Here is a 144,179-nt window from a genome sequence, read left to right as displayed (position 1 = left end):
GCCACTCTCCTTAAAGACATCAGAAGCAAGACTGTTGTTGTCTTAGGCAAAGACACTAAAGTAGATCCAAGAAGGAATAGTAATGGAAATTTACTCCCCCAAATTCTGAAAAGACCCAAATGCTTTACTCATTTCTGTATTCCACAGTCTCAAAGAAGATATCCAAGAAACATTATTTCCTCTGATTGTTTTTCAGTTACAGTTTCACTTATATTCATTTGTTTTGATTTTAATCACAGTCATTTCTAAATATATCTGAGACTGCGACACCTCACTTACTCAGCCTTCCCTTGTAACAACGAAATTGGATTGGGCAAACCCACATGAGAAGTGATGGTCTCATCTCTTCGGTAATACATCTTCCATTCATATTACCCAATCTCTCCAAGTGAGAGAAGGAGGTTCATTTCCTTATCTCTCTTCCCAGCAAGATTGGTCATTACAATTAGAATCTTCAATTTCATCTTAGTGTTGTTTGTTTTTATTATTGTCATGATCATGTGTGTTGTATTCCTGATTCTACCTATGTGCCTTTGTGTTAGTTCATCCAGATCTTCCCAAGTTTCTCTGAATTCCCGATATTCACTTTTCTATAATACTGTTCCATCACATTTCTGCCTCATTGTTTGGCAACGCCCTGAGTGGAGACATTTCCTTTGTTTCCCATTGTTTGCTCCTACAAAAAGTGCTACGATTATAATTGTGTGTATAAGGGAACTTTCCATCAGTCCTCTTGTGCCCAGTGCCAGGATCTGTGGATCAAAGGATATGAACAGTAAAGTGAATTCTCTCATATAATTTCAAATTCCTTCTTCATTTTATATAGAAGAGATACACAATACTTCAGTTTATCTCCCTAAGGCTGTGGCTATATCACAGCAAATCACCTTTTTGTCAGGTGGAGGAGCGATGTCATGGGATGGATGGTAATGCTCTGCCTTAGTGTTCAGGCTGCTTTCTTCATTTTTCTCTACTTTTGCTTTCACCTTAAACAAAAGTTGTCTTTAAAATCACTTTCCTGTGAGTCGGCACATTCTGTCATTTGGACAAACTAGCAGAGGCAATGGCTGGGAGTCTTTCCTTGCCTTGGTGTCAGAAAAGCACATACCCATTTCCCATTTGGGAAAAAAAAATGGCTGTAGCCTGGCCTCTTGGCCCTTGTACACTTAATGCCACAAGACACTTTGCTAAACAGAGGGAAATCCACATGTGGGCACATCTGGGTAACATCTTGGCAATCTATTAATAAGTTTACTATTCAATGACACTATTGATATTTAGGGCGAAACAACTGGAGAAACAAATGGGTTCTTTTCCAACTCAGTCAGTAGAAAATCACTGATGCAGTTGGAATTAAGGACAGCATTCTGGGCTTGCCAAGGTAAATCAACCGATTCCAAGTGAGCTCTTGCAATTGTAACTTATTAGTTGGAATGGTGAGTGGGTCTCTATAGCTTAGTGGTCTGTCCATCCACAGGCCTGTCACAGTGCTAAGCAATGATGAACAATTTAGCAAGTTATTTCCCAGGATCTGAGAAACAGATTTAAAGCTCGGTAGGATTCTAAAAAATCAAATTTAATAAATAAATAAAGCAAATTTTTTTTCAGAAAAGGAAACTGAGGACCAGTACAATTCAGTGCCTATCATAACATCACACAGAAAGTAAGTGGCAAAGCCTGTCTATGAACTCAGGTATTCTTCCTCCAGATCCATCACTCAGCCTCACTTCTTAACACCACTGGTATCAACAAGCCATAAACTGTGAATCCAATTATCTTGGACACCATAATAATTGAGGTGATTCAATTACTTAGCAATTAAACAAAATGGCATTTGGTCCTTTAAGAGCTAAAAACAATTGGGTTTCTGGGCATCCCTCAAAGCCCACATCTACCCATGTCTAATATTCTCCTGAAGTGGCTTCTGTTTTCCTAATCTTTGACTTTCTTCTGTTCCTCAGCATGAATGGGCCATGAATGTGGGTCTATCTCTGCTTTGTGTTCTCAATCTCTCCTTCCTTGCAGCTGAGGATCACTATTCATAATCCACATTTCAAGTGTGTCCTTCTGCTGCTCCTAGAAAAACTCAACCTAATTATAGGCCCAGCCCCTTAGCTCCACTCACCACATTTAGGACAGCCTGAAGCCCAGTAAATGGATGAAGAACCAGAAAGCTGGGCAATTCCACCTTTCCCCTGATGGATTCCACACATGGTTCACTTCAATAAAGATTTGTATCCTTTGATTGTTGACTCTGTGCAACTCTGCCTCACTTAAATTCAATTTACATACAAGTCATGCATCGCAATGTCACTGATCTTCAAAAATGAAGGATAAACAGCAACGACAACATTAGCCTTTGGAAAGTCTTTAAATTCTGGAGATGGAAACCCTTGGTAATGCTTCACTTAAAGTAATTCGCTATCCAGTAAGCATGGATGGGGGTACCCCCCAGATTCTGAACCAGGTCCTCTCAAAGATGCTCTGAATTCATTTAGGTTTTCTAGAAGCCCAAACTATTGATCTCATTTATTTGTCGGCAGACCTTTTTCAATTTGGAATCTCCTCATTCTGCTGAGTACTTCTTTGAAGGATACCACTGGTCCTAACGTGAATTTGGTTTAATTACAGAAGAAACTGTCTAGGTCATTCAAAATAATCCAGGAAGAGCACATTTGAGTTTTCTCAGTCCTATAAATAATTAACTTAGCAACAGTGTTATTAAAAAATGAATAGAGCTGATCAACCAATATCCTCATTAAAACACGCACCAAATATGGGAGAATGGTGGGATGGATCCATTGTCCATGTTCTGCTTTGTAAGACATCCAAATGGAAGATTTGTAGATGCCTTGTTTGCAGAGACGGGGGATGAAGAGATTCCAGAAAAGTGGTAAGTAGCAAAAAAAGTTCCTAGTTTTAATAAATACTATTTTAAAAAACATTTTTTTGGTTTGTGGCAGCCCTTTTTGTCGTGGCAAGGAACTGGAAACTGAGTGGCTGACCATCAGTTGGGGAATGGCTGAATAAGTTATGGTATGTGGATGTTATGGAATATTATTGTTCTGTAACAAATGAGCAGCAGGATGATTTCAGAAAGGCCTGGAGAGACTTACAGGAACTGATGCTGAGTGAAATGAGTAGGACCAGGAGATCATTGTACATGGCAATAACAAGACTATAAGATGATCAATTCTGATGGATGTGGCTCTCTTCAGCAATGAGGTGATACAGGCCACTTCTAATAGACTTTAGATGGAGAGAGCCATTTGCATTCATTGAGAGGACTGCAAGCCCTGAATGTGGATCACAACAGAGTATTTTCACTTTTTTGTTGTGGTCTGCTTGCATTTTGTTTCCTTTCTCATTTTTTTTCTTATTTGATCTGATTTTGCTTGTGCAGCCTGATAATTGTGGAAATATGCATGGAAGAACTGCAGAAAAAGCTTTTTTTTTCCTGAGGCAAGTGCTTAGGGTCACAGAACTAGGAAGTATCAAGGAAGTATCAAGAGACCAGATTTGAACTCAGGTTCTCCTGACTTCAGGGCTGCTGCTCTATCCACTGCACCATCTTGCTGTCCTGAAAATAAAAAGCTTTAATAAAAAATAAAAATATAAAAAAGAACACCCCCGGATGATTCTAATAGATATCTAATACATATCCTATTGAATCTATTACCTTATGAATTTTTCAACAAGTATCAAAAATCTTTGGTTTCTATCTACTTGGACCTGTTCTAATGAGTGGGGAGCATAAGAACCAATCCAGATAAATTCTATCCATCCATATACAAAGGATTTGGAAAAGAAAACTTGCAATTCATTGAAGCAGACATTTTTCTAACATCGTCATCACTGTCAAATATTTTTTAAAAGTGTGCTTAAAATTTGGAACTATGCTCAAAAAGTTGTCAAATTGTGCATACCCTTTGATCCAGCAGTGTTTCTACTGGGCTTCTCTCCCAAAAAGATCTTAAAGGAGGGAAAGGGACCCACATGTTCAAAAGTGTTTGTGGCAGCCCTCTTTATAGTGGTGAGAAAATGGAAACAGAGTGGATGCCCCTCAATTGGAGAATGGCTGAATAAATTGGTATATGAATGCTATGGGATATTATTGTTCTATAAGAAACAATCAGCAGGATGATTTTAGAGAAGCCTGGAGAGACTTATATGAACTGATGCTGAGTGAAATGAGAAGAATCAGAAGACATGTACAATGGTACATGGCAACAACAATACTATATGATGATCAATTCTCATCGACATGGCCCTCTTTAACAATGAGATGAATCAAATCAGTTCCAACTGATCAGTAATGTACAGAACCAGCTACATCCAGAGAAAGAACACTGGAAAATGAGTATGGAACACAACGTAACATTTCGACTCTTTCTGTTAATGTTTAATTGCATTTTTGTTTTTCCTTCTCAGGTTATTTTTACCTTCTTTCTAAATCCGATCTTTCTTGTGCAGCAAGAGAACTGTATAAATATGTATACATATATTGGATTTAACATATTTAACATGTATGGGACTGCCTACCATCTAGGGGAGGGGATGGAGGGAAGGAGGGGAAAAGTTGAGACAGAAGTTTTTGCAAGGGTCAATGTTGAAAAATTACCCATGCATATGTTTTGTCAATAAAAAGCTATAACAATAAAAAAATGTAAAATAAAAAAATAATTTTTGAAAAGTATGCTTAAACATTGTGGGCATTCAGCTCAGAGTGCACAAGGACTAGCAAAAAGAGTCCATGCTGAATCTCAAGAAACTTCACTACTTCCTGGATGACCACATCTTAAACTTGTAAAGATGACCACTGTTTGTTCATGGTGACAGGAGCTGGCTGTGAGCGGTTTCCAAAGGTGATCTATCAGACTTTCTGCCTCCCATGAATAGTGGCCTTCCTAGGGATAGCTCTGAAGCCACTGATGAGGGGGAAGCCCGACTGCAATGGTTTGAGAAGGAAATGGGCAATGTAGAAATGGAAGCAGCAGGTTTAATCTTGCTGATTTCTCTATTTTCCAGGAAGAAGGCACCTTCCAGGGCCAAGGTTTTAGTTTTGCAGCAGGATCCTCTGATTATTTAGTCCTCCTGGACAAATTTAGGAAGGATTATACATGCCTAGAATCAGCCAAATACCTGACCCTGCCAACTGCCATAAGGACTTGTCAAATAATGGAGAAAAGGAGTTCTATCCGAACTCTGCAGGGGTAAGGAATGAGTTTGAGAAGCTGGGTCAAGGAGTCACCTAATTCATTACACAGTGATACTGGATCTGAGGGTTGGCTTGTTCAGTCTTGGATGTTCCCTGACTTGGGAAGGTCATAGAAATAGGTTGTCTTTGGTCTGGAACTCAGTCTGGATTCATCTTACAGTAGATCACAGTAGTCCAAATCTTTTAAGAGATGACAGAAATGGCCAAGTCAGAGGCAGCTTAGTGTTGGATAGAGAGATGGGCCTGAATTCAAACCTAGCCTCAGATACTTATTACTATGTCTGTGTGACGCTGGGCACCTGTCTGCCTCAGTTTCCTCATTTGTAAAGTGGAGATAACTGTAACACTTACCTCCTAGGGTTTTTGTAAGGACAAAATGAGATCATATTTGCATATTGCTCAGCACAGTAGCTGTCACATGATAGGCACTTCCTAAGTGCATTTTCCTTCCACCCTTCTTTTCCTCCTTTCTTTCTGATATGTCCAGCAGCTGAACAAGGGCTGTGTGATAGCTAACCCAAAGGCCAGTACCTTGGAGCTAGCTTAGCCCCTTGGGTTAGGAAAGCGAACCACTATTACCATATTTTGCTTCCACAATTGTTTTAAATTCAGGCTTTGACTAAAATGCCTACTTTGAATAAACATATTTCACTGGTATTTCCTGCATACTGTAATTGCCTTCTCTCATGCACATTCGGGAATCCATTAATTATATCATATACAATAAAATGTGTTTATCCTTGATCACTGGGAAGTTTCTTTGGGAATTCTCCTAATAGCAAAACGTGAGCATTTCTGCTCTTGACTTATCTTCTATTTTGTCTTAATAATCTGGTAAATTACGATAACTGAAATGTTTCTTAATATATTCCTATCATATGGCATACTGGAGTCAGTGGAGAGAACACCACACAGTGGCTCCCTAAAGGCTCATGGTACAAAACATATTTTACTCATTTCTCAGCTTTAATCTATCTGTCTCTCTCCAATCTAGCTCAGGAATTGGATCTAGTCTAATGGGCTAATCCTCGATTAGAATACGTGAAACAAAATGGAGTTCAGAGGTCATAGGGTCATAGCTCCCAAGGTGGAAAGAACCTTAGAGTCACTCAGACCAACTAATTCATTGAGAGGTAAAAGGCCTAGTCCAAGGTCGCATAGGTTATAAATAGCAGAGCGGAGATTCAAGTCAACATCTTCAGGTTCCAAATCCAACCCCTTACTCTCTATACAATCCCTTATAAAGGGGATTGAGAAAAATATTAAATCACTTCAATTTTACATAACTGCTACCTGCACTTTCATGCACAATCCCTTTCAGTTCTATTATTTGGAAATTATTCTTCCTGCCATGTTTGTTAAATTTGGTATAAAAAGGAAGTACCTGGAGCTCTCTCAATGGCATTTTTCTGTGGGAGGTGTGCAGGGGGAAGTCGTCAGCCAAGTCAATGCTAAGACCAAAAAAATGAGATGAGAAGAGGGACCAAAGAAAAGATGTGAAGTGCTCAGAAGGGACAGGGGGAAAGAAGACAGCAGTGTTTGTATATTCACTAGAGTGAAGAAAAGACTAAAGAAAAGTTTCTGCGAGTGCCCTAGTGGGAACTGAGAGAAAGGAGGAGAAGAATCCGTCACTGTCTTTGAGTCCCAGGATTATTCAGTAGGAAGAGCAGCATCAGCCATCGGCCAAAACAACACTCCCAGCTTCCCAAGGGCTACTAGCAGATGAGCAGCTGTGGCTGACATCTGAGAAGCGGGAAATACAGTCTCCACCACCGTCTGAAAAGCAAGAGCAGCAAGCAAGCCAGAGAACAACAAACACTCAGGAAGTCCTTGGATAATTACATGACCAGGATGTGTCTTTTCTTTTCCAGATAGGGTTTCATTTGAAATTGGTTCTTTTTGCCATGTTATTGTTAAAGATTCCTTAGAATTGTACAGGAACCAACTGGGTTAGAGACATTCCCCCAGCAGACTATTTGCCTAAGAAGACACTGTCATGAAGATACCTAGAAGGGATCTGCTGATGGCCAGGATGAACACATCACTTCAGTGTGACTGCATTATTATTTTATGAGACCTAATGTCAACCAGGCTTCTCCTCAGGAGGAAAGTTCCTCTAATCAATCCTCTATTCCTTATTCAGACTCAGAGAGTCTGGAAAGCTTGTAAAAGTCCAGGTTGTTTTTGCGGGTCGGTCATTTCAGTTGTGTCTGACTCTTCACGACCCCATCTGGGTTTTCGTTGACAAAGAAGATCCTGGAGTAGTTTGTAATTTGCTTCTCCAGCTCATTTTACTGGTGGGGAAACTCCAAGCACATGGGGTTAAGCGACTTGCTCAGAGTCACACATCTAGTGATTGTTTGAGTCAAGATTTGAGCTCAGGAAGAGGACTTTGAGACTCCAAGCCCAGCACTGTGCCCCTTCATTATTTTATGTATAGGAAACTAAACCTCAGAAACAGTCAATCACTTCCCCAAGGTCGCACAGGGAGTGTCAGGGCAGGGATTTGAATCCATGTTCTACAACTGTAAATTTAATCTTTTTTTTTTTCCGGGGATTTCTTCAGGTTATGATTTTCTAATGGCTCTAGCACAGACAGGATCAGTCCAGACTCCCAAAACAACATCAGTCCTCTCTCATTTGTCTTCACCTTTCTGGGCCTGTTAAGGGCCAGAACTCTGAACTTGCAACAAGGATGCTTACAAGGTACTAAGTGGAATTGAGGAGACGATGGTTATCTAGTTGAGCATGGTTCAGTATGACTGATTTAATCTGACAACAAATAATGGTTCCCTAGTGATAGAATGATTGGTTTATACTCAGGGTAGAGCATATAAGCTAGGAGCCTTCACCAAGATGCAGTCAGAGAGATTCAGGGAGCCAGAGGAGACAAGCAAAGAGAAGGCTGGAGCCCTTGGACTTAAATCCATTCATCCCTTCTCACAGCACCTTGGTGGCCTCAGACTCTCCTCCTTCATTTCTCCACAAAGACCAAGGCCAGACTCAAAGGCTCTCCAGAAAGCTGCCCAGCCCCAGCAAGGAGATAATAAAGGATTTGGACTTGACTCCCTGGCTACTCTTTTGGCCATTACTGAACTGAAAGGAAGGCTGCCTCAAAGACCCCCAAGAAACAGAAACAAAGAATATTACAAGTAAATAGTGTCTGACACTTACCTACTGCCTATTGTGTGAAAGTCACAGTACTAAGAGCTGTATATTGATGGATAATAACTAGCATTTCTAACACCTACTATGTGCCAGTCATTTTGCAAAAAAAAATTTTTTAAATAATTTTAATAATAAGAGTTGGCTTTTATAGTCCCTATTATGTACTGATGCAAGCAATATACACGTTAAAATTCATAGCTACCTACCACTTTATACCACCTACTATGTGTCACTCACCATGTGAAACACTTTCTATATTAGTAATGACTAGTATTTACATCCTCCCAAGGATGTGCCTGTCCTAATTCTAAGCAATTTCCATAGGTAAAGAAGAGCTGACATTTCCATACTGCCTACTGTGTGAAAGTTGCAATACTATGGGCTGTATATTGGTTAATATGAATAAGCAGCATTTATAGTACCTATTATGGACCAGTCAGTGTAGAATGGAATTCACAGAAAGTCCTAAAACATGTTAGCATTTCTACACCTGCTGTAGGCCAGCCACTTTATAAAGCACTTTCCATTTATTGATCATGACTGGGATTTATGGCACCTACTATGTGCCAGTCAGGAACAGGTTCCAATTCTACTACATGCTATGGGCCGTTCATTTTACAAAATCTTTCCAGATATTAATAATAATAGCTAGCATATAGCCCCTGCTACGTTCCAGTTACTCTTGCACATAATATGCAGAAATAACTACTCATCCGTAGCATTTGATGGCCCCTACTGTGTGCCAGGAAGCATGTGAAACGCTCTCTCTCTACTCCAAGAGCTCGTACTTCCATCCTGCCAAATAGGTGCTTGTCACTCTTTGAAGCACTTTCCTGAGATAAATAAGAGCTAACATGGACATCCGGCTGTTATGGTCCTGGAGCCTCCGGCCAGGGGGTGCTGGAAGTGGAACTCAGGCCTACTGTAGAATGGATCTCTTGCTTTGAGGGGATGATGATGATGCAAGGAGCCTGAGAGGCAGCTGCTATTCTCTGAGGTCTCCACAGAGCGGTAGTTTGGGTCTCTCTGCCCTCTCTGACCTCCCCACCCCAGGGGCATTTGCCCATCTCCTACTTCTCCACAAGGCGGCAGTTGCGGTGTCTCCCACCTCCCTCCCACCCCCGGGGGCAGTTGCCCTTCTCTCCCCTCTCCACAGAGCCGCAGCTGTGTTCAATCACCTCCCCACTGAGAGGCAGTTTCCGTTCTCTGACCTCTTCCCAGAGAGTCACTTGTGTTCCCTTAGCTCCCCACCGAGAGCCCTTTGCGTTCTCTGGCCTCTCTCCTCTTCTCTCTGCCTCCATTTGATGTCCTTCCCAGGCCACAAGCAATACTGACTGCCTCAGGAAAGGCTGCCCCACAACCCCCTCAAGGCTCGTACCCCACAGCTGCTGAGGCTCTCAGGGAACTGCCCTGCCCTTTCCCCCAGCCCGGCTCCATAGCTTTCATAGTCTTTGTGATTTTCCAGGCACTCTTCCCATCATTGTACACAACTGACTCCTCGGACTTAGCTCTCTAGCCTACCTACTATGTGCCAGGAACCACGTGAAACACTATCCATAGATTCCAAGATCTAGTCTTTACCTACTGCCACATTGGTGCCTGTCCCTCTTCTCAAGACTTTCCTTAGAGAAATAATAGCTAACATTGACATCCCCGCCTACCATGTGGCAGTCATTGTGCTGCAGGCTCAATATTTATGAATGATGATAACTACCATTTAGGGTACCTATTATGTTCAGTCATTCTAGAAGGGAATTCAGAGAAAGTATAGAAAGAGTTGGCCTTTATACCACCTGCTGTGAGCCATTCACTCTTTCAGACATTTTCAATGTTTTGATTATGACTGGGATTTATAGCACCTACTGTGTGCCAACAATTGTCCTTGAGAATGGACATTTATTAATACTAATGGTTTACATTTATATCACCTACTAAGTGCCAATCATTTTGCAAAGAACGTTCCAGATAATAATAAAAATATCTAGCATTTGTAGCAATTATTTCCAGTGATTGTGCCGAGCATGATACAGAAAAGGACAATCATAACTAGAATTTGATACCACCTACTCTAGGAAAGGCACCACGTGAAACACTCTCTCTATATTTGTAATACCTAGGATTTATCTACTGCCAAATAGGTGCTTTTACCTGTTCCAAGCAATTTCCATATATAAATAATGTATTACATTGAAATACTGCCTACTGTGTGACAGTCATTGTGCTAACGGCTTTATATTGATTAATAATTATAACTCGCATTGATGGTCCCTACTAGGTACCAGTCATGGTAGAAGGGAATTCACAGAAATTCATCCAAAAGGTTAGCATTTACAGCACCTGCTGTGAGCCATTCACTGCGCAAAGCTCTTTACATTGATTGATCATCACTGGGATTTATGGCACCTACTATGTGCTAGTAATTGTCCTACTCTATCTACATTTATTAACAGTAACAGTTTCCAATGATCACACCGAGTATGTGCCAGTGATTTTGAAAAAAATTTCCAGATATTAAGAGTAAGAGCTAGCAGTTATAATCTCTATCATGTTCCGCTCATTTATCCAAGCATTATACACAATTTAGTAATCATAGCTACCATTTTATAGCACCTACTATGTGCCACTCACTATGTGAAAAACATTATATTAGTAATAGCTTGCATTTACATGTTACCAAACATGCGATACAATGATTGGTTTATACTCAGGGTAGAACATATAAGCTAGGAGCCTTAATCAGGATTCATTCGGAGAGATTCAGAGGGCAAAGAAGACAGGCGGAAGTTCATGCTCTCGGAACCAAGGAGAGAGATAGGCCTCTAAGAAAGCTAACTGGGTCCCAGGAAAAGAGACAAGACTTTGAGAGATAATAAAGGCTCTGGACCTTAACACCTGGCTGTTCTTGTGGTGATTAATGGACTGAAAAGAAGGCTGCTCCCAGAGATCCCCAGAAACCCAAACAAGAGAACATTACATGGGCCAACCTCACCTCCCACTACTTCCTAGTAGTCACTGTCTCCCCAGCAATCAGGGCAGTTCCTTTATGTCTCTAGCACACACATCACCCTATCCCAAGCTTTCTTCTTATCCAAGTGTACTCATTCAATACTTGCTCTAGCAGCATGTCCTAAGCTCTCTCTTCTGTTGACTCTTGCCACAGTTAAATGTCTTGTATCTCATACTACGGGATATTATATTGTAATATATTATATACTTCTTGTAGCAGTATTGTTTCAAGCATGTCTTTGCAGACATAAGTTGTCTACAGTGCCCATTCCTTTGATTTCTTCTCTCGCATCTCTCATTGCATCAGACATAGGCCAGAGAAAATCCACTTTAAAAGGCCAGAAGGACCTTTTGCACACTTTTTCTCAGACTCCCACCTGAGATTACTGAGGACACATACCAATGAGATATTGCCCAGTTATCTAGGACTGACCTCTTCCTCTCCAGTGAGCCCAGTAACTTCCTTCTCAGGCCATTAATATCCTGGACAGATCGAAATGTTTTCAATTCTGCCCATCCCAACCAGCTTCCATTTCCATTTTGATTTCAGAACTTTGATTAAGAACTTGATCGTCCATTAGTCAACTTGAGTTGCACACCTAGTTTGCATGACTGCTATACAGACCTCTTTACCCCCTCTCTCTACCTCCTCCCAACTCTTCCATCTTCACAATATCTATGATCACAAAATCACTGAATTTCTAACTAGGAAAGTATTTCAAGGACCATCTACTCCAACCCATACCTGAAAAAGAATCCCCATGCTAAGAAATCCCAGCAGTACTCCTCCAACTTCTGCCTGAAGACCTCCAATGGGGGGAAAAACCATACTATCTTCTTTTAGGGAACAGCCCTTCAAATACTTGAGGACACCAATACTATACCCTGAGTCTTCTCTTCCCCAGCCTAAGCATTCCCCCCTATTCCTCAAGTAGTCATTATATAACATATACTTAAAAGGTTATTCCTAAAACTTATTGACCCCCTGTGGATCTTTTCCAATTAATCAATACCCTTCCCAAATGACTATTCCCAGAACTGAAGACGATACTGCAAATGACATTTAGGTGGGGCAGAGAATGGCAAGATTATAAACTCTAATCCAGGGAAGCTATGCCTCTATTGATATAATCCAGAAGTGCATTAATTTGGGGAGAGGGGAAGACTGCCATACGTAGTATTGAATTATATATTCAGTGTTCACTCCACTAAAATCTCCAGCTCTTTTCAGAGACTCCATTTTAACCATTCCTTGCCCATTTTGTGCTTTTGAAGCTGGATTTGTTAATCTGAGAATAAGACTACATTTTTATATATTTAATATCATTTTATTGGGTTGAGACCAACATTCTAGAACGTCAAGAAATTTTAGATCCTAAATGTATTTCGACTATTTTCAGGCTTTTGCCATCTTCAAATCTGATTAATATGCCATCTAGCTATAGTTTCAGCTGAGTCATTGATAAACATATTAAAGAGGACAAGACCGAGCAGGGATCTCCATGACACTCCATTAGAGACTTCTTTTAAAGTTCACAGGGAACCATTATGGACTATTCTTTTATGAGAAGTACTGAATCCATGTAACTGTAACACGTATAGTTTAAATCTCTACATCTTTTCCATAAGAACACTATGAGAATTTTTGTAAAATCCTTTGTTACAAATCATATAAACTCTATCTCCAATATTCCCTTGTATACTTTAGTCATTCTGTAAAAAAGGAAAGGAGGCTATTTGGATATGATCCATTATTGATAGAGTTAGCATCAGTTCATTTTGTGAGATGTTCACCAATCATCTATTTAATAACGTGTATTAAAATCAAAGATCACTAGCCTAGATTTGAAAATCATCATTCTTCCCCCTCCACGCTTTTTTCTCACCAAAAATTCCCTCTAACTACCCAACTATTAAGGACAAGGACACTACTTCTTTGGTGTCCCTTTTTTGTGCAGAGAAACCTAGGTTTAGTAGGCTGCTAATTCATATACAGTAAGGACCAATATGAGAAAGGATGAAAAAACCCATCAAAGAATTTATTTGGAATTTCAAATGATGTCAAAAAGCATATTTATTGACCATGGGATTTCCTTGACACAAGGATACTCTGAAATTCTTCTCTGAAATTTCTCATTTTAGAGAGTTGTGAGGGTTCAAGGGACTTAATCAGGGTCATAAAGTCAGCATGTGTCAGAGGCAGGACTGGAATCATAATAATCATAGCCAATACTTTACCACATGGAGCTTGAGAATTTACAAAGCATTTTACAAACATCATCATTTAATCCTTGAGCCTAGGTATTCTGGATACCCAAGTCATTTTTTACTCCACCTTTGCATATATTCCCTTCACTCTAGGCAATTATGAAGCATCTAAGATGGACAGAGCTTTGGAATAAGCCTCTTATCCCAGGAAGTATTTATAAACTCATTGGTGATAGTGGACTCTAGTAGCATTTCTCAGGAGGAGAAGGCACATCAACAAAGACTGTCTTTTCAGCTGCGTTTCTCTTTGTGACCATCAGAGAGCAAGGTGTCCAGCCTTCAGGCAATGCTGGAAGGACAAGTTTTGCAGTCAGCCCTAGGACTCATGCTGTGTTTGGTGGAAAAGGCCTTTGGTACTGCAAACTTGGTAAATGGTTACTTTGATTATTTTATTATAAGTCTAATGGCAAGGACATTAAATTGAAATAAGTACATAAAAATAAAATCTTTTTTTTAAAAGCTAATATCAATGTGCTAATTAGTACTAAATTTCTAAATTCCGGGGAAAATGTATCCTTCTCATCTTTTCTTCCTACATCCTTCATTTTAATGACTTCAAAACTCAGCAGTTCTATGTTCTCACCAATATTGGTACTCTCAGTACCATATGAGTAATAACAATGATATACAATATTAACAATACATAACAACAATAATGAATTAGATTTTGCTGTATTGTTATAAGATAATAGTAATATATAATACAATTTATATACTGCTTACTATGTACCAGGCACTGTGTTAAGTACTTTCCAAATATTACCTCATTGAATTCTCACAAGAGCCTGAAGAGGTAGGTGTTATTATTATCCCCACTCTACGATTGAAGAAACAGGAAAATAGGGTAGAGTGATTTGCCCAGGGTCACACAACTAGTTAAGTATGCGAGGCTGCATTTGAACTCTGTTCTTCCTGGCTCCAGCCTAGCGCTTTCTCCACTGCAGCACCACCTAGCTGGCATTGCATAACTTGAATGAAATCTATCTATCTACCAACAAGCATTTATTGTAGAGGGCCCTGAAAATACAATGGGAAAAATTAAATAGATCTTGTCCTCAAAAACCTCACATTCTCTCAGAAGAAAAAAAAAGGAATACTATTTATCTCTATATCTATCTGTATGTGTGTACATATTAGGGTGAATAAAGTGGGACATGAGCAGCTGGGGCAACAGAATTCACCTCATGGAGAAGGTACCATTTGATCTGAGCTTTCAAGGGAATAAACAGATTCTATAAGGCTGACAAGAGAAGAGTGCATGTTCCAGGGCCAGAAGGTGGCCTGGGTAAAAGTTTTGAGGTGGGAGATATTGAACTACATAGTGGATGAAGGATGATAATATGTCATAAACCAGAAGTTACTGGCTGGAGTCCTACCCAAGGTCAGATGGTCAGATCTGGATTGGAAAAATACGACTTTGGCAGTTGAACAAGGGTGTATTGGAACAGACTAGAGAGTTGAGGAAGTGAGACCCATTAGAAGCCTACTCCAAGACACAGGCAACAGAGAATAAGGCCCTGAATGAGGTTCCTGGCCAAGTGAGTAGAAAGGAAATGACAGTTATGAGACACTCAAGTTTGTCAACTGGTTAGATGTACAGGTGATGGAAACCAAGGAGTGGAAGAAAACTCATTCTTCCAGCATCATGTTTATGGATTAGTTACTGATTAAGGATTTGTTGTTTGAGATCCAATAATTAAATTGGTATTTACTAGTGGTCTCAGAATTATGTGACTTCTACCTCCCCCTCCCCCAGCCTTACTCCATATCTCCATTTCATACCCAGATAATGCTTCCACAGGGCTCTGATGCGCTATTGATTAAATTCAACACATCTTTAACATTCTTTATGGCTAACTGATTTTGAATTATTATTATTTCTCCAATAAAATCAGAGGTAAACAAGTGATACAAATATAGTTGACAAATATCCACAATTAGGTGGGCTCACATTTGCATGCCAGCAAGTCAGTAACAAGCCAGAGAATGTAATCTATGATAAAAGATGTGATTACTTAACCTGTTACATTTCTAGGCCAATTTACATCAATAGTATATGCCCTGCATATTGTGAGGGCCCTTCTGGCATAAATACTTAATGAAGAAATAAACCTGCCAAAGGAATAAGTACACATTACACATTGAGCTCACACAAACATATTCAGTGGTTCTTTGCTGAGCAGGGTTAGTATAAAGGGTGCTTTTAAGCCATCTGATAACTCGCTTAAGGAATTCTTTGTTCCAGATCTGTCAGTGTCATTGCATTTTTAGAGTGTCAACATAAAACAATTCTGTCAAGTACTGAAAGTATGAACATTTTAATCATACTAAAATTATCCATCTTCCTTCCCCCATGAAAATAGTCAGATGAGAAAGAACTGGATAGTGCCCGTGGCATGAGGAAACACAACTATTCAGAGGCAGAAGACAGTTGGGAGTACAATAGAAAGCATTCTAGGATGAAATCAAAAAGTAGAAGGAAGCATTAGAGTCTAGCTCTCTCTCCTGACCCACACTTTCTTAACAAATATCTGTAGAATGTAGGATTCTGATTGAAAAAGTCAAGTCACAGTAAATCATATTTCAATCCAGGGTCTAGTTTAGAAAGATGGAGAGATATGTCTGTGGACATTCATGCCCAGTGATGGAAAAAGGGCCAAGGCAAACCACCACGAAAAAAAAAAAAGATTATAAAGGATTCCCGAACTAGTGTTAAATGCAAGAACTAGTACCATCTGGAAGCTCTGTTTTCCACTACCCAGTTCTGGGTCATGGATCCAAAGTGGACAGGAATAATTATAAATTATGGAACTAGCTGGGGCTGTCTATGAATGAGTTTGGGGAAGCACAGATAACTTTGTGGGTAGCTCTGATCCTAGGAGCACAAAGTGATGCCTTACGCCAGAGAGGAGCTGGTAGTTCTGTCCCTCTGAATCTATAAAGCCAGAGGAGGACAATGAAATTTTTTTTAAAAAGGCTTTTTCTTCCCCAAAAAATAATGTTAAATGATTCTTTACCCAGAGAGAATTTAGAGAACTCAAAAAGCACTTTAAATATAAAATGAGAGACTGAGGAAAAACTAAAAAAAATTCAAGAAAAATAAGAAGATTGTTAGAAAAGGAGATATAGATTTTGGAAGATGAATATAATTCTTTGAAAATAAGGACTGGGCAAGGGGAAGTGAGTGAAACTATGAGCGATCAAGAAATAATAAAACAGAATATAACAAATGAAAAAAATAGAATCTAAAACATCTTTTAAAAAAGAGATCTGGAGAACAGAGGAAGAAGAAAAAACATAAGAATAATTGGACTACTTGAAAGCTGTGACCAAAAAAAGAACCATGACAAAATAATGCAAGAAATAATCCAAGAAAATTGTCTTGGAGTGATAGAACATAAGGGGAAAGTAAAAATAGAAAAAAATCCACTGATCAGCACCTAGAAGACATCCTTAGTGGAAAACTCATTGTAATATTATTGCCAAATTTCAGAACCCCCAAATCAAAGGGAAAATTTTGCAAGAAACAAGAAAACAATTCAAATATGCTGGAGCTATAATTAGAATTGAACAGCACTTAGAAACAACAATAAAAGACCACGGGCCCTGGAATCATATAAACCAACAATCAAAAGAATTAGTACTGTAGTCAAGAATATTATATACAACAAAATTATCCATAATATTTAATAAATCTGTAGAGTCTTCCAGTAGACCAAAAGAGTCGGAGTCCAGACCCCTACAAGAAGTGTGCAGAGTCTGGAACTAAAATAAAATCCAAATTCTGGAAGGAGACTGGATGAATGAAAAAATAAATAAAAAAGAATACAGGAAGAGGGAAGCTTAAGACACAAATATAGAAAATAACTGAAACACATCTACAAGCAAAGGCTCAAAGAAAAATACAACAGGGACATAAACAAAATAAGAATTCCTAAAGAAATTAAAACAAGAATTAAAGAAAGAACTAAAAGTGATTTTAAAAACTAAAGAAGATCAGCAGAGGAGAGAATAGGGAAAGAGGAAATAGGGAAGAAAGCCATGAAAGGGGAATTACTAGCTTGAAAAAGAGGCGCAAAATTTTACTGAAGAAAATAACTTTTTGAATATTAGAATTGGCCCAATGGAAGCTGATGGTTCCATGAGACATCAAAAAACAAGACAAAGTCAAAAGACTGAAAAAACTAAGAAAATGTGAAATATCACATGGAAAAAATAGAACAAGGAGAGACAGTTTAAGAATCACTGGATTACTGAAAGGCATGAACAAAAAAATTAAAACATCATATTTCAAGAATTATAAATTAAAATATTCACATATCTTATGAACAGAGGGTCAAGTAGAAATTGAAAGCATCCACCAGATACTTTCTGAAAGAAACCCCCCAAATGAAAACTCCCAGACATATTTTATCCAAAATCTAGAGCTCCAAGGAAATGAAAAGACAGTGCAAACAGCAATAAAAAAAGAATTCAAGTATCTGAAGAGACAGTAAGGATCACACATAATCCAACAGCCATGACTTTAAAGAAGCAAAGAGCTTTGGAATATGATATTCTGGAAAGCAAGAGAGTTAAGAATAATATGCCTAGGAAAACTGAGTATAATCAGTGAGGGGAAAAACAGGTTTTTAATGAAAAGAAAGTCTTTCAAAGTATTCCTGATGAAAAGAACAGAGATGAATACAAAATCTGACATTCAAAAATAGGTCTCAAAAGAAGCACAAAAGGTAAACATGAAAAAGAAATCATAAGGGATTAAAGAAGGTCAAATGTTTTATATTCTTGTATGGGAAGATGATACATATAGACACTTAGATTTTTACCAAAAGCAGGGGTCTTAAAGGGATTTTAATTAGACAGAAGCCCTGTGTGATTCTATTACATTGGGATTATTTCAAAAGAAGAATGGATGGTGAGTTAAAAAATTGGCGGAAAGAGGGGAAAACTAGATGAAGATGGTGAAAATAATTTCAAATAAATGGAGTATACATGGAAGAATTTATATAAAAGAGAGGGTAATGGGTCTGCACAGGCAATATGCAAAACTTACTCTCATGTGAACTGGTTTTAGAAAAGAAGAAAATACATACACACAGAATTCTTTTTTTTTGTTTGTTTGTTTTTGTTTTTTTTTATTTAATAGCCTTTTATTTACAGGTTATATGCATGGGTAACTTTACAGCATTAACAATTGCCAAACCTCTTGTTCCAATTTTTCACCTCTTACTCCCTACCCCCTCCCCCAGATGGCAGGATGACCAGTAGATGTTAAATATATTAAAATATAAATTAGATACACAATAAGTATACATGACCAAACCGTTATTTTGCTGTACAAAAAGAATCAGACTCTGAAGGAAATCAAAAATGCAGGTGGGCATAAATATAGGGATTGGGAATTCAATGTAATGGTTTTTAGTCATCACCCAGAGTTCTTTCTCTGGGCGTAGCTGGTTCAGTTCATTACTGCTCCATTGGAAATGATTTGGTTGATCTCCTTGCTGAGGATGGCCAGGTCCATCAGAACTGGTCATCATATAGTATTGTTGTTGAAGTATATAATGATCTCCTGGTCCTGCTCATTTCACTCAGCATCAGTTCGTGTAAGTCTCTCCAGGCCTTTCTGAAATCATCCTGTTGGTCATTTCTTACAGAACAATAATATTCCATAATATTCATATACCACAATTTCTTCAGCCATTCTCCAATTGATGGGCATCCACTCAGTTTCCAGTTTCTAGCCACTACAAAGAGGGCTGCCACAAACATTCGTGCACATACAGGTCCCTTTCCCTTCTTTATGATCTCTTTGGGATATAAGCCCAGTAGTAACACTTCAAGTAAGCAACTGAAGTCTGTACTCGGGTATTCCTGACTCTTAAGTCCAGAGATCTATCTACTCCATAATCTAACTGTCTATTTGTTGCCAAAGGATCAGAGAGGCATATACTATGTGTCTGTAGGCTGAAATACAGACCCATCTAAGAACTGCATAAAAAAGTCAAGCTAAAGAACTATTACCAAAGAAAGTGCATCAGTAGGTCATTCAGTCAATAAACCTTTATTAAATGCCTACTATGTGCAAGGCAGATGATAAGTCTGGGGATTGTTGTCCTTTCCCCTTTATTAGTGAAGAACACCATGACATCAGGAAGATGATGCCATGACCTGCAAGTGAGTTGGAATGAAAGGAAGGAGGGCTGTGCTAAGGCACCAGACTTATTTCTCCTTCTGAGCAATCTGGGTCCAGTGGAAAGATAAAGATGTGGAGGACAGTGGGTGACCTTGGCCTTTTTAAGTTAAGGTAGTTAAGAGGTCACACTTTGATGGAGACAAAGTGAAGATAAATTGGAAATGATCAACAGAGGAAAGGTATTATAAGAGTTCCATTAATATCCATACAATGGAAAGAGATCTAGAGGAAGGTAATACTATTGAGAATGGATGACTCATGCTGGAAGATACACATACTAATGGCATCACAAAACTTTCAATGTCTTAAAGAAAGAGATAATTAACCACCTCAAGGAAATCTGTCTGAGGAGACAGAGCTAAAACAATGCTCAATTAAGATCAATGATCTTACTCCCTAGTAATTGTGATCCAAATACCGAATAATTGTTGAGGGACAGACACATACACAACATATCAGAAATGACACATCCTCAGTGAGCTTGATTAACCTTTCCTTCTTTTAATAGTGCTACTACTGTCTTTCGGTCTAGCTATCTGGGGAATTTGATGTGTGGCCTGTATTTCTAGTCTACTCAGTCTTCAGGATGGTTCCGGCTCAAGTGCAAAGATGGCAAGCCTTAGGGTCAAGGAGAATTAGCCTGACCATTGGGGCATCCGCAAAAGGATCCCTGGGAAGTAAAAGGGGTCTAAGATGAGCTTCAGGTAATACTGAAAATAATCCTGGTAATTAGAACTTACTTCTGTGATAGTCTTGAGTCTGTAGTCTTGACATTGGCATACCAAACTGACAAATCCCCAAATCATTGTTAACTGTAACTTCAGAACCAAATTTACAAATCAGTTCTGGAATTGATTCATACTTCCTTAGATTACAAAACACGCTGAGGGTAAGGCTGGGCCTATTTGGTCTCATGTGTTTGCTGTATTGAACAATACCTATTATATAATAATCTCTTAATATTTATTATCTCATATATTTGTTTTTATTTAGCAACTTTTTATGATATGACACTCATATACATCTATATTTATATGTATACATGTGTTTTATCTGACTCTTTATGACCATATTTGGGGTTTTCCTTTTTTCCCAATGTATTTCATTTTTCCAAATCCACGTAAAGATAGTTTTCAACATCCATTTGCATAAGATTTTGAGATCCAGATTTGCTTCTCTCTTCCTCCCCTAACTCATCCCTCCCCATAGATTTATTTTTAAATAGATTTTTAGTCTGGCATTCAACAAGCATTTATTAAGAGCCAGGCACTGTGCTAATTTCTGGGAATACAAATACAAACAGAAAGTTCCTCCAAGGAACTTATATTCTCATGGAAGAAGACAACATATTTTAAAAAGCTGAAAAGTGGTAGCCTGAACCTAAAGTAGAATGAGGTCTAGCAGACTCAGGAGACCTCAGGTGTAGAATTTCAGAGGAGCCCTTCACTCTCCAATCAGAGGAAAGGGCCCCAGGGGCAAATTGGCCTTCCAGTGAAAGCTCAACTGAGTGATGGTAAAAGAATTTCAGGAGATAGCCTAAAGAGGAATGCTATTTTACGGATACCTTTAGCTTTTTGTCACCTGTATAGCTCTCCTCTCTCTCTCCTGTCTCTCTGTGTTCTCTCTGCCTCCTCCATACTCAGAATTTTTTTTAAGAAGAGAAAAAAATCAATAAAATCGATCAACACATTGGCAAGGTCTAAGGTCGCATGCTCATTGCTCTTGAGTTCTTGCAGATTGATTGTTGATTAGACTAAATACACACATACACATATCCTTCTGACTCTCGACATTGCTAACAGGCAGCTAAGCTCCAGGTTCTTGGTCTTTGTCTATCCAGTTCATTTCCCCCTAGGCTAATGGGCAAAGATCAAGACTGTGACCCTAAACAAAAAGAAAAGATAAAGTGGGGACCTTTTGCTAGCAGGTCAAAAGGATGTTTTCTTTCTGACTACAGGGCATAGAAGGGCACGAGATCGATGGAAGTGAAGAGACCTAGCTGTCCATGTGCCAACATATCCCAGTCACATCAGTATTATAACTGACACTGTAGGGGAACCGGCTTCATCTTTACCGAATCTCAGCATTGCTCTTACACCCAAGTCCAAAGACATGATCCAGATCTGGCAAGCAGCTAGGAAATTAACTTAGCAGAACAATGGTGCCTGCTGTATTTACAATAGGCAATCATAAAGGCAACCCTCTTTTCATTAGCATTCCTCTGCTCCAATGCATAATTTATGACAATGGTTTGCAGGCACTAACTCGGATTTCATAAATTATCACTGATTTTCTGGTATCCAAAGCACAAGAAGCTATGTGACTCAGCACGATCATCTTTAGAAGTCTTGGGCAAGCAGCTTGAAGTGTAAAGGGTTTCTCTTGAGTCTCTCTCTGCCACCGAACCTCTTATTTTCTTCCCTCAGTGATCTACAAAGATTCTTGTGGTTTTACAATGGCAAGAGTAGAGCAACGTGGCCGTCTACATGTTAAGCTTGCTCTTGCTCCTAGACTTTTCCTGTTCTTCTCTTTCCCCAGGGATATTTATCATGTCATGACTGGATCTGAGGTTATCAGTAGGAATACTCTGCTTGTACCCTCCAGGAATCTCCAGTTATCCCTGAAGCATTCCTCCAGTTTTTTGGTCTTGTTTATTTTTTGCGAATGATACTCCAAGATTTGAAACTATACATTATCACTAGGAAAACATTTGTATTGAATTGTTTCTTTTTATTAAAGCTTTTTATTTTCAACACATATGCATAGATAATTTTCAATTCAGCCTTGAAAAACCTTGTGGTCCAAATTAAGCCCCCTTTCCCTCTTCTACCCCAGGCAGCAAGTGACCCAATATATGTTAAATATGCACAATTCTTCCATACATATTTCCACAATTATAACGCTGCACAAGAAAAATCAGGTCAAAAAGGAAAAAAAAAAGTGAGAAAGAAAACAAAATGCAAGCAAACAGTAACAAAAAGAGTGAAAATAATATTGTGATCCACACTCAGTTCCCACTATCCTTTGTTGGGGTGCAGGTGGCTTTCTCAATCACAAGTCTGTAGGAACTGGCCTGAATCATCTCATTGTTGGAAAGAGCCGCGTTTATCAGAATTGATCATTGTATAATCTTGCTGTTGCTGAGTACAATGTTCTCTTGATTCTGCTCACTTCACTCAGCCTCAGTTCATGTAAGTCTCTCCAGGTCTCTCTGAAATCATCCTGCAGATTGGTTCTTGTATAATAATAATAATAATGATTTTTTTTAAATCAGGGAGCATTTTTTAAACCAGGGATCACTGGATAAATTATACACCTTAATTTCCCTCAGTGCATCTTTGCTAACTCTCTTCTATTTGATTCTGAACCTCACTCTTAATCTGCAACATCTTTACGATATAAATATAAAAATGTCCTAGTCCAGACCTTTTCAACCTTTGTTATGTTAAGGCCTCCCCATGGCAGTTTAATGAAGCCTATGTACTCCTTTCCAGAATGTTATTTTTATTACAATTAAATGAAATGCTAAATTAACATCATATATATATATATATATATATATATATATATATATATATATATATATATAATGAGTGTCATTTCTTACATTCACAATGAGTGAGGGGAGTGAGAGAAAAAATAATTTGGAACCAGAAATAAAAATAAATTTTTAAAAATTATAATTTAAAAATAAAGAAAAACAACATTTCAGTTTGATGTTGTTGAAAATAAAAATGCAATTTTTCACCATCAAAATTGGAACCTGTGGTCTGTGGTTCTCAGGAAATTTCAGCTGAGTGTAACAGTCTGGACAGGAAACATTTTTCATTTAGTTTCTTCCATATGGATTGAGTATTGGAATTGCATCAGAGTCAGGAAGCTCTAGGTTCAAATATCTTCTCTGACACTGATTAGCTGTCAGGATGTTGGCTGTCTGAGCCACAGGCAACTTTCTACTTATCAATTATAGATGGATGGCAAACTGGTAGAGGGAGTTTCCACACTTCACAAACATGAGTTGAATCAAAAATCAGAGCTTCTTGGTTTACAGCTTGTTTGGCCATTCTTTTGGAATAATCATGGAGCTTACAGAAATGGAAAGTTCCTGCAATGTTCTTGGGCTGGATGCAGTCAGGACCATGTTACTGAGAAACAAACATCTGTAGTAACTCACTATCTACATGGAGCCTTTCTTCCATTTGAAGCCAGTGCAGGACATTATCCATGTCAGGACAAGTTTGTTTGGAGATGACATGTCTAACCTTGTCAGATGTTAATAATCACAATGTCATTTCCCCAAATTCTGTGTGGTTACATGTGTCACGGAATCTTATATGATCCAAACAACTGCATGAGGGAATCCTTGTTGGGGAGAAGTAAGAGAGGATGAGGTCTGCTTGGCAGAATTAACCACTAGACACCTGGGCATTGTATTCTGTGTCCTTTTCAGTCAATTGTGAGGAAATAAAGGTGTGGCCCATGCCACAGTATCACTAGATAAAAGCTTGCTTGTTCTCTTTTCATTAGCTTTACACTTTAAATTGGCATGTACAAAATTTTCATAAGGATTATCTATAGGTGAACCAATGGGTATATGATTCAGTAGTTATTCTCTCGGTCACCTCCTTTAGATATCCTTTTCTTTTTTAAAAAATCTTTTTGGGATACAGGCATAGTAGTGTTGCTGCTAGGTCTAAGGGTATGCACTGTTTCATAGCCCTTTGGGCAGAGTTCCAAATTATTCTCCAGAATGGTTGGATCATTTCCCAACTCCACCAACAATACATCAAAGTCCTTTTTTTCCCACATCCCTTCCAACATTTATCATTTTCCTTTTCCATCATTTTAGCCAATCTGATAGGAATGATAGGTGGTATTTCAGAGTTTTTTAATGTGCATTTCTCAGAAGTGATTTAGAGCTCTTTTCCATCTCAGTCATCATTTAGAGGTATAAATAACATCTCTGATTTGATCCATTCTTTTGTTATACTTCTATGAAATATCTTGTAAAGTGATCCCTTAATGATTTAAAAATGTTTCTGATCCTAGAACACTGTGCCTCAGCATGCATTTAGTCTTTCTTATCAATCAGTCATCACGTATTTATTACTCACCCATTGTATACCAAGAAGGATGTTAGGCATTGAGACTACAAGTACAAAGCATGAAATAACATTTACTCTCAAGGAAATAATATTCCAATGGAAAAAACAAAAAACCCATATAGAATACATATAGAGCATAAATCTAAAGTATATACATCTCAATATATATGAAAGAATCAAATATAAGGAAGAAGAAAAGGCTAGTTGAGTTAGACTGCCAGCTGAGTGAGGAAAGCTAGAAAGCTAGGTTGGGGCAGATTGTATAGGGCTTAAAACCTGAAGAGTTTACATTTTATCCTAAAGATAATGGAAAGCCAAGGAAATTAGGTGAAGAGAAGATTTCCAAAGATACACCTAAATCATGCACGTTAAAAACAAACAAAACAAAACTATAGTACAAATCACATTGGAATCTGATTCCAAGCGAGCTGTTGAACTGTATTTTTCACATCTCTCTCCTTCATGTACTTTACATTCCAATTGGATTGGGCTAGTTATTATTCTCTAGTGTTTTTTCTGTCATTTCCCAGCCAAATGAATTTGTACAAGTTGTCCCACATGCCTAGAATGTATTCCCCCCTCATCTCTGCCTATTGAAAGGTTTCCCTTTATGGTTTAAGTACGTTTCGATCTTCACCATTAAGCCTTCCTTGATATTGCCAACTACAAGGGATCTCTCCCTCAAAACTTTAGAGCATTTTGTATTCTTCTCCTTTGCTTGTCTTAGGCTACCTTATATTATAATGTTTTGCACATATCTCCGATGCACTCCTAACAAGTTTAAGGTAAACACCTTGAATGTTGGTCCGATTACTTTGATCTGCATATTCTTAGCACATATTTCATACCTGGCCACAACTGTACAAATGGAAAGAATAAAGGAGGGAGTAGCAGGCAGGGAGATATTGTGTCCTGCTTTCTAGAGCCCCTAAGTTGGAGTGACAAAAAGTACCCTTGCTATCTAGAGCCCCCACACCAGGGTGATTAAAATATACATTCCTAATGGAGAAGTGATGAGACGGGACGGGACTCCTGAGGATGGGGGAAATGTGGAGTCCATTTATTTCAAGGACTTTCTCCTTTTTATACCTTCATACGCAGTATGCCACCTGATATCACTCTGCTTCAATCACATCATAGGTTGTCACCGCCCTCCCCCCCCCCATTCTCTTCTCAGGAAGGCCAAGAGTCCTTAGGAAAGATATGGAGCCGAACCGGATGTTATCAGCAGGAAATTACCTTTATGGATGCAGTGAGTCAATTATTATACAACTTGAAATCTTAGAACTTGACCAGGATTCTAAGGTCTTGACCCAAGGTCTTGCTGATTCTATCCCCCACAATATATTGTCTAATACCATAATTACCATACATTTTCCTCCAATTAAGTTTCTCTTTCCGTTCTCCAAGTAATGCATGAATTACCTTCTGATAAGTAATGGGCTAGACCATTCCTCACTGAAGGGAAGGGTTCCTGTTTTCCTTTACGTTTGTACCTAGTCAGTGAGTCCTGGCCTCATTGTGAACATAATAAGAAATGCCTGTTGACTGACACGGCACATAGCGCCATCAAATTTTTGTTGAATTTAATTGAAGAGAATGACTGCCCCTAACAAACTCCCTAACAATCTTAGTCAACCCTAATCCCAAAAAACTCCAAAATGCATTTCCTCCTGACCAAATTGGCAGCTGTCACTTTAGCATCCTTTCAAAAGGCATATTCCTTCCAAAATATCTGTCATTATCTATGTACCTACATGGAATGAATTGGGCACAATAAAATGGAAGCAAAGAGAACATGGCCATCTTTCAAGTCACTCAAACTCTTGCATATCAGCATGTTCCTAGAGTGCACTAGACCAGTATAGAAATGAGAAGCCCACAGCCACCAAACCATCAATCTTTGGGGAAAATGGAAGATAGGAGACAAGAGAATGGTACCTGTGATAAGCCTGGTATTGTAATTTTTAAATTGCAAACGAGTATGTGTGCTCAAGGTAGGACTTGGCAGGCAATATTATCATGACCTTTCTCATGACATCTCCAACACTTATGCTAGTTTTCTGCCCTCTCTTTGCATTATATGCACTTAAAGAAAAGTGATTTACTGAAGTCTAAACTTAACCTTTATTCATTCCCAAAGTTGGAGAAAGTAGAACTGTTCTTCTTTTGACCTATCTGAAGGTTAATTCCTTGTGAAAGCTCTATTGAAACACTCATCATGCTGTATTATTAATGAATAATTATACACTGTCAGTAATATTATAGGCATTAACAAAACCATCTAGGGAAGAGAAGAGCAATATTGAAACATCATATTCTGGAAGGTGAACTCATTTTAATGCATGAGGAAGCTTGTGGCCCCATTGGTTTCCAGCTCAGAAACCCACAAAAAATGAAGAATGTAGTTAACAAAATAACTGGCTTTTATAAAGCGCTTTTTATTCACAACAATTTTGAGCTTCAAAACAGTCTTGTGGGACAGGAGATGTTGCTTCCACTTAGAAGAGAGAAAACTGAAACTCTGAGAAATTAGGGGACTTGCCCCAGTGTCACACATCTATTAATGTGACTCCTGACTCCAAGCCCAGCACCCAATTCATTGCAAGACATGTCACTCATCATTAAAATCCAAAGTTTCCTGACATATCAAACCTTTCCACAAAGGAAAAGGACAGTGATTTCTCTAAGTCCAAAAGTGCCAGATTCTGAGAAATCTATATGCTCTTGAATCAAGTTCTATTTCTGATACATACTAGCTGAATGACCTGGAATGAATCATTTTTTCAAGTTTCAAGGCATTTTATAGTTTTCCTCTAACTCCTGGATGGCTTTTGTGCCTCTGGGTTCCCAGAGGAAAAGCTGTACCCTGGCCTGACCCTAATCTGGTACCATCCTATTTCAGTTGGCTAGAATACCTCATAATATTATAAGCAACTAAGACTCTTACAGAAAAGGTACCAGTAGTACAGGGAATTTCCTCAACTAGGAGTTGTATGTAGCAAAGAAATCATAGCTTAGTCTATTACCTGTTTATATCTACACAAATATACAGACATACTTAACAGTGCTTTGGACCAAATTCATAATTTTATTAGCATATGGAGATCCTAGTAAGGAACTCTCTCAACTAACAGAAGTGGGCCCCTTTCTTTCACTGAGAGACCTAAAGAGTAAAAGGTTAAACCTAACCCAAATTCCGACTTTGCTCAGGGATGTACAGCCAGTATACATAAAGGGGAGAATCTAAATCATTCTACTGGGTTAGATTTACAGTCTGGAAATCCTGAGTTCAAAACTAGCCTCCCCCACATCCCCGCTCTGTGATCTTAAGGAAGTGTGGCAGTTCTCTAAATCTCTCAGTGTTCAGGACAATTCTAGAAGATATGGACGACTTATTGATTGTTCTTGGAGGTTAGCAAGAGTGTCCCTGTACCACTAAAAACACAGTTCTAGATTCCAAAGAGAAAATCCATATTTATGTATGTAGCTATATTCATATTCTACATAAAGAGAAAGAAGTTATTGCTCCCAAGAAATCAAAGAGCACAAGTTGAAGAAAATGAAGGTTAGTTACACTTACACAAAATAAAGGTTATACTGAGAAAGAGAAGGCATTTCAATCAAACCAAAACGTCCCTTCCCCATCCTCTAGTAGTACAAAGCAACTCTTTGTAGAGCACTCCCATATCCCAAGCGTCTCAGTGAAACAGGTCATAAGGTCATAGTTGTGGCTCCAATTCCAGTAAGAATAAAGGGAACTTAAAAGTATGGTAAAGAGAACTCATGTCTTCCTTTCTAAGTTCAAGCTTCTAATAATGTTTAGCAAGTCCTTTTATTCTTTAAGCCCAAGTCCAAGTTTCCACTTCAGTAAAATGAGGCTAATATGTCTTTCTGCTCCCCAGATTTTTGGTGAATATCAAATGTGATCATGTAAAGTAATTTTTAAACTAACAAGTACTATATAAAATGCAAGTATCCCAGCATTATTTCTTTTAAAGTATACTGAACCCTATTAGTTCTTATATCACGTTCCAATAATTTGAAACACCCTTCCCATACTCTTCTCTGCAACAGTTAGTTGCAAGAGTCACGAAAATTAAAATCAACCAATTTAGCAACTCTGACAGTTTTAAGAATATTTTCCTCATCACTATAGTGAAAGGAGGAGGATGTGTTTTATTATTTCTTCCTCACTTTGACTGTTGGTCATGACCACATATCAATCTGGATGCCTTTGTGTTATTTTCATTTCCAATATTGTAGTCACACTGTCTATTCTTCCACTGTCTTTCATTCCTCTGGATCAGATTTTTCCGTATGTTTCTCTAAAGTCTTTGTAGCTATTGTTCCTCATGGTGCAAAAATATTCCATGACATTCTTATATACATAGCTGCTGGTCAACCCTCATTAAATTATATCAACTACTCAGTCAGCCTCTTTCTTCCTCTTCAAAACACACGTCAATGTGGTTTTTGACCTCATCATTTAACTCAAACATCATTCCATAATTACCAGTGATCTCTTAACTGTTAAGTTCAAAAGGATTTTTGCTGTCCATGTCCTTCTTGATTTCTCAGCAATCTGTGTCAGTTGACAATGCTCTTTTCCTGAATTCTCTTGCCTCAATGACTTTTCACCACACTGTTTCCTCCTGATTGTTCTACTACTTAACTGGATGGTTCTTTTCAGTCTCCTTTGTTGAATTTCCATTCATGACATACTCATTAACTGTTCATATGTGCTAAGGCTCTTTCCTCAGCCTGATTTTTTCCCTCTATTTTAGTTCACTTGTTAGTCTCCTCAGCACCAATTAGCATCATCATCATCATCATCACAACCATTTAAATAAGGACGCTAAGGTTTACAGGGCAGTCAAACAGCACAGCGTGGGCAGCTAGGTGGCACAGTGGACCAGTTGCTGGGCCTAAAGTCCAGAAGATTCACGTTCATGATTTGAAATCTAGTCTCAGACATTTACTACTTATGTGACCCTGAGCACAGTCACTTAACCCTGTTAACTTAAGTTTCCTCACTTGTAAAATGAGCTGGAGAAGAAAATGGGCCCTTGATGACAGACATGCAATCCACTGGTAAACTCATGAACACAAAACCTTTTTAGCTAGGTATGCCTGACTTAAACTTTCAATCCACTGGAAGGGTCTTTGAGATGCCAGGCTTAATTAAACTATAATGGATCCAAATTCTGCATCACCAAAACATTCCCTATTAGTTTAAATTCAGTAACTAATAGAATACACTCAAAGCATATAGTCCTTTCAAAGGGGTTTGGACTGGTTTCAGCCATCTGGCCATTGGGTTTTTGGGCAATACAGTCTGCTGACAAAAGAGTTTCTCCCACTATCGTTTTCATGTTGAATATCTAGGCTTGTTTAAAGGTGTGAAATAGCCTAACATTCATCAAGAAGTTAAATGAATATATCTTTGTTTATTGAAAATACAGCAGATCACATGTAACTCCAAGTTGTTAAATCCTTCTTAAAATCTGCTCTGTGGAAAAAGTAAGGTTCCCTCCGTGAACACTCTCATCTCTAACCAATATGTAGATATTCATTTACTAGAAATAAAACCTTTCTTGCTAAGTAATATGCCTGGCAAGGATAAAATTAACTCACTAAGAATTTCTTTTTTTTTAATGTACCTCACATCTAACTGGCCTTAAGATGACACAGTAAAGAGTAGAGGTAAGTTGGACTAAGACAGTTGCATGGGTTTATTGTCTGAAGAGGGAAAAATCACTGCTGTCTTGTTAAATGAAATCATCATTTGTGTCTAACTGTTTTAAAGGAAAGAATTTAAAAGTCTCCTACCTTGTAGATTATATAATTTATAAGATATATATCCTTCATTATAGATCAATACTAAGGTGACTCACTGCTATTATTTTCCGTAACAAACCTAATGTCTTCTTCTAACATGAGCTTTGCTTTATGTGAATTGAGAATATAATCATTCAGACCCAGATGAGTAAATGTAAACAACGTTATTTTTTAGACTTGATGGTATTTTTTCTAATTACATGTAAAGATCGTTTTCAACATTCATCTTTGTAATATTTTGAGCTCCACATTTTTCACCCTCCATCCCTTCTTTCTCTTCCTCCTCCTCAGTATAGAAAGCAATCTGATGTAGGTTATTGTACATGTATAACAATCACGTTAAACACATTTCCACATTAGTCAGGTTGTGAGAGAAGATCCAGAACAAAAGGGAAAAACCACAAGAAACAAACAAAAAACAACAAAAATGGAAATAGTATGCATCAATCAGCATTCAGATTTGGTAGTCCTTTCTTTGCATGTGATCCCATCAGGAGTCCCTTGGAATTGTCCTGGATCATTGCATTGCCTAGAAGAGCTAAGTCTATCAGAGATGATCATCGCACAATGTTGCTTTTATTGTATATAATATTCTCCTGGTTCTGCTCATATTATTCAGCATCAGTACATGTAGGTCTTTTCAACTTTTTCTGAAATCTGTCTACTCATTCCATATAGAATATTATTCCATTATATTCATATACCAGAACTTGTTCAGCCATTGCCAAAGTGATAAAAATCTTGGTAATTTCCAATTCTTTGCCAACAAAAAGGAGATGTGATGAATACTTTTGGTACATGGGTCCTTTTCCCTGTTTTACAATCACAAAAAAGTTGTTTTAAAATTATTTAATGGAATTATTTTCTAGCATTACTTGAATTTTGACACATACATACAAAAACAGAAGAGACATGAAGCTTGATATAGGAAGGGGGATCAGGAAAGTCTTCATGTAGAAAGCAGTTTGAATGAGTTTTGATAGTCTCGCCATAAATGAAACCACAATACCAAAACATGATGTAATTGATTTTATTGTATTTAAATAAAGCAAAAGTCATCATTTCACGGAATGTTTGGTCATCTCTTATTGCACTTCACACAACAAACCATGCATAGCAAATGTCCAATTAAAAAACAATTGCAATGTATGTGTTGATATTTATTGCAGAAAGTGAAAAAAATAAAGAAATCAAATCAGCATGTAATTTAAAATTTAATGGCTTTAAAGCATAAGTGGTTGCAGGATGGTAAAAGGTTTGTTGGCAATGATGATTCAGGATCAAGAAAAAAGGGTCCAAAGACTGTACAGAAGGTTCACATTTATATGTCATAAAAGAGTTAGGAGTTAGCAGAAAAAATGTTTTTTACAAAAGAAATCTATATTCCAATAAACAGGAAACAATTACAAATGTAGGAGCCATTTTTGAATCAGCAATTTATATGAAGTTACATTATCAATTTATTAGAACAAAAAACAAAATCAATACAAATTCAAAGACTGAAATGGGAAGAAGAAATACCCTACAAATGACATGACTCCAACTTAACTTATTTAAATAAACTGCTGATGCTGAAAAACTTGAAATGGATAAAAGACCAGATAGTGACCCAGACTGCTATCGTTTCCTAAGGAACCTTAAATTATGTGAATCAATTATCATAGTGAGAGTATACAGAAATGGTAATCAAGGGCACCATTGTTTTACAAGATAAATTTATATGAGTAATATCACATAGGATAATTTAAAATTATGAAAATTGTTACCACAAAACTGTAAGAAACAGTGCAAGGAAAAGCAACTAACTAGAAAGTTTAGTGAAAGATATAATGAAGTCAAAATCACTAAAGTTATAGAATGTAAAAGAAGATAATAAACAGTTGAAAAAGTTTAAAGAGCTTTCTAAATTTCTATATGACTTCTCCCCAAAATGACTTATCTTTTTTTTAAGAGAGAATTTTCTGGTAATGTTATATGTTTACTGTGTAGAGTAGTCAAATAAAAAAGTTTAGGATTACCCAAATAGCAATAAAAAGGTTCACATTCGACATCATTTGGAAGTAAGACATTACCAATGATTACTTCTGCAGGGTAACGTATGTAAGAGATGTCATCAGAGATGTATGAGTGGAAAAAAAAAGATGGCTTGAACATATAGCAAGAATTAGGGCTAACTAGGGAAAGCCTGAGCTGGAAACAACACTAATACGCACTCATCAAGAGATCTTTATGAAGGAAGATCCCATGTACATCAGCTGATCCTCCTGTGAAGGATTTTTTGAGGAAATGGAAAAAAGACATCAGGATGAGAAGGCAGAGATGAGCAGCCATCTCTAACACGATAAGGGGTATTACACACATATGCTAATGGAAGCCATGCAAGGACCAAAGTGTAATGGGAAGGGAGAATCATGGTAGATAACTGTGCACTAAGGATGAACAAGAGGCCAAGTAAAAGGGATATTGGTGTGGCAGTATATATATATCTTTTTAGTTATAAGGTATATACATGGGTAATTTTACAGCATTAACAATTGCCAAACCTTTTCTTCAAACTTTTCCACTCCTTCCACCCAACCCTTCCCCCAGATGGCAGGTTGGCCAATACATGTTAAATATGTTGAAGTATAAATTAAATACAATATATGTATACACATCCAAACACTTATTTTGTTGTACAAAAAGAAATGGACTTTGAAATAGTGTACAATTAGTTTGTGAAGGAAATAAAAAATAAAGGTGGGCAAAAATATAGGGATTGGGAATTCAACGTAATGGTTTTTAGTCATCTTCCAGAGTTCTTTTGCTGGGTGTAGCTGGTTCAGTTCATTCCTGCTCTATTGGAAATGATTTGTACATCTCGTTGTTGAAGAGGACCCCGTCCATCATAATTGATTATCATACAGTCTTGTTGAAGTATATAATGATCTTCTGGTCCTGCTCATTTCACTCAGCATCAGGTCGTGTAAATATCTGCAGGCCTTTCTGAAATCATCGTGCTGGTCATTTCCTATAAAACAATCATATTCCATAATATTCATATACCAGAGTTTATTCAGCCATTCTCCAATGGGCACCCACTCAGTTTGCAGTTTCTGGCCACGGCAAAAAGGGCTGTCACAAGCATTCTTTGTGCCAGTCATTTTGAAAAAAAAACTTTACAGACATTAATAGTAAGGGCTAGCAGTTATGCCCTCTATTATGTTACATTCATTGGTCCAAAAATTATACACAATTGAGTAATCATAATTACCAGTTTATAGCACATACTATGGTCCACTCCCCATGTGACAAATACTATATTACTAATAGCTAGTATTTACATCTTGCAAAATATGTACCTGTCACAGCACTAAGCTCTTTCCATAGGTAAATAAGAGCTGAAAATTGGGGGAACCTGCAAAGAAGCCATTCTTCTCAAGAAGAACAAATTGCAAATCCCAATAAGCTATCACTCCCTGAAAATAAAAGATCTGTCAAAAAATCTCTTTGAAATTGGGGAGTATACTTCAAGAACCCAACCACTTGTTACTTAAGTATTTGAGGGCAAGTGCATATCCCCTTTGACTTAAAAAGGGCAGGGCAGCTAAGTGTGAACTGGAACTGGAAAGATTCTGTTCTTCTCAAAAAGAATAATTCCAAAATCTCAAAAAGGTATCTCTCTCAGGCAATACAAAACACCCCAAATTTTGCTGAAAAAGGAGTCCTCTCCTTCAGGAACAGAGCTCCTTTACCTTGAAGGTTGAACCACAAGCAGTTTTCAGGCTATTACCTGTCAAACTTAGGATTGCTAAATTGGAGAGTTACAGCAAAGCCTTATGTACTTTGAAGAAGACCAAATGCTCAGTGCACAAAGCAATCTCTTCGCTGAAGACATCTTTGGGATTATTATTCAATTGATGGTCTCTACTTGATACAGCTAGGCAATTACATCCAAAGGTGTACACCCTTGGACTTAAGAAGTCAAGGACTGCAAAATTTTGGTCCAAGTTGAACTTAGGTATTCTTATCCACATGAAGAAATTTCCAATATTAAAAAGATTTATCTAACTGAAAATGGAAGATATCTCAAGGAATATCCTTGATGTGGTGACCTTTACCTTTAGAAGTGAGTCCCTTCAGGCTAACTTATATAAAAATGGGTTTCTGCAGCCTTGACTTTCAAAGAAAAAGATTTTTACAGTTGGGGGAACCTGCAAAGAATTCATTCTTCTCAAGAAGAAAAAATCCCAAATCCCAATAAGCTATCTCTCCCTGAAAATAAAAGATCTGTCCTTGAATCTCCTTAAAAGGAGTGTCTATACTTCAACAAGGCAACCACTTATTGCTGAAGTATTTAAAGGCATGTGTATAACCACTTTGACAGAAGAAAGGCAGGACTGCTAAGTGTGGAGTGGAACTAGAAAGGTTCTGTTCTTCTCAAGTAGAACAATTACAAAATACCAAAAAGCTATCTCTCCCAGGGAATACAAAACACCCCAAATTTTCCTGAAAATGGAGGCCTCCCATTCAGTAACTAGGGTCCTTTGGCGAGAACGATGAACCCCAAGCAGTTTGCACGATATTGTCTCTCAAACTGAGGATTGCTAAATTGGACAGGAACAGCAACGCCTTATGTACTTTGAAGAAGACCAAATGCTCAGTGCACAAAGTAATCTTTTCCCTGAAGACATCTTAGGGATTATCATTCAACTGGTGGGCTCTACTTGATACTGCTACACAACTGCGTCCAAAGGTCTACACCCTGTGACTTAAAAAGACAGACCCTGCAACATTTGGATCAAAGTTGAAGGAAGCTATTCTTATCAACATGAAGAAATGCCCAATATTAAAAAGATTTATGTCACCGGAAATAAAAGACATTGCAAGTAATCTCCCTGAAGTGGTGATTATTAAATTTCTAACCAAGCCTTTTCAGGCTGAATTATATAAAAATTCCGTTTTGCATCCCTTGACTTACAAGTATGGGACTGGTAAATTTGTGGGAATGCAACGAATGCATTCTTCAAAAGAAGAACAAATCCCAAATGCCAATAAGCTATCTCTCCCTGAAAAAAAAAAAAAAAGATATGTCAAGAATCTCCATGAAAGGGGGGTCTATACTTCAACAACCCAACCACTTCTTGCTGACTTATTTAAGGACAAGGGTAAACACCCTTTGAATTAAGAAGGGCAGGGCTGTTAAGTGTGGAGAGGAACTGGAAAGATTCTCTTCTTCTCAAGAACAACAATTCCAAAATCTCCAAAGCTATCTCTCACAGGGAATAAAAAACATCCCAAATTTTCCTGAAAATGGAGGGCTCTGATTAAGGAACTAGGGTCCTTTGGCTTGAACGTTGAACACCAAGCAGTTTTCAGGATGTTACCTCTGAAACTCAGGATGCCGAAATTGGAGAGGAACAGCAAAGCCTTGTGTACTTTGAAGAAGATCAAATGCTCAGTGCACAAAGCAATCTCTTCCTTGAAGTCATCTTAGGGATTATCATTCAAGTGGTGGGCTTGGCTCTGCTTCCTAAAGCTACCCAAGTGCAACTAAAGGTGTACACCCTTGGACTCACAAAGTCAAGGACTGCAACATTTTGGGCCCAAGTTGAAGTTAGGTATTCTTATCCACATGAAGAAATTCCCAATATTAAAAAGATGTATTTCCCCCGGATATGGAAGACATCTCAAGGAATAAACTTGATGTGGTGATCATTATATTTGGAACCGGGCCATTTTAGGCTGAATTATATAAAAATTGGTTTATGCATCCCATGACTTACAAAGAAAGGGATTTTTGCAATTGGCAGAATCTGCAAAGAATCCATTCTTCTCAAGAAGAACAAATCCCAAATCTCAATGACCTATCTCTCCCTGAAAATAAAAGACCTCTGAAAGAAGCTATTTGGAATTGTGGTCTATACTTCACCAACTCAACTACCTTGGCATATTGTATTGAAGATTAAGAATGTACATGCTTTCAATAAATAAGTGGTGGACGGTTACATTCAATTGAATGTGGAAACAACCTTAACGTCTGAATAAGAATTGACAAATACTAAAAAGAATTATCCCACGAGAAATGGAAAAAATTCCAAGTAATCTCCCTGAAGGAGTGATCATTATGTTTCCAACCGAGCCTTTTCAGGCTGAAGTATATAAAAATTCCTTTCGGCGTCCCTTGACTTACAAGTATGGGATTGGAAAATTTGGGGGAATCTGCAACGAATCCATTCTTCAAAAGAAGAATAAATCCCAAATGTCAATAAGCTATCTCTCCCTGAAAATATAAGACCTCTGAAAGAAGCTACTTGAAAGTATGGTCTATACCTCAACAACTCAATCAGCTTGGCATATTCTATTGAAGATTAAAAATGTACATGCTTTCACTAAATAAGTGATGGACGGTTACATTCAATTGAATGTGGAAACAACCTTTACTTCTGAAGAAGAATTTCCTAATACTAAAAAGCATTATCCCACCAGAAATGGAAAAAATTCCAAGTAATCTCCCTGAAGGAGTGATCATTATGTTTCCAACCGAGCCTTTTCAGGCTGAAGTATATAAAAATTCCTTTCTGCATCCCTTGACTTACAAGAATGGGATTGGAAAATTTGGGGGAATCTGCAAAGAATCCATTCTTCTCAATAAAACAAATCCCAAATCCCAATAAACTATCTCTCCCTGAAAATAAAAGACCTCTGAAAGAAGCTACTTGAAAGTATGGTCTATACCTCAACAACTCAACCACCTTGGCATATTGTATTGAAGATTAAGAATGTACATGCCGTCACTAAATAAGTGGTGGACGGTTACATTCAATTGAATGTGGAAAGAACCTTTACTTCTGAAGAAGAATTGCCCAATACTAAAAAGCATTATCCCACCAGAAATGGAAAAAATTCCAAGTAATCTCCCTGAAGGAGTGATCATTATGTTTCCAACCGAGCCTTTTCAGGCTGAAGTATATAAAAATTCCTTTCTGCCTCCCTTGATTTACAAGAATGGGATTGGAAAATTTGGGGGAATCTGCAAAGAATCCATTCTTCTCAATAAAACAAATCCCAAATCCCAATAAACTATCTCTCCCTGAAAATAAAAGACCTCTGAAAGAAGCTACTTGAAAGTATGGTGTATACCTAAACAACTCAACCACCTGGGCATATTGTATTGAAGATTAAGAATGTACAATGCCGTCACTAAATAAGTGGTGGACGGTTACATTCAATTGAATGTGGAAAGAACCTTTACTTCTGAAGAAGAATTGCCCAATACTAAAAAGCATTATCCCACCAGAAATGGAAAAAATTCCAAGTAATCTCCCTGAAGGAGTGATCATTATGTTTCCAACCGAGCCTTTTCAGGCTGAAGTATATAAAAATTCGTTTTGGCATCCCTTGACTTACAAGAATGGGATTGGAAAATTTGGGGGAATCTGCAAAGAATCCATTCTTCTCAAGAAAAAAAAAGCCCAAATGCCAATAAGCTATCTCTCCCTGAAAAAAAAAGACCTCTGAAAGAAGCTACATGAAAGTATTGTCTATATCTCAACAACTCAACCACCTTGGCATATTATATAGAAGAAAAGAATGTACATACTTTCACTAAATAAGTGGTGGATGGTTACATTCAATTGAAAGTAGAAACAATCTTTACTTCTGAAGAAGAATTGCCCAATACCAAAAAGCATTATCCCACCAGAAATGGAAAAAATTCCAAGTAATCTCCCTGAAGGAGTGATCATTATGTTTCCAACCGAGCCTTTTCAGGCTGAAGTATATAAAAATTCCTTTCTGCATCCCTTGACTTACATTTATGGGACTGGAAAATTTGGGAAAATCTGCAAAGAATCCATTCTTCTCAAGGAGAACAAATCCCAGATGCCAATAAGCTATCTCTCCCTGAAAAGAAAAGACCTCTGAAAGAAGCTACTTGAAAGTATGGTCTATACCTCAACAACTCAACCACCTTGGCATATTGTATTGAAGATTAAGAATGTACATGCCGTCACTAAATAAGTGGTGGACGGTTACATTCAATTGAATGTGGAAACAACATTTACTTCTGAAGAAGAATTGCCCAATACTAAAAAGCATTATCCCACCAGAAATGGAAAAAATTCCAAGTAATCTCCCTGAAGGAGTGATCATTATGTTTCCAACCCAGCCTTTCCAGGCTGAAGTATATAAAAATTCGTTTTGGCATCCCTTGACTTACAAGAATGGGATTGGAAAATTTGGGGGAATCTGCAAAGAATCCATTCTTCTCAAGAAAAAAAAACCCAAATCCCAATAAGCTATCTATCCCTGAAAAAAAAAGACCTCTGAAAGAAGCTACTTGAAATTATGGTCTATATCTCAACAACTCAACCACCTTGGCATATTATATAGAAGAAAAGAATGTACATGCTTTCACTAAATAAGTGGTAGATGGTTAAATTCAATTGAATGTGGAAACAACCTTTACTTCTGAAGAAGAATTGCCCAATATTAAAAAGCATTATCCCACCAGAAATGGAAAAAATTCCAAGTAATCTCCCTGAAGGAGTGATCATTATGTTTCCAACCGAGCCTTTTCAGGCTGAAGTATATAAAAATTCGTTTTGGCATCCCTTGACTTACAAGAATGGGATTGGAAAATTTGGGGGAATCTGTAAAGAATCCATTCTTCTCAATAAAACAAATCCCAAATCCCAATAAACTATCTCTCCCTGAAAATAAAAGACCTCTGAAAGAAGCTACTTGAAAGTATGGTCTATACCTCAACAACTCAACCACCTTGGCATATTGTATTGAAGATTAAGAATGTACAATGCCGTCACTAAATAAGTGGTGGACGGTTACATTCAATTGAATGTGGAAAGAACCTTTACTTCTGAAGAAGAATTGCCCAATACTAAAAAGCATTATCCCACCAGAAATGGAAAAAATTCCAAGTAATCTCCCTGAAGGAGTGACTTATATTTTCAACAGCCTTTTGGCTGAATAAAAATTTTTTTGCACCCTTGATTAAAGAATGGGATTAAAATTTGGGGAATCTGCAAAAATCCATTCTTCTCAATAAAACAAATCCCAAACCAAAAACTTCTCCTGAAAATAAAAGACCTTCGAAAAGCTATTGAAAGTTTGGTTAACCTAAACAACCAACACCTGGGCATTTTTGAAGATTAAATGCATGCCTTACTAAATAAGTGGTGGACGGTTACATTCAATTGAATGTGGAAAGAACCTTTACTTTAAGAAAGAACCTTTACTTCTGAAGAAGAATTGCCCAATACTAAAAAGCATTATCCCACCAGAAATGGAAAAAATTCCAAGTAATCTCCCTGAAGGAGTGATCATTATGTTTCCAACCGAGCCTTTTCAGGCTGAAGTATATAAAAATTCCTTTCCGCATCCCTTGACTTACCAGTATTGGATTGGAAAATTTGGGGGAATCTGCAAAGAATCCATTCGTCTCAAGAAAAAAAAACCCAAATCCCAATAAGCTATCTCTCCCTGAAAATAAAAGACCTCTGAAAGAAGGTACTTGAAAGTATGGTGTATACCTAAACAACTCAACCACCTTGGCATATTGTATTGAAGATTAAGAATGTACAATGCCGTCACTAAATAAGTGGTGGACGGTTACATTCAATTGAATGTGGAAAGAACCTTTACTTCTGAAGAAGAATTGCCCAATACTAAAAAGCATTATCCCACCAGAAATGGAAAAAATTCCAAGTAATCTCCCTGAAGGAGTGATCATTATGTTTCCAACAGAGCCTTTTCAGGCTGAAGTATATAAAAATTCGTTTTGGCATCCCTTGACTTACAAGAATGGGATTGGAAAATTTGGGGGAATCTGCAAAGAATCCATTCTTCTCAATAAAACAAATCCCAAATCCCAATAAACTATCTCTCCCTGAAAATAAAAGACCTCTGAAAGAAGCTACTTGAAAGTATGGTCTATACCTCAACAACTCAACCACCTTGGCATATTGTATTGAAGATTAAGAATGTACAATGCCGTCACTAAATAAGTGGTGGACGGTTACATTCAATTGAATGTGGAAAGAACCTTTACTTCTGAAGAAGAATTGCCCAATACTAAAAAGCATTATCCCACCAGAAATGGAAAAAATTCCAAGTAATCTCCCTGAAGGAGTGATCATTATGTTTCCAACCGAGCCTTTTCAGGCTGAAGTATATAAAAATTCGTTTCGGCATCCCCTAACTTACAAGTATGGGATCGGAAAATTTGGGGGAATCTTCAAAGAATCCATTCTTCTCAAGAAGAACAAATCCCAAATACCAATAAGCTAAATCTCCCTGAAAATAAAAGACCTCTGAAAGAAGCTACTTGAAAGTATGGTCTATACCTCAACAACTCAACCACCTTGGCATATTGTATTGAAGATTAAGAATGTACATGCCGTCACTAAATAAGTGGTGGACGGTTACATTCAATTGAATGTGGAAAGAACCTTTACTTCTGAAGAAGAATTGCCCAATACTAAAAAGCATTATCCCACCAGAAATGGAAAAAATTCCAAGTAATCTCCCTGAAGGAGTGATCATTATGTTTCCAACCGAGCCTTTTCAGGCTGAAGTATATAAAAATTCATTTCAGCATCCCTTGACTTACAAGTATGGGATTGGAAAATTTGGGGGAATCTGCAAAGAATCCATTCTTCTCAAGAAAAAAAAAACCCAAATCCCAATAACTATCTCTCCCTGAAAATAAAAGACCTCTGAAAGAAGCTACTTGAAAGTATGGTCTATACCTCAACAACTCAACCACCTTGGCATATTGTATTGAAGATTAAGAATGTACATGCCGTCACTAAATAAGTGGTGGACGGTTACATTCAATTGAATGTGGAAAGAACCTTTACTTCTGAAGAAGAATTGCCCAATACTAAAAAGCATTATCCCACCAGAAATGGAAAAAATTCCAAGTAATCTCCCTGAAGGAGTGATCATTATGTTTCCAACCGAGCCTTTTCAGGCTGAAGTATATAAAAATTCGTTTTGGCATCCCTTGACTTACAAGAATGGGATTGGAAAATTTGGGGGAATCTGCAAAGAATCCATTCTTCTCAATAAAACAAATCCCAAATCCCAATAAACTATCTCTCCCTGAAAATAAAAGACCTCTGAAAGAAGCTACTTGAAAGTATTGTCTATACCTAAACAACTCAACCACCTTGGCATATTGTTGAAAATTAAGAATGTACATGCATTCACTAAATAAGTGGTGGACGGTTACATTCAATTGAATGTGGAAACAACCTTACTTCTGAAGAAGAATTGCCCAATATTAAAAAGCATTATCCCACAAGAAATGGAAAAAATTCCAAGTAATCTCCCTGAAGGAGTGATCATTATGTTTCCAACCGAGCCTTTTCAGGCTGAAGTATATAAAAATTCCTTTCTGCATCCCTTGACTTACAAGTATGGGATTGGAAAATTTGGGGGAATCTGCAAAGAATCCATTCTTCTCAAGAAAAAAAACCCAAATCCCAATAAGCTATCTCTCCCTGAAAATAAAAGACCTCTGAAAGAAGCTACTTGAAAGTATGGTCTATACCTCAACAACTCAACCATGGTGGCATATTGTATTGAAGTTTAAGAATGTACATGCCTTCACTAAATAAGTGGTGGACGGTTACATTCAATTGAATGTGGAAACAACCTTACTTCTGAAGAAGAATTGCCCAATACTAAAAAGCATTATCCCACCAGAAATGGAAAAAATTCCAAGTAATCTCCCTGAAGGAGTGATCATTAAGTATCCAACCAAGCCTTTTCAGGCTGAAGTATATAAAAATTCCTTTTTGTATCCCTTGACTTACTAGTATGGGATTGGAAAATTTGGGGTAATCTGCAAAGAATCCATTCTTCTCAAGAACAAATCACAAATGCCAATAAGCTAACTCTCCCTGAAAATAAAAGACCTCTGAAAGAAGCTACTTGAAAGTATGGTCTATACCTCAACAACTCAACCACCTTGGCATATTGTATTGAAGTTTAAGAATGTACATGCTTTCACTATATAAGTGGTGGACGGTTACATTCAATTGAATGTGGAAACAACCTATACTTCTGAAGAAGAAGAATTGCCCAATACTAAAAAGAATTATCCCACCAGAAATGGAAAAAATTCCAAGTAATCTCCCTGAAGGAGTGATCATTATGTTTCGAACCGAGCCTTTTTATGCTGAAGTATATAAAAATTCGTTTCTGCATCCCTTGTCTTACAAGTATGGGATTAGAAAATTTGGGGGAATGTGCAACAAATCCATTCTTCAAAAGAAGAATAAATCCCAAATGCCAATAATCTATCTCTCCCTGAAAATAAAAGTTCTGTCAAAGCATCTCCTTGAACGTGGGTTTTATTCTTCAAGAACCCAACAACTTGTTGCTGAAGTATTTAAAGGCCAGTGTGTACACCCTTTAAATTAAGAAGGGCAGGGCTGCCAAGTGTGGAGTTGAAGTGGTAAGTGTAATGGGCTGAGGCTTGAGTTGATGCACTTAGGCCCCAAGCATGTGAGGCTAAATAGTAATTGGGCTATCCTCTATTAATGTACATGCTTGGATAAAGAATGCCTCCTGCCCACTCTCTCTGTAAGTCCTGATGTGTTGTATAGGAAATGACGATTTTGGTGGGTGGAGCAAAGAGACAGGAAGAGAGGTTGGGAGGGATTGAGCCTGGGTTCTATGTTTGTAGCTGCTGGTTTTGTGGCTGCTGGTCTAGCTAGCTTCTTGACTCAGCTGCACACATTGCTATTGGCAATTCTCTTCCACCTCCGATCTTTCTTCACTTAGAATAAAGATGGACAATTTTCCCCTAACATCAATTCCTGACTCCGGCTGATTTTAAATCACGCGGCCTTCATATTTGGTGCCCAACGCGGGGGCCCAAGAACCCTACCTTCACTGAAGAAGTCTCCGGTGACCAGGAACTTGGGTGAGTATTGTTAATAGGCAAACAGGGACCTTATTTTCTTAAAAACTAAACTAGTAATCTTTTTCTGGCTGAAATGGGACAAATGTTAGGTAAAGACTCTCCATCTCTGTCCCCAACCCCTTCAACCCCACCCTGGAGTGGTGGTATAGAAAGCATGCTTAAGCTGGTAGAAGAACAAGAGCTAAATATAATTTAGGAACAGGTAGCTAGACTTCTGGGTACATTAAACCGCATCTCCCCTTGGTTCGTAGAGGAGGAGCAGATCTCTCAAGATAACTGGTGCCTGGTTGGACAACAGAGGTCTGCATATTACAGTGAAAATGATCCTCATTCAATTCCATGGAGGCATTCTATTTATACAATATAATTCAGTTAGCACTAAGAAACCCTATTCCTAGAAAAAAAGAAAAACTGCTAGGAGTAGCCAAATGGGGAAGCCTGATATTAAAGAGGAAGACAATGAAGAGATTAATGACCATATCCCCATAGGGCATGGAGACTTAAGCCAGCAAGGGTGTGGTGACTTTCCACCTCAGGAGGCAACTTCAGCCCCACCCCAGGAGCAGGTAATTGATTCTCCATCTGGCAAATGGATGTGACCCATTATAAATCTTTTGGTCATCTATCTTTTATCCATGTTGTGGTAGACACCTTTTCGGGATTCACTTTTGCAATACCAGCAGCAAAAGAGACAGCCCGAATGGTCACTGAATTCCTCATACAAGCATTTGCCATTGTAGGTGTGCCACAAGCAATAAAAAGAGACAATGGTCCTGCTTATACTTCAAAACATTTTGCCCACTTTTGTGCACAGTATAAGATTTTACACACCATGGGCATACCTTTTAATCCTCAACCACAGGCAATAGTAGAGAGGAGAAACAGAGATATTAAGTCAGTCCTCCAAAAACAAAAGAAAGGGGGAGCCACAGGTAACCCTAGAGAACTTCTAAATCTAATCCTTTATACTATTAACTTCTTGATTTTTGACAAAGATGCACTGGCTCCGGCAGACAGATTTTATAACCCACCGGAAGGAAGGTCAGTGTCCAGTGGGAGCAGCTCCACTATCTTTAGATAATCGCCAGGTGATGTGGAGAGACCCTGAAAGTGGTGAGTGGAAGAGACCAGATAGGCTAACTGCTTGGGGGTGACGGTTTGCTTGTATCTCTACAGGTGGAGAAGGAATCAGATGGGTGCCAACGAGCCGTATTCGCCTTGTCCATCGCAGAGAAACAGAGCAGATCCTTGAAGCAATGGAGCCAAACCAAGAAATATCGGGTGGTTCTGTTGCTGATTGTGCCCACCACTGAAAGAGCCCAGCAGTTATGTCGTCTGACTCATGGACATCAAAGATAATTGGACTTCAAAACCCTCAGGAATCATTTGATTCTCTGAGACATGATAAGATTGTGGTAAGACTTGAAAACTCTCAGGAGTCATTGGATTGTCTGAGACATAGGACTTGAAAACTCTCAGGAATCATTGGATTCTCTGAGAAATGATAAGACTGTTCCAGGACTTCAAAATCTGCTGGAATCATTGGATTCCCTAACACATAAAAAGACTTTTGCAGGACTTCAAAAACTCAGGGGGATCATTGGATTCCCTGACATGTGAAGCAATGGACAATAGATTGGTTTTGGACTATCTCTTGGCTGCTGAAGAAGGCATATGTGTGACTGTTGTTTACATACCGTCCTTCTAGGACTTCTGGTGATCTTTTACAACACCATTTTGATTTATATCGTTTGTTATTCCACTACTTGTGTGTACAATTCATATTTGTTACACCACATCGAGCCTGCACTGAATGAGCGGAGGGTCATCCCTAATAGCCTCTGTGTTACTGCTATGTGCTTTGTAGTATCTCCCACGCTGATGGGTTTGTGCATAATAAGACCCTTCAGCCCAGAAACCCACTAGCAACCACCCCTTCCCTTTGGTGCTTTTCATCTCCCTTCCTGAGAAGTCAGGGAGGCTGTGATCACCTTCTTTTCGGTGCTTTCACCATATTTCCTGAGAAGTCAGGGAGGCTGTGATCACCTCCCTCTGGGGGCTCTGACCACCCCGAGGAGTCAGTGATGGCATGACCACCTGTGTTCTAAAACAAAAGAAATCGGGAGATGTTATGGGCTGAGGGCTTGAGTTGATGCACTGAGGTCCCAAGCATGTGAGGCTAAATAGTAATTGGACTATACTCCATTCATATACATGCTTGGATAAAGAATGGCTCCCATCCACTCTCTGTGCAAGTCCTGATGTGTTGTATAGGAAATGACGATTTTGGTGGGTGGATGCAGAGAGAGACAGGAAGAGAGGCTGGGAGGGATTGGGCCTGGGTTCTATGCTCATAGCTGCTGGTCTAGCTAGCTTCTTGACTCACCTGCACACATTGCTATAGGCCATTCTCTTCCACCTCCGATCTTTCTTCCCTGAGAATAAAGAGTGACGATTTTCCCCTAACCTGAATTCCTGACTCTAGCTGATTTTAAAATACACTGTCTTCACAGGAAAGATTTTGTTCTTCTCAAGAACAACAATTCCAAAATCTCAAAAACCCATATCTCCCAGGGAATACAAAACACCCCCAAATCTTCTTGAAAATGGAGGCCGCTCATTCAGGAACTAGGGTCCTTTGGCATAAACATCGAACCGCAAGCAGTTTTCAGGCTATTACCTCTCAAACTTATGATTGCTAAATTGGACAGCAACGGCAAAGCCTTATGTACTTTGAAGAAGATCAAATGCTCAGTGCACAAAGCAATCTCTTCCCTGAAGACATCTTAGGGATTATCATTCAACTGGTGGGCTCGGCTCTACTTCATAAAGCTATCCAAGTGCAACTAAAGGTGTACACCCTTGGACTCACAAAGTCAAGGACTGCAACATTTTGGGCCAAGTTGAAGTTAGGTATTTTTATCCACATGAAGAAATTCCCAATATTAAAAAGATGTATTTCCCCTGGAAATGGAGGACATCTCAAGGAATAACCTGGATGGGGTGATCATTACATTTGGAACCGGGCCTTTTCAGGCTGAATTATATAAAAATTGGTTTGTGCATCCCATGACTTACAAAGAAAGGGATTTTTACAATTGGCGGAATCTGCAAAGAATCCCCTCTCCTCAAGTAGAACAAATTCCAAATCCCAATAAGCTATCTCTCCCAGAAAATAAAAGATCTGTCAAAAAAATCTCCTCGAAAGTGGGGGGGTCTATATGTAAATAACCCAACCACATGTTGCTGAAGTATTTAAGGGCAAGTGTATACCCCCTTTGACTGAAGAAGGGCAGGGCTGCGAAGTTTGGAGTGGAACTGGAAAGATTCTGTTCTTTTCCAAAAGAACAATTCCAAAATACCAAAAATCTATCTCTCCCAGGGAATACACAACCCCCCCAAATTTTCCTGAAAATGGAGGCCTCCCATTCAGGAACTAAGGTCCTTTGGCTTGAACACTGAACCCTAGCAGTTTTCATGACATTGCCTCTCAAACTGAGGATTGCTAAATTGGACAGGAATGGCAAAGCCTTATGTACTTTGAAGAGACCAAATGCTCAGTGCCACAAAGAATTCTCTTCCCTGAAGACATCTTAGGGATTATTATTCAACTGGTGGGCTCTACTTGATACAGGTAGGTAATTACATCCAAAGGTGTACACCCTTGGACTTAAGAAGTCAGGGACTGCAACATTTTTGGTCCAAGTTGAAGTTAGGTATTCTTATCCACATGAAGAAATTTCCAATATTAAAAAGATTTATCTCACTGGAAATGGAAGACACCTCAAAGAATATCTTTGATGTGGTGACCTTTACCTTGGGAAGCGAGTCCCTTCAAGCTGACTTATGTAAAAGTTGGTTTCTGCAGCCTTTGACTTATAAAGAAAGGGATTTTTACAGTTGGCAGAATCTGCAAAGAATCCATTCTTCTCAAGAATAACAAATCCCAAATCCCAATAAGCCATCTCTCCCTGAAAATAAAAGATCTGTCAAAAAAAATCTCCTTAAACAGGGTGTCTATATCTCAAAAACCCAACCACTTGTTGCTGAAGTATTTAAGGGCAAGTGTATACCCCCCCCTTTGACTGAAGAAGGGCAGGGCAGCTAAGTGTGGAGTGGAACTGGAAAGATTCTGTTCTTCTGAAGAACAACAATTCCAAAATCTAAAAAAGCTATCTCTCCCAGGGAATAAAGCACCCCAAATTTTCCTGAAAATGGAGGCCACTCATTCAGGAACTAGGGTCCTTTGGCATGAACATTGAATCACAATAAGTTTTCAGACTATTACTTCTCAAACTTAGGATTGCTAAATTGGACAGGAACAGCAAAGCCTTACGTACTTTGAAGCAGACAAAATGCTCAGTGCACAAAGCAATCTCTTCCCTGAAGACATCTTAGGGATTATCATTCAACTGGTGGGTTCTACTTGATAAAGCTACCCAATGGAACCAAAGGTGTACACCCTTGGACTTAAGAAGTCAGGGATTTCAAAATGTGGCTCCAAATTGAAGGAAGCTATCCTTCTCCAATGTTAGAAAATTCTCAATATTAAAAAGATTTATCTCACTGGAAATGGAAGACATATCAAGGAATATCCTTGATGTGGTGATCTTTGCCTTTGGAAGCGAATCCCTTCAGGCTGAATTATATAAAAATTGGTTTCTGCAGCCTTTGACTTACAAAGAAAGGGATTTTTACACTTGGGGGAACCTGCAACAAATCCATTCTTCTCAAGAAGAAAAATTCCCAAATCCTAATAAGCCATCTCCCTGAAAATAACAGATATGTGAATATATCTCCTTGAAAGGGTAGTCTATATACTTCAAGCACTTAGCCACTTTTTGGTGAAGTGTTGAAGGGCAGGAGTATACTCCTTTTCACTTATGAAATGCCAGACATCTAAAGGTTTAGTGAAACTGGGAAGATTCTGTTCTTCCCCAGAATAACTCTTCTAAAACCCCAAAAAGCAATCTCTCCTAAGAAATGTAAGATATCTTAAAAATTCTCCCTGGGTCATTATTTGATAGTGGAGAAACTCAGGCACTTGAGCCTGAAGAGCCTAGCATATGATTTAAAAATTGGCGGACTGCTAAAAGTTTTTAGAATTGTAAAGATTCGTTTCTTCTCAAAAGAACAGTTCCAAAATCCCAAAATGCTATCTCTATCACTAAAAATAAAAGACATCTGAAAGATTTTCCTTGACAGGGTGGTGTATACTTCAACAGCTCAAGCACTTTTGTATTAAGTATTGAAGGGGAGGAGTGTATCCCTTTGATTTAAGAAGTCTTGGACTGCTAAAGTTCAGTGGAACTTCAAAGAATACATTCTTCTCAAGAAGAACAATTCTAAAATCTCAAAATGCTATCTCTCCCAAAAAATGTAAGATATCTCAAAATTTCTCCCTGAATGGGTAGTCTATAGTGGAGGTACTCAGCCACTTGAGTCTGAAGTTGTTCCCATTTGACTTCAGAAGTGACTGACTGCTAAAGTTCAATGGAACTGGAAGGGTTCTGTTTTTCTCAAGAAGCAAAATTCCAAAATACCAAAAAGCTATCTTTCCTAGTGAATAGAGGTCATTTTAAATTTCCCTGAAACTGGAGACCTTTAATTCAGAAAATAGGGCCCTTTTGCTTGAACTTTGAAAAGGCAGCAGTTTTCAGGATTTGCCTTATGAAATTGAGGACTGTTAAATTGGAGATGAAATGCAAAGCCTTAAGTGTTCTGAAGACCAAATCCCCAATACCAGAAAGAAATCTCTACCAGGAAACACAAGATATGTCAAGCATTGTCTTTCATCTGTTGATCTCTCATTGAGACAATCAGCTACTTGATACCTAATGTCTAGACCATTTGATTTAAGAAATGACAGACTGTGAAATTTGAATGAATGTTGAAAGAACCTGTTCTTAAGGAAACACAACTGCCAATATTGTAAAGTTGTTTCTCCATTTCCCTTTAAGAAGTTGTGGACTGCTAAATGTGTCTCAATGTCAAAAGAACCTGTTCTTTTCATGAAGAAGAAATTTCCAGTATTATAAAGCTGTCACTTCCTGGAAATACTAGACTTAATCAAGGATTCTCCTTGAAATTGTGGTTTCTAATTCAGGAACCAAATCACTTTGGCCTGAATTGTCAAAGGGCAGGAGTGTGAGCCATTTGACTTAATAAATGGAGGCCTGTCAAAATTGACTCCAACTCGAAAAAAATTTAATTTTCTCCTGAAGAACAGAACAAGTCCCAAATATTAAAAAGCTGTATCTTCCCAGAAATACAAGATGTCTGAAGGTTTCACTGATACTGGTGGGCCTCTACTTGAGGATCTCAGGTTTTTCTGCTTGACCTTTAAAAGTGCAGGGGGCGTGAACCATTTGGCTTATTAATGGAGAACTGCTAAATGTTAGAGGAACTTGATAGCCTTAACTCCTCTGAATAAGAGAATGACCAAGTACAACAAACTTTCCTATTCTTAGTTGTATAATTAGTACATGAAGTAATAACCCCCAAAACAAGGGTTGGAAGGAAGAATGTAAAGGTAAGAAAAGAGAGCAGTCCCTAACATCTCTGGAAAGTTAAGGCAACTTGCTTCCACTTATGCAGTCACCATTATCTATGACATTAATATATGAAACATTTGGCTACCCTTATTTTCATGACATCTTGTCTTCAAACCACAGACAAGGAGTATATAGTAAACTTCGAACCAAAGGAAAAAACCAGTTTAGGGAACACTTAATCCAATCTTTTCCTGTCATAAACAAGGTGAATTAGTAAATTAGAAGTCTTGTGATTTGGCCCAAAACTATGCAGGTACTAAGGAGTGGTGTTGTTTGAACTCAAGCTAGAAGGGACAATAAGACAGTTTAGAGGCTAAACTTTAGTCACTTTCACACTAATGGATTCTCACTGAGAAATCCTAGAAGCAGTGTGCCAGTAACTTATCTAGGACACAGAATCCCATCTTCAGGATGAGAAAACTATTGGCCCTAAAACAGTTACTTCTCAGATAGAGAACCTGAACACACAAAAGTAGGAAAGCGTAAAGTACACATACTTGTATTTCTTTAGATAAGGAGACATGAAAATGTTTAGAAGCGAAGAGAGTTCCCTTGCACATGCAGTGCTCCCCTGTGGTCTCTTTCCCTCCATTCATGTATGGCAGAAATAGAGGGAGGTCTGAATGTGATGTTCACATCACAAGGACTAACCAGAAGCCCTGAACTGCAGAGAAATTTAATTTCAGCCATATTCTATCCTCCATGCCGCGCCAAGACTTCCTCCTGGAAGAAGGACAGCAAGGTGTCTGACAGAAAGGAAGAATACTTTGATATAGAAGCTATTTTATCTCTTGCTGTTTGTGGCACAGTGGACTTGGAAATCATCACGGCATTGCCACAACAAAAACCATTTGAAGAGGGCAAATGGTGGGCAGGACTGAGGGAGAAGTGTATCAAGGGTAAGATGCTGTTCTGGACACAAATGTTCCCTTCTCTGCTGACTGAAAGAACAAGAGCAATTTTCAGACAGCCACCCCATGTCCACATATACTTAAGGAAACACTGCAAAAGCAACTATTCCCTCTTCCCCTCCCACAGCCATAAGAAATGCTGGTATTATACAATCCTGCTGGCTTGGCCTTTAACGATTTGCACATTGAACACAGAAATAAAACTTAATGCCATGGGCTATCAAGGGCCCCTGGTGATAAGGGTCAATCACTCTGGTCCCCTGCCAATCACAGTCTCATCCCAAAATTCTTAGCCTTGACAGGGAAATTCCTAGACAAGGACACAGCCTCACGACGCCACCATACATTTTGTAGAGTTTCCAATTAAGTGATGTGTGGATAGTGTCTTGGAATACTACGGTTTTCATGGTTGCAGGGGCCGGACCCTGTCAGGTCCAGATCTTCAAGAACTCCCAAAGTGATCATACCTGTGGGACATCAGTGAAAAAGGCACCTGAGTGTTATGGAGTTTATAGATTCTCTCCATAACCCCAACTGGAATAGAAATCTTAGATGTTACAAGATTTACCACTGCAACTATGGCATGTGATTTTCCTGACTGACACCTTGACAAGGAGCAAGATGAATGGGTGAAAGAAAGGGCAAAGGAACATTAACTAAGCACATCTTAGGTCAGAATAATGTCTGAAAGAAAGGCCAACATACAGACCTATATTTCTCATGCTTAAGAATACTCAGAGTGGCAGGATATCTTTTACAGGGATAATAGATGGAGTGAATGTGAGAAACATTGCAGATCCCAAAAAAGAGCTAGTCACCAAAAATAATGCATATAATTCTCAGATTCTAAGGTTTTACAAACTGTCCTTACTATGGTGAGCATGAAAACTGGCCACCCTTGAGGAGATTTGAGAAAAGCCAAAAAGCTTCAATTCTTGGTGGGTCTCCCAGATTTTATTTGCCAGGAGCTCACCTCACAAGATTGAAGGAAGCGCTTGTGAAGGATTGTTCAGTGTGTCTGTCTGTCTCTCTGTTTCTATATATTCAAGTGATTCCAAAGGTTTTCTATAACATTAAGGTGCACTTAACAATAGCCCTTGCTTGTCAAATTTATGGGAAATGATCTCTTTCCCAGATAAGAGAGGAGTATTAGAACCTGGTAAAATTATCACAAAACTTCAGATTAGAAGCCATAACCATTTCTTACTACCCAGGCCCAGAGAGAATGGGAAGAACTGTAACATCATATCTTCTTAGAACTTAAATAAATGTTCTATTTAAACATAAACAAGATAGTTGTTCCTAAACTGCCAAATTCTCCCTCCTTGAAATTGATTTTATTTCATATTCTTATAAACTATCACCATGAACAGATACCTTCATCATATTATTTGATTAAAGAACAGATTGAAAGCCCCCACACCTCTCTCCTGGTCATGAGACACAAGAGCCAATAAAATGAGCCAGCTATTGAGTAATGTTTTCTAGACCAGAAAAACCAGTGTGGGTCTCATATACCCCCTTCCATGTTTGGATTAGGGGACTCATTTGTCACTTATCTGAGCCTCTCCAGGAACTTCACTATTTTAGTAATGTATCTTTTGTCCTGCCTATCACTTCTAGGTGGCATCAGGTTCACTTGAGGAAACTGGACTTTGCTCATGGTCTAAAAAATATCTAAGTAATTTCTCTTCATCTCTTACCTTCCTTGACTCTCAGGAATGCTACAAACAGTTGGTCTAGGTGATCCAATAGTCCCTTTCTAATTTGTTAAAGAGTTGACTATCTGTAAATTCTTTGTATCCCTTGACCCATATAATACATGCCTGATATTTTGGTAGGCATAAAATACTTAGTTACTGACCTCTGTGCCCAGATTCCGTAGACCTTGGAGCTCATCTTGTTTAGCAGTGCAACAGCATTCTTTGGTTTTCGTAAGTCTTGCTTTTTCTGAAAAGTCATGCTTTTGCCTCTCTGGCCTCTAGCAGAAGATGAACCCGTCATGATATCTGCAGCACAAGTATTGCTTTTCTTTCCTTTTCTTTTAGTCCATTGCTTGCCCTGTGAACATTTCCTGCAGCCAAAAACAGAAGCATTTTGGGAAAAGAGAATTGTAAGACTTGTTGGGCTGTCCACACAACTAAGAATTTTAGGATCCTTGGTTTCTGGAGGAAAAAGGCCTTGGTTTGGTAAAAACTGCAAACCCTCAGTGAAAATGTTCAGGTGAAAACATTTCTTCACCAACTCTTTCTTTAACAACAAAGTTTAAAAATAAACTATTAACTGAGTAATACATATTAACAGAAACATACAGATAAATCACAAATCCATTGTCGTTGTAGTCACTGAGCTGGACTTCAGATTATTTTATCTTAAAAGGGCCAGACTAAGTCCACTTGGTGTCCATAAGAAAGTGTATCATGAGGAACTAATAAGTTATTGATGAAATTATAATATCCTATTCCAGTATGACAAATGATATCAGAGCTGTCATTTTAGCATATAAATTACTCTCTTAATATCAGTGTTGTACTATCAAAGATGGAGTTCCAGTGTTTGGGTATGGGGGTCCAAATGCCACTTGGAAAAGGAGCGGCACATATCAAGTGATTTGGACAGATAATTCAAGACTTAGATATAAGACAGGTAAATGGAAGATTAGTTCAGTCCCTCTCACAATGATTTCCACTGAAAAGGTGTTGAATTTTTTTTCAATTGATTTATCTCTGCTCAAGGTACAATGAGAGAGAGCAGACTTGCAGAACATAAAGGTAACCTTGTTAGTTACACAGGATCACTGATAGCTAGAAAATTTCCCCCCATTTCCATTTGCCCTACAGAAGAAAAGTTTTTGGAGTGTACTATATCATCCAGATAGCAAGAGAATAACAATGGAAGCAACCAATACTCTAGACCCTAGCTTCTTAAATATGGATCATGATCCATATGGGGTCCTGGGGTCATGTAAAAATTTCAAGGGCAAAAAGGGGTAGCGAATGGAAAAAATCTGAGAAGTCTTGCTCTGGATACTGACAATTAGACCACATCCTGAATGTGGAAAATAGGCCATTATTTTGGGTATGTTCATACCCCAAATCGCTCTGCAACTCTCAGCATGGCTTAGAACTATACTCAAAAAGTCATCAAACTGTGCATCCCCTTAGATCCAGCAATGTTACTACTGGGCTTATATCCCAAAGAGATCTTAAAGAAGGGAAAGGGACCTGTATGGGTCAAAATGTTAGTGGCAGCCCTGTTTGTAGTGGCCAGAAACTGGAAAATGAATGGATGCCCATCAATTGGAGAATGGTTGGGTAAATTGTGGTATATGAATGTTATGGAATATTATTGTTCTGTAAGAAATGACCAGCAGGAGGAATACAGAGAGGCTTGGAGAGACTTACATGAGGTGATGCTGAGTGAAATGAGCAGAACCAGGAGATCACTATATACCTCAACAACGATACTGTATGAAGATGTATTCTGATAGAAGTGGATTTCTTTGACAAAGAGACCTAACTCAGTTTCAATTGATCAATGATGGACAGAAGCAGCTACACCCAAAGAAAGAACACTGGGAAATGAATGTAAACTGTTTGCATTTTTGTTTTTCTTCCTGGGTTGTTTCTACCTTCTAAATCCAATTCTCCCTGTGTAACAAGAGAATTGTTTGGTTCTGCACAAATAGATTGTATCTAGGATATACTGTGACATATTTAACATATATAGGACTGCTTGCCATCTGGGGGGGGTGGAGGGAGAGAGGGGAAAAACTGGAACAGAAGTGAGTTCAAGGGATAATGTTGTAAAAAATTACCCTGGCATGGGTTCTGTCAATAAAAAGTTATTATAATTTAAAAAATTAAATTAAAAAAACAAAAGAAAAGAGGTTGCAAGTAGAAAAAGCTTAAGAAACACAGAACTAGATCACTTTGAACAGAGAATGACATGTCCATACACATAACATAGACTTCACTATTTAAAAATACTTTTCCCTTACCCCTTCCTCTCCCCACAAAAAAGTACAAGTTAGAGCAGCTAAAATGGAATCCATTGCCATTTTGGTCATCTTTGGGCCAAAAAAGGCCAGAAGTAAAGTTTAAGTGCTTTGTCTATTACAAAAACTACAATACAATGAAGTCTATACTCTTACCCCAACAAAAACTAACTTGTTTAGCCAGTAAATACAAATTTCACAAATAAATACCCAGCTTGTTTGTTTTAAAAATCATAGTGGAAATCTGGATAAAATTCCTAAGGTTTTACACTCTCCTAAAAATATTCCCCACTCCTACATTAGTCATTAAAACAATTTCAAAATGATTTCATAGCATGAAATGGAATATATATGCTCTTTTGAATTCCCTCAATTATGTACAAATAAACTATTATATTGTCACTATTAAACAATTCAGAAGCATCTCATTATGCTTAAGCATTTGCTTCTTTTATGATTGCTTGGAATAATCCCAGCGTCATGTGTTTCAAATAGCCTTAAGAAATCCATACAATCTGAACAGCTGAACATATCATCCTTATTGGTTTACTTGTTTTAATTTTGGTATTAGCTATTTTAGAGCAAGGAAAAGGCAAGGAGTTCATTAGAGTCAGTTTTCCCATATGTCCTTCAGTTTTTATCATTTCACATTCACCCATTAGCAGAAGACTTAGGGGGAGAGATACAAAGAGGAACGGAGAAAAGATGAGAGGTAATAGAGCTAACAAGGGAAAGAAACCAGTATACCCACTTATTTCTGTTCTTAATCAATTTTTAAAGTAAATCCTAAAGCATCTCTTTTTCTTGCATTTGTTCTTAAGATCTTTCCAATCCAAAGCTGGTCAAAAAAGGACCAGCTTTCTCACTTTCAGTGTCCTGTAAACTTAGGCCTTAATTCCTTCATTAAGACTTATTGACCTTCCAGTCCCATAAGAAGGAAAGTGTTGAGAGACTAAGGAAAACTAAGTTAACAGCGAATATAAAGGAAAGTATAAACAAAAGGCAGAGTGCAGAAATTGAGAGAATAACTCTAAAGGAGAAAGTCTGCTGTCTGTGGAGATCAATAGACCAGAAAGAGATCTGGCAAACCTGGCTAGGCAAAGCTCTCAGATCTTGGACCTCACTTAATTTGATTCTTGAATGTTAGCTTAATTCGTGAATTGACAGTCTAAGAAAAACTTAGGTAGGAGAACGTCTTCTGCTCTTAGCTCTCAGGGTAACCTTGAGGGAGCTATTCTTTGTATCTCAGCCTCTCACTTTCCTTTCACAACTGAATTGTGGCCCCCACCCCACCTTCTATCTTTAAAAAAAGTAGTTTGCTGTTTGTAGTGGGGTTTCCCCTCTTTGCTCTGGAGTTATCAAGTCAATTTTCAATCTAAGAGTTTTGGTACTCAGGTCTAAGAATCTAGGTTTGCATCCTCATTTTCTGCATGCAAGAGCATTAGCTCTTTTGACCACCTTGGACAAACCTCTTCCTTCGCCCAACCTGCTATCTTTTTCCTCTGAAAACTGAGTAACTGCAAGAATCCCTTTGAGTTCCCTCTCTTCCCTCCCACCCCACGGAACTACTGCTTTTAAAATAGCTATTTTCTTCTTTTTTCTGGTTACTGGATGAATTTTTAAGCTCAGGATTTGCTTTCAAGTGAGAGAATCTGAGGGTTGCAGCATTGGTGGACGAGATCAGGTGAGTAACTTTCCAACCCCCTCCCACCTTTCCATAGCCATCCTCCTCCTCCCCTTTCCCTAGCTCTTTCCTCTGACTCTCCTTTGGCCTTCCCCTAAGAACTGAATTGCATCAAAAACCCCTTCCAGTTCTCTAAAGTCCAGAATCTGATTATCTCCTTCTACCAATCACTGGTCCTTTCCAGCTCTGATCTCCAAAAATGGCAGTTCTCTTTAAGTGTCCTCCCCTAGAATGAAAGGGATCCACCTTGCAGCACATTCTCCACAGTCACAGTTCTGCAAAAATTCCTTCTGCCATTTCAAAATCAAATCCTAAAGATCACAGTTCTGGGAAAATGACCTCCCATATCTCAAAAGGGGATCAGTGGGACCATATCCAAAATCAAATATCTGATCCTTCAGCAAGGAGAGGGAAAATATGCAGTTACAGAAAAAAGATGGAGGCAGTCTCAGCCTCCCCAGCAGGGCAAAGGAGCTTTTATTGGCTACTCTCCACCCTCTCACCATGTGAACCAGCCTCTCCCAATTGGTTGGTTCATGGGAACTCAATGGTAGTTACCTTCTCTGCCTTCTCTACCATATGGGCCTGGGGCCCAATTCGGTGCCCTAAAAAGGAGAACACTTCAGTCCTGGAGTCACCAGTTAAAGAGCTTGTGGCCAAGAATGTGTAGAGAATGTCCTGAACAAAGTCTATCAACCAATTGTAGATGGCATGGTGGAACATAATTCTTTGGGGCTTCTGAGTCTCAAGAGTATGGGCCCTCTCCTCTCCACCTGCCCTCCTCACTCTGACTTTGTGACTAAAAAAGGTTGTACTTGCCAGGCCTTAATACTGGGAGACCTCAAAGGATCCTAGAGATTATCTAGGCCAAAGATCTCATTTTGCAGATAAGGAAAGCAAAGCCAAGAAAGGAAAATAATTTGTACAAAGCAGCACAATATTATGTGGCACACCTTAATTCAAACCTTCTGACTGGGAAATCAGTGCTCATTCTATAATATTATGTTGTCTTAACTCTGCGAGTAAGTGGGACATTGTGGGTGCAAAGCCAGCATCAAGGAGACTCAGGTTCAATTATTATCTAGAGCAAGAAAGAAATAACAACATTTATCTAAATAAATGAAAAGTTATTATCAGAAGGGAAATACTGGATCACAAATTAAGTGACAGACTGACTTAATTTGTTAAAAACGGCTAAAAATGGGGAGGTCAATCAGTGGACCAGATTAGGGAGGCACATAACATACAGAAGGGAGGAAACCCTACTAATCCAGTATTTACTAAACCTAAAAATCCCAGTCATGGGCATAACAAATCACAATTAACCAAAATTAAAACTACTGGGAAATCAAGACAGCAGTGTCAGAGGAATAAGGTGCCAAAGAGGAGGCCTTCAGATACCTATAACAAAAAGTGAGTGTGTCTCAAATCAGATTAAAATATAATTGGAAAATATTTTAAAAAATAAATTTAAATGTAATAAAATATAGAGAACATTACATTTTATAAGTAAATCAATATGCAGCCTGCAAAAATTCTTATGTAAAGTTTCGTGATCCTTATTTCTGGTTGCGTTTTATAACACTGTTAAAGAGCGATGTCTATATACTAAGAAAACAAATCAGAAGTGTAAGAGAGAAGGGATTTTTCAGCTAAATGAAGGCCAAGTTTTATGACTGAACAAAGCATACAAATGATCACAAAACATAAACTGGATAATTATATGAAAGTAAAATATTTTGCACAAATAAAACCAGCACATTTTAAATTAGAAGAGAAACAGGTATCTGGAGTAGTCTGGGAGGGAGCATGAACTTTGTAGTAAGTTTCTCTGATGAAGGCACATTCCTAAGATATGCAAGGAAAAAATTCAAATAAATAAGAATAAGAGCCATTTCATGATAAACAAATGGCCAAAAAAGACAGGAACAAGTGCTTTTCAAAGTAAGAATCCAAAGTTATCAATAAGTATATGAAAAATGCCCAAACTCTCTGTCAAAATGCAAATTAAAGCAATTTTGTCCATCAGTTTTGCAAAGTTGGCAAAGGAGGAAAATGACAAATGTTAAGTGTTGTTAAGGGAAAACAGATACACCTTTGCATTATTGAAAATGTGAATTTAGTTCAGCTATTCTGGAAAGCAATGTGAACCTATGTCTCCAAATTCATTGAATTATGCATCTACTTCGATGTAGCTACTCTTATAACCCAAAGAGATGAAAGAAACAGGAAAAGGACCCATATATAAAAACATTTATAGTACTATCAGAAACCAGAAACAAAAGGGGTGCCTGTATGGTATACTGGGAAATGATTAAACTATGGTATCAGAATATTTTTGTGCCACAAGAAATTATGATGTGGAGGGTTTAAAAAAATTTTGTGAAAAAGTCCTCTAGGAACCAATTCAGAATGAAATGAGAAGAACAAGGAGATAAAATTATATATAACAGCATTATAAAGGAAAAAAAGCAACAACTTTAAAAGACTTAAAGAGTTGTAATCAGTGTAATGACTGATCATTACAGGGGAAGCTAACTTTTGACTCTTAACTCTAAGCCGCTTGACTTCCGACTTTACCTGTCTCCTAGAAGAGGATGGATGAGTTCAAGATACAGAATAAATACATTTTTGGACCCAGATAATTAGGGAATTTATTTTACCTGGTGTATATATTTATTACAAGGGTTTTTAGTTTTTCATTTTTCCAAGTGATAGGAAGGAGAATGGCAAGGAGAAATAGAGTTCAAGTATCCAAAAAGAAAAAGGGAGGTCACTGAGGCACAATTTTAAAAAGTACAGAGAAAAGAACAAAAAGGCTAGACATGCAAGACAGTTTTGAAAGCTAGTTTCATTTTATATACATGAAAAGAAAAGTAATCCCTACATAATATTACATTGCAGGTAAATGTATAAACCTTTTTCTGTTCTATTCTGCATGCATAAATGCTCATTCTATCTGCTCTCTTTTGTTTAAGTTCATAAATACTAAAGTATAAAAATTATGCATCGTTATAGACATATACTCTCTATGTGAACAAAGCGAGTTATGTGCTACAGATAGTTTCCACACCAGGAAATGAAATCACATTTCTAAACAAAGCCATAACTGTGTGAAACGCCCACAAACATAAGAGTGTGTACATACATACTCTCCAAAATGGTTGGATTCGTTCACAACTCCACCAGCAATGCATCAATGTCCCAGTTTTCCCACATCCCCTCCAACAATCATCATTATTTTTTCCTGTCATCTTAGCCAATCTGACAGGTGTGTAGTGGTATCTTAGAGTTGTCTTAATTTGCATTTCTCTGATTAATAATGACTTGGAGCATCTTTTCATATGACTAGAAATAGTTTCAATTTCTTCATCTGAGAATTGTCTGTTCATATCCTTTGACCATTTTTCAATTGGAGAATGGCTTGATTTTTTATAAATTAGAGTTAATTCTCTATATATTTTGGAAATGAGGCCTTTATCAGAACCTTTGACTGTAAAAATATTTTCCCAGTTTATTGCTTCCCTTCTAATCTTGTCTGCATTAGTTTTGTTTGTACAAAAACTTTTCAGTTTGGTATAATCGAAATTTTCTATTTTGTGATCAGTAATGATCTCTAGTTCTGCTTTGGTCATAAAGTCCTTCCCCTTCCACAGGTCTGAGAGGTAAACTATCCTGTGTTCCTCTAATTTATTAATAATTTCATTCTTTATGCCTAGGTCATGAACCCATTTTGACCTTATCTTGGTGTATGGTGTTAAGTATGGATCAATGCCTAGTTTCTGCCATATTAGTTTCCAATTTTCCCAGCAATTTTTATCAAACAGTAAGTTCTTATCCCAAAAGGTGGGGTCTTTGGGTTTGTCAAAGACTAGGTTGCTCCATTTGTTGACTGTTTTATCCCTTGAACCTAATCTATTCCACTGATCAACTAATCTATTCCTTAGCCAATACCAAATAGTTTTGGTAACTGCTGTTCTATAATATAATTTTAGATCTGGTACAGCTAAGCCACCTTCATTTGATTTTTTTTTTCATTAATTCCCTTGAAATTCTTGACCTTTTGTTTTTCCATATGAATTTTGTTGTTATTTTTTCTAGGTCATTAAAATAGTTTTTTGGGACTCTGATTGGTATAGCGCTAAATAAATAGATTAGTTTAGGTAATATTGTCATCTTTATTATATTTGCTTGCCCTATCCAAGAGCATTTAATATTTTTCCAATTGGTTAGATCAGACTTAATTTGTGTGAAAAGTGATCTATAATTTTGCTCATAAAGTTTCTGATTTTCCCTTGGCAGATAGATTCCTAAATATTTTATATTATCAATAGTTACTTTAAATGGAATTTCTCTTTGTAACTCGGCTCCTTTTCCTTTCAACTCTTTAGCTGCATTTCTCATTTCTCAATAAGCAGAGTTAGAATTAAGATATAAGGGCCCAGGCAAGAGCAGCTAGGAAGAGAAACAGATAGAGCACCAGGCCTGGAGTCAAAGGACCTGAATTTCAATCTGGCCTCAGACACTAGCTGTTTGACCTTAGGTAGCTAATTGAATGCCATTTGCCTCAGTTGCCTCATTTGCAAAACAAACTGGAGAAGGAAATAGACTACTTCAGTATCACTGCAAAGAAAACTCCAAGTGGGGTCACGTAGAATAGAACACAATGGAAAATAAGCGGATAAAAACCAAATGATGATTCCTGTCTTTGGTGAAGAAAAATTTAGTGTCCTTTTTTGCATTTTTAAATTTTTCATCTATTTGTATACCATTTCATCATCTTTTCATCCTTGAATATCTTTGGGATGACTTTCCTTGGCTGAAAATATTGCCAAGTTTCTTTTTTTCCTCCTTAATAGTATTTTATTTTTTATCCACTTATAGGTAGAGTTTTCAACATTGACTTTTGTAAGATTTTGACTTCCAAATTTTTTCTCTGTCCCTTCTTTCCCTCCCACTCCCCAAAACAGTAAGCAATCCAATATAGGTTATATATGAATAATCATTTTAAACATATTTCTATAAGTCATGTTGTGAAAGAAAAATTAAAACAAAAACTAAGAGAAAACACTTTTAGGCTCAATAACTTAGTCACTTTTTAATCTTTACTAGTTAAAATTTAAATGCCACCTCCTTAAGGCCAGGCAAGAAGAATAGGGCAGTTAATCGCTAAACACTGCTAACAAAATTGTGAACCCTGCTATGTCCTCACCTCGGCACAAGGACATGTATAGTTGGGATGGGATCAAAGAAGTCTTTGGCCTCCTCAGGCTTTTGGTTCATAGAAAGAAATGCAGATTTAGATAAAACTATGCTAGAAAGTCTTAGGAAAAGAAAATAAAAAGGTTCCAATTAATTATTTAGTGCTTAGAAACGGCTGCCTAACAGACATTAATAAGAAGGATTTCTGAGTCTCAGAGTCATTCTAAACTCTTTCCTTGCCCTCCTCCTTTCCCACCTCCATATTTAACCAGTTGTTAAGTGTTGTTGATACTATGTCATCTATCAAGCAGGCTCCTTTCTCTCCACTTATGCTACCACCATTCTAATTCAAACCTTCTTGCTTGGAAAGTTGCAAATACTTCCTAGTCCATTCAAATGACCCACTCTAACTTAGGATATTCATCACTCCATGGTTGTAGACAAGCATTTTTTAATAAATATGCTAATCCTTTAGACCTATAGATTACTGATACACTTGATAGAAATTTGATGAGCATTTTTCTGTTGGCCTGAAAGCTGTCTCTTTATTTCCAGTCTCCTCACTCTGAAATCCATCTTCCACCAAGCTGCCAACATAATTTCCCTACAGAATGAATCTGTCTGGGGTATTTTCCTACTCAGGAAAATTCTGAGGCTTGTTATTGACTCTCAGAAAAAATATAAATGTTTCAGTTTATACTTTAAAGCACTTCACAATTAGGCGCCTTTCCAGAATTAATTTCTATTTCTCCTCTTCAAGCATACTTAAATCTTTACACACTGGCTTTCTTGTTTGACCTAAACTCAGCATTCCATCTCCTGGCTTTCTGCTTTGACGTAGGCTGCTCTATATACCCAAAATGCTTTTCCTTCTCTCCTCTACCTCTTAGAATCCTTAGCTTTCTTCAGAGTTCAGCTTAGATACTGCCTCTTACAGATAGTCTATGCCAATTTTCCCTAGTTATTAATCTTCTTCCCTTAAACTCTCTTGTATTTATCTCTTTAGATATTATATGTATAATATCCATATAATATAATTTTCCAGTATAATATAAGCCCAAATAAAGTCAGGGCTATTCTTTTCTTCTTTTGTATCTCCAGCACCTAAAAAAGTGCATGAAACACAATAAAAACTTAGTAAATACTTATTGGATTGAACTAAAAAAAATTCACTCTTTCAACAATTAGGGAGGGAAAAATTCATAAAGGAGCTCATATAATTGATTTCTCAGTCATATTATGTCAGCCCAGAAATATTTTAACCGAGCCCCAGATTGCTCATCTTCCTCATCTGTAAAATGAAGAGGAGAGGATGACCTCAAAGGTCTCTTCCAACTTTAAATCTACGACCCTCTGAAGATATGCTCTACTGGAGTATGAAGGAATTTGGCAATAATCCCTCTGGCCCTATAAAACCTATTGTGTAAATCCATTACCTAGATCAGAAAATTTTATGGAAAATAGACTGCAGTGCCTTCCTTGGAATAAAAAAAAAAGTCAATATAACTGCTCCTTCATTTTTCTTCCTTCTGGCTAAGCTTTACCAAGCTCAGTTTATTTAGGAGGATCATTTCCATATTCTCTGTCTTCAGTTGGAACAAATTCAATCTAATAAATATTTATTAAATATCTTCCATGTTTTCAAAATCCTATATAATAATCATTAGGGCAGAATGCCCTAGATTAGTTTACTGATGGCTGTGACCTCTTAACTGGCTCAGTAGAACGCAAGATCTTTAAAGCACGAAATCATTTTTTTTCTCTCTTTGTATCCCAGCCTTTAGCATGGTATCTTCTAGATAGTAGGCACTTCTTGAAATGAAATGAATTAACTTGGAACTAAAATCTGTCAATATGTACAGTATTTATATTAGCCTCAATGATGCACTTTGCATTTGGGCAGAGTTCATCATGTAGTTTATTTTCTCATTAGTAACTCAACATTGCCTTGAATCCATTGTAGTCCCTGTTCATTCAGTTATGTTTTGTGCACTACAAATCATTTTCAAGGTGTTTTGTCATTTTTATACTTTCCTATGACATTTGTGAGTAAGCAACTAAAAAGGCTAATGCTGCTTTAAGTGTGATCTGGCAACAGAAGGAAGGCCAATGGGTGGAATTTTCAATGAGATAAACTAGATAGGAGGAATATTCTTAATGAGGAGAACCATCTCAAAGTAAGGTCCATCCCCCTGACAGAGATGACCACTAGGAGGATGAGTGGAGAATGGTATCAAGGCGTATAGCTGGGACTAGATGGCCTCTGCAGTGCCTTCCATCTCTAATATTCTATTGCTGTGACTCGCCTTACCATATTAATAGTAAGCTGGTAGTAATTGTATATTTGAGAAAAATTTACAGTATTAAACAAGTAAAAGTACATGTTTATATCTAAAGATTTCCTTAGGTCACCCCTAGTCCACGTTCTACTTGATGCAGAATCAACTAAGGGAGAGCTGGAAGGCCTGTTTTTCTTCTTAGTTACATTGGGGAGGAGGCTGAACTGCTTAAGTCTAATTTTGCTTCCATTTCCTCTGCCAAAGAGAATGATTTGTGAACTGGAAAGAGCAGCACAAAATTGACTGATGGGGAATTGCCTTTGATGAGTTCAAATGATCAGATCCAAATGCACCCCATCCCAGAATACCAAAGGAACTAGAGTGGTGTGACTATGGAGTCACTGACGGTGATCTTTGAAAGATCATGGAGAATTAAAGAGGGCTTATGAGACTGGAGAAGGGAAAATGTTCTGATTTTCAAAAAAAGGGAAAGAGGACAAAGTTGATAAACTATTAATGAAATGATTCGTAGCAAATAAAATAAAACCAAGAGGTCATACAGCAACATGTCACACAGCAACTACAATAATGTAAATGAAAATAAGACTGAACAATATCACGATTCCTATCAAATACGATGACCAATTGTGGTTCTAGAGGAACAATGAGAAAACACACTTTCCTCCTCTCAGGAGTGAGCAAATAGACAATAGGTGTGGGTCATTTGGTATACTGTTATATATTTTCACTTCACAGTTTGTTTGACTCAACTACTTTTCTTTATTGCAAAGAAATGTTCTTGAGGCTAAGGGGCAGTTTACAGGGAAGTGACAATAGTAGACAGAAATGAAAAAGAGCCTCAAGAAAATATTTCCAGTTCTTGTTGTTAGATCCTCAGTGGCCTGAAAGTTTAATTGGATCCACAGTGTGATGAGGCAGCAAAAAGTAATGTGATCCCAGATGGCACAAACAAAACACAGATCCCAATACTGGAGGCTGGAAACTCCTAGTGCTTCACAGTGGTCAGAAAGATCACATCTGTAATACTGAGTTCAATGTTCAGACACTTAAGGACAATGATAAACTGCAAGCTAAAGTACAGGGATAGGGTGAGAGGGAAGCCAAGACAGTTAAGGGCCTCGAAGCCATGCTATATATATGAGAAAAAGTTAAAGGGCCTGGAGATGAGAAGTTTTAGCAGAGACATTAGCTGTGTTTGAGCATTTGGAAAACTGCAATGTGCAAAAGGAATTCTGTTTGGTTGCAAAGGACAGAGTAGGTAGTCATGAGGAGAAGTGGAAGAGAATCAATTTTAGGCTTGGTAACGTTAAAGCTTTCTGCCAATTAGCATTCTCCAACAGTGAGCAGTCACCTTAGGAAGCAGTGGGATCTCCCTCCCTGGACATTCTCATGCCAAGACTGGATGGCAAACCTATAGTATTAGAGCATTCCAATTCCATTGGAGTATGGGGTACCAATGTCTTGTTTAATGATGACAGCTTATGAATCAATGGATTGAGCAAGGAGAAAGAAACACAAGAATTCTGGACATCTGAGGGTTAGGGGTGCAGACTACAAAAAAGCAAGGGGAAATGGAGTGGTGACAAAGAACAATTCCACATCATTCACACTTTGATGCAGAAATTCTGCATTTCAGAGCACTGTGAAACTAAAGAAGTGTACAATGATATGCTTGGGTTCAAAATGTCCATTTTACAGACAGGACAAGGAGAAGGGGCTGAACAGCAGTTCTTACAATAAATTTCTGGTACTTTCAAAGGGTCACAAGCTCAGTCAGAATAAGCAATGCAGCATGGCAGTTAACAAGGCTAATGTGCCTTGGACTGCATCATAAGACGTGTACCAACCCAAAAAGAAGAGAGGTGATATTTCTTTTGGACTACTGTGTTCAGCTCTGGGCATGCCATTTTGCAAAAGCTTGAATGTGTTCTGAAGAGGTGGCCCAGGCTTGTGAAGGGACTAGAAAACATGTGCTATGAGACTCACTAGGATGTTATATTATGTAATATTTTGTAATACCAACTATTTCATTTAACTCCCATTATCCATTCCCTGGATCATACAGAAACATTTCACACTAATCACCAAGTTCCTGGTAGGAATATTTTTGCCAGTAATTAGATACAAAAGACTATATGAAATTAAAACTCTAAGAAAGAGCATAATGAGTTTTTTAATTGTAGAATTTGATGTTGCCAATCAAGATTATTCAACAAAGTTTTGGAGAATATACCTCACTGTGTTCATATTTATAAACTCTTCTATTGATTTCATTGTCAGGCTTTGTGGCTCTCTGGTCCCCAGAAGTAAGCAATATCATCTTTTCATACCTTTAAGGGTTTTAAATAGCACATCTGTTATTTAGCAGCAAAAACACAACAAAATGCACTTGCTTTGTCAGACAGGCCAGCAAAATCCAATGGTAAGTGACATTTGCTCCTAGCACCTTATGTGAAGACTGCAGATCAAGATTAGTAAATATTTTCCTTCCTGATCTGGTTCAAAATTGCTTTCTCTTAACCTTTACCACAGGGAAAACTAATTTACAGCATCCTCTTTGGAAAGCAATGCCATATTGTTTCCTAAGAAGAATGCTCATATTATGAGATGAACTTCTCAGTATGTATCCAAGACATATATTCTGGTTAGTTTTTTTTTAAATTGGTAACATGCAGTCTACCACTAAAAATAATTAACAGACCACTCACCGCCTTGGAGAATGTCTAGAATTTGCATTAGTTGCTATATTATTATTAGTGGGAAAATGAAGGTTCATCTATGACTCTCAAGTAGAAAAATATTTTGCTGTTTGGATATTTTCGGTTATGTATATACAATAAACTTTCCATAAATCATACAAAAAGAACAAAACAGTGGCCTGGGGAATACTTCAAAAATGTCTACATGGCTTTGTAGTGTGTTAATTAGTGGTTGTGAAAGAAGACCTTATTGCACTGAAAGAGAAGGCAGAAATGAATGACATGTTGCATGATTGAAAAAAATCCATTTAAACAAGACCCTAAGTACACTGAAATAGCAATAAACTGATTTCCATCCCTAATGCTTTTTTACTTAAGGTAATAGTAAAATCTAACATGTTAGACCTGGAACTAACCTTAGAATTCCAGGGCTCTGGGGCAGCTAGATGACACAGTAGATAGAATACCAGCCCTGAAATCAGGAGTCTTCCAACTAGAGAACCTTGAATTTACATGCAACTTACATCCACATTTTTGACCATGCTGATAAACCTTGGATGACAGATAGGGACAGAAATAAAAGGTGCAGGAGGAGGTGAAGTTCAAAGCAGTAGGAGGTAGGAGGCTGCTTGGATCTCCACAAGCACTCTACTGACCTACCCTTGTGCTTATGCTCTCGTTCCAGTGGAGCAACCTTGTCACACAAGTTGTCATCAATTCTGCTCTTTTCTGTACAAAAGCCAGCGCTACCCTGCACTGGGCATGATGAGAATGTCTAGGCAGAAGATACAAGAACTGCTTCAGTCTTAGGAAACTGAAGGGCAGTGGTAAAATAGTCTAGACATTATTATTTTGCTGTTCAATTATGCAGAAATCTAAGCTGTATTGTAAACATAAGATTCACAACTTATTGTCCAAAAGGTTTTCCTTCAGAACCTTAAGATTTTGATACCAAATGGCTTTAACAAAAATAATTTTATCCTCACTATGTCCACATCTTATCAATAAACAAGTTAGATGATATTAATGTGATAGAATACTAATAATATTGTGCTATAAGAAATGATGAAATTCATCATTTCAGAAAAATGGGATGACATCTATGAACTGATGCAGCAGAGCATATCTCCACTAATATAACCAGAAGAAAAAAGCAATGTGGTAATGATAATACTGTAAGAATAATTCACTGTGAAAGACTTAGTAACCGATGATACAATGCTTCACAACAAAGGACTCATGATATAAAAAACTAACAATTCTCTTTCTTTCTCTCTACCCACACATGCACATACTATAACTAACTATAAAAATAGAACTTAATGACTCAGATTGAAGCATTTCTTTCCTTTGCCTGCCTGCCTGCCTTCCCTCCTTTGACCCTTACTTCCGTCTTTCCTTCCTCTGTCCCTCCCTTCCCCCTCTCTATTTTTTTCCTTCTTTCCTAAGAAGGCTTATGTGGAAATAAGTGTAGCATAGCAATATTTCCATAATGGATATCTTATTTCTTATGCACTCAATGCATTGAAAATGAAAGGAGAAAGAGGATGTGGAACTGAAAAAATAACTTTTTAATGGTTTTCAAGGGAAAATATAAAGACTTTTGTTTTTGCTGAGGCAATTGGGATCAAGTGATTTGCCCAGGGTTACACAGCTAGCTAAGTGTCTGAGACCAGATTTGAACTCAGGTCCTCCTGACTTTAGGGCTTGTACTCTATTCACTGTGCTACTTAGCTGCCCCAATATAAAGAAATTTATAAGTCAAAAAGGAGATTTTCAATGAATGCTCCTAAACTTAAAGAAGGGGCCAAGTCAGAAAAAAGTATCTTATTTGGAAATGTGTCAGAAGCCATTCTTGTCGATGTCAAAAAGTCATACGAACAAAATCTTTTGCCAATTTTCATAAAGTAAAAAAAGACAAGAATATATGGCTTGTTTTTTGTTAATCTTTCAGCATTTTTCATAAAGGTTCAGTGTAGAAAACTAATGTGTATTTGAATGTTGCAGGTTCAAATCAAGTTTGTTTTTTTTTTTTACCTTGCAAACAATGTCAACTCAAAACAACATGCTCTGTAACATATAACTCTATTTTATATGATCATTGAATGTGTGGAACATTTTGATACGCAGCATACACCGAAATAAGTAATTTCCAACTCATGTGAGAACTACCAGAAACATTCAGAGATTAGGTAACTTGCCTAGGCTCACACATATAAAGGTATCTGTCAGAAGCAAGACTTGAAGCTAGGCCTTTCTGCTTCCAAGTCCAGCTTTTCATTTGCTACCCTTATTATTGAGAAAAGTTTACAGAGGAATTAATTTGGCATTTACTTGACAATTAGGCTAAGGAATTTAGGTTTGACATAGCGGTATGAGTTCATCTGGAGACCAGCAAAAGATGAGATGAGTTATAGGAATTGATGACTTTATGTTGAGGGGTATTGAGGCAGCTATTTGACAGAATAATAAAACTCAACATTTATCAAACCAGATGTCTACCATTCACTTCAGGTGATTTTCATAATATATAAAGTATAATGCCAGAAGAAATTTTAAAAGGATTGTTGATATTATGAAGTCACAGTAAGCAAGAAAAAACTAAATATATTGTCATTTGAAAGAAGGGAGTCAAAAAAGAAAAAAGGGAGACTTGAGAAGTTGTCAACAAATGGTGACCAGAAACTAGATTTAGATTGCTACACTCTATGATTGACAGGTTCTTGAGTAGAAATAGAGTACACCTAGCAATAATGGATATGCTTAGAGTAGAGCATATCTAATTGTAAGGACTTTAAGCTCAAAATGAGACAAAGGAGAAAAATTGCTTACCTAATATTCACCGAGCTAAATATAAAAAAAGCACCATAAGGAAAAGAATAACAATAGGGATGCCTAGAAATTATAGGCAATGAAATCGAATAAGGAACACAATAAAATCCATGCCTCAAATATCTCACTTTCTTAACCTGCCTTATTGATAATTTTGTCTTTCTTAAGGTGAAAGAAAGAAGGTGAACTACTTTGTATTTTAGACCTAATTCTCAACAACAAAAATAAGCTGAGACAGAAATGATTAGCATCTTCAGGGGAAGTGATCACTCCATCATATATTTTATGATAATAATAACTGATATTTATATGGCACTTTATGGTTCACAAAATACTTTCTATATATTATCCCATTCAATTGTCAAAACAACTCTGTGACATAGGTGCTGCTATTAGTACCATTTTATACGTGAGGAAATTGAGGATTAGAGAGGCTAAATAACTTTCCCAGAATGACACAACTATTGAGTATCTGGGAGAGATTCACTCAAAATTAATCATGATTCTATGCACTGAACTACTGCGATCTCTCAGAAAAAAAAAAAAAAAACATCACTAATAGTCATCATGGCTTTATCAAGAACAGATCATACTAAATTGTAGTAATTTCCTTTTTTATAAGGATTCCCCCCCAAGCAGGGGACCATGCTTAAGAAATTGTACCCTAAAAGAAAAGGAGGGAGAAGGTATATGCTCCTGATTACAAAAATCAGGACACAATTTAATCTGAATTACTAATATTTTCTCCATCGTTTTTAAAAGTCTAGAAATCACCAAAACAATTAATCAAGTTTTTATTTGTAATGTTTATCAATTTCCTAGATGTAAATAATAACAAAATTTTAACAATTGACTCTCAAAAGAGGGACAGTTCTAGCCACTTCCTCCATAGCCTTGGAAAAGACATGATTTTTTAAAAAGGATGATAAAAAAATACCTTTGATGGACATCAGTAATTATATGAACCTATAATTTTGGAATTTTGATACTTTTAACTTAGCTCATCAATTACAAAGCTTTTCTAACTTACGATAATAAGAAAACTACATTTAAAAACAAAGTTCTCTTTTGGTCCAAGTCAGACTTTTAAAGCCGTACTTTGATGCAAATCTCTTTCATCCAAGAAATTCCCATTACTTTGTTTGCTGAGCATATATATGAAACCACAGAGACCCATACTTTTTTAAGCACAAAATGTAATGATTACATTTGTTCACTTAACAATCCCAACCTTACTAGCCAGTGATGTATTTCTTTAATTAATATCAGCTTGTGTCTTGTAAAGTGTCCCATGTGTTCTGTAAATGTAATTACAGATCAGGTCTCAAGTCCATTTCTTATATTCCGTTTAAGCTCATTTACTCAAGTCTCTCTAGTTAATGTGTCATGATTTGATGGCTATTGAGAGGATTCAGAGAAGCAAGGGAAAGGGGTGAGATAGGTTTCTCATGATGAGCATTAATGGTGTACATTTAGAAGGCCAAAAATGGATAATTTTACATGACTGTACAACTGAAGAACACTTGTGAGAGAAGCACTGCAGATGTTTTGGAGGGGAGGAATGGAATTCTTTCCTTGACCTTGACACTCTCCACAATGTGTGCCTGTTCCTGTTGTTATTTTGATGAAGGATGGTGCTCTCGAAATCATAAAAGAACAAATAAGAGAAAGAATGAGGGAGTGGTCCAGATGCAGTGACAGGTGACAGTGACTTTATTAGAGTATGCAACTCCTGAGGTAAAAATAAAACAAAGGGACAAAATCGCTTCCCAAAGCAGACTGTCAACTATCCTGTAGTATATAGTCTTAAGAGCCAGCTAAGGTACTAAGTAGTTGAGTAATTTGCCCAATACTACACAACCAGTGTATGTCAAATGAAAAATGATCCCTGATCCTTCAGATTCCAAGACTGGCCCTTAGGCCCCTATACCATGCTGATTCTCAGCCAAAAAAAAAAAAACAGTTGCAATTCTACCATCAATATTGATTCAGCGTCTGACATTGTCACAATCTTCCTGACTTCTACATTCAAGGTGTTTTGGTGTTGGAATGGAGTTTGGAGGATGCTTTTCAATAAACTTGGCAAAACTTTTGTCCTCTGTTAATGACTGAAAGTGTTGCAGATATTGTTTGGTTTCCAAACATGATATCGGCCTGAAAGACCATCTATCCCCTTCTCATGTGGCTTTTTCATGCACAGAATATTTACAAAAACAAAACTGGAGAGATTAAAAACTTTAGAAATGTTATCCTACAAATTTCAAGCAAACTAGGGGCTTTAACTGTATACTCTCCATAATAACTGACCTATAAAGTCATTATCAGGGGATATACCCCTCTATTTATCTTTCCTAATGCAATAGCCATTTCTCCTACTTATCTGAAAACCATTCCAAGATGGAAACTTCTGATTCCAAGATGTAAAAAAGACAGTAAGATGTGAGGTTCTGTCTCAGCCTTATTTTAACCTTCACTACATAAAAACAAAAATGGTAAATAAAGTAACAAAGGCTACAAAGAGATTATGAGAAAAAAGGAAATACTCCAGTCAAAGCCATCACTACTGAATGAACCACAAGACTCTGCCATCCAACATGCTTGCCCCAAGATTTCTCTCCAGATGATGACTTTAAGTGCTGGTTTAAAAGTTCTCTCTGGTTAAACTTTCCTTGTAGTAAAGTTTCCTAATCTCTACCCTCTTCTTCAACTCCCCTTTCTATCATTCACCCTGCCCCTGCCTCAATCTGGCAGTAGAGAGAAAACATTAAATGAATCTTTATTCGATGATAGGCAGCTAGGTAGTGCAGTGAATAGAGTGCCAGGCCTGGAGTCAGGAAAAACTGGGTTCAAATATACCCTCAGATTCTTAATAGCTATGTGACTGGGGCAAGTCATTTTACCCAATTTGCCTCAGTTTCCTCATATGTAAAATAATATAGAATAGGAAGTGGCAAACTAGTATTTTTGCTAAGGAAATCCCATAGGGTCACAAAAAGTCAAACATGATTGGAAAATGACTGCAATATTTGATGGTAGAGGAACCAGGACACTGTGGATGGGTTAGAGCTTTGCTGCATAGAACTAGTTAGAACAATGTATAGTACCCAGCAAAAGAACTCTGGGAGATGACTAAGAACCATTACATAGAATTCCCAATCCCTCTATTTTTGTCCGGCTGCATTTTTTGTTTCATTCAAAGACTAATTATACACTATTTAAGAGTCCGATTCTTTTTGTACAGCAAAATAATGGTTTGGACATGTAGACTTATTTTGTATTTAATTTATACTTTAACATATTTAACACATATTGGTCATCCTGCCATCTAGGTGGGGGGAAGGAAGGGAGAAATTGGAACAAAAGGTTTGGCAATTGTCAATGCTACAAAATTACCCATGCATATAACTTGTAAACAAAAAGCTATTAAAAAAAAAAAAAGAACAATGTATAGTATAAGGTGGAGGGAACCTAGTTTAAAGCATCTCCCCTAGAGTTTCTCCACCCTAGGGATCCAGGAAGAATCTACCCAAAGCCATTAATGAGAGAATGTTATTGAATTGAGTGGCAGAAGTGGTTTGAATAAAATAGGTGTCAAGAGATAAGAAAAGAAGCCCAACAGTGTGGGGTCATGAAATAATTTAACAAAAAAGATAAATTTAAATCAAAGTAACTAGTAAAAAATGTATAAATTATTTCAGTCAATGTACCAAGACATACTGAGGAATTGACAACGACAAAGTCAGAATTTCTGAAATAAATGAATTGGGAAGATATTAACTATTCATAATTGGACTGTGCCAATATAATAAAAATTACAATATTACCTATTTAATTAAAGCTTTAGTGCTACATGCATCAAACTATCAAGGTTTTTTTTTATACATTTAGACACAAAAAGAGGAAAATTCATTTAGAGAAATGAAATGTTTAGAGGTACAAGAGAAAAAAACGGGGAAAAAATGAGAATGAAGGGAGCCTTATTAATTTATCTTTGTTTCTATACAATTTTATTACTTTTTTATTTTTCCAAATACATGCAAAGATTGGTATCAACATTCACCTTTGCAAAATCTTGTGTTGCAAATTGTTCTCCTTCTCCCCCTTCTCCTACAAAGCAAGCAAACCAATATAGGTTAAACGTGAAATTCTTCTAAACGTATTTCCTTATCTATCATGTTGCACAAGAAAAATCAGATCAAAAGGAAGGAAAAAAACATGACAAAGAAAAACAAACAATCACTATCATAAAAAGGTGAAAAAACTGTTTCCAACCATATCCAGTTTCCATAGTACTCTCTGGATGGGAATGGCTCTTTCCATCACAAGTCTATTGGAATTATCTTGAATCACCTCATTGTCAAAAAGAGCCAAGTCCATCACAATTGATCATCACACAATCTTGTACAATGTTCTACAATGTTCTTTTGGTTCTGCTCACATCACTTAGCATCAGTTCATATAAGTCTTTCCAGGCTTTCCTGAAATCAGCCTGCTCATCATTTCCTATAGAATAATGATATTCTATTACCTTCATAAACCATAACTTATTCAACCATTCCTCAATTTAGGGGAATCCATTCAATGTTCAATTCCTTGCCAATACAAAAAAAGCATTGCTACAAATATTTTTGCACATGTGAGGAAAGAGGAAAAAATTTGGAGTCCTGCGTTTTGCAGGGTAAGTGTTGAAGGCTATCTCTGCATGTATTCAGAAAAATAAAATACTTATTATACATATATATATATATATATATATATATATATATATATATATATATATATATAGATGAAAGAGATGAAAAAATGAGAAAAAGATCCAAATAGATAAAAATATATCAGCTCTTTTTGAAGTAGTAAAGCATTGGAAAACAAAAGGGCACCAGTGTATTTGGGAATAATTTGACAAATGATAATACCAAAACATAATGGAACTATAGTATCTAATTGCAGTGGAATATTAAATGCAAATATAATATAAATAATGGTATCTGAATATAATGGAATATTATTAAGCCATAAGACAAAACGGACAGGTTCAGAAAAAAAAAATACTTGGAAGATTTTATGAACTATTTCAGGGTAAAATGAGGAGAACCAAGAAAACAATTCATACAATCACAGAAATATTAAAAAGTCAAAAAGCTTTGAAATATTTGAACATCCTGGTCACTGAAATGACAAACTGCAATTCCCAAAGACTGATTGCACACACACACACACACACACACACACACACACACACACACACACACGATGATGATGATGATGATGAAGGGATGAGGAAGAGAAGAAAACAGCACAGTGCTTGGCACATAGTAAGTATTTAATAAATTTTTCTTAATTGAGTAAATTAAATCTTTCTAATTCCACTGCCAGCACTCTATCCACTATTACATATCATTGCTTAAATGAAGTTTGTGCAAAAACACTATCTGAAGCATCAGTGATATTCCCAGAAGGCAAATGAACATTAGTCTAAGCCAGCAGTCCAGAAAATAACAGCTCTGGAGCTGGAAGGAACTTCAGAGGCTATTTCATTTAATTCCCTCATTTTCCAGAGAAGGAAACCAAAACACATAAGAGATGAAATAATTTGTTCTAGTCACAAAGATCATAAGAAAAAGAACTGGGATTTGAATCCAGTTGCTCAGGCTGTGGAATCAGTACTGTTTTCTCTGTACCATGTTGCCTATAAAAACAAGACACCTTTTGAAAAAGAGGAAATAGCACCATTTATACTACTCTCCGTGAAGGGCTGTCAGGAAATCAACATAATTTAAATGTATAGAAAGATACCTGCAGTAAGATTATTTTTTTGCAGTTTTCAACAGTATTTTACATGTTCATTTGATCCTCCCAATAGCCCCATTAAGTGGTTCTAGAATTATTTCCATTTTACAGATAAGAAAAGAAGCTAAGAGAAATCAAAAAACAGCAGCACCATTTGATCCTTTCATCTCCTCTGGCCCCAGGTCTCTATCCATTGTGCCACCGGTGTGCAATAGGGTAGTATAGGTTTGAAAACCAATAGTAATAGTCCATCAAAATTTTGTTATAAAGTCACTGTTATTAACCTTTGTTATAAAGTCATAGCAAGGAATGGGGAAAAGGGGGAAATAAGGGCTTATTAATCTGTTGATGGCTAAAGAAATCTTGGTGAACTTCAAAAATCGAAGACTAAAATATACAAATCTATTTAGAAAAATTACAGCAGAGTATATACTTCAATAAGGGATTTAATTAAATCATGGTCAATATTAGTTGACTAAGAATTCATATATAAGTCATTTTCATCACTCCAACGAAGACAGCAATCATATCTAATCACTACTGGTTTTCAGTAAGATGAATCCAATTACACATCCCATTACTGTTAGACCCTAGGATTCAAAATATTCAGCCATCCATCTAGTGTTACCATGATCCAGCAAAGGTTAGAGAAACAGAGATAATCCTTCTGGATTCCATAGGACTCACAGCTAGCAAGGCTCTTAAAGATAACCTCACCCCACTCAGCATTTTGCTACAAAAGGACCTCAGGCCCTGTCAGTCATTCAAGATCAGACAGATTGCAGGCAGTCAAACTAGGTTATCTGATTCTCATGCTCCAAAAGTAAGCTCCCCCCTTATATGCCAACTTCCATAATGGCCACTGGAAACAGCACTGGGGATGGAGCCAGAGGCCAGCCTTCACATTCATGCTCTCCTACCTATGTGTGATCTTAGCATTTGAATTCTTTAGGACTCAGTTTACTCTGGAAAAATGGGGGTTAAACTAGATGAACACTGGTCTTACCTATGTCTATATTTATGCTCTCAACATGCTCCTATAAGGCCACAGGACAGCTCAGTGGCTCAGTGCATAGAGCATCAGACCTGGGGTCAGGAAGACTCATATTCCTGAGTTTAAATACAGCTTTAGATACTTACTGTGTGATATTAGGCACATTACTTAACCTTGTTTGTCTCAGTTTCCTCTTCTGTAAAATGAGGTAGGAAATAGTAAAAACTCTTGCACAAGTAAACTTAAAACGGGATGATGAAGTGCTGGACATTACCAAAATGAGTGAACAATGACAAAAGAGTTCTATGATCACAAATTTGTAATTAATATCTTCTAAAGACACTCTGCTTTTCTTTACACACAGGCATCCATTAAATGGAGACATTCCCTGATGGGACACATCCTCTGAAAGCAGCTAGGCTTCTTTTATAGGCCAGGGGAAGGACAAAATTCCGTTCTGTAAAGCCAATTAACCAGAGGAATCCCAGGTCAATATGATAAATTCACCAGTCAACCTGATGAGATAACAATTTACGGTCCTTGTTTGGAGGGGTACCCCCCCTTCATGAAGGTGGGTCTACCATTAGTACCCTACTTAAAGGATATGGCTCCTAACACTGGGACTGACTTAAGATAACCGACTAAGACCTGGGGAGAGACTTCTGAGAGATGTCACCTCCTCTTCTTGGTCTATAAAAGTGTTCTACAAAGATATTCTCTTTCTCTTCTCTGGATCTCCCCTGTTCAGAAGACAAACCAGAAGTTAACTGAGAGGATTTGAATTCTTGAGTGGGACCAGGAGCCTGTAACCCTTTATAGTTTTTTTCCCCTGAGAAACTGATGTCAACTTGTGGCAGGAGCACATTGCACAGGTCAGCATGTGCTCGTACATGGCCTGATAAAAGTAGTTCAGAGTGAGTGTCTATGAACCCCAGAATCTTGTGTAAAGTACACACTATTTTGAATTTCCTAAGTGGGATGGTCCCAGAATAGGTATTAAAGGTCATCTCTTCCTATTTCCTTATTTCATACATGAATTCTCCTAAAAAGAAGAGACTTGCTCAACATCAGACAAGTGGGAAGTGGATGGGGCAGGACAGGAACTCAGGGCCTGAGAGTCCAAAGCCATCAAACCTTCCACTCTTAGCACTCTGCTCCTCAGACATTAAAGCTACCAAAATTCCACTAAATTAAACCAGCCCTTGCATTGTGCATGTATTAGAATCCCCAAGTGGGAGAGATCATCTTCAAGTTCTTAACCAGAGGAATGGTTCGAATGTAGAAAACCGGACAGGAGAAGTGGAAGAAGAGGAAGAGCAGGAGATTTTCACTTTTATTTTCTGTAATTCAGCTTGGGAACTTCTACTTTATTATACACAAACACACACACACATCACATATATAATCTCTTTACAAGACTTTCCCTTTTGCATATACATATCATAGAGGATAAGTTCTATTGCAACCCATCTTAAAGGGCATGAAGAAGTTAGGCTTTGTATGATTTCAGTGGGCCATTCTGATCACCAATATTATTTTTCATTCTAAGGGGTAAAGTTCCCATAATAACTATTATTTACATTTATAGAGCATTTAATTATTTTGAGATACTTGCTTTCTTTTATCTGCCAGTAAGCACTTTTAGGGGATATTCTTTTTATCATTTTAAGGAGGAGGAAACTGAGGCTCCAAGAGATAACACAACTTACATGCACACATAGAACTGCTACCAGTATTAGTACTAGGACTGAGGTCTTCTGACTACTTCTGTTCTATGAAACCCAATACATACACCTGTGTGTGTGTGAGTGTGTGTATGTGTGTGTGTGTGTGTGTGTGTGTGTGTGTGTGTGTGCATGTAAGCCATTATTTCAATGAACTCAGTGTGGAAACTCTTTTTACCCATATAGATCTAGAGATTATTAGCAACTCTTCTAAAACTTCTAGTCTAAGCAGGGAATTAGTTGAATAGAGCTCTGAGAGCAGAAGGGATTATGTAGAGTGACCTAACTAGTGTGAGCTCCAGGCAGGACATGAGCATGGGTCTTGGTAACTCTAAGAGTGCCTTTGAACCTTCTAGCCTTTATCACCTTGTTATCTTTACAATCCCTCACTTATTTGATTTTTTTTGTAATAGCTTTTAAAGGACCATGGAATAATTATCTTCAGTTAAGAGATGCAAAAGACTTTCCAAGTCACTTAGAGTTGGGGCTCAAAGCCTGGGTCTTCTGTCTTTAAGTACAGAATTCTTTGCTGCCACCACAGATCCCATATTCAATCCCAGTTCTAGGTGTGAGTGCCAGTCTCCCCATGCCATCATTGTATTAATAATCCCAATTTCCTTGGAAAGGTTCAGCCAGGAGTTAGAGCCACTATTTTCCAGCTCCCAAATGAGTATGCAGACTGGAAGTTGAAAGCAAAAACAGAGGCTTCTGGTCCCTGGCATTAATTACATAGCCATACAGCGGAAAACATGCTACTGATTTGACATCAGAGAATTACGGAAACAGGGAGATTTAAGTAATTCTCCCTGGGACAAAAATTGCTAATGTCAGCCAAGAGAAATTTTATGCACCAGCAAAGAAGCAATGTGTTTGCCTGAACAGTAATCTGTTATCTGAATGGTCCCATTACTTGCTAGAATCCTGCCTGAAGTGTTTCTTTAGTAATGGATCACACTATTTGCATGCCCTCACCAAGCTCTCTTGTTTACCAACCTACTCCTGGTTTTTGATTCTGAAACTTCTCAGCTATCTTTGTGAGCCTGGGGAAGAGGCTTCAGTGCTCAATAACAGCACCCAAAGAGCTGGCCCTGGGCATCACTGCACTTGATTTGTCTTTGGCCTTTCCATACTCCATTCTGTCTCCCCAGACTCCTCCTTGAAAGCCATGAGGCTCCTGATCTCCCCAAACACCCAAGTTTTGCATCTTCCCTTGTGTTTCCTGGATGAAAGAAATTCAAGAAATCAGCAACACCCAGAGATATAACTAGGATAGGGCAACGTGAATTGTGGTCAAGAACTCGGCACTTTAGAAGGTACTGAGGGGCATCTGCACATTAAAAGATGAAGTAATTGAGGACAGTATCTAGGAAGCAAGAATAAAGGGATAATTAGAAAGCCACCAGATGGATGGCAAGTCTTTAGACTGTGGCCACCCTTTGGGTAACCTCTTCCATGGTCGTGCTTCGTTTTGCTATTTTTCAACAAATGAAATCAGGGAGTGCTAAGGTCAGTCTCCCTTCAGGATTTCTCTCTCCATCCACATTCTGCTCCACTGTAGCCAGAACTATTTGCTTTCTGCTCTCTAACACCTCTGTATGAATTGGCTTCATGGCTTACCTCTCCTAAAATAAATAATAATAATATTAGCTAAGGCTTACAATGTGCTTTAAGGTTTGCGAGGGGCTTTTCACATACAAACACATACATTTCATTTGATTCTCATAACGACATTCATTCCCATTTTACAGAGGAAGAAATTGAGGTTGGGAGATTAAATGCCTTGATCAAGAACTCATAAAAAAAGGAGTACTTGTGGCGCGCTCCAATTCAAGTTTTCCTGACTTGTAGTTCAGCCATCAGAGCATTATGCCTCACTGCCCATGAATTTGAATAACTGCTCACAAAGGTATAGTTAAGGTATGTAAAACCCACTAAACAAAGCCAAAGTACACTAACTCAAGAATCACTATCCTTATTTTAGCAATGAGGGAAGCTACTCTCAGAGAGCCTGAGCAGCTTGGCGCAGATCATAGTAATTAAGCTTCACATTGTGGATTTGAACCCAGGTCTTTCCATTCCACATCCAGGGCTGTTTGACTATAACAAGGTCTCTTTGTGAGGAACTTAAAGAATTTAATTTGTCATGGTGGAAAGGGATAGGGTTCGTTTCCAGTTCCCACATTTTCAGTAGCCAGAATGTTCAGCTACTGTGGTATCTGATATGGGTAATATTTGGAAGCCAGTGAGATATCCCTCAAATCTCCCATGTATCCAAGCCCTCTCCCACAGCATCCATTATGAGTTCGGTCAGTAATGATTATCCAGCCTCCAAAAGCATCTGTGCTCTGAGTGGTATTTAACTCAGCTGAGGTGGCTATTATTCTTACCCACCTAATGGAATGGCCGCTGGAGCCTCCTGGGGGGAAGTAGTTTGAAGTGCTGATTTAGGAAAAATGAAAGAATCTTCAGGGAAAGCTATTAGGGACTTGAATTAGGCTTTTAGTATCTTCTTCTCCCCATTACTTTAACGTCTGATGCTAATAAAACACAGATGATGGCTTTACTTTAACTTTTGTATTTTTTAGTTTACTTTTCATTTCCAGTCAGTCCCTGGAGGAAAAAAAAAAAAACACCTGGCTCTGGGGAGTGCCAGGATCAATTCCAATGGCCTGTGACCATGTAGAGTCTGGAAGGAAAAATGGGCTTGATCCATTCCCAAACTGACTGGGTGGTAAAGGAAGGCCATTCTGTAACACTCTGGGAGAACAAGCAAAACTAGAAGTAGACAGCCCTTACTTGCAGACTGCAGTTAACTAACATGGATTTTATCAGTTGTTTAGAAAACAAAGAGCTGTCAGAAAAATATTTAAATGCTAAATCTATGATCCTATATGTATCTATATACATGGATATATACATATACATATATACTATATACACATATCTATATACATATGCACATGCATATGTGTATAATCACACTCAAACATATTCATGGCCATCCATGCATCCATGTGATATATTCCTTGGGCTCTGGGTACATGCACCCTGACCTTTATGTAGTACCACCCTCCCTACAAGGGGGTAGCCTCCTGAATGTTGTACAAGTACTTCCTCCTCCAGCTCAGACCGCAACCCGCTCCAACTAAGTACACAGACTTTCGTGCGTCCATCTCTTGGTGACCAGCCATCCAGCAATAAAGTTGCTTGAACTGTAGTAGTCCAGCTTTTGAGTAAGAATCACAGAGCCTGTCACTGCTCCATTATCAATCACAGGCTTTCCAGCTAGGTAGAAGCTAAGCCCTCACTCCACAGACAAGAGATGCCTTTGAGAAGTTGTATTTCATATCAATGTAGAGTCTTCAACTAATGTACAAAGTTTTTGCCTCATGAGAAACCTGTAAAGTTCAGATTCTGATACAGACACTTAAAATGATAAACCAGCCCACAATTACAGGAGTAAAAGGATAAACAAGCTGGGGAGTGAACACATCCCTGAACTTTAACAAGTGATGAACTCCATCCTGTCCACTTTAGCTCAGCTTCTTGTGGTTCATAATCCAATGTGGAGTCTTATAACCGAATGTGGGGGTTGCAAAACTTACGATTTATTATCAGGAAATGTTTGATTTGTATACCGATTTTATATACCTATGTATCTGGAATTGTGTAAAAATTCCTCAAGCAAAAATGGGGCATGAGAGCAAAAAGTTTAAGAATCCCTGCACTATCCTAGAACAGTGCCTCTCAATAGCTGTGGTCATTTTGTGTGAACTTGGAGGTTCAGAATGTTCTTAAGTCCTTAACATCCTCAGTTCCTTTCACCAATATTTATAAGTCAGAGAGATCGAAAGCCCTAGATCATCCTGGCTTCCCTCTTCTGGATGCTCTCCATATCAATCATCTTCCTAAAATGTGACTTCTAGATTGCTCCTTTTTGGCTACTGAAGTTGAAAGGAAAAGGTGATCTAGTTCAATACCTCCTTGTTTAAGCTATGGGAAACTGAGACCCAGATCTTCATTTAACAATAATCAGGACTAAGACCTGACTTAAGGGGCTTTGGATTTGTAACAATATTCTTTCCTCGATTCCATGCTTTACCTCTGCCCATCTAATGTTACCTTCCTGGCGAAGAACAGCTGCTGCCTTGAGGTACTAACCCAGTTATTTTCAAAGAAAAGAAATTGAAAAACAAGCCCTTGGTTTGTCTTAGATCTAAAGAATGAATCGGTTAGTTATTACTTCTGTTGTGAAATCCATTTATATAATTTCCAAAATGTACACTTAAACAAACAGCTTTCGGCAAAAACAACTCTGACATGTGGGCATCACAAGAGAATACTGCCCCTATAAGCATCTATTATAACTATAGGAAATGATCTAAGCAGAAGATTTTCAACTTTGGAACAAGCCTCTTCCCAACCCTCCACCCAAAAATCACTGCCACTAACCCTCATCACTACCACCATAGCAACCCGATGACATATGAAAGATAAATAAATCAATTCAATAGGGAAAAAAACATTACAGAGAGAAATTCATTACCTGTCATCAACGAAATTAATGTTCTAAAACAATATACCTTTAAAATTCTTTGGTTTAGTTATGATTCCATTTGGAGAAGAGGAAAAATCAATTAGGCATTTTGTTCATCACATCATCCAATCTTTATGATATTCTTTTCACATTTCTCTGTGACACTGACATCTCTATGGCACGTAAAGTCACACACAAGTATAATTTAAGGCTGTACAAAGTGCGATCTCAACAAAAGCTGCAGGTGATACTGAATATAGATTTTTCTAACAGTTTTATTTTCACCATCTATTCAAAATCTACACTGAGGTGGCTCAGATTTAACAAAAGCTTTGTACCATAACTCAATGCCCTTCTCTTTGTCCATCATTCCCAATCCTGATGTCAGATTCTTGATCCTTTATTCATTTCTGTCTTTCCTACTCGACTTTAGAAGCATAAAATTCATCAAAAGCAGTTCAGTAAAGTGCAACTGCTGTGTAGAGTCATAGCCATAGGAAAAAATTCAAGGTAGCACATTACTTATCTCTGGATTTGGAGAACATCTGATTGATTGTTTCTATTACCATCAGGTCATATTTTATTTAAATTTACTCTGAACAGACAATGAAACAGTACCTCTAGATCACTCAAGCATTTAACTACATTGCTTCTACTTCTAAAGGTAAAATTATCTAAAAGATAAGATGACTTTATGAGTTGAAACAGGTCACATCAGGTCAATGAGCAGGAGACTGATTTCAATCTACTACTGAACCTGGCATCTTCCTGTTTTGAATGTGGGTAGAAAAACTTTCTCAAGAAGATATTTTGTAAATGATGTTTCCTGATATAGCTATTGCTCAGTTACCAGAAAATGACAATTACTGTTTTTCCTGAGAGGTTTCTTTTGTCAAGGAATGCAAGGGGTTATTCAGTAAGATTACTGGGTTTCTAATTTAACTTCCCTGTTTTGATTATTTTTCCACAAGGAAAAGGAGGAATCTCATTAAGTTCCAAGCACCATCTTAAAAAAGATAAAGACCACACTGGGTGCACACTATTCAGTCTTTCCAAATTGCATTTCTTAAAGCACCTAAAAGTAGCTTAGACCCCAAGGCAAGGCTTTCCTTATCAGGTAAATCCGGAATGATTATTCTGTTTTTGCTTCATTATCCTTTAGTCTCCCCTCTGCATTTGTCTTTGTGAGAGTCCTTCTTTAAGCAAAAAGAGTACACAAGTGAATTGTGTACATTTCAGTGTCTTTGGAAGAAAATGAAACAACTTTCTGCTTTGTAAAGATAGCTAATGAAGCTTTCCTCCATGCCAGGTGTGGTACCCTGTCTTTAATTCTTTTGTGATTACATGAAAGGGACATTTTAATAGAGAATTAGTCATTACAAACCTGTAGAAACTGCATTTTGTTTTACTGTCTGAGTGATTTTTCTAAACAGTAAATATTTAGTTGTGAAATAAAAGACCAAGTAGAGATTAAGAGAATTTCAAGGCTTGCAAATCCCTGATGGGCCAAAGTCTTCTATTCTGTTGATCAAGTGTTTGACACTATTTACCTCTCAAGTGAATGGTTTTATATAGCTCTAATTAAAAATAATCCCACTCCACCCAAAACGTGGTTTCTGGTACCAAATATTCAGAGCTATGCTAAGAGGTCTGCTGTTGCCAGCTGAGTTCAGCAATGAGAAAATCTGTAGCTAACAATTTGCCTAAGGGTAATTTTGCTCCTGAACAGAAAGCTTGGCACTGAAAGTATAATTAGCCATTTGCGCTACCTTATTCTCTCCTCTTTTCCTTTCTCTCTCAGTCTCCTCTGCGCGCGCTCGCGCTCTCTCTCTCTCTCTCTCTCTCTCTCTCATCAAACAAAAATCTTTTGCTTACTTGTCTGATGAACCTCAACCTTCCTGCAATAAGTAATCATTTTTGTTTTGGTCTGCTGTTGCACACACCAATTACTACCTATTTATCAATAATTTTCGCATTTCTGCAGGTCTTTGCATTGTTCTGACTTTTATTGTCCTGCATTTCTAAAAAAAAAAAAAAAAAAAAAAACCAAACTACACAGATTGGCCTGGATTTGAATGTCGACACATTTATGCTTGCATTTCAAAGCTTTTCCAAATTCAAGTTCCTTAATCAACTTCCAATAATCAAGTGCCTGAGAAACATGGATATATTATGCTGGGCAGGCACTGTCCTGTTTACTTCTCTAGTCTGCAGCAATTGGAGATGGTGGAAGAGGGTCACAGCATGATTTTAATCAATGTAGTAGAGTATAATGCCTTCTTAACCCACAGCCCTCTATACTTAGGATGTACACCTACATTTCTTCCGATGTAGAGAATCATTAATGAAGCACTTGTCTGTGGGTAGTCTGACCACTGACTTGTCACAGCAAAGATCAAAATCAATATTAAATTAAAAGAAACAAAAACGAGTAAGACATTGCATGCCAGTAAGAGAACTAAACAGATAGGTTTGAACAAGATATCGCCACATAAAAGTTGGATGGATAGAACAACGGAACTGATTAAAATCAATCAAAAGGACAAAGAGGCTCAGAAACTATCTTAATCTACAAATGTTTACCAAAAGGATAAACATGGCAGCCGAGGGCAACATGGTTTCAGAAGATAAGATTTCTTTATAAAACACCATGGAAGATGGTAAAAGATTCTGAGTAGTTTCTTTCTCATTTTCTAAGAATTCGTTATGAGCACTGTCAGTTATAGAACAAGGAGAAATGATAGAGGGAAAACAGGTTTACAGAAAGTCAAGAGTTTATTTCAATAGAGGCTAGTTGAATTTCAGCCAAATAAACATTCCATTTCAAATTGATTGTCCCAGAATCATCTTCAACTCAACATGTTCAAAACTGAACCCATTATCTTTCCCCTAAAATGACACAACCTTTCTTCTAGTCTTCTAAGTTTGTAATCTCAGTATAATCCTCACTTTTCCCCACCTCACTTATCCAATCAGTTGTCAAAAAATACTGTTTCTACCTTCACAACATCTCTCTTAGCTTACCCTTTCCCTTTACACATACACTCACCTCCTTTGATTGTCATTATCTCTTCTTATCTGCATCATTCCAAGGGCCTCCTAATTGGTCTCCCTACTGTTAAGTAAACCTCTCTTCACTCCAGTCTGTCTTCCAAACAAGTGCTAAGTACAGATCTGTCCATGTTTTCCTTTACTCAACCAACTGCAGTAGCTTTCTTTTGTCTCTAGAAACAAAAATAAACTCATCTGTTAGAATTTTAAAGACCTTGCTAACTCAGCCTCTACCAATCTTTCTAGTCTCTTTCACTCTTCTATCACTTTCCCTCTTTCTCACTCTATGATTCAACCAAACTGTTGTGCAGGTGTTTCAGTCTATCTGATCCCATTTGGGATTTTCTTGGCAGAGACACTGGAGTGGTTTGTTATTTTCTTTTCCAGCTCATTTGACAGATGAGAAACTGAGGCAAGCAGGGTTAATTTGCTCAGGGTCACCCAGCTAGTCAACTAGTAATCTGGGGCCAGATTTAAACTCAGGAAGAGGAGTCTTCATGACTTCAGGCCCAGCACTCTATTGCTACCTAGCCACCTTCATTATACTCCTCACATATAGCACTCCATCTCCCACCAACATGCTTTCGCACTGACCATCTCTCATATTTAGCATCCATTTTCTTCTCGCATCTGCATGAAGACTCTCTGGATGCCTCCAACTGCTAGGGCCTCTCTCCTTAACTAGATTACATTTAACTACGTTGAATTTTTTTGAATTTATTCTTTATATTTTTATAGATGTACATGCTGCTTCCTTGCCAAGAGATTACAACTATACTGGAGTATACAGAGTAAAGGCCTGGAGTCAAGAAAAGCTGAGTTCAAGAAAAAAGGAAGAAGAGCTGAGTTCAAATCCTAATTCAGATACCTCCCAGCTGTGTGATTCTAAGCAAATCAGGAAATCTTTCTGCTTCAGTTTTCACACCTGTAAAATGGGAGTCATTATAATAGTATGTACATACTCTTCCCTAGGCTGATATGAGGATCAAATGGGATAACAATTATAAATCACTTAGCACTGTCCCTGGCAAATAGTAAGTACTTAATAAAGGTGTGTATGTGCTTAGCACAGTGTATGACACATGGAAGACACAATCAGTGAGTGGTAATTGCTGGGTTGACTCATTTGAAATCAAGTGGGTCCTGCTCCACTGTGTTCTCTATCCCAATGATTTTGTAAAATTGAAAAGTTTAAAAAAAAAAACTATTCTTGTGATTTAAAAAATGTCTTGCTGATACTTTTTTGTATTAGTAACACTTCTCAATGATACCCCATGCCTCTTCCTCTAAACCTTCCCCCAAAAAAACAAAAACAAAAAACCCCTCCAAAACCAGCAAACAGTGAAAAAAAAAAGCTTAACCATTTCCTTGTAAAAGAGAAGTACAGAATAACAAAACAAATTAACATATTGGTCATTTGAGAACATCTCCAGAAGCACCTCAATGTAAGTTTCATTAGAGCTGCACCTCAAAAAGGTTTTTGGTCCCGAATACTCAAAAAGTGCCTCTTAGTTAGTTTTTAAATATTAAGTTTACTTCCCCAACAAAGTATCACTCTGCCCCGGTGACAGGCTCAGCGTTTTATCTATCTGTGGTTGGTAATCAAAGACAGATCCTTCCCATGAGGCAATTCGTCAGCCTGTGCCTGAGAAACATGGATATATTATGCTGGGCAGGCACTGTCCTGTTTACTTCTCTAGTCTGCAGCTATTGGAGATGGTGGAAGAGGGTCACAGCATGATTTTAATCAAAAGCCTCAGTTGCCATGTTTGCCCATAGAAGACTACAGTGGAAAGTTAAAAAGGGGTAACATAAATAAGGAAGAATGTGGCTAAAAGAAAAGCATGCCTTGACTGAACACAACAGAGCCTGCCACAGCAGTGGAAAAGCATAGACCACTCCAGGGCAGAGCTAGACAACAGCATCACTGCTGATGACCACTGAGCCGTGGTGCCCTGGCCTCTTACAACAAGTTCACAAGCCAGAGGTTTTCATCTTTGCCTTTCACTGATGTTTGAACATAGAGCAAGAAGGGCTTCTGGCCTGGATGGCTGCCAACTCCTCATGCAGGAAACAGTCACCCTTGGATGCACATTGTGTGAAGGTTAATGTTTAGTGGCCATGCAGACTAACAGAGTTGATATCATAGGGGGGGAAACCCCAAATAAACTCGGAACTCATTTCTATGTGGTGAGCCTGGTGGAGACAGACAGAAACAGAGGGAGGGATTTGGAATCTTTTCAAGTATGAAATTATCCTTTGCATCCTGCCTTGGCACTCTCACTTGTTACCTGGCAGATATTTCCAAATAGGACAAGTGACTTATACAATTGTAACTCTAAGACTTAAGATCTTTATCAAAATCAATATTACACAGTTACATGTATCTTTTCCAAGGATGTATTTTTCATGTAATAAGCCCATACTTAGATCCTCAAAGCCTTAAATTACAGATCTTAACTATTTTGTTACCTTACATATTGTTCAAACTGGTCAGATTTGTTACAAAATCACATCTAGTTATATAGATTTTATGGTTTCCCTGTTCCCATATCAGAGAGGGAAAACCTCCAACCTGCAGGTCAAATCCAACCTTCGGTTTGATTTCATTCAACCCTCAGGGTAATCTTGCTTTGGTTACTTGTAAAAAAAAAAAAAAAAAAAAAAAAAAAAAAAAAAAAAAAAGCTAATAATAAAAAAGTTTTAAAAGATGGATTTTTAGATCAAAAGGTTTTGGATATAATTCTGACACTCATGCTCCCTACAAATAGTCAAGTAGCAAACAATATGTCTGCAACCTAGACAACCATTTCTTATCTGATGGGTTGAGATGGTGATTCCAATAGTGTCTGAAGTTTCAAGAACAAAAAGGTTCCAAAATCTGAATAGTCCTTAATCAGCTAATGATTATCTCAAAGCCTATGATAGGAGATAATGACTGTCTTAAGCCTATAATTCAGATAAAAAAAAAGGATTGCCTCAAGGGATAGGGTGCCTATTCCACATTCTATATTTTCTCCATCTTTCCTCCACTTCCCCATCTCCTCATGAATCTTTCCAGCTTCTCTGTCATTATGCCTCTTGCCTTTCTTTTGACTGTCTTTCTTACTTCCCTTCATCTTTTCACTGATAATTTCCTTTTTTCTCCAGTAATATTGTTTATGCCAATTTTTCTGTTTGATTGTTCACTGGTAATATGTCGTATTTCCTTTGTACTCAGGTCACTTCTCCATTGTCCTCTGCATAAGCTGCTACCCTAAATATTTGGAAATTGTCCTGCTTCTTTTTGATGTTGAGTTGTTCATTTGGTGCTTTCTTGGCAAAGATACTAGAGTAGTTTGCCATTTCCTTCTGAAACTCATTTTCCAAATGGGGAAACTGAAGCAAATAAAGGTAATAAGTGTCTGAAGTCAAATCTGAACTCGCAAAGAAGAGTTCAACTCCCACATGAGAAGCTGGCAGTCCTCTAAGCTAAAACCCCTCTTGTTCCCTCTAACATATTGCAAATTTGGAGGCAGACTGTTACCATAAGCCAATAATGAAATTCAATTCAACAAGCATTTATTCAATGCCCATTTTTGTCCACATATACCCTATAGAAAGACCACATCACATGTAAACAATGCACACTTATCTTCTATGTGCTACCATTTGGGTACCTTTAGAAGGTCTCTTTAACTAAAAAACAGTGGCTGTGCCCACTAAGCCACTACCCTTTTAAATGCTAACTTGATGGTTAACCACCACTAGTGATTCTTCAACTACTCTTTATCCTAAGACCTTCAAAGAGCTCATCATTTTACTTAGTCATTTCTTTCCATGAATAATCAATTGCATAATAGAAAATTCTCATATAGTAAAAGGTTGGGTTTACTGAGTGGTTTCAGGGGTGAAAGCATAGTTATTTACTGGTAATGCCTTTTCTCTGGTGATGACTTTATAATCTGAGGAAAAGAAACGAAATGTTCATAATAGAAAACGACCCCATATAATCACATTGTGTCAACTGTTAAGACTCTTCATGGGGAGTCAATGAGTATCAGAATTGTATGAAAAACTCCATGATCTAAAACCCATCTTCCTTGAATATTTTTCAGCCATCATGCTTTTTCTAAAACATGCATCTGAAAATGCTGCAGTAATGATAATAAAAAAATCACATTTGGTAAGTACAAAACTAACACCATGTTCCATTAAAACAGCATTTTCTTGAACTTTTCTATTTTTTATAAAGTTTAAGACATTTAATTAAACTTAAGTTTTATTAAAGGCATATTGATTCTATTTGTTTATTATAATCATTTGCAGGTAAATCTGTAGTCCAGTGAGCCTTTTCTTATAACAAAGAAAAGTAGATAAATAAAATCAACACATAAATCATAGTTGACAATATGTGCAACATTCCAGTCCCATAGTCCCCTACCTTTCCAAGGAAAAAAGGGGGTACATTTCTTAACTTCTTCACTCACTCAAAACTGATCATTACTACTGCAAGTCCTTCAGCTTTATTTCAATGTTCTTTTTATTTACATTATCATGGTCATATAGTTGGGTATTCTTTTCCTGCTTTTCCTTACTTTACTCTAAATCAGTTTACATAAATTTTCACATTTTTTTCCTAAATTCCACTTATTGTCACCCATTATGACACTAAATAATCAATTATATGACAGCTTTCCCATCTTTTCTCCTTTCAACTTCAAAACAGTGGGCATCCTGTTTGTTGTCAGTTTCTTGATACCACAAAAAGTATCACTGGATATTTTGATATAAATGTCACTATACATTTTCTCTTTCAAGGAATACCTGTAGCAAACTAGCAAACAAGTGTGGCTCTGTGAAATCCTCAGTCATTAAACAGGAATTCTCAATATGGGAACAATCCAGGAACCACTGGTAGATGGGGCAAATTCTGTACTAATTCAAGTCAGATGACTTGGGTACTATTCCCATCTTCACTTAACAAGCTGTATGGCCCTGAACAAGTCAGTGACCAACTCTCCAGGAGAGATCATCTTTCCAATGAGTTTGTTGAGTGAAGTTGACTTCTAAGTCCTCTCCAGCTCTAGAACTCCCAATGGGAACATTTTTTTCACCAAAAGAAATAAAACTTGATAAAGAAAACCAGTTGGAAAGACATGAGTATGCCTTCTTTTGCATAATAAGTACATTCCTAGAGTTATGTGTAAATCAAAGTTTAATCAAAGCTGACTTCCTTTTATTCTCAGTTAGTTGCAAACGTATTTTTAAGCTGCTTAATCTTCCCTTACTATGCTCTTAAATTCAAAGTTCCTCTTAACGTGGCTTTTTTCTTCCTTATCCTCATAGTCTATTCCATCAAGTAGTTAATGACTAAGAAATAAATAGTGATGTACCCAGAAAGTTGGCACTTGCTGAAAGAAGACTTGAGTCCTTTGATAAAATCAAGTCTTTCTCCAATGTGAATATTCAAAGGAGCATTGATTTAGAGCCAGAAGCTGAGTCCCAGAGAGATGAAGTGATAAGCCCACAGTCACACTACTCCAAATGGGAGAGGCAGGATGTGAACTCAGGTCCTCTCACTCCAGAATCAGCACTCTTTCACTGATGGCTCCACATTAATGAACTCTTGACATTTCTGGGGTTTTTTCTATACTATGATTAGGTAGTAGGTGGACCCACTACCCATAACACAGATGTCATAGGTTGTTACTCAGGGAATCCTAATGTCATGTAGCATCAGCTCAGCCATCTTACATCACCTGACACTAGATGATATGATGGATGTCATCTGTCAAACTGTGTTATGTAATGTAAGCCCATTGAGGAAGAGAAACAAAATTATTGCTTTGCATGTGGCTAAGGACACCTGGCTCATGTTATCAAATGCTAGGTTTCTCTGAGTTGTTATTGGATTACTTCCCTGACCTTTTCCAAGTGACAAATAACAGAGGCATCAGAACTTATATGATGTTTATTTTCCATATAAAATTAAAACCATGCAGGTTATATGGTTCAGGATTGAGGTACAAGGGCAGAACTGAGTGATGAAGCTTACACACACCATCCCCTGTCCATCCCAGACTTCATTCAGTCACTCCCTTTAGAAAAATATACCTGACATACATATGGAACTTAGCTGTAAGGAATTCATATTTCCAGTTTCTCTTCATCTATATATTGTGATATATAATGTATATGTGTGTAAATATACTCACATTTGTGTAAATATACACAACACATAAGCACAACATGCAATATCATATAACAATGTGTATGTATATTGCTGACATATACATATTATTATTATTAAAATGCAGTGGCTTGAGAACTAGATTAGTTCAACTTTTACCTGGAAAACTTTTTTTACATTGACTATTAGAAATAATTTAAGCAATGTGTACATATGTAGGCTTCATAGATCTTTGAATAAGTTTCCCAAGCCCTAAAGATAAGGAGCAAGGTCAGAAGCCACAGTCTTCTCTGTTGACATCTTGATCCTTTTGTCAATCTCAGAACAGCAGAATTCAGTTTGAAAACGACAGAACTTCATATAACTGTCCACATAATTTTCAAGTGAGTCGCAGAATGCCAAAGCCGGAAAAGAACTGATTCAGAATTCTTATGTTACACACAAGAAAACTGAGGCAAAGAGGAGGGAAATGGCTTTCTTACTCAAGAGTTCACTGTTAATTAGCAGAAGCACTAGTACTAGTACTGGGTCACTTGATTCCCAGAAAGTTTTCTTTTTAAAAAGCTTATTATTTATTCACTTTAACATTTATTTTAAAAACTTGAATTCTAAATTCTATACTTCCCTGTGGCCCTTACCCCACCCATCAAGCAATGTATCAATTATGCATGTGAAACCATACAAAAATTTCCATATAAGTCATGCTGCAAAAAAGAAAGAAAAATAAGATGTATTTTTTCTACTTCATAGAGAAATCTGTTTTCCAAATCTTCTCAAATATTTCATGACCACCTAGTACTTTTGAAAAACTGTTACACAATTTGGTGAATTCCTTTTGCTCCTTGACCCATTTGCATTGCAAGAAACTGATTAGTGAATGCAATCCTAGGTTTTGCTGAGTGAGAACCCTTTTTTAAAATGTTAATAGCCTACTTTTTATCCTAGAAGGCTTCCTGCAAGTTAGTTTCTTCCAATATTTGTCCAGAAATTAAATGTTATTAGAACGAATGGACTATTCACACTGTATGTATTATAGATTCCCAGCTATTCCAAATATTTTAAATAAATGAGCAGTTAGTAGGCAGGATGCCCAGATGAAAGAGAAACACTAGGAAAAGGTAAAAAGTAGGGAAGCACAGGACTTTGAGAGAAGGAGTCAGTAACAGTGTAAGCAGGGTTTTCTTTTTCTTCACTTCTCCATTTAAGTCTTCCAGCTCACATATTGAAAAGACCAATAATAGTGTTAGAAACTGAAGCCATAATTATGGACTAAAAAGCAGCAAAGGAATGGAAGTTTTCAACACCCCAAATACTTGTTTGTTCAGTAACACAGAGGCTGGAATTTAAGCAAAGAAAGGACAAAGTAGAACGAAACAACAAGGGTGAACTAGATCACATAAGTTCTCTCCTAGATCAGACATCTGAGTGGTCCCATATGATTAGCTGCTTCCCGAAAGATTTAGTGAACAAGTCATCCATGAGACATCCACTAGCCAGAAGGTTTCTTCTATTCTTTGCCAGCATAACCCATTTTATTTCAGCCTAGCAGGAACAAGATATTTTCTGAAAAAAGGGCATCATTAGGCTGAGTGTGGGGAGGATATAGCTCCCCTATAAAGCTTACCAAGATAGTCTTTGGAAGTAAGAGTTACAAATGGTGCCCTGCTAATAAAATTGGCAAGTGGAACACAAATGATGGTAAAGCTGGGCAGAGCTTCATGGATTTGCCACCAAAACCTCATTCTACAAATGGAGAAACGGAAACCTAGATAAAAAAGTGACTTGCCCATCAATTACCATGCACTAAGTTAGTGGCAGATCTGGGATTAGGACCTAGTTCTCATGACCCTGAGTGGAGTGCTTTTCCCACTACCTCATAAAATGCTATTCTCTCTAGCTCTCTTGCTGTTGTTCCCTAGCTGTCCAGGGACTATGCCACTGAAGTGTTCTACCTAACTCTACCCTCTATAGACAGTGCTCCTATAGACAGTGCTCTATGTCTTATGCCTTCTTTATCCCTGCACCTCCCCCCCCAATAATAAATTAAAACCTAACTTTCTAGTTTCTCATCCCACTCAAGGCCCAATCCTCTCCTAGATGACATCTAGCTAATTTGATCAACTAGTACATGCTACTGTGTTCAAGAGAAAGTAATAGGTTAGGGTATTAACTGCTTTCCAATTGAGTTGTTTTTCAATAAAAGCCTTCTGGAGACATCACACCTTTGCATCAAAGTATAACTCAAAATAGCACAGTCACACATGGTTAAACAAACAAAAAATTTCTATATCTTTATAAATTTGGCTGCAGCAAAAGGGTTTTTTCGTGCAGCAAAGGACCTAAGATGAGTTCTGATTATGTATGGTCTAATTCTATAGTTTAACAGATCAAAAACTGAAGCACAAGAGCTTAAGTGACTGGCCCAGTGTTGTAAGAAGCAGAGCTAGGATTCAAATGCAGGTCCTTAGATACCCAATCTGGCATTCTTTCCACTGTTGGATGTTACATTCCCTCCTTTCATTTGAAAGCCAAATTTCTTTTTTGATTCTACTGTGTTTCAGCTGGATAAAAGGAAGGCTTGTTTTTTTCCTAGAGAGGAAGAGCTAGGAAATGTAGGCAAGTGCAAGAACCCCAAATGTGGTCAAAATTGAGAAGAATGGGCCTATTAGATACTAAGAAAAAATGGCACTGAGATGGGCTCGTCACTTAGTATTAAATTCTGGTCCCTAATTTTGGTCTGGGAAGGAAGAATTTCTTTCCAAATGGGCACATGATATGTTTAGATTTGAGGGAATACCCTCCCATGTCCTGTTACAAAAAAGATGACTAAAGAAAAGCACAGTTTTGAAAGGAACAGGTACCCTATGTCCCAGAGATAGGTAACAATGAAGAGAAAAAAATAATCAAAATATCAATAGCTCCAAAAAAGTTTGGTTTCAAAGAAAAAATTTTAACAGTTTAATCACAAATGAAGTTCATTATTTTACAAAGCAGAAAATTGTAAGGCAATTTTTCAGAAAGGTTAAAGAGAGCAGAGTATGACCATCCATTAAATATGAAAAATATAATGAGTAAAAGTTATTCATTTATTACAAATTTGTATGGTGCCCTTGGGGAAATCCGATGATATTTTGAACACTAAACTCTTCAGGTTTCAAGTTTGTTGGAAATCATTCATCAATTTTAGACAACAGTCTGTTCCATCAGGAAAAAATTGTCAAGGTAGAAGAAGATACCATAAATGCTGAAAAGGCTTTTCCATCATAATACAATGGAAAGGGTGGCACAGCCTCAGTATGAAAAGAGCCACATTTAAATGGCAATCATGTGACTTCCTAGCTGCGTGACCCTGGATGATTCTCTCACATCTCTGAATCTCAATTTTCATATCTATAATATGGGAACAATAATGCTTGCAGAGAAGCTCTCAGATCAATTATTCTGAAGCTCATCTAATCCCCTAGGGAAGGCACTAAAAGCAAAAAGGGAGGTAAGGCTAAAACTGGTGCCAATTATTGACATTATTGCTGCCATGGCCAAGGCCCATAGTCCCAATGCATTTATTACTCTACTCATTGATTTACATATCTCTAGTAGTGTGAGCCTTCAATGCAAACACAAAACCAACTGAGACTAGCCATGTGTTTAATAGTAATTGTTTTAGATGACTGCTCTGAAAAAAAAACATTCTACAGAATTTACTTTCTTCTTCCATCTCAAACCCAATCCTTCCCCAAAATTCCTTTGATCCTAAGTTACCCTTGGCATTCTTCTTCCCTATTTCGCCTCTGCTACTGAGGCCTATCAGTTCTAGCTCAATAAAATCTCTAAGCCTCTATCCTATGAGTTCCCCTGACTACCATCAATACCACTCACCTGGACTTTTGCACTCATCTACTTAGAGACCTTAGGGGGTTGCTTGGCTGGAAGCAGACAACCTCTACATGAAACAAGGTTTTACTATTATTAGTTGCCAGTTACCTGGAGGACCTTGGGAAGGTCATTTACCTTTCTTCATCTATGAAATGAGGAGTTTGGGGTGGAATCCATGTAAAACTCCTTTTAGATCCTATTCCTTCCCTCTTCTAAGTGACTCTTTAGATCACTCCCAGGTAATTTTGCTAACCTGTCATCACAATCGCTGCTCAAAAATCCTTAAGTGTTTCCCTCGGGCCTTGTAAGCCCAGTTCAACCTTGTCAGCCTGACATTCAAGTCCACTCACAGTCTAGAAGCAACCTCCATTTTCAGCTATGATCCAAATGACTAATTTCAACACAATCTGCCTTTCTGCTCACCTGATATACTCTTGATCCCCTCTGTATACCATCCATCTGCCCATCTCCAAGACTTTGCTAAGGTTGCGCCCCATTCCTCAATGATTTCTTTATTGTCCTTTCTTTACCTCTGCAATTTCTACCTATTTGTAAAAAGCCAATTCAAATGTCACCTCCTCCAGAAAGACCACCTAAGATACCCTAGAAAGTAAAATCTTCACTTGAACTCCCTCAGGTCTATCTTTTGAACTTCTTATACTCAAGCTCATACTATGAGTTCATTTTTGTCATTCCTGGGTATACATTATTCTATTGCCTGTCTACAAATACTATGAAGTTTTATCTAAATTCGATATTCCACCTGAAACTAGCAAACTGCTTTAGAGCTCAAGTAGATCTTAGAGATCACATGAAGTAATCTTTCATTTGACAGTTAAAGATGAGGCCCAGAAGGGCTCAGTGACTTTCCCAGTAACTAAGCAATAGCCATAATTATTGTTGTTGTCATTCATTTCAGAATCTTTATGACCCCACGTGGGGTTTTCTTGGCAAAAAATACAAGAGTAGTTTGTCATTTCCTTCTCCATTTCATTTTACAAATGAGGAAAATGAGGCACGCAGGAAAAAGTAACTTGCCCAGGGTCACACAGCTAGGAAGCTAGTGAGACTGGATTCTGAGATCAGGCCCTCATGAATCCAAGTTTAGAGCTCTTTTTACTGTAACACTTAACTAACTCTAATTGGTATATAGCAGAGCTGGGATCAGAACCCAGATTTGAGTCAGAGAATCTAGGTTGAAAACCCAAAGCTCTTTACTATTTGTGAGGACCTGAAAAAGTCATTGTTCCTTCCTAGGTCTCAATTTCCTCATTTCTCAAATGAGTAGACTTTTCTAAATTCCAGCTGCTTCAACTGTGGAGTGAAACCCCATTTGGGGTTCATAACTGAATGTGGGGATAAATTCTCATTTATTTATTCTCAATGTTTGAATAGTGTGCATATTTTATATACCTATATCCCCGGGGTCATGTGAACAATTGTTAGAGTGGAAAAAGTTTAAGAAGCCCTGCTGCTCCAGATGATCTATAAGGTCCCATCAAGCTCTCAAACCCTTTACTTTAAATTGAGATCTCTTTCTCTTATACCTTGTCCACTGTACCAAGAGCTAAAGAAATGTTCATTGGATGAAGTCATCTCATCTATGCTCCAGACTTCTGGGAAGAACAGCCTAAATTGTCCTCCATTTAGAGCTTTCTAACCTAAGAAAGTCACTTTTGTCACTCATACATGCAGTGAGTCACCAACTCACTATGTGACTAACAAACCTGCCTTGCCCTTGTGCTTTCTTCATCCACAAGATGGAGAGAATCACATTTGCCTTCCCTCCCCACAATGGCCACTCTGAGGATCAAATGAACTAATGGGATTGGTAACGGCTCCAGATACTGAACTGTTGTACACAGGCAAGCATACAAGGCCTCCTGGCTATTTTTATCACTATCACCATTCCCATCCTGCTGTTCTGGCCAGGAGGAGTCGAGGGTTGGTCTCTGGCAGGAGAAGGGGAAAGCTGCGTCTGACATGACTCACTCTGCCTTCTCTGAGGAGAACCAGAGATGGAGAGGTTAATTAACTTGCCCAAAGCCACCCAACCAATCCATGCCAGAGGTGGGATTAGACCTCAGCATTTCCCACTCTTATTTCTTTTCCCCAGCTCAATGAGCCATTAACCACACCTGCCTCTCCTTCCAGAGCAAACACTGAAAAGAAGGCTAGAAGCAGGCTCAGGAAATCCACAAGCCATTTGTGTGGAATAGCTCAAGTTAATTCTATCAGTAGTAAAAAAAAAAAAAAAAAAAGAGTTCTGGAGGTAGAAGAACAAAATTCAGCAATTTGTGGACAAGCAATTTCCTTGGAACATAGCATTGTTTCCTTGGAAAAGACATGACTTCCAACAGGATCTTTCTTCCCATGGTTATTATATGAAAGGTAGGCCAGTCAAGCTACACAATTCAAAGATATCTAAATGGCTTAAGAGAGCAGTTATAGGTATAGCAGTTACAGGAAATTGAAAAAAGAACATAGTGGAAACATGGACACATTTATCCATAACCATTGCTTACTACCTGAGAAGTCTCAGTTTGATTATTTGGGGGAGAATTCTTATCACTACATTCATCAAGGGAAGCTACTCTCATTGGGGCTTTTGTGAATATAGAGAGCCTGTGCTCATTAACACCTAATTAGTTGCCACAACTGTTATCAATTATAATGGTGACAGCTAGATCAGCTCAGCACTCAGTAACAGCTTCCATACATCATCTTCTTGTATGGGACCCTTACGAGTGATGACTGATGGAAGGAAGAATTCACTGAAAAGCTCCCCACCACAAAAGTGTTGCTTGGAGTAGGTTTATTCTTGCCACATCCTCCTGGGGAGTTGAGGGGGCCTATTGGACATTTCTCTGCATACTCAGTTGCTCATCAAAGGTGATTCTAAATCAAGTGCTGCAGGAAGTCAACTTTAGGAACAGTTTTATTTGCAAACCAGTTAAGAAAATATCCTAGGAGAATGATCCATATATCCTTTAAAGGTTTCTTCCTTTAATACATCAAAAGCATAAAAAAAAGTCTTTGTAAAATTATTCTCCATAGCAAAGCACACGTGATTAAACAGTACAGAGATAAACAGATTCCACTGTCTTTGATGACTACAACAAAGAATTTAATTCAATAGAACAAGACAATCTTAAAGATTCTCCTCAAACAAGGCATTTTATGCACTTTAAGATTATATTTATTGTCTTTTATCTTTTCTCTCTTTTTCAGCCAGACTCTTGGAAGAAGCTATCTTTATTTTTCCATTTCCTTTTTCATACTCTTTCCTAAACTCTTCTACAGTCTGACCTTTGACCTCACCACACAACTAAACCTGCCCTCTCCAAGATTTCCTTTCATGTCTTAATTGCCGTATCTGATGACCTTTCCTCAACCCTCATCCTTCTGACTACACTGGACAGTTTCCCACTCTCTCTTCCTGGATGTTCTCCTCTTCTAGATTTTCACAACACTGATTCTTCTTTTTCTCCCTACCTGTCTAATTGCTTCTTCTCAGTCTCCTTTGTGGAATCTTCATCTGTATCCCATCCGTAACTATGGGTCTATACTAGAATTTTGTCCTAACTAGATGGTCACACTCAGAGAAAGATATCCAGGATGGTCAATAATCTTAAGAACAAGCTATCCGAATAAAAAAGTAGTGCAGATATTGAAATTGGAGAAATTGAAGGAGCCACATAGCACATATCACTCACTTCATAACTCAGTATACTCCCTTACTTAATAAGGTAATCAGCTGCCATGGCCTTAATGATCATCTCCGTGCCGATTATCCTGAAATCCATATATCTAGACCTAGTCTCTACCCTGAGTTCCAATTCCACATAACCAATCACCAAATGTACATTTCAAACTTTATGTACCAAAATTTGCAAAAATTGTCTGTGTGTGTGTGTGTATGTATGTATATATAAATTATATATATATATATGATTTATGTAAATATTATATTAAGAATATATATAATAAATATATACATATATAAATTCATTATCTTCTCCCCCTGAACCTAATAGTCTTCTGAAAATATCTATTTCTGTCAAGGAAATACCAATTTTCTAGTAATTCAGGTTTACAACCTTGCCTTTATTTGTGCCTTTTTCACTTTTTGTGTCATTTTTTTCACTCATTCCACATTTCTTATCATTTGCCAAATTGGAATTTGTGCTTCTAACCACATCTTTTGCATATGTCCTATTCTTTCCACTTACTTTTGATTTTTTTTAAAAACAGCTCTTCCTACCCTGATTAGTCTGCTATTTCAGAGAGTTCCCAGGCCAATCACACTCAGAAGACTACAAAAGCTTTGACCTGCTCCATCTTGGACCTGGGCCAATTTATGCCCCATCCCTCTGCTCCCAGGGGGCTCACCACATGAATAGAGAACTTAGTGCAGACCAGTGATTGACTTAAACCACTGCAGTTCACAACTCCTGAGCTCAAGAGATCTGCCAGCCTCAGTCAAACCTTCCCTAAGAAATGCAGGTCTGAGCCACCATGTACACTTCTCTCTACTCAAATCCCTTGTTCAAGCTCCTATCACCACTCTTTTAGAATTGCAATAGATTCCTAAGAGATTTCCCTGCTGAAGTGTTTCCTAGATTCAAACCATTCTCCACAGAGCCAAATTGATTTCCTGTGGGTCAGTCACCTCCAGAAGGTCACTACTGCACCATTAAGTAGGGCTCTTATAAAACTCTGGGAAGGTATAAGGGCATGAACATCATCCATATGGTGCTCTGGCCCAACCTAATCTCAGAAAGGCTTAGAATTATCTGAGTTGAAGCCAATTAATGACAATTCCACTTTCTCTGCCCTTTACTTAATAATTGAAAATGCCTTGAGCAATATTTTGACATGACAGAGGGTAAATAAATCCCTTAGAAGACTTACTGGTTTGATATAGCAACTAAGGCTTCAAGTTGTATTCAGTGAGAGGTCCAAGGAATCTCCTCCATCTAATGAAAAGAAAATAATCCAAGGCTCATTATGAAATTGATATTCTAGAAAGAAAGCCAAGAAAAGTCACTTTGGATGGAGGGGAGAAGGATAGCAGGACAGAGAGCAAATAAAAGACTGAAAAACCATAATATCTGACTTTCCTTAGGACCTCTACCCTATCCTGTAAAGCACCGTCCAATTACATGCAGTGTCTGCTAAGCACAGGCATAGCTCATTATTTCCTAGTTTGAACCTTCCCTCCTTCCATCAATTTACCTATTTCATCAACATACTTCCAGTCAACCAATCTTGTAATCTTGCAATCATATGTGACTCTTTCCCTTATAGCCATTTAGATGCCAAAAATTGTCTATTCTGCCTTTTAAAACAATTCTAGAAGTGTTCAGACGAAGAGTCAAAAAGTAGTTGTTCACAGACCAATGTCAGTATAGAAGAATATTTATAGTGGATTGTCCTGAGTATTTATGCTTGATCCCATATGGATTAACATTTTTATCAATGAATTAAATATAATCATTGAGGGAATATCCACTTTGTCTTCAGATGAGAAAGCAGCGAAGGATAGCCAACATGCTAGATGGCAATCAGGATTCTGAAAGGCAAGCCTAACAACATGAAATTCACTAGGAATATAGGTAAATTTTGTACTTGGGTGCAAAAAAAATCAACTTTACAAATATAATCTTGTGGTTTTAGTGGACTGTCAGCTCAATTTGAATCAGCATTGGGAAGAGGCAACAAAATAAAGCAAATGTGACCTTGGGTTACACTAATGGGGCATCATTCGCAAAAAAAAGTGAGATTCCCAGAGTACTCTGCCCTTGTCCAACTACATATGAAATCTTGCCTTTCAATTCTGTGAAACATGAGTTAAGAAGGTCCTTGACAAACTGGAGAATGTCCAGAAGAAGGCAATCAGAATGGTGATGGATCCTGAATGCATGACATGAGGAAAAAAGAAGTTTCAATGGGTATAGGCGAGCTGTCTTCCAGTATCTGAAGAGCTGTCCAGTGGAGGAGCCATTAATTATTTTATTTCTACTTGGCTCCAGAAAGCAGGCCCAGGAACAATGTGCAGAAGTTACAAAGAGTCAAATTCAGGAAAAATTTCTTAACAACTAAAGCTATCCAAGAGCATCATGGCTACCTTAGGAGAGGCCATGGCTTCCTTAAATTCTGGAGTCTGCCTCCTTATAGCCTCCATGTACAGCTTGAATGGTCACTTACTGGGCAAGTGATAGCAGGGAGTCCTTTCATGTATAGGGTAGACTAGATGGTCACTGAGATTCCTTAGAACTCTCAAATTCTGTGATTAATTCTTTCTTGTAGCCTGGCCTCTCCATTTCCACATGCAACCAATCATCCCGATTCAGGAGCCCGTTACTTTGTACTTAAACAGATGTTATATCGAATCCCCTTAGGAGTATCCTCGCTCTCCTTTCTCCAAGTATCACTGTCCAAGCAATTACCAGAATGTACCTCTCTGCCCATGTCACTCTTCCACTAAAAAACCTTCAGGATTTCCCTAACTCAGGACTTTTTGAGATGTGTATTTATGTGTATGTTTGTGTGTCTCTGGGCATGTTGTCCTATGTATCTAACATGTGTCTCTGCTCATAGATCCTAGAGAATGGATTCGTACTCATGAACTAAAGGTTCCTTTCAGTTCTTAGATTCTATGATTTTAGGTAACCAGTGAACATTAAGCAAAACATTCAATAATAGCTCACGACTGGCAGAACTGTTATTTTTAAACTTCCCAGCCAATGCTTCTAGTCTATGAAATGATGAAAGGTCAATTTCTTTGAGAGTAGGCAGGAAGAGAATAAAAGAGGACAACCACAATTACAACAAAGAAGCCTTACCAATGAGAACAGGACAGCTAAAGAGGAGGAACTAAATAATATGCAGACTTCCATGAATTTCCAGAAATGGGAAGTATTACTGGTTCACACCCCGTTTCTTTGTTTGTTTTCCCTCCATCATCAGCAAACATTTATTGGACACCTGAGGCTCTGCAAAAACCATTAGCAATAAGGCAGGATAATGCAATAGGATAATGGCTCTGCAGTGAACACAGCTGCAAACCGAGGGGCAAGATATGCTTCACCCTGCCATTGACTCAATTTTCATGTCACAGAGGGAAGAATGCCCCAGGGTTTGGACTGTGCCTGAGACAACTAGCCACCTTTGTAACAAAATGCATTTTCATTCAGGCAGGCAATGGTTATAGTTAAGAACTCTCTCTATATATTTCCTATTTATCCTATATATAGCTTGCTTTGTATATATTTGTTGCATGTTGTGTCTCCTATTGTATTGTATTGTAAGATCACCAAGGGCAGGAAATGTCTTTGCATTTTTCTGTATCCCCAAAGCTTAGCATAGTGCTCAGAACATGGGAGACAGTGGAAAAAATGTGTATCAATTCACTGACTGATCACAGGATCACAAGTTTAGTTTACTTTGGCAATCTAGTCCAACAGTATTCTGTTGAGAAACAGAATGAGACAGAAAGGCTGAGACTTGTCTGTGATGACACAGGTTAGTTAATAGTGGAACCAGGATTTATATCCAAGTCTTCCTACTTCAAATCTAATGCTCTTTTACGTACTTTATGGAATGCTGAAAATTTTCAGCCATACTTTGGACTTATTCATATGAAAAACTAAAAACCAAAAAGACTGTGTTGCTGAAATGTCTGCCATCTAAGTAACAGTGCCCAAGGAGAGCAGGCTCGTCTAGTTAACATTCATAGAAAAGCATTCAGAATCCTTGTTTGTTTTCCAACTGGTCCCAAGCTTGTGTTAACAATAATTTACATACAGCAGAGAGGCAGAAACATAGAATAACAGATTAGTCGTTCAAGTTAAAAGAAGTATTACGGGCTATCCTATCTATTGTGTATATACACTTCCAAAGCTTTCTGAAGATCACCCCTCTCTTTCTTTCCAAAAGGTAGAAAAACAAAGTTGACAAACAGAACCTTAACCAAACACTTCCTTAGCAAAGCCACTCTTATATGTCCTGGATGGTCCCAAAAGTAAGCCAGGCTGTAGTCAAGGAACTTTGAGTTCTTCATTCATATTACCCTTTGTATTAGCCTGAGAGAGCTATCTGCCACCTACCCAATCTTTTTTAAAAGTACATTTTTCTGGATGACTTGTTTTGTATTATAGTCATTTTAGAAGATCATCATGTAGGATGCTACATCCCCCAAAAGAAAAAATGGCTATGCAAAAACATGTGGCATAATGACTATTTCTAAGCAGGTGTGCAGAATTTTGCCCTGGTAGTCATTCACACTTCTGCTGATGGAGATAAATTTCCTTCTTGAATTTCTGGGATCATCATTAATTTTTCAGTCATCAAGCAGTTGACTTCCACTTAGTGATCTTTTCAGTCTCCAGTCATATTGATCTATATCTTGCTACAGGACTCAGAAGGCAATGAAGGGGAAAGTGAGGTGGGTGACCTCACACAATCCTCCCTCACTTCATTCCAATTCACTTGTATACCATGGCAGCACCTCCCTGATATCATGGTCCTCTTTGACAACGAAGGACACACAAGAACAACATTGTTAGAGTTCCTGTTTATAATTTTTTCTAGCTATGCTCATTTCATTATGCATCAGTTCAGGCAAATCATCTAGTATTCTCCTGATTCTTTGTTTTCTAAATTTCTTTCTACATGAGTCAATTTCGTTCAGATATCTGGGTTCAAAACCTGCCTCTGAAAGTTGCTAGATGTGCAAACATGGACAGGGCATTTTCTCTCTATGAGCAGCAAGTTGTTCTTTTGTTAATTAGAACGAGTCACAGAGTTGTTAGGATGATCATATGTGATACTGGATGTAAATGGGCTTTGCAAACCTTAATGTACTACTGAAATGTCTGCTATTTGATTATAGAATCAAAGATCACTATGGGGATCATAATATATCACATAGTGATACATAGAAGGGCTAAGTAGTATTTGTCCTATGAAATAGACAAAGGCCTCAGATTTGGTTCCCTGGGGTAGCTGGTATTTTCAAATAGCTCAAGAGGTTGCCTTTTCTATTCCATTCTGTAGCTATCACTAAGAGCTCTTTTCATCTCTTTATGGTTGACTACTCAGAACATTCCATCTCTTTCGGTAGTTTTATCTCTGAAGATGGTGGTCATTGAAGCCATCTTCCCATTACTCGTGCTTTCCTCAATCAGATGGCACTAGCCAATATTGCTTTTTATGATTCAAAGGAAGGATAAAAGACGGATCTCATCTTTCTCAATGCTTAACTCATTCTTTTCCTATTCTCATATTTCTCCCTACCAAGGAAGATTACACAGCCCCAATCTTACAGGCTAATGAACAGGATGACAATCTGGTGTAACAGAATAATACTGGATCTATATTCAAATTTTAGCTCTATTACTATAAGAAAACAAGGTGATACTGGGCAACTTATGTAATCTTCCAAGCCTTAAAATGGGGGTAGCAATGTTTGTATACTTACACCTTATGGACAACATCTTGTAAAACCTTAGAGTGCTGCAAAAACTTAAAGGGCTGTTGTTATATCATGGCGTTAATATTCATGAAAGATAAACTTATCATTTGAGTATATGTGTGCATGGGTGGACATTTTGGCATATTACATTTAAATATGTTAGAAGAAAGGGAAGCATTTATTTATTTTAGGTTAATTAAAACACCAGACATCTTCAAGCTATATAAACATATACTAGAAGAGAAGATGTCAGGGGCTTATATGAATATGGAGTATTGGACCTGAACATCAGACAATACAGGAGAAACCAATTCAAAATTCAAAATAACTTGTAAGGCCTGGCAAAGTGAAGTAAGAAAGCTATGAAGAGAAACTACACAAAGACAACAATAATAGAAATAAAAATAATAAAATATATAATCCCAATGATCCACTTTGGCCCTGAAGAAGAAATAAAGATATGTGTCAGCCAACTTTCCTTAGAGAAAAAGGGACTATGGGTATGGAATGCTACATATGTTGTCAGACTCTGTCCTCCCCAATAGGTTTTACTTTTACTGTTTTTCTTTGTTACAAAAGAAGGCTCCCTAAGGTGTATCTGTGGAGAGGAAATGGAGGCCAGATGGAATACATCAGAAAAAGATTGGGAGGTGAAAACAAGTTATTAATATAATTTATTTTAAAGAGTAAATGTAAGATATCAAAATGTGTGAGGACCTTGGGTAGGAGAGGAAAATCCTAAAGGGAAAGACAGAGGATAGTAATGGAGAAGGGAAAGAGAGAAATTTTTAAGGGAAAAGGTTTTGGGTAGAAAAACAGTAATAAGGAGAATAATAACACACACACTCTCACTTCTCTCTCTCTCTCTCTCTCTCTCTCTCTCTCTCTCTCTCTCTCTCTCTCTCTCTCTCTCTCTTCCTCTCCCCTTCCCCCTCCCTCTCCCTCTCCCTCTCCCCCTCCCTCTCCCCTTCCCCCTCCAAATGTGAGGTGACCTGAAGTAGTAGAAACAAACAGCTAAGGTATTATACTCAGTAGAACCAACATGATGCTATTCTTAGGTGCCCAGAGGCCAAATAACTTCCTGCCACAGCATTTCCCCACTGAAGAGGGCAGAAAGAAATTGGTGAGACAGATTTTTTAAGGTAGCATTAAAAAGGTGAGTCTCAGGGCACCCTTTCTGCAGACCTCTCATTAGTCATTAAGTTTACAGCCAAGATTCTTCTGGGCACAAGAAATTACAGGAAAAACACTGGGAAGAATTGTGGGGCCCTTCATTTAAGCAGAAAGTTACTTTGTTTAAAAAAAACATTTTTTTTGGGGGGGCTGGGAAAAGTAACCTGCCAGGGGAACAGACCAATGTCCACAGGGATGAAACCCAGCTTCATAGTTCTGACTTACTATACAAAAATAAGCATCAATGTAGGGATTAGTGAATCATACACTACAATAAGGGCATAGCTTGCTGACTGTCCTATCAGAAAACAGGGCCTCTCTTTCCATGGTGATGCTGGAATCATATCCCATAACCAGATAGCCAACCAACTATAGATCACATCTTAATAGACTTTGAGCTGGGATAATCCTGAGAGAGAATCTAACCCAACCCTCATATTTTGCAGTTAAGAAAACTATAGCCTGGAGAGGGGAAGCCCCTCACTCAAGGTCACACAAGCAATAGATAACAGAGATGCGATTCAAGACTTAGGTATTCAAACTTGAAAGCAACTTGTCCTGATCCCTTCTCAAAAGGCATTCTTTATTCTTCAGTTGATGTAAAGGCACTGCAAGAACATCTGTTGTAGCCAAACTCAAGAATATCTCCTAATAGTCATTTTTAGTGGGTGAAAAAAACTTCTCCTTCTGGAGCTTTAGGTAGCCACCCATATTTGAAGTGGACCTATGAGAAGACAGTTTAGTTCTGGGGAAGGAAGATAGGGGGTTCTGATATAGAAGACAAAGAAAGGAAAGGTCATAGTAGCTTATTAAGGAGGATGCGCATAAATAGCCCTAGAAAGAGTTGAGGGTCATAGGCTAATTAGATGCAGAGGGGAATGAATTCAGGACCTCCCATAGACAATCTGTGCCAACTTGAGGTACAATGTAACATGGGAGGAACGTTACTACACTCAGACTTTGAAAATTTGAAAATGTTTGCTGGTTATTTGGAAATAATAAATCAGCAAATCCTTGCTCTGACATGGAAAAGGAAAATGAATCAGATTTTCTTTTTCGTGTCCTTTCCTATATTTAACAGCATTGGCACCCTAAATGAGTGATTTTGTGTTGAACCAAGCTCTAGTCTCAGAGCAGAAAGCTAAAGGTCACATGCACAAAAGCCAGAATCTTAATGCAGTTAACTAAAATCTCCTAGCTCAGAGGGTCACTTGTGTGACCTTGGGCACAGCAAGCAAGTCACTTTTCTGCTCTAGGCCTTTGTTTCTTCTTTTCTAAGATGGAAGGAGGGAAGAGTTAGCACAAAACCTCTGAGATCCCGTCCAGTTCTACATTTATGATCTTAGGATTTCATTTTTTGGTAGGCAGTAGCAGAAAGGTTAGAGACAAGATGGGATGCTTCTCAGGTCAACTTTGGCTTTGAGGAATCCTGGCTGTTTCTTGATAGGTTTCTATGAAGCTACATCAAGACATTCACTAGGTTAGAATTTGCAGTCTTAAAATAACCTAAATATCCAGTAGAGCCTTATATACTTCAGGAACTTGGAGGTAGAACTACCGAGACCAAACATTAAGCAATGCCCTGAACAAGTCAATGTTTTGTTGGCGTCAGGACACTCGGTGACCTTTGGCAAACTGCTTCACTTGGGCGGGCTTTACCAAGCTTTGGTCTTTCACTGAAAAGTAAGGATATTCATACTGATATTACCGATGTTATTGGAGTGTATGACATGTTCAGGAAGGACTAGCATCTTGGTATAATGACTTGCTAAGCCATTTTCAGGGCTGCTTTATGCACTTTCAGTCTCCATTTTTTTTATTCAACTCTCACGTGTCACTCCAAGAAGCAATAATATGCACAGTGGCCTTGCCCCTTAAAAGTGTCTCAGCAAACAGGCTAAACAAGGCTGAGAGTAACTAGCAGGCCTCAAACCCAATAGTAATTTGGGGGATGTCTACCTCAAACATGGGAAAACTTCCTCAGAAAAATGGGTGGATGAAAACAGTTTGTTCCAGTGGCTATGAAGGTGGCTAAAGCAAGTTTTGTGGAACACACTTAGAATTTCCGCAGATATCAAAGGTGTCAACGTCATCCACTGCATCCTCAGTTATCTTGACTTTTGTCTTTTGACCAGACTTCAATGACTCTGGAAGAGAGACTGAGGCTGAGGACTTTCTGCCACACTGCTTCAGTTAAAATCTAATCCACACACAAATCCACACATCCCCTAATGATGCCATTGGTCCTCTTCAAAAATGAAGGATGAACAACCAACCTATGATAGGGCTGTTGTAAGAGAAACATTTTGCAAATCTTTTAATACTATGGAAACACGAGCTATTTTGACTGCCTAATTTTGCAGCTTTGATTTCCAGGAGCCTTTGCCTCAGGATGTCACATTTCCACTGGTGGATGTCACCACCTATAGTCTACCCTCTCAACAAAGGCCACCAATTAGAAATGGCAGAAAAGCTAACACAGGTACATTCTGATAGAAGCCTCATGCCTCTGCTCTAGAAGGACTGTCTTTCTCTCTTCTTAGCCAAGTACCTTCCACTGGAAAATGATAGCCAGGAGTCAGATGGCCAATCTAGTAAATGTCATTCCTTAGTCCATCAGGTCAATATGACACCATATAGGAGCCTAAGAGACTCCCCTAGAGCATGAAAAATGTTGGACCGACACAAAAGGAAACCAGGGAACTTGTTTTGTTTTGTTTTCTTGAACTAAAAAGTTTTATGCCACAGGTTACTAGGAGGGATTACTAGAGAGGTTACTAGTAACAGTGCAACTAGGATGTCCCCCACAGGGGGTTGTAAAGCCTGTTCTCAAAAGCTTAACAATACTCTGAACTAACAAAAAGTGAACTTCGAATATCTCTTTGAGCTACATTCAAATGCAATACCCAAATGATAATGAAAGTCAGGGTGGCCTGGTGTAACAGCCCAAATAAGGAATACAGATTCTAAAAGTCTGGTTTTATAGCTCAGCTCTCTGTGACTTTGTGTAAATATAAATCACATAAGCTCTCTATTCCCAGTTCATTTGCAAAATGAGGGTCTTGGGCAAGATAGAAGAATCACGGAACTTTAGAGGTGGAAGGGATCTCAGTGTTGATATTGGAGAAGAAATCTACACTATAAAAATATGTGCTTTTTGATTGCCACTCAAGACCTTTTAGTGAGAGGGAGTCCACCACCTTTCCAAACAGCCAATTCCACTTTATGAGGATTTTACATGAGGAAATGTTTTCTCCTGCCGTCATATCTGATTTGGTCTCTTTGCAGCTTCTACTCACTCGTTTCAGGTTTGGCTGTGTGGGGACAAGCAGGAGAAATCTAATCCCCTTTCCACATGATAACCCCTCACATACTGGAAGATAGCTTCCTTGCTTCCTCTAATGCTTCTTGTCTTTGGGCTAAATAGTCCTAGGTTCCTATAACCAATCTTCAAATAGCAAGCATGGCATCAAGGCTTCAGATCGCTCTATCTATTCTCTAGTATATCAATGTCTGCTTATACTGTGATGCCCCTGAGCACAATATTGCAGGTGCAGTCTGACCAAGGCAGAGACCTTAGGAACTACCAGTTCTCTCCTTCTGGATGTTATGCCTCCATTAATGCATCCTGAAAGCACATTAATTTCTTGGTGACATATTCCATTGTGGATTGCACTATAAGCTGCAATCCACTAAAAAGACCAGATGATTCTTATGGAAAGAGATAACTAAACAAATCTCTTTAGATAGGTTCTAAATTGTGTACTCTCAGTGCTAATCCTCATTCAATCAAATAATCAACAAACAGTTATTATGCACCTATTGAGTACCTGACACAGCTCTGAGTATACAGAAACCAGAGTTAGATAGTTCCACTCTCAAGAAGCTCAATTCCTTTTCGATATACAAGTCCTACTATACCTAACCTGATTCCATTTTTTTCTTTTTTTGTTTAGATTCACAATTTCAGCACTACAAAGGATCTTAGAATTCATCTAGTCTGATACCACAACTTTACAAAATAATGGAAGCCCAAGGACATTAGATGATTCGCTCAACTTGATGGGGCCTATTAGTAACAAAGCTAGGATTAGAACCCAGGTTTCCTGGATCATACTGCTCATTTCCTCCTGTTTCTCCTACAGAAGTGTTCTTCATTTCAGGAGAAAAGGGAAGGAAGAACAGAATGGATGAAGATATAGAATATCATTTCCATGACAAAGTCAGTTTAGAATACTAATGTTGCATATTTCAGTTCAAAATACCCAAAGTGACACAATATGAATTTGCAGAAATGCTGCATATTTGTATGTTCTGACGGCAGCTGAACAGATGTATGAGAAAATAAGTAATGTCCATAATGAGTCTAACTAGTATAAATCTTCCAATACATGCCCCAAATGCCATTAGCATAGGTATATTTCCTTCAATATATTTAAACATAATGAATTACCAAAACAACCTAATTCCTATTGAAAACATTCATCTTACAACACAGTAGAAAAAAGACAAGTGATAAACAACATAAAAACACTCTAAACAAATAACACCCATTTGTAATCATTGTATTTCATTATTCATGCTCCATAGTATTCTCTTTTACAAACAGTGCTGCTTCTAATCTAATATGGAAAGCATATAAAACAGGATGCCTGAGTACAGATGCCTGTTCTCTGCTCTGAAAAGAAGAGACACGGAATGGAAAGTGGGCTCACTGAATCATCTGTGCTTTTCAAACTAGCTAATGTAGTAACTGCTAATCTGATTTTTTTTTCAAAAGGAATTCCTGTTTGTCAACAACATGGCAAGAGAAATTCAGGAAGACATCTACTCTAATTTCCCCCCATAAGTAACTTAGGGGATAGCATCAATCCACAAACATTTATTAAGGATCTACTCTATAAAAGGCACTATGCTAAGAGTTAGGAATACGAAAGCATTGAATGCCTAACCTGCGAGCAGTAACATGATTAGCCCCAAAGGATGGACAGCTTTTAATGTAGGATTCATTGCTAGAAAAATATCATTAAGGACCTCTCCAATCCATATGAGAGTAATTTTTATTGCTTAGATGATTTAAGTATTTCTCCTTTATTTATGCAAAGCAAATAATCAAAATTAGTTTTGATGTTCTCTTTAAGTCACAGGAATCACTAAAAGGCAGTATGAGGAAATCAGAAGATCTGGGGTATGATCCTGTATAAAGAGCAGAAAAACACTTCATCTCTTTGAGTCCAGTTCTCATAAGAAAAATATGGATAAAGTATCACTCTTCAAAGAGTGATTATGAACTTTAAAGTTAAATCATGGAAAATCACTTAAATAACATGCCATATAAATGTAAGACATTAAGTTCAAGAAAGATCAGTTGAACAAGACTTGTTGCTGAACACTGTATGTGACTCATTAAGATGACATAGTTCCTGTTCTTATTTCCTCTAAAAAATAGTCCAGATTGAATAGGTTACAAGTTGTTTGTCAGAGAGCAAGGTGAGAGAAAATTGGAAAGATTAAGCCTTAAATGTCAGACTAAGTAGTTTGATTTTTATTGTCTAAGAAATTGGAGGCCATTCATGGTTCTTTAAGAAGTGTATTCTATGAGCAGAGTCATGCTTGAAAAAAAGGAATACGGCAGCACCCTGTAAGATGGAGCAGATTGAATAGAAATATTAGGTGAGGAGACATATAAGGATGCAAGAAGTCATGTGAGCCAATAAGTGTTTGAAAATACGACGGTGACCCTAGGAAGGAAGATAAGGGAATAAATATAGGAGGAGAGTGGAAGGGTGTATTACAGATGTACAAATGAAACTTGGCATGGCTTGAATATGGGATGGTAATAGAGAATGAAGAGTCAAAGATGACTTCTAGGTTTGAGGAATGAATGACTAGGGAAATGTTGGTGCCATTAGGCATAAGGAATATTACTATTCCTTATATAGAATGCCAGTAGGAGGAAAGATTGGAGAAAAGATGATCTTTTCAAAGGATTTTGAAACTAGGAAGGATTTTAGATATCATTTAGCCCAAAGCCCTCATTTTAGTCATTTATTTATTTGTTTATTTCTCTTGGTTTGCCTTTTAACCGTATAAAATTTTATAAATACGTTTTATTTTTATATCATGGTCATTTCTCCAATGCAATTACTGATCTTATTGGAATTATGCAGTATTCAACTTTATTTGGTCTTTCTTTTAATTGATATTATATTCACGCTCTATATTATTTTCCTTATTCTGTTTACTTAGCTCTGTATCAGTTCATAAAATTCTCCTTTTATTTCTCTGATTTTCTCATATTAGTATTTTATACAATACAATGACATTTATATGTAAAATTTAATTGACCATTCCTCAAATTATGAGTACTCTCATTTGGTTTCAGGTCTTCTTTACCACGAAAAGTGCTACTATGAATACAAACATTGGTATATGTGAGAATGTTGTACCTTTGATTTCCTCAAAGTATATGCTCAGAAATACTTTGGATGAGAACTTATAAACAGTTTTGTCACTTTTCATACACAATTTCAATTCTTTATCAAAACAAACAATTCACAGCAGTATATTAGCATGCCTGTCTTGTTATAGTCTCTCTAACAATGACTACCTTCAAATTTTGTAACCTTTGCCCAATTATTGAGTTTTAAGTGAATCCTCAGTATTGTTCAAATTTGTATTTCTCTTATTATTAGTGGTCTGGAGTAAAATGCTATATGACTATTGAAAGCTTGTAATTCTTTTGAAAAGTATTCGTTCATATCCTTTGACTATCTATTGACTGTCTTTTGAGTTTTATGTATTTGTGTTAATTCCTCATACATCTTTTCCTTCTTAAATATCATACCTTTATTAGAAACATTTGATGCAAGGTTACTTTTCCTCACACAAGAATTGTCTTTCTCCTACTAAATGAATTACTTTTGATCATGCATTTTTTCATGCAACCTATTTTATCTTTTATGATCACTTTCAGTCTTCAATTGTTTTAAGAATTTCACCCTTATCCAGAGTTGGGAAGGTGTTTTCTTTAATTTTCCTCAAATTAAAAACATTTAGTAACCCTTATATTTATATAAAATTTATATTCAGGAATTCATTATGGTATGAGACATAAGATCAATCAATCAATCTATTTTTACCAAATTATTTTACCAGTTTCTAAGAGTTTCATGTCAAATAAAGACTCCTTCCCCTTATATTCTTTCATCCTCATCATTTTATAAACGAAGAAACTGAGACGTGCAAAAGTAAAACAGATTGCCCAAGTTCATATGGTTAATTAATGAAAGAGTGAGGGTTAGAACCAAGGCCTCCCAAATAAAAGTTGCTATTAAATCCAAATGTGCTCTTTATACTATATCAGAATCACAAAGGACTTCAGAGATCATCTATTTGAAACAGCACTGGAATAAACCTCTCCCCGTGCAACATCACTAGCCCAGCTTACACTGAAGACTTATAATGACAGAGGCAGTCCATTATAGATATGGATAGCTTTAAATATGCGAATCTTGTTCTTAATAGTTATTATCCTAGACTCAACTAAGCACTACCCATACAAATGCACTGCTAACAACACATTCTACAAGACCCACTTGCCTTAGAAAGACTGACTGCTTGCTTTTCATTTTCAAAGTGCTTTCCAATCATTAGTACCTCATGTTTGAAAGAAGGTTTAGTGTTTTCTCTTTATTACCACAAAGAATAAATAACTTGAGCCTGTAGTCGGTTCTAAAATGCTGAAGCAGACTTTACCTGAATGCACCCAAATCTTTCTTTTCAGAATAGGAAATAACTCATTCAGAGGAAAGATGGCTGATAACTTTATTGGAATTGAACATTACCTCATTAGTTTGGAGTAGGGCTGGGCAAGGAGCATGAAATCCCAATTTGAGGTGGTATTCATATTCAAATATAGCTGTATGAACTATTAAATAAGAACTGTGAAAATGTGCTTAGACAGGAAAGAAGTATGAAAAAAAGGATGACAAGTGGGATCATCAACTCATATATCCATTCATTTGAACAGAGGTGGATATCTGAAAAATCTTTGAATAGGTCTTAGGGTACTAAAGTTTGTTTTCATTTTAAGTAATTAAATATTTTTTCTACTATTTCTATTATATACTTTCAATGTTTATTTTCATTTTTCCTAGTTTCTAGCAGGAATTTAATATGTAAAGATGGGAAAGTAGAAATGGTTATTGAAGTGGAAGCAAGGTGAACATTGGAGGGAAAGAGACTACCTCATCTTAGAATCTGTGATAAATGAAAAGAAAGTCATGCATACCACACATGAGGAAAGATCAAAAGATTCTGAGAAAACATGGGTAGGATCTCATGGACTAAAATTCTTTTTTATAATAATATTTTTTATTTTTCAAAATACATGTAAAGATAGCATTAAACATTCATCCTTGCAAAACCTTATGTTTCATATTTTTCTGTTCCTCCCCTAGAAAACAAGCAATTCAGTATCCTTTAAACATATGCAATTCTTCTAAACATATTTTCGAATTTATCATGCCACAAGAGAAAAATCAGATCAGAAGGGAAAAATGAAAAAGAAAGAAACCTATGCAAACAACATAAAAGGTAAAATTACTATGTTATGACTCACATGTGGTCCCTCACCCTTCTCTCTCTGTCTCTCTTCATCACAACTGTATTGGAATTGCCCTGAATGATCTCATTGTTAAAAATATGATCACAGTTGATCATCAAATATTGTTATTGTCATATATAATGATCTCCTGCTTCCACTCATTTCACTTAGCATAAGTTCATTTAAGTCTTTCAAGGCCTCTCTGAAATAAGCCTGCTGATAATTTCTTATAGAAACATTAATATTTCATTCCATTTATATACAATAACTTATTCAGCCATTCTCCAACTGATGGGCATCCACTCAGTTTTCAGTTCCTTGCCACTACAAAAAAGGCTGCTATAAACATTTTTGCACATGTGGCATAGACTATAATTTGACAAGAGAATTGCAGCCTAACAAGAATGGCAAGCACTCAAGAATGAAACTCTGAAAGTCCAAAGAAAAACAACTGCAATGAGGTAAAGGGAGCAGACATCTAAAGAGAATGAGGTAGAGAGAAAGGTAACTCATCAACAGTTTAAATTGTAAAAAGGCATATACAGAAAATTAAACAAGAGCCAGTAATGGGAAAATGAACAGAACAGTCCTATAAAAACTAGTTGCCAATAGATACAATACTAGATTAGGAACACAGAGAATTCAGTATTAAGAGGGCAGTTACATTACTTTGGAAAACACTGAAAGCTTGCAGTTCCTCATCTGGAGCTATTAAAAAAGCACAGTAGGGTATAAGAGGACAGAAAGTCAGACTAGACTTACCTTCCCCTCCCAATAAGTGAGCAGAGCCCAACAGGAACAAAAAGTATAATGTCAAGAAATAGAATGTAAGAATGGGGAAACAAAAAAAAAAAAAAACAAAAAAGAACAATCATAAAGAGCTATCTTGTTGACAGAGAAGCTTAAGATGCAAACCCAGAAGAAGAGATTGAGTCAAAAAGATCTACAGGCAAAGTCTCCAGTTAAAATACAGCTGGCGCAAGTCCTAGGAGAGTTAAAACATGAATTAAAGGAGGAGCTTATATGAATTTTTAATATGAGGATGCTAAATAAGAGAGCTATTGAACTTGATAACAATGGAGTCTTAACAGTTTATATATCTAAGACATGACAGAGAACCTCATAAGACTTATCAAAATGGATTAGTACTAATGACTTCTGGTAATTCACATGAATACAATTGATACTGCCAGAAGCATCCTAAAAAACATTACCAAAAATAACCAAGTACTGGGCAAGAAAACGAAGACATTAACAACATAAGTTGCTCATGCCAGTCCACTGAAGACAAGAGATATAGAAATACCAACAGTGTGATGTTAGCTAAAAGCTAATATAATATTAAATTGCACTGTGTCTAGAATAATATAAACTCCTAATATAAATGGAAGAAGCCATTTCTTTTCTTTTTTCTTATGCTTAAAGACTTGTACCTAGTGGGTTTATATTTGAATTTGTTTAACAGAGAGGTGATGATACCATGGAATCTGACTTTGGTTAGACTCCAGCTTCTTATCCACATGGGGTTTTAAAACTGAATGCGGGATTTACAAAATTCTGATTTATTTTCTGTAAATGTTTGGTTTCTACACCTGTATATCCAGGTGACATAAAAAATTCTTGGGTGAAAATGGATCACAAGTGGCAAAAGTTTAAGAAGCTGTGGGTTAGACTATATATTGACCTAAATGGTTCTATATGTCACATTTTAGAAAGGAAAAGGTATAAACTAGAAACCACAAAGACATGAACAACCTGAATAATAAAGGGTCTCACTAAGGCCCTACTTGGATCAGTGGATTGAATACTGGACCTGGAGTCTAGAAGACCTGAGTTCAAATGTGACCTCGAGCACTTACTTTTGGGACTCTGGGCAAATGATTTTGTCTTAGTGATTTAACCTTGATCTACTGGAGAGGGAAATAGCAAATGACTCTAATATCCTTGTCAAGAAAAGTTAAAAGAATTGTATACAGCTGAACAATAATATGCCATATACCACACTTTATTTGGCCAATCCCCAATTAATGAACTACCGCTTGGTTTCTACTTTTTTGTTACCACAAGATGTGGCTGCCTTGGAAGATTTTGGTATATATGGGGCCTTTCTGTTTTAAACCTTTGTGTAATATATAGCCAGAACTGGTCCCCCTGGACTTTTATAATTTCAAGACTTAAATTGTCTGATCAATGATAAAAGCTCAAAACCAAATAGTATGAATTTTACCTCAGATCACATCTTTGTTATCTATAGGGTAAAGGCAAAATATTTTTCTAGGAAGTTAGACTTTATAGTTATTGTTTAACTTCTGTCAGCAGAGCCTAAGAGAATGGTTCTTAAAGTAATACAATGATGTCCATGTAACTATTCAAATGGCAAAAATATCAGGTTCCCATGGAATATGGGAGCTTTTACCTGTTCTTTTACCACCAGCTAGGAACCTTATCAAGGTTAAGAAGTCCTTTTATCCCATTGTTTCTAGCAGATATAAAGACCATTCAAAACTGACCATTCAAAACTGTGGGGACAGTTTTCTGTTCCCACATCCACTCTTGCCTCTAGCAAGTTGATTATTCAGCTAATACCATAATATGCAGCTGAGTCATCTAAGATGTGCAACAGTGGTCTCAATTCGAGGTTTGTCACATACTTTGCCCCTTTGTTTAACACAGTCAGAGCCAGCAACTGTAAATTTGTGGGTTATTTTTTTCTTTTTTTCCCCAAATGCCATCCTGAGTGAATTCAGATTCAAAATCACTAATAATTTGTGTTAATGTTTATTCCTGCATCATTGTGGCAAATGGGAGGTGGAAGTAAAAACCCTTCTCCTCTTTGAGGGAGGATATGTAAGATAAAAAGGTTGAATTTGATAACCTCTAAGGACTCTTCCAGCCCTAAATTCTTTAACTCCTTCTATGAACACCTAAAATTGTTGATGAAAAGTCATAAAACACAGACTGACCTTTCCGTAGGTGATTGACTGGCATCCTATAGAGAAGACTGAAATGTCTTGAAAAAGGCTGTCAATAAGTTCTCCAGGCTGTTACCATGTAGACAGTTTTGCCACCTTCTTCTTCCTGCTGTGGAAGTAGTCAAACAAAAAAGAGCCACAGTAAACAACCATTGCATTGAGTCAGGTCATCAACACATTCTTGCCCTCCCTCTCTCCAACCTGCAGAAAAAGCTACCATAGAACAAGAAAAACAAGAGGAAATGGATGATATTTCATTTCCATCAAGAATTAGTTTGAAATCACAAAGTGGCCAGAAAGAAGCAGTGGAAAGTTATGTACTCCATCTTCTTTTAGATGTCCCTACAGTACCATTACAAAGGTAGCAGTGTGTGATGAAGCTTCAGAGCATGCTTCTAACGTACAAATGGAGCTACATATGACACTCGCCTCACAATGTTTCACTGGTGGAACCCATTGTCTCTAGGACATAAAACACTCTTGTTAATTTAAACACTTCCCATGCAGCCACTCATCTACCTCTCTAGACTTATTTCTCATTATTTGCTTGCACACACTCAACACGCCACCAAAGCTTATCTACTCATTGTTTCTACATATATGACATGCCATCTCCTGTAGTGAAGCTGGTTCTGACACCTTCTCCCATGCCAAGAATGCTATCGCACCTAATTTCCACCTCTAGAATACCTAGTTTAACTAGGTGCCACATCCTTATACATCAAGAGTCATTCTTGCATTCATTTTTTTAACATTAAATTTGATATGCATTCAAAGAAAGAACTATGGAGACTGAATGCATATCAAAGAAAACTATTTTCACTTTTTTGTTTTTCTTCCCCCTTTGTTCTGATTTTTCTTTTACCACACGACTAATATGAAAATATGTCTAATAAAACAACTGCACACATATAACCTATATTAGACTGCTTGCTGTCTTGAGGAAGGCAAGAGGAGGAGGAGGGAGAAAAAATTGAAACTCAAAATCTTACAAAAATTAATTCTGAAAATTATCTTTACATATAATTGGAAAAAATACCGTTCAAGTGAAAAAAATTTTATTTTGTTACCTACATTCTTTCCCTTAATCTCCTTCTCTTCATATCCCAAATGAAACAGGCAAAAAACAAATTGATACAAATAAAAAATTCCCTTGATCATCAATAAGCATTTTATTAAGCACTTGCTATGTACAAGGCACTGTGCCAAACAGTAGGGAAACAAAGAAAGACAAAAACAGTCCTTGCTTTCAAGGAGTTGGTGGAACAATAAACAAAAAATTCTAATACAATATACATGTACAGGGAGAATTGGAAGTAGCCTCAGAAAGAAAGCCCAGGACTAAGGAGAACAAAAAAAAAGCTTCTTTTAAAGGATAGCTTTTATTTGAGAAACCAGGAGGTAGAAACAAGAGAGAATGATCTGGGAATAGAAGACAGCCAATGAAAATGCTCAAAATTGCTAACAGAAGTATAATGTTGAAATAACAGCAAGAAAGCCAGACTGCATCCCAGAGCATTTGTAGAGAGTAAGATGATACTGACAAAAAGGACCAAAAGGAAAAAAAAAGACCTCAAACTAATGAAAAGCATATTCACCTCTGGCCCTGAATTATATATGGGGCCTTGCTTAGTTACTCTACCCCACCAAGCATCCATTTCCTCAATTGTAGAGAGCAGCGATTAAGCTACATTAAAGCTTCTTAAACTGTGGGTAACTGAATAAGGACATTGCCAAAAAGCTAAAATTTGGCAACTAAAATGGTATCAAATATCCCATCAAGATTTAATTCTTTACACAAATAAACAAGCATATCCATCTCATTAGTATAAAATTTGCTTCATCTTTAATAAATGGCAAAATTATATGCATAACAAAGACTTGTTTTAAAATAAATTTCTTTGTGATTTATTCTTAGTAAAAAAAAAAAAAGAGTAAGGTGATAGAATGTAGGAAGGAAAGGTAAGAAAGGGACAGGTTTTGGAGGGCTTGAAATACCACATAGATTTTAAAAAATATTTGACCTTGGAGGCCATAGGGAGGCATTGATATTTATCAAGTGGGGAGCGTGGCAAAAATGTATGGATAATATCATGATCACATGTATAATGAAGGAAGATCATTTTGGTAGCTGAGAGGATGAAGAAGTACAATAGGGAGGGACTCAAAAGTCTATACTAGAGAATAGCTGGGAAGGTAGAATCACAGTAGATCGGATACACAGTTTCAGAGACAATGAGGTGTTGAGGATAATACCGTCAGCTCCTATGTTGTGGACTGGACCTAGATATCTAAAAAGGACAGTAATACCTTAGACAGTAACAGAAATATCTGAGAGAAAGGACGGTATGAAGGGAAAGACAATAACCTCAATTTTTTTTCAAAATAAATTTCATTAATGTCATTTGTTTTGACACAGTGTAAGTTTTTCTCTGTATCTTCTCTTCTGTGCTCCTAAAGAATCATACATGTAACAATTTTTAAAAGAAAAAGAAAAAGAGGAAGAAGAGAAAAAACCACACAGGAATAATGTTCTGTATCTGTGGAGTCCCAACTCTGCAAAAGAGATGAGGAAAGATATCGTTTCATAACTTTTTTGAAGCCTTGTAATTTTGCAAGATTCACTTTTGATTATTTTGTGTTGCTCTGAATATCTAGATGATTATAATTCTTTACATTTTCTTGGATTTTCTGATTTCATCATTAGTACAAGTTGATTTTTCATGCTTTTCCGTAATTACCATAATTTCTTTTAGTAATGTTCTCCCGTGTTATTATATTATTATATTACAATTTATTTAGTTATTTCTAAATCAACGGACATCTGTTTCTAGGGTTTTGTTAATCATGAAAGAGTTGCTACAAACATTTTGATATACATAGGGCCTTTTAAAAAATGATCTCCTTGGGGACTATAACTTTTTTACTTTGGGGTTTAAGAGATACAGCATTGGAATCTCTGGGTCAAAGGGTACAGTCATGTTAGCCATTTTATTTGCATAATTGCAAATCATTGCATCATTTCCCAATGAGCTCAATTTTTGACATGTTGAATTTGAGATGTCTAAAAGCCATCCAGTTTGAAATGTCCTGAGACTGGAGGTCAGGAGAGAGGTTAAGGTTGAATAAAGAGATGTGAAAAGCATCTTCATAGGGATGATAATTGAATCCATGGGAAAGATCACAAAGAGAGAGACCCTTGAGAAACACCCACATTTCTGGACATGAGTTGCATGAAAATTCAGCACAAGTAAGTAAGGAGCAGTCAAACGGGAGGAGAACAGAGAGGAAGTATCATGAAAACTCAGAGAAAAAAGGATAAGAGAGAAGAGTTTTAACAGGGTTAAAAGTTGTGGAGAGATTCAGAAGGATGAGGAGTGAAGAGAGGCCATTTGGATTTGACAATTAAAAGATGAAACTTTACAGAAAATGATTTCAGCTAAATGATGAAGTGAAAAGTCAGTTTAAAAGAATATGAGAAGGCACCTAATAGAAACACTTTTCTCACTGAGTTAAATCATGAAAGGGAGGTGAGATAAATAGAAGTGCCAAACCATGGGTCCACAACATTCTAAGTGCTACCCAAACAAATTAAAATGTAACTGGAAAATATTTTTTAAAATAAATACAATTAAATATTGATACTTTTATTTTATCATAAACAGGATCCTTATGTATGGATTAGAGGCCCTGTCTGATACCAGTGACGCAGGATGATAGTGAATGAAGATGCACAGATCAAGCAAGAATCTAGGATTAACTTGCACATTGTTGTAGGTACAAGGGGGCATTAGACAGGAGAGATTAAAGACAGGCCAATCTGCTAGAGAAAATGAAATGGAATCAAGGGTCCATGAAAACGGCTTAATTTTGTCTTTTTTTCTCTTTTTCTTCTCTTATTGCCAAGGCTAGCATTTCTATTACAATACTGAATAGCAATGGTGATACTGGGCAACCTTGTTTCACTCCTGATCTTATTAGGAATGGTTTTAGTTTATCCCCATTACATATGATGCTTACTGACAGTTTTAAATAGATGTTACTGATTATTTTAAGGAAAAGTCCATTTATTCCTATACTCTCTAGTGTTTTTTAATAGGAATGGGTGTTGGATTTTACCAAATGGTTTTTCTGCATCTAGCTAGATGATCATGGTTTTTGTTAATTTGGTTATTCATATAGCCAATTTATGCTAATAGTTTTCTTAATATTGAACCAGCCCTGCATTTCTGGTATAAATCCTACTTAGTCATGGTATATTATCCTGGGAATGATTATCTGTAATCTCTTTGCTAGTATTTTACTTAAGATTTTTGCATCAATATTATTAGAGGAAATTGGTCTATAATGTTCTTTCTCTGTTTTCAACCTACCTGATTTAGGTATCAGTACTATGTCTGTGTCATAAAACGAATTTGGTAGGACTCCTTCATTCCCTATTTTTAAAAATACTTTATATAGTCTTGGAGTTAATTATTCTTTAAATGTGTGGTAGAATTCATATGTAAATCCATCTGGTCCTGGGGATTTTTTCTTAGGGAGTTGATTTATAGCTTGTTCTATTTATTTTTCCAAAATGGGACTATTTAAGTAATTTATTTTCTCTTCTGTTAATCTGGGCAATCTATATTTTTGTTGGTATTCCTCCATTTCACTTAGGTTGTCAAATTTATTGGCATAAAGTTGGGCAAAGTAACTCCTGATAATTGCTCTAGTTTCCTTTTCATTGGTGAACAGTTCTCCCTTTTCATTTTTGAGACTAACAATTTGATTTTCCTCTTTCCTTTTTCTAATCAAATTAACTAAATGTTTATCTATACTGTTGGTTTTTTCATAAAACCAATTCTTAGTTTTATTTATTAATTCAATACCGTTTTTAGTTTCAATTTTATTTATCTCTCTTTTTATTTTTAGAATTTCAAGTTTGGTTATTTGATTGGGGTTTTTTAATTTGTTCTTTTGCTAGTTTTTTTTTAGTTGCAAGCCCAATTTCTTGATCTTCTCTTTCTCTATTTTATGCAAGTAAACATCTAGAGATATAAAATTTCCCCTTATTCCCGCCTTAGCTGCATCCCACACATTTTGGTATGTTGTCTCATTATTGTCATTTTCTTGGATGAAATTATTGATTGTGTCTATGATTTGCTGTTTCACCCATTCATTCTTTAGAATGAGATTATTTAGTTTCCAATTTCTTTTTGGTCTATTTTCTCCTGGGAGGGCTTATTTTTGACAAGGAGAAGGCCCACTGTTTTTATGAAATGGGTGAAGAAAGAAAGAATGAAGGGAGGCATGTGAGTGATATGACATGTGGACATTCCTGATTCTTCACTTGTTAGTGCATCACACTCAGATTAATTTTTTAATACATGCTATATTGCCTAATCAGTGTACATGTTGTTTCTATCCTTTAGAATGTAAACTCCTTAAGGGCAGGGTTTTTTTCCTTCATATTTCCTTTTTTGTTCTCATGTTCCCATTGACCAGCACAGCAATGTGGCACATATTAAGTACTTAATGAATGTTTTTTTTAAAATAGAATTACTGATTTGAATTCTAGCCAATGTGGTCAATATGTGTGGCTTATGATCCTGGTCTTGGTGCAAGAACTTAGGCTTCTTTCTATATTTGCTTTCTTGTGCGTCACCAACAGGAGCACAATTTATAATGAAATATTCAATATACTTGCGACTGTTGTGTGGAATTAATTTCTAAAATAAATCTATATATTTATATGTCATGTTTTCGTCAGTTATATTGTCAAGAATGTGTTGGTAAAGCATATATTGTCCAAGTTTTCTCTATAGATAATCGCTTTATTACTTCTCATGCATTCTGGAAACTATTGTTATGGATATTAATAACATCTAGACACATGACCTCCATACATTCATATTTTTAAAAATTCTATAACCCTTATTTTATTAAACAGGGACTGAGTAGATGAAGTGTTTTAATAAAAAGCCACTGTATGTTATTATGGGGGGAGCTTGCTTTCCCCAGTGCTGTTTTTTAGGCCTTCTTTGCTATATAGACTTCACATAGGACATCAAGCCCCCGTCAAAATTATTACTTAAGGAATATTTTAGCATAGGATATTTACCTTCTTGTAATTCTGTTTATTCAGTTATAATTTGATCTTGAGAAATATCTATCAGTAAAAGGTGGCAGCTCAGTACTCGGTCATTAGCATCATACACCCAAATTTGGTACGGACACTAGAGCCATATATAGTCCATTCCTCCATTTTACACATAAGGAAACTGAGGTCAAGGGAAATTAAGTGACTTGCCCAACCAGAGCTTAGAGTTTTGATCCATTTCTTTAAGTGGCCTCATTTTCTTTGTCCTCTAAAACTTTACTCTTTATTTATACACACATAACTTAAAAGCTGTGAGTCCAAATCAAGAGAAAACAGTACAGTTGTTAAATTCAAACATACTATGCATTGTGTTATCTGCCCACCACTCTAGATGTTGCACATCCTAATGTCTAGTTTCACTGGCAGTCAGGTGGCACAGTGGATACTGTCCCCTGGCCTGGAGTAAGGAAAACCCAAGGTCAAACCCAGCCTCAGATGCATACTAGGGATGTGACCCTGGGCAAGGTTTTACTACCTCTTGGTGGGTCTTTTCCCACTTGGGAAATTGAATTAACAACAGTACCTACCTCATAAAGAATAAAACAAGCCAGTACTTTAAAAGTGTTTTGAAAATCTTAAGTTGAACAATAATGAAAATGAGTGACATTTACTCAGCAAAGTCAAACATGCCTATGGACCTCTCCACGGAGAGTCACAAGGTCATCCCCTTGATGAGGATAACAACAACCAGAAGAGCTTCCATTTCTTTAATACTTCCAAAGTTTCCAATGCTCTTTACATAGTTGCCCTTATTTGATCCTAACAACCTTAGGAGGTAGATTCGATCCTTATCCCTGTTATACAGGAGAGTTCATGAGATTTGAGAGTACCTTGGCCAGTCTCATAAAGTTGATAAATGGCAAAAGAGGATTCAAACTGAAGGCTTGTTGATTCCCAGTCAGGGAACTCTCTGCTAAGTCTCCTTAGTGGCTCCATGATCTTGCATTTACAAGAAAAGGTAAGATGAGGAATAGATACAATGTTTTATTTAACAAGGTAGAAGATCTCCCATACTGGTTTTTATTATTATTTTATTATAACAGGGCTTTCTTGAGCCCTGTTTGTTAAAAGAATAACAACAACAACATTCTGCAATGGGGTAGCTCTCTGGCAATCTCAACTACATATAAGGATTCATTCCCAAGGGTCCTAAGGAGTCAATCTCACGAACTCTCCTGTATAACAGTTGTTAAGTTATACACGGTGTTAATCAACTATTATTTGTGTTATGGGCTTGTAGATTTACAGCTGGAAAGGACCTGGAAAGGTGAATGGAGCCCCTTTCTTTCATAGATGAAGAAGCTGTGGCTCACAAAGGTTGAATGGCTGAGTGTAGATCCCTCAAGTAAAGGGCAAATGGCAGTCATGGGATTCAGAGCCAGGTCCTTTGGTTCCAGATGGAGAACTCACTGTGTTGGAATGGGCTTCATTTCACAACAATACATCACAAAGAGCCACCTTTGTTTCTGATATAAATAGCATCCTTTAATGATGTTGCCTATAGGATCCATTTTAGCAAAGTGAGGAAACATTGCACATTGAATCCATTTGTTTCCAGGACTCCAACGCCTTCCTTTCCCTGCTCTTGCTTTCTTTGGACAAAGTCTGTAGACCAAGTCTGCATATCTTAAAGGAGATCCAAACTATAGACTTATGGAACAAAATAAGGACCAGGAGGTTGTTTAACATCCAAGGTTGCATGAATTTTTATGGAGTGTGAGGCATTCCATCATGACACTTTTGAAGTCTGTGGATTCCATTTTTCCAAGAGTTCCAGTCCACCCTCCAAGCCTGCCAAATGTCTGCTGAGCACCTCACCCACAGCTGGGGTAAAAATGCTCATTTCACCAACTTGAAGAGGAAGAAGCTGCCAAGAAACCTTGAGGGGAAAAATGCAAACAAATCTCTGCTTTGGAAAACTTTTTCCCTCTATTGCTGATATCCCAGTGTTTCCTTTCCAATTCAATGTCTAGATGGAAATATCTGATATTCTGAAAAGCAAAAGAACTCAGAATTCGGCCAAGAATAAACTATCCAGCTAAGCTGAGCATTTTCTTCCAGGAAAGAAGATGTACATTCAATGAAACAGGTGAATTCCATTTATTCCTAATGAAAAAACCAGAGCTAAACAAAAAGCTGACCTCTAAGTATTGGACTCAAGAGAAAAATAAAAGATAAAAAGAACTCTTGAGAACTGTATTTCTGTTACGGGCATACATAAAGAGCGTGTGTATAATTTAATTTTATAATCAATACAAAATACAAAATTATTGTTATAATTATTTATAATACAAAAAATACAAATTTTACATACAAATATATAATTATTGTTATAATACAAAAAAGGGAAGTACAAGTGAAAAGGGGATAGTATCAGAAAAAGGGAAAAGGGGAGATAAGAAGAGGGAAATAATATCCCACTAAGAGGCAAAGGAAACCTATCATATCTGAGAGAATTTAGGGAGGGGGAGGAACATTGTGTGAATCTTAACTCTCATCAGATTTGACTCAAAGAGAAAATAATACACATATTTAGTTTACAGAGAAACTTCTCTCACCTCATTAAAAAGTGGGAGAAGAAAAGGGAAAAGGAAAAGAGTAATAAGGGAAAGGCATAAGAAAGGGAAAGAGACTCAGCGGATGGGAGGAATTCTAAAGAGGGAGAGCTGTGTGAGACAAGGGGTGCCCATAAGTTTAATACTGGGGAGTGGGTAAGGGGGAAAGAAAAAGAAAAGCATAATCTGGGGATAAATAAGATGGCAGGAAATACAGAATTAGTAGTTTTAACCATAAATGTGAATGGGATGAACTCTCCCATAAAGTGGAAGCGGATAGCAGACTGGATCAAAAGCCAAAATCCTACAATATGTTGTTTACAGGAAACACATTTAAAGCAGGATGAAACATACAGAGTAAAAGGCTGGAGCAGAATGTATTATAATTCAGGGGAAGTCAAAAAAGCAGAGGTAGTCATGCTTATCTCAGATCAACCAAAAGCAAAAACTGATCTAATTAAAAGAGATAAGGAAGGAAATTTTATCTTGCTAAAGGGTAGCATAGATAATGAAGCAATATCAACACTAAACATATATGCACCAAGTGGTATAGCATCTAACTTCCTAAAGGAGAAGTTAAGTGAGTTGCAAGAAGAAATAGACAGCAAAACTATAATACTGGAAGATTGCAACCTTGCACTCTCAGAATTAGATAAATCAAACCACAAAACAAATAAGAAAGAAGTTAAAGAGGCAAATAGAACATTAGAAAAGTTAGGTATCATAGAACTTTGGAGAAAACTGAATGGAGACAGAAAGGAGTACACTTTCTTCTCAGCAGTTCATAGAACCTATACAAAAATTGACCATATATTAGGACATAAAGACCTTAAAATTAAATGCAGAAAGGCAGAAATAGTGAATACATTCTTTTCAGAGTACAATGCAATAAAAACTACATTCAACAAAAAGTTAGGAATAAATAAACCAAAAAGTAATTGGAAACTAAATAATCTCATCCTAAAGAATGAATGGGTGAAACAGCAAATCATAGACACAATTGATAATTTCGACCCAAGAGAATGACAACAATGAGACAACATACCAAAATTTGTGGAATGTAGCCAAAACAGTAATAAGGGGAAATTTTATATCCTTAGAGGCTTACCTGAATAAAATAGAGAAAGAAAAGATCAATGAATTGAGCTTGCAACTTTAAAAGCTAGAAAAAGAAAAAATTTAAAACCCCCAATCAAATACTAAACTTGAAATTCTAAAATTAAAAGGAGAAATTGATAAAATTGAAAGTAAAAAACCTATTGAATTAATAAATAAAACTAAGAGTTGGTTTTATGAAAAAGCCAACAAAATAGATAAACTTTTGGTAAATTTGATTAGAAAAAGAAAAGGAAAATTAAATTGTTAGTCTTAAAAATGAAAAGGGAGAAGTTTCCACCAATGAAGAGGAAATCAGAGCAATAATTATGAGTTACTTTGCCCACTTTATGCCAATAAATTTGATAACCTAAGTGAAATAGATGACTATCTTCAAAAATATAGGATTCCCATATTAACAGAGGGGAAGTAAATTGCTTAAATATTCCCATTTTAGAAAAAGAAATAAAACAATCTATTAATCAGCACCCTAAGAAAAAATCCCCAGGACCAGATGGATTTACGTGTGATTTCTACCAAACATTTAAAGAACAATTAACTCCAATGTTATATAAACTATTTGAAGAAAAAAAAAAACAGAGAATGAAGGACTCCTACCAAATTCCTTTTATGACAGAAACATGGTACTGATACCCAAACCAGGTAGGTTGAAAACAGAGCAAAAAAATTATAGACCAATCTCCCTAATGAATACTGATGCTAAAATCTTAAATAAAATATTAGCAAAAAGATTACAGAAAAATCATCCCCAGAATAATACACCATGACCAAGTAGGATTTATACCAGGAATGCCGGGCTGGTTCAATATTAGGAAAACTATTAACAAAATAGACTATATCAACAACCAAATTAACAAAAATCATATGATCATCTCAATAGATGCAGAAAAAGCATTTGATAAAATCCAACATGCATTCCTATTAAAAAAAAAACTTGATACTATAGGAATAAATGGACTTTTCCTTAAAATAGTCAGTAGCATCTATTTAAAACCATCAGTAAGCATCATATGTAATGGGAAAAAACTGGAACCTTTCCCAATAAGATCAAGAGTAATACAAGGTTGCCCACTATTACCATTACTGTTCAATGTTGTATTAGAAATGTTAGCTTCAGCAATAAGAGTTAACTAAGAGATTAAAGGAATTAGAGTAGGCAATGAGGAAATCAAACTATCACTCTTTGCAGATGACATGATGGTACACTTAGAGAACTCATTTACTAAAAGGCTATTAGAAAAAATCCCCACCTTTAGCAAAGTTGCAGGATACAAAATAAACCCACATAAGTCATCAACATCCTTCTATATCATTAACAAAATCCAACAGTTAGAGTTACAAAGGGAAATTCCATTAAAGTAACTGCTGATAGTATAAAATATTTGGGAATCTATCTGTCAAGGGAAAGTCAGGAACTATATGAGCAAAACTGTAAAACACTTTCAATACAAATAAAAGTAACATCTAAGCAATTGGAAAAATATTAAGTGCTCTTGGATAGGTCGAGCAAATATAATAAAGATGACAATATTACCTAAACTAATCTATTTATTTAGTGCTATACCAATCAGACTCCCAAAAAACTATTTTAATGACCTAGAAAAAATAACAACAAAGTTCATATGGAAGAACAAAAGGTCAAGACTTTCAAGGGAACTAATGAAAAAAAAAATCAAATGAAGGTGGCCTAGCTGTACCAGATCTAAAACTATATTATAAAACAGCAGTCACCAAAACCATTTGGTATTGCCTAAGAAATAGACTAGTTGATCAGTGGAATAGGTTAGGTTCAAAGAACAAAATAGTCAATAATCTTAATAATCTAGTGTTTGACAAACCTAAAGACCCCAGCTTTTGGGATAAGAACTCACTTTTTGACAAAAACTGCTGGGAAAATTGTAAATTAGTATGACAGAAACTAGGCATTAACCCACACTTAACACCTATACACCAAGATAAGGTCAAAATGGGTTCATGATCTAGGCATAAAGAATGAGATTATAAATAAATTAGAAGAACACAGGATAGTTTACCTCTCAAACCTGTGGAAGAGGAAGGAATTTATGACCAAAGAAGAACTAGAGATCATTACTGATCACAAAATAGAAAATTTTGATTATATCAAATTAAATAGCTTTTGTATAAACAAAACTAATGCAGACAAGATTAGAAGGGATATACTAAACTGGGAAAACATTTTTACAGTCAAAGGTTCTGATAAAGGCCTCATTTCCAAAATATGTAGAGAATTGACTCTAATTTATAAGAAACCAAGCCATTCTCCAATTGATAAACAGTCAAAGGATATGAATAGACAATTTTCAGATCAAGAAATTGAAACTATTTCTACTCATATGAAAAGCCAAGTCATTATTAATCAGAGAAATGCAAATTAAAACAACTCTGTGATACCACTACACACTTCTCAGATTGGCTAAAATGACACAGAAAGATAATGCTGAATGTCAGAGGGGATGTAGGAAAATGATACATTGATGCAATTGATAGGAAAATTGATACCTTGGGACAATGATACATTGAGGGTGGAACTGTGAATATATCCAGTCATTCTGGAGAGCAATTTGCAACTATGCTAAAAAAGTTATCAAACTGTGCATACCCTTTGATCCGGCAGTGTTACTACTGGGCTTATATCCCAAAGAGATACTAAAGAAGGGAATGGGACCTATATGTGCAAGAATGTTTGTGGCAGCCCTTTTTCTAATGGCTAGAAACTGGAAACTGAGTGGATGCCCATCAGTTGGGGAATGGCTGAATAAATTATGGTATATGAATGTTATGGAATATTATTGTTCTGTAAGAAATGACCAGGAGGATTTCAGAAAGGCCTGGAGAGACTTACACGAACTGATGCTGAGTGAAATGAGCAGGACCAGAAGACCATTATACACTTCAACAACAATACTATATGATGATCAATTCGGATGGACATGGCTCTCTTCAACAATGAGATGTACCAAATAAGTTCCAATTGTTCAATAATGAAGAGAACCAGCTACACCCAGTGAAAGAATTCCGGGAAATGAGTGTGAACCACTACATAGCATTTCTACTCCCTGTTTTTGTCCGCTTGCATTTTTGTTTTCCTTCTCAGGTTAATTCTACCTTATTTCTAAGTTCGATTTTTCTTGTGCAGCAAAATACTGTATGGACACACACACACACACACACATTTTATTTAACATATACTTTAACATATTTAACATGTATGGGTCTACATGCCATCTGGGGGAGGGGGTGGGGGGAAGGAGGGGAAAAGTTGGAACAGGTTTTGCAAGGGTTAATGCTGAAAAATTACCCATGCATGTCTTATAAATAAAGAGCTATAATAATAATAAAATGAAATATGGCACAGGTCTTCCTCTTCTATAAAGGAGCTTGTGCTTTTTTTGAGGTAAATATGACTTAAAATGTGAAATAATTAGATTTGAAGTCATAAGAAGTTCACAGAAGAGTCACGCAATAACATGATCAATAATGATTATTGTCTATATTTAACATCTACTGGTCATCCTGCCATCTAGGCAAGGGGATGGGGGGAAGGAGGGGAAAAATTGGAACAAAAAGTTTGGCAATTCTCAATGCTGTAAAATTACCCATACATATAACTTTTTTTTTTATTTAATAGCCTTTTATTTACAGGTTATATGTATGGGTAACTTTACAGCATTAACAATTGCCAAACCTCTTGTTCCAATTTTTCACCTCTTACCCCCCCACCCCCTCCCCCAGATGGCAGGATGACCAGTAGATGTTAAATATATTAAAATATAAATTAGATACACAATAAGTATACATGACCAAACCGTTATTTTGCTGTACAAAAAGAATCAGACTCTGAAATATTCATACATATAACTTGTAAATAAAAAGCTATTAAAAATGATTATTGTCTCCTGATAAGTTGCCTGCTTAGACAATCAACATTCTTTGCCACCTTTATTATTGTTTATTCATTTGTTTTCTGTGCCAATATTTAAGCTGAATTCTTTGACTCTTTATTCTTCTCATTTGGAATTTAAACTCATGTATATACTCTTCTAGAGGAAACAAAGAAGACCATGAGCGATACTGCCTAATAAAACCGTGACAAGCAGGGGGAGGAAAAACAAGCCAACACCAATTTTGCAGAGAGCTTGGAGACCCAATTAAGCCAGATCTCCTTGAGAACACTCATGTAAACATAAAGAGGAAATCAAACAAAAAAGTGGAATAGCAACACCAAGACTTTGATAACCAACAACCTTCTCCAGAAATAACAATGAAGAAACAACGTCTGTACTCTAAATTACAGTCTCCAGTCTCCAATGTGCTGCATGAGGAAATAACATGGCAATCACACAAAGACAGGAAGAGAAACTAGACTAGACAGACCATCCAGAAAAGAGGTCTGTGCTGCCAAAGACCAAATTTGGAGGGTTTGTACAATAAAGCCTTAATTTTTATGAAAGTGGTGAGCATAACAAAAACTTGGTAACTTAACAGATTTATTACTTCGAAACAAAAGACAACTGAGAAAACTTCCATAAAATCTTGATGAGAATGACTGATGTCTGCATCTAAGCTGTCACTGATTAAAATATGCAAAAAATCAGGCAAGCGCTAGTTTCTGTTTTCTGTAACATTTATGGCAGTCCCTCTCTCATATGGGACTCCTACACAAATTAGTCTATGTTTAAAGTATTTTGTGATTTCATATCCACTTAACACCAAGGCCTGTAAGCCCCCATTAATATATTTACTTTATTAGTCAGCCATATGACCCTCTTAGTTCAAAGGGAAAGCATCAGTGAGACATTACAGTAAAATAATAATTATAATAATGACCAACAACAACTAAATCTTTTCCTCCCATAAAGTCACAACTAGAATACTATTTCTCTCTCTGCTTCAAAAATATTGAGCATCATAAAAATTCATTGTAATTATCTAAATACCTGAAGGTCAGCTAGATGGTACAATGGATAGATCACGGGGTCTGAAGTCAGGAAGACTGCATCTTCATGAATTCACATCTGGCCTCAGATACTTCCTAACTGTGATATCCTGGGCAAGTCACGTCACCTTATTTGCTTCAGCTCCTTATCTGTGTAATGAACTTGAGCAGGAAACCTCTAGGAGCAAACCACTCTAGTATCTCTGCCAAGAAAATACCAAAAGGTGTCACAGACAGTTGGATGTGACTGAAACAAAGAAGAATAAAGAAAGGTTGATTGAATTTGCCTTGACAGCCACTCTAATACCTTTATCTAATATCTAATATTTTTCCTCAGCTCTCTGCAAGTGAGTGATGATGACCATGTTTCAAAAGACTTGACAATGAAATCTATGACATGAAATTACTTTCACCCCTTTATATAGTGCTAATTACCTTTGCACTAAAACATATCTACAACTTTTTCCAACTTGGTAGATAGTCTTCAACGGTTGCTATGGTAGCCATGAAGAACAGCTGATAAAGTATAGTGGACCTCTGGGAAAGAATTTGCTGCCAATGAATTCCTTTGGAGACAATTTTAGCTTTCACTAATCTCCATGGTAATTCCAATACAAAAAAGAAAAAAAACAAATTGTCTAAAAGCAACTTCAGTTTTTTGCATATGTATTAATCACAAATGCACAACACTACTCCTTGCAATCTGCTAATAGCTGTCTATTGAAACCTTGTGTTGATGTGGAAAGTTTTTCCAAGCATCATGTACAGAGAGGAGGAACATCAAACGAAACCCCCCCACCCCCAGCAAGGCATCAGTGGCCAAGAGGCTTTTGATTACTGTATCAGGAGAAATACCCCAATCCTCTACCCAATGAAGTCATCCAGAGAAATTTTTGCCAACTAATTTTGCCCATTAGAATTCACAAGCCTTTAAATAAACTACATGAAATTCCACCCAAACTCCAACACACTAGTTCTAAAAGTTCTACTGTGGAAGAACCTTATGGGCAAGTAGAGTTAGAACCATATTTGTGCCATGATTTCTCCTTCCTCTCCCACAATGACTTGCCTATTTATCTTCTTATAGTCCCTGAGATTCTTATATTGTTCAATTCCTTTGAGCCATGTAAACTAAGAAACCTATTAAAATTATCTCAGAGAGCAGCGAGTCGTTCTAGGCTGTTGTTTCCATGGATTTATGACATCAGACAATATAGCTCAAAATCCAGTCTTACCCATGTCTCCCCTCAGTATCCAGGGGTCCGCCAAACTTTCAAGGGGTCTTTTTCCAGATTTCCTGATATCACCTGACCTGTCTATCTCATCATTCATACTCATTAGAGTCAGACCATCTGCTCTATGATGTGTTCAAGCTATTTCCTACTCATAACAGATCCTTAATAACAGGCAGTTGATTTAACTTCTGTTACTACTAAGGATACTACTATCCTCTCAATCATCCATACAAACACTAAGTGACATTTTCAACTTTTCCCTCTCTCTCATTCTCTGTTAACAGCCATAAGATTCTACTTTCTCCACATCTCATAAATATGCCTCCTTCTCTCCTGACACCATTGCAACCTGGTGTAGGACCTCATTACCATCATCATGCCTGAGCTGTTCCAATAGCCCTTGACTTGGTCTCCATGCTTCGAGTCTCTTTGTATCCGCAGAGCTTAGTATAGTGCCAGGCATGTAGTAGGAATTTTAAAAAAATGTTTATTTACAGACTACTCATCAGGTGACACTCCATTTTCAAAGTCTGTGCATTTTCACTGGCTGTCCTCTATGTCTGGAAAGCTCTGACTGTGCCTTCACCTCCAGTCTTCCCTGGCTTCCTTCAAGTCTTAGAAAAAATTCCACTACTTCAAGAAGCCTTTACTGGTTACCCTTTAATGCTAGAAAACTTCACTCTGAGAGGACCTCCAATTTATCCTGTATCTATCTTGTTTGTATGTTGTTTCCCCTACACACACACTAGGCTCTAAACATCTTGAAGGAAGGAATCTTTTTGCCTTCCTTTGAATCTCTTAGGGCTTAGCACAAAGTAAACTGTTAAATGCTTATTATCTGGGGCAAAATATTAATATTTGATATTTAAATTTAATTTTAGACTTCTGGCCAAGATGATGGAGAAGATGTACACATCTACTTAACCTCTGCATTTTCTCTCAGAATTTATTTCATAACAAGCCTCAGAATTAGTGCTTGACTGAAAAAAAAAACATATGATTACCAACAGAAGACATCCTTGAAATTCTCCAGAAAAATTCTGTTTTTGCTCGAGGGTGGGGACAGTTTTAGATCGGGCACAGACTGAGGGCAAGCAGTGGCAGTGAGAGCACAGCAGGCTGTTCACACTGAGCAGACCGGAGGGGGGTGGGGTGTGATCTCAGCTGTCTCTGCAGGGAGAGCTTTACTACAGTGTTGGCTACTTTGCCCTGGCAGCAAGCCAGTAGACAAGCAGAGAAGCTAAAAACATAGGGAGTGAAGACTATCACCCCAAAAAGCTAGGGTCTCTTGGGACCTGGCCACACCTACCCACAGTGTCTCAGCATGCTCCCAGAGTCTCAGAGCACAGACACAGCGCAACTATTGCTGTCCTGCTAGTGCCTAGCTGCTGTCTCCCGCAGTCTGTAGAGGAAGCTTGGTAATACCATTCAGTCCCCATCCCCCACCCCCAAAAAAGCAGACTGCATTTGGGTTTTTTTTTCTGCTAGCTTGTCTTCTTTGATGCTTCTCTGACAAAATGAGCAAAAAATTTAAAGAGACCTTAATCATTGATAGCTTTTATATGGATAGTGAGCAGACTTTAAACCCTGAGGAGACTAAAAACAGTCTCCAGATGAATCCTCAAAGGGGGATATGATCTGGACTTCAACACCCGAGACTCTCATAGAAGAAATTAAAAAGGCTCTCACAAGAGAGCTAGAAGAAAAATGGGAAAAGGAAAGGCAAGCTTGGCAAGAGAGTCTGGATAAGTCATCACACTCATTTAAAGATAGAGTGGATAAAGAAATCAAATCCTTGAAAAAGAGAATTAGTGAATTGGAAAAACAAAATAGCTCTCTAAAAATAAAATTGGCGACAGGGAAAAAATTCCACAGAACAAAACAACTCACTTAAAAACTCAATTAGACAATTAGAAAAAGATATAAAAAAGTGAGTGAAGAAAATACTTCATTGAAAATCAGAATAGAACAAATGGAATTGAATGACTCAAGGAGACAACAAGAATCAAACAAAACCAAAAAATGAAACAATGGAAAAAAGGTCAAATACCTTCTTGGGAAAACAACAGACCTGGAAAATAGATCTAGGAGAGATAATCTGAGAATTATTGGCCTTCCTGAAAAATATGATGAAAAAAGAGCCTGGACACTCTTTTCCAGGAAATTATCAGAGAACTGCCCAGAAGTTATAGAAACAGAGGGTAAAATAGAAATTTAAAGAATTCATTGATCACCTACTGAAAGGGATCCTAAAATCAAAACACCAAGAAATATAGTGGCCAAATGCCAAAACTATCAAATGAAGGAAAAAATACTGCAAGCAGCTAGAAAAAAATCAATTCAAATATAGAGGAGTCACAATAAGGATTACTCAGGATCTAGTAGCATCCACATTAAAGGATAGAAGGCCCTGGAATATGATATTGCAAAAGGCTAAGGAACTTAGTATGCAGCCAAAAATAACTTACCCAGCCAGAATGAGCATTTTTTCCGGGGAAGAAGATGGACATTCAATGAAATAGGTGAATTTCATTATTTCTGATGAAAAAACAGGAACTAAACAAAAAGTTTGATCTACAAATATAGAACTCAAGAGAAACCTAAAAAGGTAAAAAGAAATCTTGGGAACTATATTTCTGCTATAAAGATATATAAAGAACACATGTATAATTTGTTCTAGAAACTAGAGGTGGAAAGAAAATTGTACCCGGAAAAGGGTAAAGTGGGGGTACTACATCTCACAAAGAGGCAAAGGAAATCTATTATATACGAGAGAAAGAATGGAAGGGGATGAACTGTGTATTTTACTGCCATCAGAAGTGGCTTAAGGAGAAAAATATTAGACATATTTGATTTATGGTGAAACTTCTCCCACCTCATTCAAAAGTAGGAGGGGAAAAATAAAAAGGGAAGGAGTAAGCTAAGCACAAGGGAATACAGAAACTGTGAGGGAAAGTAGTAAGATAGGGGGAGGAACTCTAAGGAGGAGAGAGGGATACTAAAAAGAAGGGCTGTGAAAAGCAAGTGGTACTCACCAGTTTAATACTGGGGAGGGTGGTAAGGGAGAAAGAAAGGAGAAAAGCATAAACAGGGGTTAACAAGATGGCAAGTAATATAGAATTGGTCATTTTATCCATAAATGTGAATGGGGTAAACTCCCCCATAAAGAGGAAGTGGTTAGCAGAATGGATTAAAATCCAGAATCCTACAATAAGTTGTTTACAGGAGACACACTTGAAGCAGGGTGATACATACAAAGTAAAGATAAAAGGTTGGTGCATAATCTACTATGCTTCAGGTGAAGTCAAAAAAGCAGGGGTAGCCATCCTGATCTCAGATAAAGCAAAAGCAAAAATTGATCTAATTAAGAGATAAGGAAGGGTACTATATCTTGCTAAAGGGTAGCATAGAAAATGAAGCAATATCAATATTAAACATATATGCACCAAGTGGTGTAGCATCTATATTCTTAAAGGAGAAATTAAGAGAGCTGCAAGAAGAAATAGATAGCAAAACTATAATAGTGGGAAATGTCAACCTTGCACTCTCAAAATTAGATAAATCAAACCACAAAATAAATGGCAAAGAAGTCAATGAGGTAAATAGAATACTAGAAAAGTTAAGTATGATAGATCTTTGGAGAAAACTAAATGGAGATAGAAAGGAGTACACTGTCTTCTCAACAGTTCATGGAACGTATACAAAAACTGACCATATATTAGGACATAAAGACCTCAAAATTAAATGCAAGAAGGCAGAAATAGTAAATGTTTTCTTTTCAGATTATGATACAATAAAAATTACATTCAACAAAAAGCGAGGGGAAAGTAGACCAAAAAGTAATTGGAAACTATATAATCTCACAGTAAAGAATGATTGGGTGAAACAGTAAATCACAGACATAATTAATAACTTCACCAAAGAAAATGACAAAAATGAGATGTCATACCAAAATGTGTGGGATGCATCCAGAGGGGTAATAAGGGGAAATTTCATATCTCTAGAGGCCTACTTGCATAAAATAGAGAAAGAGAAGGTCAACAAATTGGGCTTGCAACTAAAAATGCTAGAAAAGGAACAAATTAAAAACCCCCATTCAAACACTAAACTTGAAATTCTAAAAATAAAAGGAGAGATCAATAAAATTGAAAATAAAAAATAACTATTGAATTAATTCATAAAACTAAGAGTTGGTTGTATGAAAAAACCAACAAAATAAACAAACCCTTAGTAAATCTGATTTAAAAAAGTAAAGAGGAAAATCAAATTGTTAATCTTAAAAATGAAAAGGGAGAACTCACCACTAATGAAGAGGAAATTAGAGCAATAATTAGGAATTACTTTGCACACCATTACACACCTGTCAGATTGGCTAAGATGACAGGAAAAAATAATGACGATTGTTGGAGGGGATGCAGGAAAACTGGGACATTGATGCATTGTTGGTGGAGTTGTGAATGAATCCAACCATTCTGGAGAGTAGTTTGGAACTATGCTCAAAAAGTTATCAAACTGTGCATACCCGTTGATCCAGCAGTGTTACTACTGGGCTTATATCCCAAAGAGATACTAAAAAAGAAGGGAAAGGGACCTGTATGTGCACGAATGTTTGTGGCAGGTCTCTTTGTAGTGGCCAGAAACTGGAAACTAAATGGATGCCCATCAGTTGGAGGATGGCTGAATAAATTGTGGTATATGAATATTATGGAATATTATTGTTCTGTAAAAAATGACCAACAGGATGATTTCAGAAAGGCCTGGAGAGACTTACACGAACTGATGCTGAGGGAAATGAGCAGGACCAGGAGATCATTATATACTTCAACAACAATACTATATATGATGACCAGTTCTGATGGACCTGGCCATCCTCAGCAATGAGATCAACCAAATCATTTCCAATGGAGCAGTAATGAACTGAACCAGCTACGTCCAGAGAAAGAATTCTGGGTGATGACTAAAAACCATTACATTGAACTCCCAATCCCTCTATTTATGCCCACCTGCATTTTTGATTTCCTTCACAAGCTAATTGTACAATATTTCAGAGTCTGGTTCTTTTTGTACAGCAAAATAATGGTTTGGTCATGTATACTTATTGTGTATCTCATTTATATTTTAATATATTTGACATCTACTGGTCATCCTGCCATCTGGGGGAGGGGGTGGGGGGAAAGAGGTGAAAAATTGGAACAAGAGGTTTGGCAATTGTTAATGCTGTAAAGTTACCCATGCATATAACCTGTAAATAAAAGGCTATTAAATAAATAAAAAATTTAAAAAAAAGGAATTACTTTGCCCAACTTTATGCCAATAAATTCGATAACTTAAATGAAATTGGAAGAACACCTTCAAAACTATAGCTTGCCCAGATTAACAGAGGAAGAAGTAAATAGACCAAACAGTCCCATTTAAGAAAAAGAAATAGAACAAGCTATTAGCCAACTCCCTAAGAAAAAAACCCCAGGACTAGATGGATTTACATGTGATTTCTACCAAACATTTAAAGAAAAATTAATTCCAATGCTATATAAATTATTTGGAAAAAATAGGGATTGAAGGAGTCCTACCAACTTCCTTTTATGACACAGACATGGTACTGATACCTAAACCAGGTAGGTTGAAAACAGAGAAAGAAAATGATAGACCAGTCTCCCTAATGAATATTGATGCTAAAATCTTAAATAAAATATTAGCAAGCAAAAAGATTACAGAAAATCATCCCCAGGATAATACACTATGACCAAGTAGGATTTATACCAAGAATTCAGGGCTGGTTCAATATTAGGAAAACTATTAGCATAATTGACTATATCAATAAGCAAACTAACAAAAACTATATGATCATCTCAATAGAGACGGAAAAAAACATTTGATAAAATCCAACATCCATTCCTAATAAAAACACTTCAGAGTATAGGAATAAATGGACTTTTCCGTAAAATAGGAACATATATTTAAAACTGTCACTAAGCATCATATGTAATGGGAAAAAACTGGAACCTTTTCCAGTTCAGGAGTGAAACAAGGTTGCCCACTATCACCATTATTATTCAATTTTGTATTAGAAACTCTAGCCTCGGCAATAAGAGTCAAGAAAGAGATTAAAGGAATCAGAGTAGGTAATGAGGAAACCAAACTCTCACTCTTTCCAGATGATATGATGGTATGCCAGAGATTCTACTAAAAAGCTATTAGAAATAATTCATAACTTTAGCCAAGTTGCAAGATACAAAATAAATCCACATAAATCCTCAGCATTTTTATACATTGTGATGATCTTCTTCTTTAAAATAATAATGGTTCTCTCTGGGGAAGAAGGTTTCTTGGGGAGAATTTCTGGAGGCAGTATTGGTTTTAGTTGAAAGTAAATAATCACCCAGAATCGCAGCCTGCTGATTAAAGTTCAGATCTTTTATTGTGTCTTTCAATATAGCCCGTTTAACTGAAGCCTATCTCTCTGCTTGGTTCCAAGAGCTCCCTCCGAATGTCTCCAAATCCAAAGGTTTGTCCTTCAGACTCCAGCCAGCACCAAGGTGGAAGATGCAATGAATCTCTCTTGCCTTCAAGAGAGGGCTTGTAGGCTTCCTCCCAGAGTACTCCTCTCTGACCCCTGGGAATGTTCCCAAGTAACTCTCCTGAAGCTCCAAGAGCTTCCTCTATATATATGATCTCCCAAAGGTTAACTCCTCCTCTGAGAGAATGGGATTCTGGGTTATCTCCCAGAGTGCTCTCTAGCCCTAAGAACTTCAAGGGAGGTGTGAACACAAGCATTATTGTCTATCAGTTGTACTTAGTACCTTGTTTCAAGTTCTGGCCCATAACATCTCCTTGTAGGCTCAGATTAATCATACTGAACCATGCTAAATTAGATAATTATTGTCTCTATCAATTCTAATGACTTAACAGTTTGTAAAGATTCCAACAATACATCACCAACAAAATCCAACAGCAAGATATACAAAGAAAAATTACATTCAAAATAACTGTCAATAGCATAAAATATTTGGGAATTTATCTACCAAAGAGAAGTCAGGAATTATATGAGCAAAATTACAAAACACTTTTCACACAAATAAAGTCAGATTTAAATAATTGGAAAAATATTAAGTGCTCTTGGATAGGCCGAGCGAATATAATAAAGATGACAATACTCCCTAAACTAATCGATGTATTTAGTGCTATACCAATCAGACTCCCAAAAAACTATTTTAATGACCTAGAAAAAATAACAATAAAATTCATATGGAAGAACAAAAGGATAGAGAATTTCAAGGGAATTAATGAAAAAAAAAATCAAATGAAAGTGGTCTAGCTGTACCAGATCTAAAACTATATTATAAAGCAGCAGTCACCAAAACCATTTGGTAATGGCTAAGAAAGAAACAGATTAGTTGATCAGTGGAATATGTTAGGTTCACAAGACAAAATAGTCAATAACTATAGCAATCTAATGTTTCACAAACCCAAAGATCCCAACTTTTGAGATAAGAATTCATTATTTGACAAAAACTGCTGGGAAAACTGGAAATTAGTATGGCAGAAATTAGGGATGGGCCGACACTAAATACCATACACCAAGATAAGGTCAAAATGGGTTCATGATTTAGGCATAAAGAACGAGATCATAAATAAATTAGAGGAACATAGGATCATTTACCTATCAGACTTGTGGAGGAGGAAGGAATGTGACCAAAGAAGAACTAGAGGCCATTATTGATCACAAAATAGAAAATTTTGATTACATCAAATTAAAAAGTCTTATTACAAAGAAAACTAATGCAGACAAAATTAGAAGGGAAGCAACAAACTGGGAAAACATTTTTACAGTTAAAGGTTCTAATAAAGGCCTCATTTCCAAAATATATAAAGAATTGACTCTAATTTATAAGAAACCAAGCCATTCTCCAATTGATAAATGGTCAAAGGATATGAACAGACAATTTTCAGATGATGAAATTGAAACTATTTCCACTCATATGAAAGAGTGTTCCAAATCCCTATTGATCAGAGAAATGCAAATTAAGACAACTCTGAGATACCACTACACATCTGTCAGACTGGCTAAGATGGCAGGAAAAAATGATGATCAATGTTGGAGGGGATGCAGGAAAACTGGGATACTGATGCATTGGTGGTGGAGTTGTGAACAAATCCAATCATTCTGGAGAGCAATCTGGAATTATGCCCCCAAAGTTATCAGACTGTGCCTACCCTTTGATCCAGCAGTGCTACTACTGGGCTTATACCCCAAAGAGATTTTAAAGGAGGGAAAGGGACCTATATGTGCCAAAATGTTGCAGCCCTTTTTGTGGTGACTACAAACTAGAAACTGAGTGGATGCCCATCAGTTGGAGAATGTTTTGGTAAATTGTGGTATATGAATGTTATGGAATATTATTGTTCTGTAAGAAATGACCAGCAGGATGAATACAGAGAGTCTTAGAGAGACTTACATGAACTGATGCTGAGTGAAATGAGCAGAACCAGGAGACCATTATATATTTCAACAATGATATTGTATGAGGATGTATTCTGATGGAAGAATGATGGAAGTGGATTTCTTCGACAAAGAGAAGATCTAATTCAGTTCCAGTTGATCAATGAAGGACAGAACTAGCTACACCCAAAGAAAGAATACTGGGAAATGGGTGTAAACTGTTTGCATGTTTTTCTTCCCAGGTTATTTATACCTTTCGAGTCCAATTCTTCCTGTGCAATAAGAGAACTGTACGGTTCTGCACACATATATTGTATCGAGGTTATACTATAACATATTTAACATGTATAAGACTGCCTGCCATCTAGGGGAGGGGGTGAAGGGAGGGAAGAGAAAAGTCAGAACAGAAGTGACTGCAAGGGATAATGCTGTAAAAAATTACCCAGGCATATGTTCTAACAATAAAAAGTTACAATTAAAAAATTAATAATAAATAAATTTTATTTTATTAGATTTGGCATGATGTTCTAATCTGTCCAGAACTTTCTGAATCTGGATTCAGTCATCCAGTATGTTAGCTATCTCTCTGAGCCTAGTGTCATCTTTAGATTGGACAAACACATCTATTTTATTGTTGATAAAAGTGTTAACCAGCAGATGGCACTAGAAACATGGTCAGTCTGGGACTCTAGAAAAATCTAAAAAGTTTTGTTCTATATGAATTGGAGAGGGAAGTGACAGTCAGGAATACTAATTATGAGGTTACTAATTATGAGGTTATATGTGACAGTCTGGAGAGGAGGTTATAAAGGCCTAAACTAACCCACATCTCTCCATATTTCTCACAAGACAAACATGAAAATTTTTCAAATGCTAAAAATTGTGTATATCCACAGTTTCTCCCTAATTTGCCAGTCTAATAACCTTATCATAATAGGAACTAGAGGTAGTCATGTTACATGACCTATTGCTAATGAAGCCCAGTTAAGTCCTTGTGATCCCTGCTTCTTTTCTGTATGTTAACTAACCATAACCTTTAACATACATTCTAGAATATTTTCAAATAAGAATACATTTTTAACACACAACCAAACCACAAAAACATTTTTTTTCATTGTCCTTAAATTTGGTTGCTAGCCTTGGCTAATTCTGAGCATTAGAAAACAAGTGGAAATTTTGAAACAACCATGCAACATGTTTTCATTTCATTTCAAATAGGAACCTTTCATAAAGGTTTCTACCTTTAGCATGTGAGATCTAATTTAACTGAGCTCCCTTTAAATTTACATTACTCTAGACACCCATGCCTTTCATTCAATGGGATTATTCTTGTTTCTTCAGAATTTCTTTCTTGGGTTTCTTTTTCTTCTGGATTTCTCTTACTTCCAAGTGGAATTCGGAGCTTCAGATTAGCCAATAGGCTTGTTCATTCTCCACATCATGACTA

The 144,179-nt window shown here is 37.2% G+C and overlaps 1 long non-coding RNA gene across 1 annotated transcript; it reads right to left on the bottom strand.

Annotated features, from left to right (window-relative positions):
* Window positions 1-46,203: 46,203 nt before the first annotated feature.
* On the bottom strand, window positions 46,204-118,395 carry LOC116420257. Its single transcript, XR_004230558.1, has 3 exons — window positions 118,279-118,395; window positions 53,066-53,275; window positions 46,204-51,668 (listed from the first exon to the last, which is right to left on the bottom strand). It is a non-coding gene; the product is annotated as an uncharacterized LOC116420257 (long non-coding RNA).
* Between the last annotated feature and the right edge of the window lie 25,784 nt (window positions 118,396-144,179).

Source organism: Sarcophilus harrisii, chromosome X (genome assembly GCF_902635505.1).
Source record: "Sarcophilus harrisii chromosome X, mSarHar1.11, whole genome shotgun sequence".
NCBI lineage: Eukaryota > Metazoa > Chordata > Mammalia > Dasyuromorphia > Dasyuridae > Sarcophilus > Sarcophilus harrisii.
Note: the sequence above shows the minus strand (reverse complement) of the source record. Positions and strands in the feature narration are given on the sequence as shown.